This window comes from Rhea pennata, chromosome 1, assembly GCF_028389875.1.
Source record: "Rhea pennata isolate bPtePen1 chromosome 1, bPtePen1.pri, whole genome shotgun sequence".
In the NCBI taxonomy this organism is placed as follows: Eukaryota; Metazoa; Chordata; class Aves; order Rheiformes; family Rheidae; genus Rhea; species Rhea pennata.
Window position 1 is genome coordinate 92,999,173 of NC_084663.1, and position 144,179 is coordinate 93,143,351.

At 41.7% G+C, this 144,179-nt stretch overlaps 6 protein-coding genes across 13 annotated transcripts; 2 read left to right on the forward strand and 4 right to left on the reverse strand.

The window, feature by feature from the left end:
- Positions 1–6,473: 6,473 nt before the first annotated feature.
- ZDHHC23 (zinc finger DHHC-type palmitoyltransferase 23) lies at positions 6,474–9,821 on the reverse strand. Its single transcript, XM_062571958.1, has 4 exons — positions 9,715–9,821; positions 8,268–8,975; positions 7,595–7,762; positions 6,474–6,741 (listed from the first exon to the last, which is right to left on the reverse strand). Exons 1-4 carry the CDS (start codon positions 9,819–9,821, stop codon positions 6,474–6,476), a joined length of 1,251 nt encoding a protein of 416 aa, XP_062427942.1.
- A 1,178-nt stretch (positions 9,822–10,999) lies between these two features.
- Positions 11,000–66,013, reverse strand: GRAMD1C (GRAM domain containing 1C). 5 transcript variants are annotated; one of them, XM_062571983.1, is made up of 18 exons: positions 65,936–66,013; positions 64,631–64,759; positions 45,523–45,607; positions 41,357–41,460; positions 39,996–40,091; positions 38,658–38,738; positions 32,772–32,890; positions 31,521–31,638; positions 27,485–27,644; positions 20,828–20,971; positions 19,898–20,016; positions 19,159–19,301; positions 17,318–17,421; positions 16,374–16,553; positions 14,769–14,826; positions 14,099–14,209; positions 13,192–13,297; positions 11,000–11,632 (listed from the first exon to the last, which is right to left on the reverse strand). In XM_062571983.1, exons 1-18 carry the CDS (start codon positions 65,996–65,998, stop codon positions 11,555–11,557), a joined length of 1,998 nt encoding a protein of 665 aa, XP_062427967.1. In that variant the 5' UTR covers positions 65,999–66,013; the 3' UTR covers positions 11,000–11,554. The 5 variants fall into 5 exon arrangements, with proteins under 5 accessions (XP_062427967.1, XP_062427959.1, XP_062427987.1 ...); XM_062571975.1 differs by having other exon boundaries at positions 20,828–20,974; XM_062572003.1 differs by lacking the exon at positions 65,936–66,013 and adding an exon at positions 65,551–65,570 and having other exon boundaries at positions 20,828–20,974.
- A 3,434-nt stretch (positions 66,014–69,447) lies between these two features.
- Positions 69,448–79,378, forward strand: LOC134138412 (uncharacterized). The gene is made up of 4 exons (XM_062572025.1): positions 69,448–69,602; positions 74,535–74,978; positions 77,957–78,097; positions 79,266–79,378. The coding sequence occupies exons 1-4, from the start codon at positions 69,536–69,538 to the stop codon at positions 79,268–79,270; spliced, it is 657 nt and encodes a 218-aa protein (XP_062428009.1). The 5' UTR covers positions 69,448–69,535; the 3' UTR covers positions 79,271–79,378.
- Positions 79,379–80,496: 1,118 nt separating this feature from the next.
- On the reverse strand, positions 80,497–93,033 carry LOC134138419 (phospholipase A2-like). The gene is made up of 4 exons (XM_062572036.1): positions 92,982–93,033; positions 89,833–89,998; positions 83,455–83,561; positions 80,497–80,660 (listed from the first exon to the last, which is right to left on the reverse strand). Exons 1-4 carry the CDS (start codon positions 93,031–93,033, stop codon positions 80,497–80,499), a joined length of 489 nt encoding a protein of 162 aa, XP_062428020.1.
- Positions 93,034–114,450: 21,417 nt separating this feature from the next.
- On the reverse strand, positions 114,451–126,309 carry CLDND1 (claudin domain containing 1). Of its 4 annotated transcripts, none has more exons than XM_062572059.1 (6): positions 126,278–126,309; positions 125,370–125,547; positions 117,634–117,935; positions 116,319–116,426; positions 115,833–115,970; positions 114,451–115,736 (listed from the first exon to the last, which is right to left on the reverse strand). In XM_062572059.1, exons 3-6 carry the CDS (start codon positions 117,920–117,922, stop codon positions 115,516–115,518), a joined length of 756 nt encoding a protein of 251 aa, XP_062428043.1. In that variant the 5' UTR covers positions 117,923–117,935; positions 125,370–125,547; positions 126,278–126,309; the 3' UTR covers positions 114,451–115,515. The 4 variants fall into 4 exon arrangements, with proteins under 4 accessions (XP_062428043.1, XP_062428048.1, XP_062428034.1 ...); XM_062572064.1 differs by having other exon boundaries at positions 117,634–117,932; positions 126,259–126,302; XM_062572050.1 differs by having other exon boundaries at positions 126,259–126,302.
- A 7,197-nt stretch (positions 126,310–133,506) lies between these two features.
- On the forward strand, positions 133,507–134,610 carry GPR15 (G protein-coupled receptor 15). The gene has a single exon (XM_062572088.1). It carries the CDS (start codon positions 133,507–133,509, stop codon positions 134,608–134,610), a length of 1,104 nt encoding a protein of 367 aa, XP_062428072.1.
- The last annotated feature ends 9,569 nt before the right edge of the window (positions 134,611–144,179 follow it).

The window sequence follows — 144,179 nt, forward strand, 5'->3', positions numbered from 1 at the left end:
GTTGCACATTCTGTCCTCTAGGCCCAGACCTCCCACTAACTTCAGCATCTGCTCACCCATCCATGAAAATAACGCCTCATGTGAAAACACAGCTCCCCACCATAAACATGAATTGAAAACTGGCCTTTCTCTTCCAAGGTCCAGCCAGGGTTTTTTCTCCATTCACAGTAGTTGATAAAGGTTCTCCTGCTATCTTGGAACTAGTCTTCTGCTAGATGGTTCCAGCAAGACACCAAAAGATAATCCAAGAAGAGCTGTACTCTGACACTCCTTTGTCCCTGCCTACTGCTAATCCCTTGCTAACAGGGAGTTAAAGCCTCAGCTAGATCCTGCTGTGGGATGGGGATATTCAGTGACCAGGCACATTCATGCTATACCCAGTAAGGGTCAATGGAGAATTTAGAAGCCCCTTGGCCTTCCCCATTAATTCATATCTGGCTGAAACAACTTTACCTCCTTGGCAGAAGCAAGACTGTGCCCAGTGATGTCATTGGCAGACTGTATAGGACACCCCTAAAATCCCTGGCATGATGTTAGTGTTTTGTAAATTAAAGTTCCAGCAAATAGTTCCCAGCAGGAGAGTGATGCACAAGGTCAGACTGAGAAAACAGCATCAGCTTACAACAGTAGCAGAGTCTCCCTTCTGCCTCAGCATCTAGTCAGATGCAATGTCAGTGCATTAGTGCTGGCCATCATCTCTCTCTCAGCTCAGGCTCACTTCTGTCTGCCAGCTCCTTGCTTTATATCCTTGCCAGCATAAGAGGGAGGTGGCTGCCTAGCCAGACATACCTCCTACAGTGGCAGGGAAAGGAGGACTTTTACTTTGGTATGACAGCAAATTAAGCACTGTGAAATGATTGCACACTCTCTTACTCTTCATCCTCATGCTCTGCCAGCACCTGTCCTGCCTTACTCACATGCATCCCAGTAAACCTGGAAGGCCCCTGCTCCTCCCTCTCCTCCCTGCTCCAGCACACTAGTCTCTTCCTTTAAAATCTCCCAGGCCTCGCTCAAACTGGGTTTGAAACCATACTCAACATATTAAACTATTCCCTCTTGCTTACCCCAGGCTCAACCTGCTTAGAGTAAGCAAGACTGTAGTTAGGGACACTAGTCATTAGCCTGGGCTCTGTGTACCTGTATGTTAATAGTACATGAATTACTGCAGTCTGGTCCACAGGTCCCATGTTCACAGGCCTGATGTATGTTACAGGCTCAACAGCAGTACAGCGAGAACTCTGGCCTTCCCCAGCACGAGTCACAACTCCAGCCATGCCTCTGTTGGGTGGGGACAACACAGCAAGCCACAAGGGAAAGGGAATAAAAGTTGGAGAGAGACAATAATCAAGTGTCCTCCTCACCAGCCCCAGGGCTAAGCTGGTGGCAGCTGCAGCATCAGAAGTCTGGCACCATTCTGCACACACCACTCTCTCAACTACAAATCTGGCTTATGGCTGGTGAGAGGTCCTTGTTGTCAAAAAGTGCAAAGTAATCTTCAAAGTGAACAGATGGCAGAAGTGCCATCCAAGTGAATCAAAGCAGACTTCTGGGAATAGTCAGAGGTACCTGCAGCCCTCCTGATTAAAAGTTACCTTGCCTTTCAACAGATGTCTGAGATACCAAAGGATATGTCTCTTCCCACTATCTGCACAGAGATTATCCATGTCATTCCCAAACATGACTTAGAACAGAGTTTAAAGAGGGGAGAGGTTGTTTCTTTTTGAGGTTCTGGATGTATTGCGTGGGCTAGTGTCAGAGGGAGAGCAAGACAATAGTGGCCAAATAGTCTATGAGCCTGACTATACAGACATGCAAAATATGATAGCATCTTGCTCTTCGGATGCAAGACCCAGGTTCAAACAGGTCTGTTTCATCCCAACACAAACAAACCCAGATGTCAACTTTGCAGAACAGCAAGAACTCTTCTCTACCTTCCTTTTAGTCTGTTGCTCCCTTATTCCCAAGTCCACTTCACAGCTAAATAACCATGAGATGACGGCAGCTTTTGGTCACTTGACCTGGCTGAGTGTGCTGGCATAAATCAACAGGCCACTCCACATATCATTTCTAATAATTTATTTTGATAATTCATCTGGAAACACTGGATATGATGCAAAATGGACACATTCACCCACCAGTCCTTTCAAAGCTCACAAATATATTTTATACCAATTTTCTTCCTAAAACTTAATATAAAACACTTCCCACCCCACTCCCCACCCCCCAAGAAGCACCCTGTCCCCCTCCAAGGTAAACAGTCTTCCAGAGCTTGTCATTCTTATCATTAAGAAGATTTTCATAAAGACAGTCTGGAGAGGCTGAATTCCCACATTTCAGAAAAAAAAAAAAAAAAAAAAAAAAAAAAAAAAAAAAAAAAAAAAACTTATTGTCCCCAGGCAAGATTTTCACTGCACAAACATCCTGGTAGAGGAAGAAAATTCTAAGAAAACTTAAGAGTGCTTCGCCAAAAGCAATACAAGAAAACATTCATAATCACACATATTTCCTGCCTTCACGAGGCAATGTACGTATAGAAGAAAGTCATCAAGCACATGGTTAAGACACTAGGCAGTGAGGCTGTACCCATTTTTATCTCTAGACAAAATTTTACAGCAAATGGTTTAAGACACTTGAAAGCAACCTACTTTGAAGAAAAAAGCACCATCATAGCATGAAGGCTGAAATGTGATTAGGAGTCAGCGCTGACTCAGACTCATCAGTGACTTCTGTTATTTGAGAACAAGTGGAGAAAGTTTGTGAGGACTGCGACTTGCCTACAGAAATGTATGATTTAAGATGACACAGTTGAATGCCAAGCTACCATTCATAGGGTGCATTTAACAGTGCACAGTTCTTGGTACTGTCACCAAACAAGAGGATGCTGGTATTCGTACACAGAGTATTTAACACTGCAGGAGCAGCGACACCAGAACCTTGGTCCTTTAGGAGTTGCCTTGCTCTAAAGAAGTCCATACGATTTGTAGTAAACAGCAAATCCCTTTCAACAGATCATACTTAAAGTAGGATGAACTCACTTCCAAGTCTGTGTGGAGAAACACCAAGGCTAAATATTACTGAAGTCCTCCCCTGCTTCTGCTGAGCTCTAGGTTCTCTTTTCTCATACAGGGAGAACTTTTAAAGGCCCAGAATTATACTAGTTTTTTCATTGTCATACACATGCATGGTGTTTTACAGGTAAGACACTAGTCCTTGCCTCAAGGTCACACACCTAATCTTCAGGTCACCTGCCAAAGGCAGCCTGCTCTTTGCGCACTCCCTCATTGATCCAACCTACCAGGCAGCATGGATCCAAGTAGCTACTAACACAGCACTATAGGAGAAAGGGCCTGAAAACTGACTGACTGACCTGCTGCACTGCACTAGATTTTAACATTTTTCTACCCATGTGGCTACTATCAAGAAAATACTCAGGGAAGAAATTGCTCTTTGGAACACAAGAAATCACAGGAACACCCACCCTCAATATAAATGAGAAAAAAAAAGTGCTACCCTGCAGGGGCACCAAAGGGCTAATTCTCTGGGCTATTAAAAGGAGAACTCTGAAGTGTGACTCTGAAGCTTGGAACTCTTCTGTTCTATTAGACAGCAACATACACCACTACACTGGGCTTTTCATCTGCCAAGGCATTCACAAGGTAAATCCTCTCAGGAAGAAACCAGGATGGTAAACAGAAGTAGTGGCCTTAAAAAGTCAACATTGCTATGCAGGTTATGGGCATGTGAACTCCTCATTTACTGCAGAACCAGCACTGGATCCTCCTCCTACAAAAACCCAGCCTTGCAGCCATTTTAATGTTCTGCCTGGCTCCAATTGCCTCTAGATAGAATATAAAAATGAAACTTACTTCAGTACTTTACTCTTGCTATATTAGAGAGGGCTTTGACCAAAGTATAGGAAGGTTAGATTAGTCCAAGATCCTTGGTTCCTAATTTGTACTCGAAGTCCAAGCTGCCTATGGGAATACCACTGTTAGTCTTGCTGCAAGCAGTTCAAATGAAATCTCCCATGGCAGAGCACACTAAAAGGCAAGGGGCAAGCCTCTACTGACCTACAGGCTTCACAGGCATCTCCAATGAGTGAAACACTTCCAAAGCTTGCTCAGCTCAGAGACAAATGACTAATTTTTGTGCATGTAACTCACAGGGACTGGAAGGGTGGATATCGCCACTTCAGGGGTTTGTTTAGCCCAGAAGGTCACTATCTTCTCCTTTCCAAGTGCCAGAAGGACACAAGCCTGTGAAGATCAGAAACCTGCCAACCCACAGCATCCCCATCTCTAAGATTGCCAAGCTCTCAGTTCATCTCAGCAGGTACCACAGAGTACATATGTGCAATGGAAATATTTGCTGACAATACACATGGAGGTGTGGTCTTTGTGTGATGTTACCCTCCTACGGTCAGGTTTCAGCTTCAAACAGTACAAAAGCCTTGCATCAAAGCATGAGGAATGGTTAGCACAGTCCAACTGAGTGCCTTTTGCTTCACGCCAGGGCCAGGGAAGCAGTTAAAAGTCTCTTGATTGTGTTTGGTTGAAGACAAGCAAGAATTGTCCCCTTTACCTCCTCACATAGAATTGTTCACCAGGCAAAAAAAAGGAAGAGAAGAGAAACGACATTGAATAAGACAGTAGCTGTTTCTGCATAGCTGTACTCTAAGTACAGCTGTTCCTCAATTATCTGCTGGGTTACAGAAATTGCAGGTGCCACTTGAGAAAATCCAAAGTGGGACAAGGTTTTTACCTTAAATTGGAACATGTAATAAGGAGCACATGCACCAACTATAGCAGATCTCCAGGGATCTCAAGAGATAGCCCCAGCTCTGCTACCTTTCAGCATCGTGTACTATCCATCTACTCCTCAGGATAACATGCAGCAGCCCACAGAGAAAAGGATCAGTTGATCTATCCCAACTACCTGCCATCTAAGAGGAGTCAGGGGTAAGTAGGATGTGTGCACATGGCACATGCATCTAAAGATGATCAGCAGCTAGGACAAGGCCTACTGCTCCTGCATCTTAGGCCTACCCACAACTCTTGTGCCACAGTTCTAAGCTTTTCCATCCAGGCATATGGTATCACTGCTGGGCCAAAGTACACAAAGGATGTTAAGAGGGGAAAGAAAAACAACCCACCCTCCACCCATTTTGGGTGAGGATTTTGGTGAAATCACCAAAACCTTGTGATTTCAGCTGAAGCTCAAGTCCAGGCCAGAGGACAGTTACCAGTTGCAGTGGAGTGCACGACAATCCTGCAGGGCACACTTAATACGTTCAGTTACCCCCCAAAAGCAGCCAACTCCAATAATTCTTCTCCATTTATCTACTGCAGAGACTGAACTGTTTCTGGACTTCTCAGCTTGAGAAAAAACAATCTGCAACAGGAGATCAAGGCAACTCACAGTGACTGTGTAAAAGAAAATTGGATCACTATGTTACAGCAACCCAACTGATCAAGGTGCCACCTACCAAAATGCCTTTAGCAGAAGGTAGTTCCTACAGACTCCCTTTTCATGGGGTGGGGATGGTGGGGGTGGAGTGGAGAAAGGTGGTTTCTGTAAGGCAACAGTAACAGACAGAAGTCCATTTTCCCCTCAGAAGCCATTGTTCCACATTACTTCAAAATATACCTCCTTTTTACTTGGCATATTTACCATACTGTCTCATGTTACAATACATAAAAGTATAAATATTTTGAGGGAGATGAGCCAAGCCTTCAAACCAGCACAGACTCACCTTGCAGAAAAGAACGATGAGATAGAAGATAGCAGCATCTTCCCACTCAAAGGGATGGAACAACAACTTTAGGGGTCAAGAGGGGAAGAGGATCTTGCAAAGCCCTACAGAAATGTTGCTCACAAAGGCACTTAATACAAGCACTAGCATGTAAACACCTGGGTGGAACAGAAGATAGAAAAGAAAAATGCACCAGAGAGGAAAGAGCTGCTCACTGGCTGCCTGGACAGTGCTCTTTCAGCCAAGGAGCCACAATAATTTATGTCATCTGCATGAAAGTTCATGTCATCTTCGTATTTCTGCAATATTGCATGTAGGTGCAAGCCAGATGTTCCTCAACTTCTGCAGAAACTCATGGATATGCTGAAATCCAGTAGCAGATTCCTCTTGATGCCAGAGTTCACACACAAAAACCCAGTTCTCAAAACCTTGTGCCCTTCTTCATCCTGCTGAGCTGAGCTGCAGTTTCCCATGGTGGAAATAGGCAGGGGGCTCCTTCTCTCCAGGTCTGTGCATATGGCTTACTGCTTTCTGCATCTTTTTACTGACTGACAGCATGTGAAGTACCATTCTGCCCAGAAAAGCTTCTGATGTTACCAGTGATGGGATGGGCTGCCCATACACTGATCTGGGATGGAAGGAGGGAGGAGAGAGTCCTAGTGGAAAGAGCCATTCCCCTGCTAAAGAAAGTCAATCAGTATAATTTCCAGAGAAAAGGGTGTCACACTATATCTTCAGCAGAGCGCTGTGGAGGAGGTGACCCCAGGCTCAAGAAATGGCCCCAATTGCATAGGAAGCCCCGGTTATACTGGCCAGTGTCTATCACTAATCCACCCAGGAGCCTGCGTCCAGTGTTGTCACGCAGAGCCAGACGAGCTTCCCTTTCAGTCACATTGTAGCTGATGTTCAACAGCTGGATAAGAAGGATGTATCCCATGCCAGCTGTCACAATGGCACAGTACCACACACAGGTGAACGACAGAGCAGAGCTGGCAGCAGAGAAAGAGATGGGAAGGGAGCCATTTAGTTTAGGAGCAGCTGCTTAACAGTTACTTCCACGGGTAATCACTATCCTTTCAAATCCCTGTTCACATCTGCCAGTGATCACACTGCTTCTTTCATCAGATAATCCTAAAGAGCTTTCTCAAAATTAAAGCTTCATGGCTTGCTTAATGACTGCTCCTAGCACTAACACAGCCTCTCCTGCACAGTCCTCTCACACTAACTAGCTCTTTTCTCTTATTGTAGGCTAAGACTCAGTGCTTTACAACAGAAACGTTGTTCACACTTCACAGATAGGGAAAAGGAGTAAAGAGAGAAGTAGAGTAACTTGCTTAAAGGTACACTGTATAACAGTGGCACAGCCAAGCTCTGAGCTCATCTCCCATGCTTTTCACCACCCTTTGAGCCAGACAGGCATGTTAACACTGTCTGTTCTGAGTAGATAAACTGACAGAGTGACAAAGTCACCAGATAAACACTGGATGGAAGAAAAGGAGAGACAGCATACTGAACCCAAGTTGACAGTTTATGATCAGCAACTGGGGGCAAACATGTAAGGGGTGGATCTATATAGGACACAATAAATAAAAAACTTCAGAGCCCAGCTCCTCCAATAACTTTCTGCAGATAAATACAGTGCAATCTTTGTGTTTCAAGCTCACCATCTTAGCAAAAGAAATGATGCACCTCTGCCTTTCCAGACCTTTAAAGCAATAATTTTTTCAATTAGGTTAGACAGGCAACAGCACTGGCCTGGAGCACAGAACAAGACAAAATTAAGGAGCTAAACTGCCCATTCAGGCCCAGGTTTCCGCACCAGCTCTCTCCCAAAGGTCTCACCTGTAATCAGAATAGGCCCCGGGGCAGTAGAACAATGCCACAAATGAAGTTCGGCCCCTACAGATGGTGTCCAGGGTCAACATAATCCCATACAGGGAGGTGAGCATGAAGAGGGAGAGGGCAAGGATGAATGCTTGGTGGTTCTGCTCCCCTACGCAGCTGTTAATCCTCCAAAAAGAAAGAAGAGATTACTTTGCTTAAAACAGAGGGGAAAAAAAGGGGGGGGGAGAGAAAAAAAGGCTTCTCTCTTCCTCCCCTCCCCAAATAATTAGATTTTCTGATTCTAAGACTTCTCTATATGATGCAGGCTAATATTCAAAGCAAGCTATATAGGCACAAGTCAGCAGAAGAGTAAAATGGTGGTAGTGAGCTTCTGCCCCCAAAACTCTTAAGTAGGATGTCCTTAGCTGAGATGCCCACATCCCACTCCTCTTTGGTTCCACGGCTATGTGCACATAGGCAGCTTTGGAATCCCCTCCCCCCAGGAAACAGAAATGTGCCTTACAAGCTATCAGGTATCAGTCATCCCACTTGCAACGAACAGTAACCTTACCTTTTAAAGGAGTGTCACCAAGCCACAAAAGCAGCCCTATTTGATGGAGAGTAGGGAAAAAAAAGCTTAAAAAAAGAGAGAGACACACACAAAATACAGCCTCAGAAGTACAAAACCTACCAGACACAGTGATGGTCCAGTCTTCTAATACACCTACCACAGAGTCGGCAGTGCCCTGCTCGGGCTGGTCTGACCAGCTGACATTTAGTGCACCAGTCTTTTTTTATTCCTTCTGGCTCCTCAGCCAACAGTCTTGAATAGCCTTTGGTCTCTCCATTCACAGTACAGCCACTGGTAGCTCCTGATAAAGTAACTCCATGTAGCCCATTAGAGCTCCCTGTAAATTTCTTGCTTGGCAAATCCATGACCTGGCATGATGACTTGTTATTGCTTGTTGGTCTGGGAAGGTAGCCAGGGTCTTTCTTGGCTCGAGATAGTGCTGCGAGCATAAGAATTAACCCACAGGTGAGAACAACCACTTGGGAACGCCCCACATGGCCTCTAGGAACCACCTCCTGGAGGAACACATAGTACATGTAGCCCAGGGAGAACAGTCCCAGGCTTAGAAAGAAGAGAGTCCGCTCCTTCCTCTTGTGTGTGAGGTAGTAGTACCACAGCACCACCATAGGAAGAGATGTCAAGATGACAAGTGCCAACAGGAAATGCAGAGCCGCAACATGGAGGAAGACAGGTAACAGAAGAAGAGGTGGAACAAGGCTGATGTTGATCTTTACAGCTCCTTTAAACCAAGGGACACGGACTCTGTCCGCAATAGCATCAACAATTCTTTCTAAAGTGCCTGGGGGCAGGGATTTGCATGTCACCCACCTGTTAGGGAAAAGCAGATTCTTGCTAACAGACAACTATGCACCCAGGATTTTTTCTCTTCCCATACCTCACTCTACTATTAAAAATCCATCATAAAGCATGAAATTCAACCACTTCCCTGCTGACTCACAGGAACTCTCACTCATTTCCCTCTTCCCTATATCTAATACAGCTGGAAAGTTTCCCAAGGAGAATTGCTGAAAACTAAGATGAAGCCCCCTTACAGCATAAACATGAAGCCTTTTCTACCTTTAGGTTCTGCCCTTCCATACGTTATTTCAACAAAGCCCCATCTCAGTGCAGAAGCTACAATATTACACCATCCTCACAGAAAAGTTACCCAGCTTCTACAGCTAGTCTACGGGGCTCTTGGTGACACAAGCAATGGGAGCCTGCTCTGTGGAGAAATGCAGCCAGGCTCTTTTGGCCTCTGCTTTAGTTCTGCGAGGATTTTGCACCCGAAGCAACAGCCAGCCACAGGCACTCTCAGGCTGCTAAACAAAGCGGGCTTCATCGGGATTGATCAGGTACCGGAAACCCAACAGAAGAGGAAAGACCAAGGGCAGACGGACTTTCTCGCGGCAGTACGGGGCAGCGCTACAGCCGTTAGGCACTGGTGCGGTGGTAACTGCCGCGCCCAACGGTTTCCACAGCGCGAGCGCCGCGGCACCGCCCGCAACCGCCGGGCCGGGGGCGACTCCGGCAGGGGCGACTGGGGAAAGGGTCGCGGAGCCGTTACCTCTCGCAGCCCTCGTCCAGGTCCTCGCAGTCGCAGAAACATGCCGCCAGGTGGTTCCTCTCCCCCTTCCGGTCAACGTACTCGCAGCAGCACAGCGGCTCCTCCATCGCAGCCCCTCGGCGCCCCTTTCCCTCGCGTCCCTCCCTCAGGCCCCCGTCGCCGGGACGGTGCGAGAGCCCCGGCGCCCCGGGACGCCGCCGGCACGGCACCGCCGCCGCGGCAGCAGCCGCTTCTCGCCGTGCCCCATGCCCGGGGCTGCCGCGGGCCGGCGCCGCGCAGAGCCAAGGGCTGCGCCTCAGCCCGCCGCCGCCGCAGGTGCCTCGCACCCCCCATGCCCCGCCCCGCCCGTCCCTTAGGCGGCGGCCCCGCCCCCTCGGCGGAGCCGAGCCGCTATTGGCTGCCCCCCTCTCCCCCCCGCGCGCGGGCTTCTCCCGAGCGCGGAGGTGTGCGGCGGGAGGCAGGGGGCGAGCCCCACCCCTCCCCCCTCCGCGCCCCTATCCACCTGACGGCGGAACGGCCCAATACCCGCCAGGGAGGGGCGGGGCCGCCCGTGACGTCGCGGCACCTTGCTTAAAGGGCCAGCGCAACAGGTGGCGGTGGCAGGCCGGGTGTGGCGTGGCCGCGCGCAGCCCGCTTCTGTGCCGTTACGGAGCGCGCGCCCCTCGGCACCGGGAGGGACGCCAGCAGGTGCGGCCGGCTGTACGCGGAGAGTGACCGCGACCCGAGCTGTAAAGAACAAAGTCTCCCTTCAAACAGACTAAGTGAAATCTTACCTACACACAGGCCAGTAAGCAGCTCTACTGCAGCGGCTGTGTTTCCCCATGCAACATACTTCTTGCCTACCGCCATTTAATATTTTACCTCAGGGAGCAGCATTTTTGAGTTGAAAGGGCACCCACCCGCACATCTACATTGGTATAAGGGTATCTCCTTAACATACTTCAGTTGCAAACAGAGAAGCCCAGCTGTATGCACTATCAGAAGACAAAGATGCCAGTCAAAGCCTCCATATAACTTGATCTTTAGGGATTTCACCCCTCCAGAAAGTTGCCATTTCCATGACCAGGTCAACCCTACTTTAGATTTTTTTTAATTTAATCTCACTTAAGTCAACTTACTCAAAAAGCTTGAAACTGAAGGAAAGTTTCCTTCAGTAGGCACCACACCAGAGAAATGAACAGCCCTTCACAGAAGGAAAATAGTGGGGACTGAAATTTCTTTGGAAGAGCTAGAGGAACATATGGTGGAAGGAAGTCCACGAAATCCTCTCAATAACCAAGAGAAATTTTCAGACACTTTTCTGTTTATTTGAACAATCTTTGAAAAAACCCATCCTTAAAGATGGTGACTTGTTTTACAAGGTCCACATGTCTGGAAAGCACATAAATATCCTGTCAGTTTCAAACCACCACCTGTTATTTTTCTCTAGAACATTTTTGATTGATGGTCATTTTTCAAGTCAACATAAAAAGCTGAGATTGCATTAAACACAGACACTGCTCTCTGCTGAGGATGTTTACCCTTCTTCTGTAATTTGCAGATCTGACAACATGTAGTACAACTGCCTTCACTCATTCATGCTAGGACTTCAGAGCTCTGCACTGTTCAGAAGAAAAGAAAAAAAGAACATTCCAGCACACTGGGCCAGCCATGGGGGCAGATCACAGGAGGTGCAGGAATTCAGAATCCACCTCACTTCCTCCGGAAACCTTTATTCTGTGCAGCTTTTCAGCCAAAATAGTAAAAAGTCCATAGACAGTAGTGACAAGGCCTACCCCCGAGTTTTCAAATCACTCATCTTCTTTCTTCCAATATCTTACATTGAAAGCTGATGCAGATATTAACTCTCAGTCTTGCTGCTCTGGGTCTTGTTCAAGTGATCAAAGCTTCTTTGGAGCATAGAAAGGGAGCTCTTTAGCTGTGAAGATAAAACCATCATTCCTCCCATAACTCTGCTGCAAGGATAAGAGGTATCCAGAGATTCAGAATGGCTCCCTCCTCTTTTTTCTTTTAAAGATCCAGTGCAAGTTCCTCCTCCCTCTTCCTATAAACAGTTGCCTATCTCAACAACTATACTCTGTAGAATTTATATTTATAATAGTATAGCATGATAAAATCATAATACTTTGCTAGACAGTAGCACCCTCCCCCTACCCCCCCCCCCCAAAAAAAAAAAAAAGAAGTGGCTTATTTTAGTCATAGTTAATGCTCATAGCAAATACTTTACAGAACATGGCAGCTAGACACGATTGTTGTATTAATCCTCGATCCTGCCAGTGCACTTTGGGGTACAAAGTATAATTACATTATTGCTAACCCTCAGAAAACACAAGGTAACAGGACACTAAAATGCACCAAGACTTCTAAACAAAAAAACAAACAAAGGTGATGAGATGAAAAAGGTGGCTGAATTCTCACTCCATTCTTTTAAATGTTTCACTCACTGTGCACTTTCTACAGGCATTTTAGCACTTCAAATTAGGAACTGTTTGGGTGGTAGAGAGAAAGGAATGAAGGTGGTCAAGGAAATCAGCAAATTCACTTCCATAGTGAAGTTTCCAACACTCACAAGCTTTTTCAAGTTATGATCAGAGTGGTTAATAATAGATTAATAGCAATTGTATGCTAAGACACCTCTGAACATGAAATATCAAAAATGGCTTCTTCTTCTATTCTCCTTTAGTGCATAGGAAAAGAGCTAATTGCTGATGGGGAAGTACATGTCAACTCCCCCACACCTTCCCTAATCTGATAGTTCTCTGTCACATTTTAAGATTTAACACAAGAACTTAAAAATCAGTACATCCATAGGTTATAAATAAAATCAAAGTCTATTTCCTGTCCTTCACTTGCTGAACTGCCAATTCAACCTAGGAGTTTAGCAGTCTTGAACATCAGAATCAGAGAGAAACAGCATCCCACATCAATTCTACACAGTATTTGTAATATAGAAGAGCCTGGAAACCACAGCATAAATGACTGGGGAGAAGGAGGGATAAATCCGTAGCTATAGCATTGCTCTCCCTTCTCCCAATACATACTGACTGTATGTTTTTCTAGGAAGGTCATGGAGAGCAAAGGATAGGATAAACCTGCATGAAGAAACCTCATAATGTGCACAAATACTTAATGCTATGCTTTGACTCTTCTTAGAAGTGGGAATCATTTTTGAATTACTTCAATCTTCGCTTTGTCATGATTCATAACTGCATCAAAGTATCTCATCAATAAATTTTACTTGACAGCTTTAAGAGAACCAACATGAATATTAAATCTTAGTTGGCAGGGGGAGGGCAAGAGAAAGATCTTCCAGAAAGATGAACATTGCCTCCCCACTAGACTCAAGCCTAGGATCAAACTGAGGTGAAAGTAGTCACAAAGCATTTAATTTGCATCACAAAACATCAAGCAAAACCTATGATCAGGCAAGGTGGAAGAGTTAGGAAGAATATCATCAAGAAAGATTAGGTGACCTACCTGCTCAAGCATTTCAATTGAGTCTCTCAGCACTCCCTTCACATGCTTAACTTGTTCTTTATCATATTGATGGATCTCTTCTTTTGATAACATTTCTGGAGACATGCTGAAAGAAATTGAGATTACATCAGAAGCACAGAACAAGCAGACCTCTATGCTTATCTATTAAGCAGTTTCTCTACCATTTCAAAAAAACTCATTCTTTTCCAAAAGCCACAAAGAAAGGGTCTGCGGTTGAGCTTCAAACCAAATTGTCTTAGAGATACAGCCTCAGACCTATGTAGGCAATGGCCACCAAGTATAATGCACTCATTGTGCTTGCAATTTAGTTTCCTCACACTTAAAAGGATAAGAGTTTTAAGGAAGTTACTTTAATGAGTTCTGGAGATTATCCTGGGACAGTCACTGCATGACCTCCATACTCATGACCAGGTTATGTTTTTTTTTTAAGCTTGTTTGCCATTGCCACATCCATGAGAGGCTGCAACATCTGAGCATCTCTGAGTCCAAATACAAGAGGCACCTACCATGGAAGTTTAAGGGAGAGGGAGGAATTTAGTAAGAAGTTCACAAAACTAGAGGGTAAGAGAAGGTAAACGAATCTTTAAGATTACCTTCGAGGTTATTCCATGTTGATTCTGTGATTAGCGCTATGATATTCACAGAAGATGAGTCAAGTGATAATTGCAAGCTAAGGTTAACTCTCCCCAAAAAATAACTTGTCAAAAAAGTTCAGTGTTGCAGGTTGCAGTCAGGTATGTCATTGGATATCAGCAGACCCCAAAGGGTTAACAAACCTCAGTAGCTTTTGAAAACTTATTGCCAAGTTTCATTGTTCCAGATCTATTTCTTTAAATCAGATTCTGGCATAAGCCAAGGAAGAAATTAATGACCAAATTCAACTTACTTCAGAGTGCTTTCTTCCTGAAGCTGGACATGATAGAGGGACTGAGCTGCATGCTCTATCTTTGACAGTTTGAGAAACAGTGTTATATTCAGCAAAACCAAGAGCAGCAAGCTATACAGAGACAACAGAACAAAACTAAGTCAGACCATGTTTAAATCATTCCTGTTGCATCCCTCTACAGAAACAAGATCTGGGCTACAGAGAGCTAGGATGAAATGTGAATGCCTTCTGAGCAAAAAGGACACAAGACAGTGCCATTTCTGGGGACATGAGACATGGGACAGCGCCAAAAATTCTGAGCAAGTAGCTTTGTCATAGGTTGCTATTACATAGTTTAAATAACAGCAGGGGCTTCTCTTGGAGCTTTTTAAACTAGAAAAGTAAATACTAGGAAGGTCTTTTTTAAATTATTATTTTTTTTTTTAGGATCAGACATATGCCAGCCACCAAGGTAGACTTGTTTGGCAATTCAGCATTTTCATTCTGCACATGTCACTTAAGACAACCCATTCCTCTCCCAAACCCGAGTGCACCCATTCCTACATTGGTAATAAGCTAGAATCCTATCATGCTATATGCAATGTTAAATGCAAGCGAAGTACAATCAAATACAGATGAAGACTAAGACGAGCTCAAGTCAAGCCATGTTTTAATGCAAACAAGTACTTACAAGATACTCATTACTACAATGATGGTAGTGGTCCTACTTAGAGCATCTCTTTTTCTTCCTAGGGGGCATGGGAGAGAAGGTGGTTAAAAAAAAAAAATCCTAAAGGATACCTGCAGATACATGTCAGTGCCCAGCATCTCACCAAGACAGAAAAAGACAACAGATATGTTGGTGCATAAGATACTCCCCTATATTCACTTGATGCACCAAAAGTCATTTCCACAGCCAGCTCAGACAAGCAAGCTGGGCAGTCAGACCCTTCCACCTTGAGGAGCATTTCCCCCTCCCCCCAATGATATGGTGCAGAGGGCACAGTTTTGGGACATGTTCACTGTAAGCCCAGATATCCTGAAAATGCAACAGTCCACCCCCTTACTAACTCTTTCAGCACAAATGCTGCCAGACGCATTTGCAGAGATACCAGCTTGCAGTGTAGCTCTCTTCCACTTGCTCTTCTGAACATATTGGTCTTGCTATCAATCAATGACCATATACAATTCTTCTTTAAATTGTCCCACAATTACCAACATAGCTTAGGCATCAGCCTGAGGACAGCATTACAGTGGAGTGAAGAGCATTTGCTAGTCATCAGACAACAGGACCTGACACCAGTGAGGGACAGGTGCAAGCGTACATGTCCTTTCCAAACAGAACAGACGTCATCCACCACTGTGGACAGGCTTATCTTTAAATTGAATTACCTGTTCACCTAAAACAGTTCCCGATATTTTTGTTTCCCGCCCTGGAGAAGAGGAATACATCAAGACTGCAGTGTGCACAAACACAGACATGCTCACCTGTAAAGGTGGAGCAGCACTGGCAAAGCTAAGCATTTTGGAAGTAATCTCAGGGAAAAAATAATCCATTGCACATGCTGTTGATCCAAATGCTCTCTGAGGCTATGCCCAGTGTTGTCTCCTCTTTCAAAAAGGGCACTTCTACTTCAGTGTTCACCATTTGACCTGTGTCATGAAATTCAGCGATCTTTGGCACATATTAGTGCACATATGTTCTCAGTTCTGTAGGAGCAGTTACTGTATACCGTGCATAAATCCAAGTCAGTCTGTTGTGCTTAGTGGCAGTAGAACTGCCAGAAATGTTTCAATGACCCAGAAATCACAGAGCAAACAGAAAAGATTGTTTAATATGAAAAAGAAATTGAGTATGAGATTCTACAGCCAAGAGATGATGAAGCTTTAGCATCTCATGACTCAAGCATCTAATTCAAAGAAATAAAACAATATATTTTTTCAGCAACTTCTCAAAAATCAAGTTTAATTTATTTCTGATCCCATCTCATTTTCAGTTCTAGGCAGCTCCAGTGCAGCATTAAGGGGGGGAGGGGTGTCTTTTTTTTTTTTTTTTTAAGAGGAAAAAAGGAGACGTTGGATTAGGTTTGACTGCATGAGATACTCATCGAAGTGACAATGCCTGCCCCAAATCTATTTTATGCAACCTTGAACATGCTAAAGCATTTGCTATCACACCAATTAGATGAAGACAGTGATAGTAATATGTACACGAGTGTTTCTCTTGAACCATTTTAATTAAAAAATAAAAAATTTTCAAATGCACTTTTTGGACATACGATATAAAAATTCCTACCTACTATGCTGCCCTGTGACTCTAGTCCCATGTCACCAGAGGAGTGCTGGGATGAGCGTTTGGGAAGTGATTCTGCCAGACTCCGATGTAAAGTGCGTCGCCTTCGTCTTAGGGCAACTAATTTTCCAGAATCTTCTATGGATTGATTTATTGCATATTCCTCCATTAGCAGATTTGATTCTGCAGCAGAAAATAAGGCTCCTTTACCTTCCCTTTGAAAATGAAATCTGGAAAAAGCCTACTGCCAAAGACTTAAATAAGTGAGTTACAGTGGGTGACAGTGAGAAAAAAAAAATAGGTGTGTCTTCTGGTAAGTGACCTTAACGCAGGTATCTGACATAAGTTATACTTTAACCTGTATTACCCAGCCTCTTTGCTGTACTGTACTTAACACACAGATACAATGTACATATTTATCTTATGCAGGATGTTTTAGTGGATATGCTAGGCTGCAGCTGAAAGAGCAGCTCTCAAGATGCTGTTAGACTGAGACTAGGAACTGTGTTAGACTAAAGCCTGCAACTATAGCTGGACAGGCTGCTAACAGGTGGCTGGCTCAACTGGGAAGACAAAGATCACCAAGACTTTGGAAGTGAAGCAGATGTAGCCAGGGAGCCTGCCAAATGCCACTGCTTCTCTTCTCACCCAAGATCAAGGAAATAATTGGATTAAAGACAGACACATGCAGTTCAGGGTAACAGCTTTTCTCTTGCTCCTCCTGCTTCCTTCAGAAAGCAGTAATTTACAAAGTATACAGGAGCCCTTTGCTAGTGTTAAGCCAGGCTTCTCTTTGCAGGTATACTTGAGAGGAACTTCTGACTTGGAAATTCCTTTGGTGTTACCTTCTTTTCACACCATTCCTTAGGGAATCAAGTTTGACAGACATGAAGACATACACAGGGAAGACAGCTTCCTTATTCCATCACGAAGAGCAAAAGCCTCACCAAGTTGTTTGAAGTTCTCCTGTATGCCTCCCCAGGTGTTCTTCTCAATTACAGATTTAACAAGGCCCCAAGGCTGTTTTTTGTACTTTACTTCTGCAGAAACCCTAATAAGGAGAACAGAATAATGAAAAGAGTACTCTGCTAGGTGGCAAAGTGATAACAGAACTCTCTCATCAGAAGCAGGCCTCAGCCTATGATGTCCATCATCTGAAATACCAACTGGAACCACCCCAGCTTTCCATCTGAGTAGCACTTTAAAGTGGAGAGAGATGGACACTAGCAAAGATAACACATCTAGCTAAAACCTCAGGAGATTATGGGAAACATTTTGAAGTTTATTTTCCTTTCAGACTCAGAGCAGCAGATAAAATTTGTCTCTGCAAAGTGTTCTGACTGACACAAAACATGTGATAGGCCTCAGATCAGCAAATCTTACTTTTTATTCTATATGTGTATACATGAAGGTTTACATGGGTACAGCAATGGCAGCAGGTGAAATTCAGTATTATCACTCATGTACCAAATGCTAAAAAGGATCAAGTTCCTACTAAAGTAGCTGGAAATTAAATTCTCATGCTCCCAGGAAGACAGAAGGGAAGTTACATTCCTGCCTTGTGTTCCCCAGGTTAAGCTGATCAATAATGCTTCCAGAATAGAAAAGAATTGGAATAAGAATCCTTCAGAGTGTTGGTCCTAACATCTGAATGGATCTCAAAGCACTTCATAAAGGACAAAAGGGTGATTCTTTTAGCTAACTAAAAATAATAATAAAAAAATCTTACCCTACTAGAGTACACTTTAAGCTACTTTAAGTATTCATCCAAATCAGTCTATACCCACTGATTCTCTAGTCTAATATAACAGTATGTTTCAAATAAAATTAGACTCATTTTAAACACAGTACCTAAAGCCAGCTTTAACAATAGGTTGTGTCTTCTGTTCTGTACATGCTTGCTTTGCATACTGCATTCAGACTAAGGTTTCTGCTCCTATCCTATGGTTGTCATGTCTCAGAAAACATAAATATAGCCCTCAAAGACAAAAAAATAACTCACTAGGAGTCATTCAAGGGGTTACCCAAGGCCCTTTTCTTCCTCTTCACCCTCTCCCCTCCAGGTATACCACCAGTCTTCAGCACTGTCATAGCTTGAAACGAGCCAGAATGAAATCCAGGCTTGCCTACTTATCTGAGTAATCAAGACTTGTAAGATAAAAGGTCTACTAAGTAAAACCTACAAAAAGCTGTTAAAAATTACACTACCAGAAAGTCTGACAAAATACAGTGAACATGGAACTTGATTGCAACTGGCATTTTGGTTTTGACAAGTGGGCAAGGAAAGGGAAGCATCTTTTAAGACTCCCTCATCTACCAGGAATCCAATGATGAAGACTAGTTCTCAAGTATCCTCATTGCAAAGACAGATGTTCCATTTCCCCTCTCAGCTTCCTGTGGAAAGCATTTTCCTCTGTAGGCTCTTAGCAGTATCTCAGAAACCACGTATCAAAATATCTTGCCTGGCTCTAATTTATTCCACTTAGACAAGTGCACTTTAAAAGCCACAAGGCTGTTTAGAACCCAGATCGCACTTTTGGAGATGAGTTCTGTACCACGTACAGTGTATATATGAGAGCTTGTTTCTCACTGAAATAATCAGATCCAGAGACAGCAAATACATGACAGGAGACACTAAGATTTTGTCAGAAATATCTCCAACTTAGCAAGGAATTGACATACCCTACATCACAGGCAGATCCTTTCCTAAGCAGATCTTTTCATTTCAGTGACCTATAACATGCATGCCTTGGCTTTTCCCCTCCCGCTGTGTACCACTATGGCTCACCGTAATCGGCACTTGTGGCTAGATGTGCGGCTGATGTAGTATCTGTTCACAGTGTAGAAATAATCATGGTAGGGGACATCATGGGTCAGCACCTCTGCATCTACTTGGTAAGATTGACCCTTCTGGCTCTGTTTATGCAGGACCTACCCATAAAGTAAAATGGGAAGTTATATTAATGGTATCTCCTTTTTCAGCCTGAATTCTTTAGACTAGGACGGACAACTCCAAGTGAGCTGGAGTAGGTAAAGCCTGAACAAGCATCATAAAAAATGATGAAGAATGGCAAGCATAGGAAAGAGAAGAGGCCTCAACTAGAGCCGATATAGGCAGCAGTGGTACCAACCTTCTTCCTCATTACCATTTCAAGTGCAAGATACAAGATGAGCCACTGCTACTGCTCTGCTTTGAGCTTGAGCTATGAGACCTTTCCGAAAATAATTCATTCCATTCCACTCCACTCCCCCTGCTTTCCCCTCCCCCCAATAAGAGGCTAATACTTCCTCCCATAGAGTCTGCAGGAGAAGTTCACAGCCATATATAAAGGCAGAAAGCCTGCCTCTCTGACTCCATCAGCATTTGCTCATTAAGAGTGAAATGGACAGCAAGCCACCCTTGGAAATGCTGTATTTAAGCTCCAGAACCACCCTGTTCACTGAACCCTGCTCCGCAGTCAGATCTGACAGATTACAGAGCTGATCTCTCCCTTACCTTAGGGGACATTAAACAGACAATACAGTACCTGTTTTTCAGTTGCAGTTGTGAATTTCCCACAGAGTGGATTATTAATCGTTATAGTGTAGGTCAAAGTCCTCAACTGATTACCACTAGTATCTCTATTCCAAGGAGTTGAAACAGGATCTAGATGACAAATTATGCATGCTGAATCACACACAAAAAATTGCATCATGTGCAAAATTACCTAAAAGCATTATTTCTATCATTCAACCACAACCAGCTTAACAGCAGCAGGCAAAGAGGCATGGTAAACTGACTGTAATTGTTTGTAGTCTTGCAGGAAAAGGGAAATTTGTAGTTTACTGAATGAACAAAACTGAGAAAGGAAATATGGTAGTTGAACCTGATGCTACTGAAAGACAAACTTGGGGAGGAGGTGTAGAGAATAAGCAAGCAAATGAAAATATGCCATTTCCCATCTGCTTAAGTTGAATAGATTCACTTAGCATTTCCAAAAGCTTTTGCCACTTTGCCTTCAAAGCTGACACTGAATAAATATTAGCCTTTTGGACTTAATTTTCTGTTCTTATGATCTCAATGAATAAGATTTACTCATCCAGAAAATTAAAGCCTGTGAGCATCATTTAGCACGCAACAATTTACTCTGTGCCAGCTGTACAGATTCCACCATTTCTGAGACATAATGTGATCAGAAATACCCCCACACAGTGCAACAACTTAACATCCTACCCAAAGCTCAGACATTATGGTTACAATGTTCTGGTATGCTGTGAAATGAGGTTCTACTCTAAAACATTACTGGTCTACACAAACAGGCCAGCTTTAAATATTATCCTTCACAATAGAACATTAAAATTGTAAAATTCACTTTTAAAGCAAGGAGAAACTGAAGTTCAACATGACCCTATTTACATTTCTCAGAGGCTGAAAATTTCAGGATATTTATAACACAGATAAAAGAGAAGCATATTACCTACTATACTCCTGGAACTGAGAAACCTCTGCATGAAGTGAGAATTGGTGAAGAGGATTTCAAACATCTTGTCTGCAGTGATGTGGAAAACTCGGTTTATAAAAAGTCTCCCATAGAGATCATTCTCTGAGACAGTCTCCTTCACTGCTAAGGAAAGGCAGAGAGATCAGGTTAAGAAAAGAACGATATTATATTTAAAAAAACTTCCTAATACTCTAAGCTTTATTAGAGCTCATGCCCTTCCCAAGCTTGCATCAGCAATTGCCTCAAAAATTTAACAACCATGAGCCACTGTCACAGTTCAGCAGATTGTCTGTAAAAGCAAAGCCGGGGCTGATTTTCTAGCCCTCCCCAATTATCTCCCTTTGCAAATGTAAGCTGATAGATCAACATCACACAGTCCCACAACTTTAGTTCTCCCTTCAATGTTCTACTTATCCTACAAGAAACATCTGGGAAGATTAAAGTTTCATTTAATGTGTCTATTGCACAAGGGACAAAACAAGCAGAACAGCGAAAGCATGTTAGTTCATTTTCACTTGTGGCTTGTTTCAGACTATTGCTTTTAACTTATAGATATAGTATCCCTGTTCCAGGCAACCAGCTACAGACTTGCAACTCCCTCTGTATCTATTATAATCAAAACACAAAAGGTGCCCTGCTCCAGTTTACAGTATTGAAAGTACACCAAGAAACTTTCTCATCCTCCCCTATTTCAAGCCACTGACAAGGACCCCAATAAGTTTACTGTGCCTGCAACAGAGTTTTGCTTTTTCTGCCTCTTGAAGGTTGCTGGTATGACTCAGCTTTGTGGTTTTCTCAGCCATTCTTGCAAAAGATAAAGGATAGAACTATAATCCTGAAGGGAAAGTAGCTTCCTGTGCCAGCCCCAACTCCATCTGCATATATTTTAGAAACAAGTCTATCTTAAGTTATTATCACAAAAAAAAGAAAACCAAACAAAACCAAAAAACCCTCCACACCATCGAAACCAAAACATTACTGAAAGTAAATCTTGGGGACAGGAGACAAGTCAGGACAGCTACCCTTTCAACTGCTAGGAATGAATGCTCAGGGCTAGCAAAGGTCAGTGCCAGTCACCAACACAAAGGTAGCTTGAATATCATGCTATAGTTCACAAGCTGTCTATAGGCTACCATTACAGAACTTAAAAGATTACTGTTTCGTAGCAGTTGGTATTGATAAATGCAAATGCAGCAACTAACACCATACAAACTCAATTCTGAGTCCCAGCAGACTAGTATTCCAGTACTTCTAGTCTGTTAGAAGAATCTGTAATATTCACACATCTGTTGCAAAATAAAAGTAATTTTTGACCTAATCATGCTTCAATGTAGGACCCCAGAAATGAAGCTTAAGTGACCTATTTTTATGTTTGCACAAGAGTTAATACTTCCTGCCTGTGCTATGTTCTGCTTATGAAATATCTATTCAGTTGCAGGGTAGAACAGAAAGTGAGCATGTATTTTAAAAGGCCTATTAACCAACCACTATGTAGTCACTATTTGCTAGCATACAGCTTCTGCTGTAAAGAAGTGTACTGCAGTGAGCTAGAAATCCAGCTTGGGTTTTCAGCCTATATTCACTGTACATCTAATTCCATCAAAATTCATTCTCTAGGTGAGCTGTAAGTTTGACTGCAGCTAGTAAGTCCTCAACATTATAGACCTCTATCAAATATTCTGGTGTTGACATGCTCTGACTACCACAGATCAGCTGGTTATTCTGGTTGAGATTTACTCAACTGGCCTTTGACATGCCCCAGGAATCATCACTATCACTTGAGAAATACAAAGGCCCAGATACTATCAAGTTACCATGCATCAGGTGAGCTTTGGCAGCTATTTATTTATGTGCCAGCAAATGAAAGATAATACAGATTGTTTTTACCTCATGAGGCTTAGCTAGATAACACAATTTTACATTCACTTGTAACACCTGAGGACAGAGTTTTTGAGCTGGTGTGTTGTAATCTGATATGCCACAGCAGCTTCTTATATGCCAAAAGCCCATGCATTATTATTTTAAGGTCCAGACTTTGCTACTGGGATATTTTTCTGCTTAAGCATGAGTCTCTTCTCCTTGAACTAAGCCTTAAGCTATAGTGAACTCTGATCACTTTGCTCTTAAAGTGAGAACATTCATGGTCTATAACATCTTTTACACTATAGACACAAAAGTTCCTGATACCCGATTTGCCTATGCATTGACTATTTCTCAGAAACATGATTAGACAGGCAGTAAGCTGCCAAGTGCTAAAAGGTATCCATTGAGAAAGTTTTTTTTTTGTTTTTTTTTTGTTTTTGTTTTTGTTTTTTTTTTTTAAATACATTCAGTCTGTCAGCTCTTGATAAACCCATGGTGTTATCACACAAAACAGTATTTTCAGAAAACCTAGGCTGAAATTTAGGTTGATCTCTCAGGCTTATCATCCACTTTGGATGCTAGGATTAAAACAGCAGTTTTTCAGAAAGCCTGGAAGTCTTTCACACCACAGGCCTGGAATGTGCATTTGTTCAGGCTTCTGTGAATGCCACATCAGAGAAGTTGCTATTCACCACACACAGCAAGAGTCTGGCAAGCTTCAATCACTTCTATCTGTGTCTGAGTTCATCTGCAGAAGGCCCAGATGAATCAGTTATGCCACTGCTTCTGCCTAAGAAAAAAATAAGTCTACCCACTTGCAATTTGAGCAGAATAAAAAGTTTCAATCAATTGTCTCTGCTTCAAGTAACATATATATTTGTCTACTGTTACCTTTTGGTTGTTTTTAAACTCATACAGGTAAACCTCTTTTTTAATCTAGTGTTTTGATAGAACATCAAACATTTTACAGATTACCTAAGATTGACTTAGAAATGGTGTTTATGAACTGAAGTATCTATTTTCGCAGTCACTAGTCTAACCCCTTAACTTTTGAAGGTTATTCTAGCCCTTCAGCAGTATGTGATAATCAACTGTTAGCTCTCTCAGCCTGAGTCTATTTATAGATGAATCAGAGATACCATCTGATAAGAAAACATCAGATTATTCTAAGTTAAGCTCTCTAGAGACCAACGTCCAGAAGGAAGCATGTCACTAACAGCATCTTGGTTCAGCATAAAGACAGCAAGTCTTTGTCATTTTCATCACTGCAAGGCAAGCTGTGAAATACTGTTTGAATATAATACCATTATGTGCCAGTGATTGCAGAGGTTTAAAAACCTCTGCAGTGTTAGAAAAAAAAAAAAAAAAAAGTTAGTAGGAAAAAAGTTTTCCTATTAACTGCCAACAGCTTATAAAGCTAAAAGCAAGCCATAAGCAAAAACATACTGAACAGAGACCAAACAAATCAGTAAGGTGGTTGATTTTTCCAGTCCACAGAATTGGGGTAGAGGAGGAGAGAAAGAAAATTACACACATACAGAAATCTGCACAAAAAGCATACCAACTGGGTATTTTAACCAGAAACACCCCAAAATTAAGTCAATAAAATCTCTTCCTAGAATGCCCATGTTCCACATACAACCTACTTAAAGACTATACCAGCACTATTAACCACTATCAATGAACTCTCCTATATTTCTGAAAATACAATGTAAAATTCATTGGGAAGAGGTATCGAATAAATTCTGTGAGAATATCAACTTTTCTCAGTTTACAAAGTAAGATTTGTACCTTTTGCCTTTACACAATTCAGACTTTTTCTAAATTCCATAGCAACAAATGCCTTAGTTATACATTGAACACGTGCTTTCATTAGTTTGCTTAAATGTCAGCAAGATAACAGGACTAATCTTCTTTACATACACCATATATCCAGAATTTCACATCCTGACATACATAGGGCTGAACTCATTTCATCTACTCCTAATACCAGAAGGCAAACCATCACTATATCCAACTCTCAGTACCACAGCACATGCAGTTATGCATTCCAGCAGATCATACATTTAGGGTGGGTATTAACACAAACAGTAAGTTTATACAAAGTGTTCGTAAATTTTATGATGTCCCCATACATAGTAAAGCTTTAACAGAGAAACAAAAACCCTTCATTTTGCATTTTCAGGCTTTCCCCTTTAAGTATTTTATGCTCCTGCACATCATAGTTTTGTGTTCATACATACAAAACAGTCTCTTGAAAAAAATTCAGAATCTGTTGGTTCTATTTTGGGAATAAATATACTCCGTGCTTGAGCTAAAATTGCTTTCTGAAATTTAGACTTGAGCTGCAGATACTTTTTAAGCTTAACCAAAAAGCTTTTGTCATGGCTTAAGATTTATACTCTGGCCCTAGGAAACCAAACAAAAGCACCAAAATGTATTCCTTGAAGCCAACGGTGCACAGAAACCCCCCCCCCCCTCCCCATAAGGAGCACGAGAATTGTCTAGAACAAGGGCACTCGTGTTACCAAGGCTCTGACGTTCTGGCTTTTGGTGTCAGATGGACCTTGGAGCTGGAGAATGACAGTCTTGAGTTTGCCCCTCACCTTATTTGCCAGAAGGCCTCCATGGGCAGCCTGAGTATGCGCCAGAGGACACAAGAGATTAATCGGCATGGGTAAACCTTTGCCATGTGGGAAAGCTAGTTTCGTTTGCATGAAGGAATTCACCTTGTAAGAGTATGGGGACAACTGCAATAGAAAACAGACAGAGAAACAGAAGAAAAAATTCTAAGCATGAAGAGGGGAATCAGAAAAGATTAATATGTTGTAGGACTAGAAAATCCTGCTCTGAATGCAAAATATACACTCATCCTGGGGGAGGAAGGAGAAATAAAAGCAGCATGAATCCAGTTCTCTTTTAAAGAGAGACATTTCCAGTTTAGGATGTTCTATTTGTTCAACATCCACACAGGGTTGACAGCTAGTCTTTGCTGCTATTATTTAGGTAAACAACAGCAGAAAAGACTATTTTCAGTTACACTGGAGACCTTTGCCATAAAAAAGGTCAAAGGAGGAAGAGATCTCATTAATATGATAGAAAAAAAAAAATCACAAAAAAAAATCTAACATCAGAAGGCTGAAGCTTACTGCTGCTCTAGGAGATATACCTGTGACGAAAGAAACAACTTGTGAAGCTTAAGTGTGTAGGAGTATGGCATACACAGCAATCTGTTAGATATGCAGACTCACAGAAGTTATACAACTTGAACATACATTACAAGTGGAAATTGAACTCAAGTCAAAAAAGAAGCAATGTTGGTGAGCAAAAGGAAAGTTAACTAATTATAAAGTATATCTTCAGGCAAAGATCATAACTTGCATGTGGCCAACTCAATCTGCAACTTAGAAGCCATCCAGTGGCTCCAGTGTAACTTAGACATCCAGTGCTGCAAAGTTAATAGCTTCTACAAGGACCTTCAGTTGTCATCTCTGAAGGGATGAGGTGTGGAGCTTATCAGCCAGATTAAGAACTGGCCTCAGATAAATATACTGTTCTACTCCTGCCAGCATAGAATGAAAGTTGTATCTCTGTATGAGAGAAATACTCTGCTACATCTGAGCACACTGCTACTGAGCTTTTCTGTCCTTTGCTTTGCTCACCACCCTCCCACATGGCTTTGGAAATACTTCAGGTTGAATGTGCCTCACACTAAAAGCATTTAGAGTCCATTCTTTGGATTTTTAACAGACACTTAACCATGAAAACTTACACATCATATACATCAGCACTTCAAACAGCTATGGCCCCTTGGCACAGAAGTCCCCTGCAGTAAGGGGCATGCTCACCCTTAAGAGGGCTGAACCTGCAGAGGCTTTCTGGGTACCACAGAACAAATACCCACAGAATTCAGCACAAATCTTTGTCATCCAGTCAACGATGACAATCAAGGCAAGGCACACTCCAGCTTTACTCTTCCTCCAGAACATAGTATGAAACCCTGTACAAAAAATACTACGAGATGCATCCCAGTACAGAAAAGTGTAGCTGTAAGAACTAATTATAGCTGAATTATATTCACTACATTACTACAGTATCCATGCTCCTTCTAGTCTTCCACTGGGCAGTGAAACAGAAGAATGATAGAATAGGATCCAATTGAGATACTAAATCCGTTGGCATACAAGAGTGTAATCTGTTCTAAGATATCTTTAATATTTTAAGGTTTTTCATCTTTATAGCAGGATTCGGAACATGCCCAATACATTCCAACAGCTGGAAGTTGTCTTGCCTGGAGTTCCTCAATTAATTCCATCAATAAAATTGAAATCTATATGCCTTAAGGAAGTAGAAGTACAAAAGATCTTAGAAGCTTCAGAGTAGCCTGAAATGCTTCCCCTCAGTTCAAGTGAAAACAAAGGAAAGGAAGATGATGTCTGAAATTCTGGTGACTGCATGCAAAGTGAAGAAACGAAAGTCTTCAAGAAATAATTTCACTTTTTTGAAGCTTGTTATCAGCAACTCTTCACCAGTCAAATGAGGAAGAAACAAAACTACAACTTGTTTTAGTTCTAAAACAACAACAAAAAAAAACCCTAAGCAGTATTGAATTAAAAAATGGAATAAGATACAAAGAGTTCTTGTTGCAATTCTGTGAAGCAAGTCAATCTTGTTTGCTAGAAATGACAAAGCTTTCTAACTTGCTCCACAAGAGAAAACCATCATGGGAGTCACTTTGTCATATCACTTCCCAACTGTTAACAGATTTACCTTCTTCACTGTCTGAGGCACTGCTCTTCTCTGGAAGGTTTTCATTCTCATTCAGATCCAAGGACTTTTCTGAGGACCTGCTCCTGACTAGATTAACAGGTTTTCTTTCTGAAGACGGAAGAGGGCTCTTTATTTGCTTCTCATTGGGGGACTCCTCCACCTGAGATACCCAAGAGAAAGAAGCATCAATAACTACTGGCCACAAAAGAAAGTTACTTTCAAAAAGAGAAAACTGTATAAAGGAAGCCACAAGTTCTATCTGTTCACCTTTCACACAATCAAGTATTAATTTGTCCCTTGTTCCCCTACTGCAGCCAGCCTCCCTTCTTCTTTATTTCAGATTCTTTCACTTCACCCTGGTAACAAGGTAGACTTGCTTATCTGCACTGTCATATCAAGAGTTGCTATTAAGGGGGCAGAGTGGAAGAGAAGGAGGAAGAACCATTTATTCCCCACCCAAACCCCCTTGCACCCACCAGCAAGTTTGGTCCCCTTTCCTGCATGAGCGCTAGCATTAATTGGCTTATTAACATAACATAGATTATTCACTTTTTAATGATAGAGTAAGTCTCTTGTAATTTTAGCAAAGGCCCAACAATCCCAAGAGAAAGTACAACAAAAGCAAGTAGGACCTCCCCTTTCAGCAGGATTAAATAAGGCAAATTATGTATTTGAAAAATATTCTTGTTTTATATAGCTCCATCAGCCTTTGGCCACACAAAAGCTGCATTACCCCAGTCTCGAACACAGAAGCAGGACATCCTTCAAAACATCACTGAACTGAAGGTGCAACTCTGAACCCAGAATTAACACATGTGGGCTAAGCTTACCAAAGTACACCATTACACATTACAAGTACATGCTAGCGAAACTTCACATACAGCATTTGTACATCTTAGAAGTATCACCCTAAAAGCTTGGCTCTTAGCTAGTGGCCATGATCTTTAATCTAAACTTTTCCCTCAAAGCTACTACTGCCTTCAGAGGAACAACAGCTGGAGATCAGTTGTGTGGGCCTCCAAATACTGGATTATATGGATCATAATTAATAAGATCAGGCCTTCCCAACTACGTAGTTCTGATTCATCTGCAATACCATCTTCCCTAAGGATCATCCAGCACTAACTCAAAGCAATCACATTAGCTATTTAATCATGACAGCTTCCTGTACTTTCTTCAAAATAAAGATTGTCCACTTTTTTGTGCAACTGAGAGACCATTAATAGAAGGTGAGTGGCTGGAAAACAGAGACATGCATCTCACTGCAGTGTAAGCAGGCAAAGATATTCCCTCAAGGTCAAGAGAAAAGGAAGACTGCATCAGAAACCAGATCAATTAACAGATGTTCCCGTTGAAAGGAATTACCACAGTTGGAATTATTCTCAGTTCCACAACAGGAACTAGGGTAGAAACCAACATTGCTGTCAAAATGCCAAGTTAATGAGGATGGAAGTGAAAAAGTAGCGAATTTTGGCAAAACATTTTGCCTGAAAGGTGGCACACAGATCCAGGCCACAATGTTTTGATAAATATTAGGGATCTGATGAATAGGTGAGTTCAGACCAGCACTAAAAGAGCAGCTCCATTCTGCTAGGCACAGAAAAGGAAAGTCAGAAAGTTCAAGTCAGAAGACTGGGAAAATAGCTCCTTAAAAAAAAAAGTCCCTTCAAGATTTCATGGATAACTGAATCTGAGGCTTTTTAAACATACGTGCTGCAACTCTTTAATATAGTTTTCTTGTTTCTATTCCTCCCTTTCTTCCTCTCCCCCCCCCCCCTTTTTTTCTTTTTTTGTGGAGGGAACACTAAAGAGTAATGATTTGAAGAGTCATCAACCAGAATTAAGGATGTATTATTGCTTCCTTATGAACATTTACCTCCTGAGTTAGTTTAATACTGCTAAGCTCTGTATCAACCCTTTTCTGGTTTTAGCTATGAACAGACTCCAGAAGCAGAACTCTTAAGGTCTTGCACCCTAAAGGAGGTGGAGGAAGGTAGCTTTAAAAAAAAAAAAAAAAAAAAAAAAAAGAGAGAGAGAGAGATAGGCAGTAAAAGGTGTTGCCTGCATTTAGATGAACTATGCTTAGAGAAGCACATATGCCATGACTGGCATTACATACACATTCTTTAGTCAACATCAGACAGCTACTGACAATACGATTTTTTCCAATACAGTTCCAGTAATAACAACAAACCATTCCATTAATTCAGACCATCTTTTAAAAGGGGCTCCTGAATTCTTTTGCCCATCAGAACAGTAAAAGGTGTAAATCTGTTTCCCTTGAAGGGTCATTAATTAGGTTTTGTGCCATCAGGCCTTTTGATAAAAGTATTCTAAGCACCACCACCTCCTCCCATAAACTGGGCACTTCCAGAAACATACTATGATCTTGTGCTCTAGAGACACTGTTGACATTCCTGAAAAATGCATAACACCACCTATAGCTGAAAGGAATCATGTAATTTAGTTACCTGAAACAGTAAACTGAATAGTTTAGTTGCATGTTTATCAAGGCTGCAGTGGTACACTTTAATTACAGGTCTTTTTAAAGGCAGATTATTCAGGATTTTTCCCTGCTTTCAGATCATATGCCTGGACACTTTTGTTCCCTAACATGGCCAATTAGATTTGGCACCTCAAAGAGATCCCTGGGAGCAGCACCCAGTAGGTGAACACAACACACATCTTTTCCAAACAGAGCAGGTATTTTAAAATGGCTTGTCCTTGTACAGATAAAACTGTGTAAAAATAGCCCAGACAAAGCTATCTGGCCAGGTTTAGCTATTCTAAACAGCCCAAATTCCAGCAGCATTCACAACCTTCCCAGGCCACTGCTATAACTCATCCCCCCCCTTCCCACCTGCAAAAAAAAAAAAAAAAAAAAAAAAAATTATTCTGCTAGGACTTCCACCAAGGTTACCCACCGTTCTACTAAACTTTTAACATCTGACTTCTAACTCTAACACCAATATTGTTTGTGGGTATTAATTTGTGGCCATTAACTCTGGTTTCTGCAAAATCCTTTAAAGCCTACTTAACCCCCAAATCATTTTTAGGACATAAAAAGAACTAGAAGAATATGATACTCAACGACTATAAGCCTCTCCTTTCTTCCCTCCCTAAATTTTCAAAAACAGAGACAGCAATTAGGTACCCAATCCCAATCAAGTTTAAGAGATTCCTTAATGCTCTATTTTCCCCCAGATTTTCTCTTGAGTTATCTATTAACCAAGAGAAAATGTCAGTAACCTCTTTGTAGTACAACTGCACACAGGAGCCCCAATGCCAGATCTCAGATACTACCACTAAGGTACTTCCCCTCCAATCAACTCATCATATTCACAATGTTGTGTGAATTTGTGTAAGAAACACCATAGTCATCTTTAACCTTCCAATTGGGGAGGAAAAAAAAGCCATCTTTATTACACCAACAGATCCCCCTCCATCCTTTCTAAAACATTTATGAAAGTTTAATTAAAACAAGAATTTGTAGCTTCAAAACAGACTAGATTTAACCTCCAAAAGCAAGGATGCTAAGCATAAACCACCCTCTAACAAACCTCTACAGGAGAGATAAGAAAAGGATATTAGGAGATTTAAAAAGATAAATGTCTCAGAGCAAGCAATACAATACTTTATGAAATTTGTTCACTTCCAACACTTACTTAAAAATGCACAGGGCCCCTAGTAAGGAGGCTAAAACATGGTTTGTTTCGTTCTACATCTGAAAAGACCAAGGCATAAGCCTCATGATGTTCTAGCAAGGTTACGCAGCGAGTTAGTGATATAACCTCCTTTATGTTTGTTCTCAAATTCAGAAGCACAGCCTTCTTAGTCTCCAAAGTCTGAAAGATATTCTTGAAGTCTAAAGACATTCATGTTCATTTTCTGATGTGAAAGCCTTCTAAGGCAATCATGATTTTTCAGACTATTCTAGAGGGTGTCAGCTCCATGCACACCTTTTTTTTTTTTAAAAAAAAAAAATTATATAGGCTTATCAGCTACAAGTAGCAAGAAAGGCTGTGTCATCACTTACTCCTGGCAATGTGTGCCCATTGAGCGACTCTCCTTCTATTTGAAGAGTGGGTTCACGAGCTGAGCCAGTTTTAGGTAGTTTTTCATCCTTTTCCCCAGAATCATCACAAACACTGGATCTGTCCAAAACAAACAAACAAAAAAAAAACTTTGATTTTTCAGTTTTCATAGCTCCAGAAGTCTTTTCTGCAAGTTACTCAAATATGGGAAGAATGAGTCAGTAATCTTAACCACGCCTTTTCAAACAATAAAACAACATCTGGCTCATTAACCCATCAAGCCATGTTCCTAACCCATACCACCTCTCAAAATTCAGCTTCTGCATATAAGGTTAATAAACCCAAACACTGATGAATCAGAGAGAGTGAGCACTGGCGGGGGGGGGGAACAAATACAGGTAGCCCAGGCCAAATTTAGGAAGAAAGGGTTTTAAGAAAGTTTAAGACAAAAAAAAAATAATAAAAAAAAAATTCCTGCATCTCTTAGAGTTGCACAGTAGTATATTTTTCTAGTAAACATTTCCTAGGCATTTTCTATAACATCTTTTGAAGCTTGCAGTAAGCTTGGAGGATTTTTTCCTAACATACACTCAGGTAACACTAGAGTTAAAAAAAAAAAAAAAAGACAGATAAGCTACATTGTAAATTAGTAGCTCTAGAAAGCTGAACACATATGCAAAATCAAAGCCTCACTATTAAAACAAAACTGAAATTTCACAAGTTAGTGTTTGTTCCAAGAAGCCAAGGAAACTTTACATCCATATACAATTAGATTCCTCTAACATTTAAAATCAAACTGAGCACAATATAAAAAATGAGCTAAAACAACCAAATCAGCTTTAGGGAAACAAAGCAAAGAGCTGCAGTTTCCATGGAAGAGAGGAGGAGAGGAAGCATCATATAGAGCTCCATTCCATACCACCCTTCCACACTGTTGGCTGGCATACAGATCCTGGCTAGGTATTATCATGAGAAAAGGCTGATATTTAAGATATCCTGCTTTTCCCACAAGCAGACTGAGGGAAAGCAAGTTCTTCCCACCTCCCTTCCCTAAGGGGCCTCAGTTGTGCACCTAATACTTGAGACAATAAACACAATTAAGTTTTTATGCATGTTCAGTATTCTTTGCACCCTTCTGTTATAGGTTTGACCTTTCTCATAAGGCTACAGTAGCACTTAGGAAAAAGAATCTCTAAGAAAAAGGACATTACTTTTCCATAAGCATATCCATAAGCTCTACAACCTCCTCTTACCGAGGCTGCCCGTTGTCCTCAGATGACGAGTGAAAGCTCTCCATCTCCTCAGTATTCAGGCCCAGCTCAGAGCCATAGCTCTGGTGTACCAGCTGCCAGAATTCCTGCTTGGTCAGTCTCTGAAAGAAAGCAAGCTAGTCAAGAACCACAGAACGGGACAGTAAGGCAGAGCAGCTAAAATAGTAAGTTAAGTTATGCCACAGTCTTTAACCTCATTTCTAACAAGGACTAAAAGCATTTAGCTATCACATTTCAAGATTGGATGACAGCATTTTGGGGAACTGGACTCCTGTCTACCCCCATGCTCAATCCACCACAGACAAACGAACAAAAAAAAAAAAAAAAAAAAAAAGAAAGAAATCAAGAAAAGAAAACAGTACACTAACTACCACTAACTACTTAATTCATCACCAACATTTTCACAGTTATCTTCAAAATAGCTCCCTCTTGAACTCTATGGAATACGACAAAGGACAAGACCAGCAGCCAGCAGGGACTCCCTCTTCGATCTTGGGCAAACTGCTTAATGCCTCCGTTTCCTCATGATGTTTAAAGCACTCACAGGTGGTGACAGACTAGCACTTGAGTCACTAGAGACAGTAGCACCTAGGGACAGTCCCTGTCCCTCTTACTGAGGTGGGATGGGAGGTACTGAATTTGGAGAAGTGCCAGACTTTCCCCTACCCAAGAGGGCTGCCTTAGTTCAGTAACAGCGCTAACCTGACTCACAGCCAGCAACTCTTTCCTTCTGGTACACTCCCTCTGTGCCACTCGGCAAATTCCCCCAGGTACTGCGATACACTTATGTTCTCTCAGATCACCAGGAAAGTTAAAGTGAAAGTATGACAAAGTCATATCTGCAAAGTAAGCAACTGGTTTCAAAGTCCACTTCTCTGAGCTGTCAAGGGCTCAAAAATGGGATTCAGCAGAGCTCGGAGAGCAATACTAGCAATCTTTAAAGAAACATGTTGCACTGGAAAATGTGCCTCAGCCACAATCCATATTGATCAAGGGAACCGAACTTTGCTAATGAACCAGCAACACAAGTACTGCTTACTATTTGCATGAAGTGATCACACTAAACACCCATGCATTATTTAACGGCCTTTTCAGTGATCCTACCCTCCTCCTCGCTCCACCTGCGGAGCGTCACCCTACCTGCAATTTTAGACAAACAAACAAGCAAAGGATAAACCGCAAGTGCGAATCTAAATGCTCACCTAGCCGGCCGCCAGCGTTTGAGCCGTGTGGCAGCCACGCACAGCCCCACGCTCCCGCTTCCTGCCGCGCGGCAACGCCCCCGGCGGCTCGGCGGGGTGGGCCGGGCCCATGGGCGGCTCCCCGCGCCGCCCGACACGCGTGGGCCCCGCGCCGCCCATTCTCGTGAAATGGCAAAAAAAAAAAAAAAAAAGAGGTTTTTACATTACAGCGTTTCCAAATACAGCTGAGGTATACCTTTCGATAGTCCACCTTTCAACTAGAAATTAAACTACTGTAAGGAAACCACTGCCACCGATAGCCCCTTTATTTCAGGCCCTAAGAAAATAAACTTTCAGATGGCCAAGGCCATCGGTTAAATTCCCTAGTATGTTCTGCACCAGTTTGGTGGCTAATGAGATCGCCCTTGTGCGAGGAGCTCAGCAGTTTGAGGAAAGCAGAGGAATTTTAAGCTACAATTTTTTTAGGATCTAAAGCTGTATACAACATTACAAAGCCAATGTTACCAAGTGCCGCTTCTAGAAATAAGATTCTTGTGCTCTGTAGAAGGGAAACAGTGCTCAATTATTCCTAGCTCACCTAGATAAGTTGTTAAAGGTCACAGTCCAACATCAAGTCAGACTGGCTCCACTGCACCACAGAAAATGAGCTCTGGAGGCAGAGAAGCTTACAATATTTCTTGGTCCGATTTCTCTTTCTGAGCAGAGATTGGTTTGAGAAGTTCTGAAGTCTGAAGAGCTAACACTAAACATGAATTACTTTGCCCACCCAAGTGACAGTATATGCTGCATTTTTTCCCCTCAGTTCTCTGTATGCTAGGATTACAGGAAGCAGCTGGGACATGTTCTTGTCTTTTTCACTAGGAGTGAAGACACCAGTATTTTTGTTTCATGCCAGTCAAAGTGGTAGCACAGAGTAAGTAACACCACAGAATACCATTGACATTAGCAAAGTTCCCGATTTTTACCTCTTCAAGCCAGATGTAGAAATAAGGATGAGATATTCCATACAGGTTTACTCCACAGACCATCACCCAGGCACCTCTAACATATGGTATTGGCTGATAACTTGTTCACAGAACAGTGGGGGAAACTTTCCTCTAACATCCCAAACAGAAAGGTCAGAATCAATCCCTGAGCCCTCTTTGATCTCTAAAACAATCCTTGTTGCACACAAACATGCAAAGAAATGCCCCCTTTTCATCCCCTTGCTAGAAAAGCAGGCAGGCACAGCAGAGCTGCTGCTCTAGTACAATCGCTTCAACAACACCAGCTCTTCCGAATTTCTGGCCCCCTCTCACCTCTACACTTACCTGCTGCAGCGTCTCTGGGGACAGGTGCAAATCTCTACCCACCAAAGCACAAAACAAGGACATAAATCCAGCTCTAAGGAAGACAACTCACAAGAATTGAGACTGATTAAATTAAGATCTCGTTCCACTAGAAATAAGGAACACTGTGTTTGGGATTTGAATGACCTGCCTAATTAGACTTTAATTTACTCGTTCTCCTCAAACTGGGGGGATATTTGATACCTGTAGACTTTAGGAAAATAAAGCAATAGTATAAATGTCACTGTTGTTATTTTCCATAATAGTCATTAGTAAAGTTGCTTTACCAATTTGGAGAGTGTTGCAAAACACAAATTTTAGTTGATTTTCGTTGATGAACTACTGTATTATTGAAAACCTGAGTGGATGTTGAAGGAGCTATCTGTTTTTAATCAGGGCTGGTGTCATGTCTCTTCAAGACCTAAGTTAATGACTCCTCATTTTCCATGATGCTTTCCTTTTGAACAGGAGCATTTAAGAACAATTGCAAGTAAAAGCCTAGAAGACTCCATCTGGGCATATTTTGCCATAGGAACAAATAAAAACTTAGGAGCACTGTCTTAAGAGGAAGGTACCCATAGATTCTCAGAAGAACCAAAAGTGAGGGGCATCAAATGCAGAATGTTGCCCTCTGAGTAGGATTTGAAGAAGCTAAGACTTGCAGCTCAGGTAAGGGGATGAGGAATACTACCAGAACAGTAACACAAACTTGGGGGAGAGGCATAGATAACTCCTGAGGCTCTAAGCAAGCTGAGGCACAGAGTTGCAAGAGAAACAATAAATAGCTACATGCTGTGTAAGGTAAACAGCAAATCACTTCTTAAAGACAGGCTGACCTTACAGATGCCTATTTGTTCAACTGTCCAGGACACACAATACTTTAAGTACAAAGCAGAAAAACAAGACAGATCTGGGAAAGGGAAACACTGACCCTACCAAAGACTTGAAGGGGCATTTGATGAAAGCTTATAGGGGTGAAAGCTTAACATTAAAGCAGGTAGGCCACTTTTCAGAGGCAAGACCAGGTAACACAGAATCTACACCCAGGAAGTGTTCAAGAGGCCAGAGCCAGTGAGTGAAAATGACACCAGGACAAATGTCAGCTTGAAGTACAAACAGTCCCAAGCTCCTAGATCCAAATCTAGGAATTTGGAGATTATTTACCACAGGTGGCATAAGTTAGCACTGTTAGATTCAGATTTCATTCATACATTCAGATTTCTACTTCTAACAGGACCAGAATGACTATTTCATAATTTACAGTTAGATGTCATCTCTAGAATTGGTAGAAGTACTCCAGAGAATAACTTAGTTATCTATAGACTTTAAAATATTTAACTACTTGCAGAGGAAACGTTAAAATCAGCTCCTTTTGGAACTGGTTCCAGAGCATGATTTGGTATTTTGCCATGAGCCCCAAGTACAGATGGGTTCCCTTTAGCCACTGGGCCTCAGGAATCTCAAGCGTCACACAGAACCCCAGAAGGATGAAGTACCCTTCACATGTGTATTGTCACCACCAAGGGAAGGAAAAAAAAAAAAAAGGAGAGAAGAAGAAGAAAAGAAAAGCAGCAAAACTCCTTGGATGCATCAACAGCTTCTGTTTAGCAACTGCTCAGTGGACAGCTGTCATTGCAGTGGAGCCAGGGGACCCAGCTCTGGCAATTTCAGTTTCTACTCTTATATCCTCAGTCCTCCTCTATAGCTTGATCTAGTTCAGATTAATAGTTAAGAATCATTAAGTGGGCTGAGAGGGATTTGAATTCATTTTGGCAGAGAATCACAACTCACTACCACATTGCAGAAGCTCACCCTAATAGAAATCCTGTTCCAGGAAGTAGCTTCCAACATACGATATACAGTGCTGGATGAGGGGGAAGGAGGGAAGCAGGAGCAGGGAGGCACTTGATTCTCCATTTTACATCAGAGAATCCCAAGTAGGAATCCACATAAGGGACTCACTTCCTCATTGAAAAGTGTGGAAATATGCAAGAAAACTAATGGAAAGATTAGATAGAGGCAATAAAGACAGTTCAAGCTACCCAGATGCACTAAACTGACCACTGGTATCTTCAACCTGCTGGTTAATTGAACTTATTTTACATGCAGTCCATGCCTTCCACTTTCATAATTCTCTCTCCTCCAAACTAGCCCTTAGCTACTGCTCTGAAGGAAAAAAAAATTTGCTAATTTGACACTCCTTTCAGTTGCAAAGAGTAGAAACGCAGTGAAAAAGCTAATCCTGAACAGCACAGAATTTTGTTGCCTCTGTTCTAGGCCTATGGGTAGGTTTGTACATTCGAGTGCTCATATATTCACCTCCTTCCCCAACACTGCATCAAGCTAACAAAATAACTACCATTCCCAACTTTGGCAAGACAAGGTTAGTGCCAGTTACACATTCAAGTCAAAAGATGACAAGTCACTATGAAGAGATGGTTATGACATTACAATTAAGCAATATTTGATTTGAGGGATAAGAGCTTCAAAGGAAACTAATGTTAATTTTGCCTTAATTGGCACTTTCCTCAATTTTCAGCTTTTGTTTTTACAAAAAGTGCCTGTAGACTGCCTTAAAATTCATCTAACCAAAAATGTGTACAGGAACTATATAGAGTACTGCAACAGCTTTAAGTCTTTGGGGACTACTGTAGCGCAGATTTACATATGGATTATTTCAGTGTTCAGTTGCAATTGTGCTGAAAAATTAAAACAAGAACCATAAACAGGAAGGAATTGGTTTACAAAGAAAAAGAATCACATTATTTACTTTTGTTGCAAAGCATTACTGTATCATTGTTTTTGGAAAGAAGATAAGCTTAAGTGCCACAAATTGCAATATAAATCAAGCTAACTAGCAGGAGTTGCCAAAATACACTTCCATATTGTTGAACCTGCCTTTATGTTTATTCAAGGTCAAAGGAGTTGTAGTGAGGGGGTTGGCAAAGGGTCAGCTAACTTGCTCAAGAAGGTGCCTTTTGTCTATTTGGTCAAAAATTAGCGTAAGAAATACAAAGCAAGTGTATGCCAATTTAGTAATATATGCTTAAGTTGGTAGCTAAGAGAAGTATGCAACCTGCTCAGTCATCTGCAAAGATTAAATGCTTCATCAACAGCAAAATTTCAGATGGCAGTACAAAAGAGAAAGATATGAATAGTTTTTGGGGGATTTCAAGTACAAGGAGCTGAAGAGAACATCAGGTTAGAACTCTGTACAAGAAAGGAAAACCTTATTTCTATAGCAAATGCTCTCATCCTCCAAAGCTACATCTGTGTGTGCTAGAAAGAGAGCCTTTTGCTATTTAACTAACCATGGGTACCAGCACTTGCAAACTTACCTTATCCAGCAATACATTCTGCCATAAGCGGAAGATGCTGAGGTAGCTTCTATCTCTTGCACTGAATGATGTGAAGAAAAACTGCAGAAAAAATAAGACAAAGCTTACATGCAGGAATTTGCTGAAGAAAGCCAGAACATTTCCTCATACTCTGAATACCCTATGGTTATGTCAGCAATGGCTTGCTCTTCTCACTCAAATCTGGGTTCATACTTCTCATACACCCAAAAGTATGACTAATCACTTTTCATAATTGAAGCTTACAAGAGCTAGATCCCCAGTATCCATACAGTGTCTATACACCATGCATATAGACACATTTGCTCTTTTGGCCAAACTACAATTGTTTGTACTTTAGCATAAGGAGAGACTTCTTCACCTAAATGACCAGTTCAAATCCTCCTCCTACTTCCAAGTGAGAGGTGGAACAAATTGAAGAAATGCACATGCCTATTTCTCACAGGTCAGAGCCTTCTCCATCCTTCTTCCCCACATTCCTTTTATCAATCTTTTCACATGAGAAAATTAATCATTAAAATAAGATAACATAAGATGCATCATTTGCAATATTAAAAATCTCGCTGAATTTAAGTGGAGAAAAAGAGGTTTATCTTCCTTGATGATAAAAGTTAGTATTTTAGAAAAAAATATGCAAAGAAACAGCCAATTCTGAAGGAATAGATTCACAAGGAATAGCTGCAGATTCACCCTGAAAACTGTCTTTTATCCAGGCAAGAATAAAGGTGTTGATAGCAGAGGCATCATGAAATAAGCTGACCATAAGACCATTCTGTTTCATAACTTTCCATGTTTTCTTTCCCCCTCCCCCAAACACATCCCCAAAACCCTACAGTTCCTAACAACTAAAGTTGTGTTTTATGAGTAGATTTCTCCATGATTTGAAACAGACAGTATCATAGTTCTTTTGTCCTCAGCAATTCTTCTTTCCAGGAATACTTTAAATCCACTGAAATCACAAAAATTCAAGAAAGCACATTCTAAAAGGAAAACCACTGAGAACACACATAAAATCCCCACCCAGAAGACAAAAACACTCCACACACATACATTAAGATTTCAGACTCAAATCCAGAATCAGTGGGACAGAGTCCCCTACTTTCTGGCCTCTGAAGCACCACTAGTAAAGGATTCTGTAATGAAGCTGTGGCTGAACTGAGGCTGATACATACAGGGACCAAACTACCAAGTCTTTCCTCCAGTCCTAACCACATTGAAAGACTTGATATGGGAACAGTTACTTACACAAATTAAACTAATGAATGCTCTGCCCTGGAAATAACCATTTTAAAGAAAAATGTTTAAATACTGTTTTTTCACCTTCTCTCCTTTCGTTGCTATTTGTATGGCATTTGGAATGAGCCGAGCAGTCTTCTCCTTTGTCATGAAAGTGATATCCTTCAAGGCAATAGAAATCTAAGCAGGAACAAATTTAATAAGACACATTAAAAGTAACTGCCAAGCCTGAAAAATCTGTACAGCCATAGGACATGCAAAAAAAACCTCAAACTAATCCAAACCACTGTGATAAAAATACAGCTGAACTCACAAGGGCAACTGCTATCTCCAGCTGCTAATCTTAAGTGCATAAATGTAGGAGCAAGTTATATACACATTAACATAACTTGGGAGTTATTTCTTTTTCATAGTAGGACTAGGAAAGCAAGTAGTTCTTCCATTTATTTCCTTCCACTCCCTAGAGCATGACAAGGATGGAGGGCACAATCCCAACCACATACAAGCTACACAGATCTGAATGCCAACCCCTACAGTTACACTAGACAAGCAAAGAACAGATAAGAAACTATCAATGAGAACACAGACTATAATCTATGTTATTGCCCACAGAAGTCTGCAATTCAGTCCCCTTTTTTGCAAGTTTATCTGTAGTCCAGACATTGCAGCAAAACCTTCCTATTTGGGTATGTTCACCACTTGCTCCCCTCAATTAGTAATTGAAATGTTTCTGTTTAGAAGAGTGTGGCTTGATTGGCAGCAACATGCCAGGTCAGTTCAGCTTAGCACCCTTTCCTTGAAGATGTAGGAATGGCTGTTTGAGCAACATGTACTACCACATCTTATTACTGCATTTCCACAACCTTAAATGCTGTGTTGCTCTTCAGCCTAAAGAAGATGAGGACCAAAGGCTACAGGCCACAGTACAAGAACTTGTGTCAAAGATCATCTAGATTCTACAGGATCTAAGGATAGCTATCCTTAGATGCCGATATTTACATTGGAGACTGAACAAAGGTTCAACACTGAAGTTCTTCAGTAGGACAGTACTATGTAATGCATCACACTCAGCTTTACAGAAAGGCATCACATGTTAAGCCCCTTTACAGAGAAAGGTTTTCTAGTACAGAGTTAAGGGGCAAATTGCTACATGGCAATATAAGAGACCAACTTTAGCATAGCACGTGGGAAAAAAGCATAATTCCTAAACTCCTTCCTATGCTGAACAACTGAACAGGCTTGCTATAGCACACAGATGCCTCCAAGACTACTCTTGTTTTAGGATGCAACAGATCTGCACTTCTACTCAAGAGTAGAGGCTCACTCCTTTCAGCTCAGTTACCAGCATGAGATTGACAGGATAAGAGCTCCTCAACCAAATCTTAAAGCCTGATATTCTAGGAGGAAGGTGATATGGGATTCAAGTGAAGATTAAGTAGTCTTACTGTGGTTTCCCATCGGAAAATGTTGCTGTGGAAACAGAGCCAGTTTTCTGAGAGATACAAGCGTCCTTGCAGCAGGATATCCTTCTGGAGCGCACAGGCATAATCTACATATAGAGAGCAAGAACAAGTTTACTCACTTATTGCATCTCAGTAGACCCAAACATATTAATTTAGAACAAGATAAGGGTGTTAGTGTTAAAAATGGACAAAAAACACATATGCATTTCCTTCATTCTTCAGGAGTCTGAAGGCACACTTGTACTGGGTTGCATCCACACAGCTGTTCTGAAAACACCTTAATGCCAGAGCCAATGGAAGCATCCACAGGAGGACAGTATTCCACATCCCAACTCCTATGCATTATCCTACATTTTCAGAGATTTATCAGGCAAGCTCAGGAGTACATATGAAAAGTATTCACAAGCCAAACTTCAAAGTGCCTAAACAAAACAATACCTAAACGACATTTTATAGTATATTAGATTATACTGTCAACTCCTGCATAACAGCAGCTCATACACTAAGTGATCATTTTCCACTAAATAGCTTTAGCTAGCGATAGATCTCTAAGACAGACACAAAAGGCAGCTTGAAACAATCCAATTCTTCAGGCAGGGGATATTTTCAGAACTTGACTCCATTTTTGTTATGGTATTGCCTCTGGCAGAAACATTCCTATTAGGAAACAATTCCATCTAGAATGCAATTACCCATTATCAGATACCTGCTAATTAAGACAAGAGCAGAGGACTTGGCTGCACTTTTTAAGAACAGAGAACTTACATAATTTAAGGGCATGGAGATTCAAATGAAAGGATTTTTCAGAAGTTGTCAGCACTGAACTGAGCCTATGAGAAAAGTGAATGCCAAAGCTCCCCCTAGCCATACTGTGAAGTTAAGATAGGCCCCATTTAGAAGCTTTTTTTTTTATATATATATATTAAAAAGATTACCTTATATACAGAAAATACCCAGAGTGTATCATGAACATCCTAAATGAACAAATGCATCTAAAACTGAAATCAAGGGGCATGTTTGTTCTTTTCAAAAAAACTGTTATCTGAGCCAGAACGTTGATTTTGTACGCACTAAGCTGAACACAGCCCTCTTCTGAGTTGCAAGAGGTACAGAAGTCCCCAAAGATCCTAATTTTACAGTAAAACTGCATCTGCAGATGATTTTATATGATTAAGAATTCTCTTGGAGTTCACCTCACATACTCAAGTGGAAACCAAGTTTCTTGCAACGGCATGTATACAACCCCTTGAAGATGCAGCTGCAAGTAGAATTGCAAAGGCTGAAAGAAACCTAAACCAATAAACAATAAGCCTATATTGTGAAAAGTTAAGAAAAGTCAGAACAAAACAGCTAAGAGCAGGAAGGGGAATAAGAAGGGAGTATGAGGTTAAGGATTTTAAGAAAGCAGTATCTCAAAAGCTTGCACTGTACTGCAGCATTTAGAAGGTTTCCCCCCACTGCCACAGACCTAAAATCATTGCCTAATATTTATGGTCTATTTTACTCCTTTTTCCTCTTGCACTTACTAGTCAAATATCTCTACCAGAAGCAACAATACTAAAATAGAAAATAATCATCCTCTTTTCTTGCAGAGCTACAACATAAGGATTTCCCTTGGAAGGTAGGGCAAGTGATGAGCAACATCAGCAACACACACATGCACATCAAGGGAGAACAGCATTTCTCCTTCCAAGTTTTCAGTTCCAATAACCTAAGATGCTGCTTGCAAACAACACCTTCGGGTTAATTTAAGTCAGTGACACTCCTTTAAACATTTTTGAAGTCTAGATCATTTCTTTAATCATAACAAAGGAATTATACTTCACTATCTTTGTATATAGTGCTCACTACTGTGGCAGACCACTGCAGACTGTTGCTTTTCTTTTTAATAGCTAAGTTAAAAACAGAAGTAGTTACAAATCCATTGATAAATAGCAGCAATTGCTTCTTTCAGCATTGAAAAGGCTGTGATAAGTTTCTTTGCATCAAGCAAAGAAACAGCTCTTCCTTGGTACATGCAAAGGTCCTTCCAAAGGAATACTTTTTATGAGGTAAGAAAATAATTACATAAAGTAATGACTTTGCTCCTGACAGAGCAGATGCTACATTGTTGGGATTAACCCATCAGTAAATCTTTCATTAAGTTCTAGGCAGTCTGCTCATTGAAACTTTGTTTCACAGACTGTTTTCTTGCTTTCTAAATCAATCCTATGCAAGAAGAAACATGAAACTGCAGCTTTGAAGTAATATCCTCTTCTGTTTTACTTCTGCACTGAATTCAAGTATTTTTAAAATGCAGGAGGCATTTCAGAGGATAAAATAACTGCTTCCTTCTGAGGCTAGAAAAGGATACAGGGATTTAACTGCTCCTAGGTGAGGGAAAGCTCCAATTTCTCTCACATTAACCTAGAGAGAACTCGGTGTGCTGTGAGCATATATGACAGCCTCTCAACACTTGCCTTAAACATTGCATAAGATGACAGAGATTAAAAAGAGTCACAACATCACTTTTGTATAAAAAATAATGCCCATCTCTTGGCCAGTATATTTGTTACATAACACTTAGGCAGAGCAGCCAGATTTACTTGCAAAGAAGGTGATAAAAAGGGAATAAGGTGCATTACTGTATGTAAAGAGGGTAAGGTTAGACACTTCCCCCTGTCTTCGGATTTTGCAATACAGGAAAATGGAGTCAGAGCTCAAAGGAGCATTTCAGAGCCAAGAAGTTTCACACCGGGGTCTGATATCTCCATCACTTGCTCCCCTCACCACCTCACGTGCTCAGCTCACCACCTCTCTCCTCTTCCAGCAGAGCTGTACTTCTATCCTTGCAGACTCACTGGCATCCTGTCTTCAGCATATGAATAAACTAACCTGGCATTCTGGGCTGTTAAAAAAGCTCTCCTCATGTCTTAAGCCAATTTAAAACTGGCAGCATTTGTATGGCACAGCACCAAGTAACATACTTCATCTTAGCACAACTTCCTAGCTTGGGCAGTAACCACAACTGCCTAGACCGTGGGGCAGAACTGGTTTGCATCTGTCCTCAATATATTATATTGAGAAATCCATCACATACATCTTGTCTACCAGCAGCATTAGACATCCAGATAAGATTAAGATTAGCTTGCTTTTTCCAAATGATCTCCCAAGATAAGTGGAAGCTATTAAATATCCCTTTTAAGTGCTGAGTCTTATGTCCTCATACCACATAACTGACATTTGTTTCTGAAGAGATTCTTTTAAAAGTTACAAGCACCTACTATTTCACATTCAATCTCAGAAGCCACATTAATCAAGCTTATGCTTTTGGTGTGAATACCTTATCCCCAGGGAACAAGGCAGAGCTCCCACTAAGCATGACCTACCTATTTAACAGGACCATTGAAGCAACATCACCTACCTTTGTGTATAAGTACCAAATCATTGCGCCATTATGGCTAAAGAATCATTTCTTCTTCCTCCTGCAATTTCTCCTATGGCAACTGATTCAGCCATAGCTAGTTGCCTCTTTGAAGTAAAAAGGAGAATTCTTTAAACTCACAGGACATAAAATGAAGATGAAACAACTGTACTGTAAGATGCACCAAAACGGTTAAACATGCTGAAAAGAGCATAATACAAATCCAGTACTCACAAACTTAACTATGCTCTTCTTATATTTACACAGCAGAACTCTGTCAACACAAGTTATGCTGAGCTTATGTGCTCAGTGTACACTCCAAACTGAGCCCCTGAAGGGTGGCTTTTCTTTGCAGCTTGTGACTGTCTGACAGCTGGTAGTTGTCATGTCCACCACTGTCATGAGGGGTTTTGTCACCCACTAAAAAGCAGCAGAAGGAAGAGACCTTGTTATCTTAACAGACTTGACCTCCTCAGTTGAGCTGGAGGATTCTGTATCCTCTCCTTCACTTCTCAGCCCCCTAAATGATTGGGCAACAAGACAAGCAGTACAAGAGAAGAGTCCAGACTTGGCTTTCACTGATGTCTGTTCGGAGACTGAAGAGTAAGAAGGTAAATTCTAGTCATAGCTGAGACCATTAAAATAATTAAAAACAGGAAAACCCCCAAAACCGTACACATGAAAGTCACACCACACTCAACACGTAATTTGGAATTATCAGAAATTTAATGTGACTATATCTTACCTACTACAAGTCTCTCTGAATCTGGCAGATGAGAAAACTGTCTCTTGAATTCCTCACTCCTGTATTTATAAGTGGAACTTGAGAGCTGCAACAGAGAATGGTAAAAGGTTGAGCAAAAAGATTTTCAGCCATCAACTGTCTTTATACTAGACCTGTAATTTTATCTTGATGAACAAAAGTATCAGAAGAGTAGAAAAAGAATAGGTGGTAATACAAGTCTTTGTGACTATAAGTTTATGCTTCCTTACGTAACAGTGTGCTTCCAGTATTTAGGATAGGATAGTCCAAGTTCTTCCCTGTAGCAGGCCAGGTGCCAATTATGAGGCATTATAGGTGTATGATGGCAACCTGCTCCACTCCCAGGGACAGGATAGCCCCCTGCAGCACTAAGTTTCTCTTCTAGCACAAGCTTAATGAAGAGGCAGCAACACCACAGCACAGGAGGCAACAGCTCAGACCAAGTCATCACACAGCCACCAGTTTTGCATTGGAGTAACATTTCAGGAATCTTACTATGCAGTGGATTTTTTCCACTTGCTATAATTAGACCAAGAGGAATAAAGTCCAAAGTCTCTTCTTGTGAGCACAAGCAGCAGCACCACCATCACCTATTTATTTTTTGATCTGTTCTGTTTCACACCATATCTTAAAATCACTCACTAGGACTCACTTAAGATTAAAATTGTGTGGTCAACTCACAGCAGAGGTTAAATCTCAATGGACATTAGCCGCTTGTTCTTACAAATAATTGCTCCTGCTCCAATTCAAGTGAAGAACTTGAGCATTTTCTCCAGAAATTATTCTGCGATAAATCCCTATTTTCATTTTGTAGTAACAGTGTTATGTTCCCTCCTTCAAGGAAAAAAAAAAAAAAAAGAAAGAAAAAAAAGAAAGAAAAGAAAAAAGCTGCTTTATTTGGCTGCCTTCCTAACTAAAAACTGTATAAGTCAATGATTCACCAGGCCACAGCTAAAACAGGAAGTAGTCACCTTCAAGAAGATACAAATATACTATTAAAAGCTCCATTACAGCCTGGGTTTTGTTGTTCAACAGCCTTTTTAAAGATCTTAACAGTATGTGGCTGCTTCTTTCCTCAAACACTTTTAGTGTTCCAAAACTTGATACTTACACGTCTTTGTGGCATAAAAACAATGGCTATTTGGTTTGGGGTGGAAAAAGACAGTTGAGGAAGAACACAAAAGAACCATCTTTAAATATATGGCCTTGCAGTGTCTTTACTAGAAGAATCCAGTTTTAACCAACTCATGCAGCACATGAATTGGTCACTACCTCTGCATGTATGACTTGTGTTTGTTTTCAAAACAGTCCTAAAATAATGCCAGATTTACCTGTAGCTTGAATTTCTTTTAATAAACTAGTCCCAGCAGTGCCATTCCCTCATAAATCAAGGTTTCCACAATTCAGATTTTGTTGTTTTCCACAATGGATATTCCTACTCCCCATGGTTCAAGACTTCCCTGAGCACTCTCCTCCGTGTACACACTACCTGTGATGGTCTGTGATGGTCCATGATGGTCCATATTCAAGACTTAAGCTCTTTAGCTACAAGAACAAATAAGTACTGCTTCAAGGTGAGATATTTAAATTAATATGTGTGAGGACAAAGTCTCCCTGACTCAGCTGTCAACCAATATTCTAAGGGTCAAAACGCAAGTGGAAGAGAGGAGACAAATGGACAAAAACAGATCCTTCCCTCCCCTTCTAAGGAAAATAAGCATAAAAGTGTTTTAGATGCAACCAACAGAATAACCTGTTAGACTTATCCTGCTAGCCATGTATCTCTACAGTTATATTTCAGCCATTTCTGAGATTCTGAAAATTACATTCTTGAAGAACATGAGCTCTACTAAAGTAGACAGAATGATTTCTTGGTCTCATCACATTCTACCATGAAATGCATGCTTTTGACTGAGCATCCAAGAACCATGTCACTTTAAAGAAATGGGAGTTCTTTGCAATTACTCTGGAAAAAGTCAGAGGAAGAATGAAAAACTAATTGAGATCCAAATTTTCTGCCTGTGGTTCCAAAGACTCTACAGTTTACATAGCCATAGCTGAAATGATTGAAGTTTGAGCTTGTGATGACAAGAAAAAAAGGCAGGGGGAACAGCAAGCAGCCTGCTTTAAGTGCCAAAGAGACAATACGAAATTCCTTTTGCTATCTTCAGGTTTGATTTAAGATACTACATTAAGAAGAAACATCTCTTGTATACAGCCTGTTCTGACAAAGGATAAGGGCTACTCAAAAGTTCAGTATTTTTGTTATAAGACAAAAAGAATCAGGACAGGGAGAATAAGAGCACTACATTACCACAGAAACATTTATATCAATGCCAGACTCAGCCAGTTCAACAGCTCCAAGAATCAAAACTCAAGATATTCAGTTCTAAGTAGAATTTCAGAATTTCTCTATAGCATAATCTGTTCTCTATAACTTGTATGAAAATCCCTTGTTGGCATACAAAAGTATTTTTTGTTCAATGAGTGAAAAAAGACAGTAAGAAATCCTTTTACTAACTAGATTGCCCACTGAGCTCTTAGGACACTTCTGAAGAGCCTGCTCTGAATCTTTAACTGATTAACCGGGGTGGGGGGGAAGGAAGTATATTGAAGCTTTCCAAGCTTATCTTCTCCTTGTTTTGTAGAACTAGCTTACTTAGATATGTAACTTATGCACTCAGTGTGCAACTTAATCGTTAAGAAATCAGTCAACGGACTTGGGAAACAGGGACAATTTCAACACTAGTGACACTATCAACTTCCTTAAAATGAAGAAAATAAGACATTTCTAAGAGTACAGTACCTCTCATATCACCATTATCATATTCAAGCTGTGGCAGCATTTCAGACAGGTTGCCACCTTTTGGTTACAAAATAAATAAATAAAAAAAAACACCATCAAATACTGGAAGAAAGGCATAAACTAGGCTGTACCATGTGGAATTTAAGAGATGAAAACAGCAACGTGTTTTGAACATATGCACATTTCCAAGTTTAATTATATATTATCATGCAAATACTTTGCCTGAGGATGGTCTTAGTAGTTTGATTAAATATAGCAAATCTATAAATGGCTAAGTCCACTCAACAATGTAGTGCATTTTATGGCCTCAGGTAAAGAAAGTTAGTAACAGCCTACCGAGAAAAAAAAAAAAAAAAAAAAAAAGAAAGAAAGAAAAAAAACACCCCATCCTTCAGCATCATCCAGAAAGTTTTAAAGACAATTACATAAGAAATTACATAAGAATCCAATACCACTGAGACCTGAACCAGGAGATTGTCTTGTTTTGTTTAGAAATGCATCAAACTGCAACTAGATGGAGTCTAGGTTCCAGAAGAGAACATGCTAACTTAAACAGCATTAAGCAGAGTTATTTATACAATGAAAGCCTGTTTAAAATAAAAAACCCCAAACAACTTCCTTTCACATTTATATCTCCAAAGCAATTCAAAGAAAGTATGCCACAAAAACTGAGCTGTTTAGTGAAGATATGTCTTTTTCTCCACACTAACAGTGCAACAGAAAAATGCTTAGTTATTTGATTGCACAAGTAACAAAGCACGCAAATAGTCAAATCAACCTCAACAGAACAGTGTGCATATTTTAAATTTGCTAATAAATGCACAGTAATTATTTTGCATTTGCTTTGTTAGTGTTTCTCTTGTTTTGAGACACCACAAAACCACATGATACATGACGATTTGCATTCCGTATCTGACATACACATATGAATACAAACAGAACAGCTATGGTGATGTGATCAACAGTAATTCAGCTGTCATCTGATTTAAGAGACCCACACAAGCCTCCCACGGGGCTTCAGTCTCATTACCAATTACTACCAAGTGCTTGGGGGGGCTCAGATTCAAATAAGGCTATAAGGTAAACAACCTGACCTAGTCCTCCTTTATGCTCAGAAGCCTAATGTAGTCATAAAAATTATGGCCAATGACATTTATAGCTTTGCTCCTCTGTCTCTGAGCAAGCAGATAGGTACTACTCTACCTCCATACCAATAATCAACCAACTTAATGACAAAAACTTCCCGTTGTGTCACTCCCCCAGAACAGAAAAATACAGGTTGAGTTTTCCTGTGAAGTTCCTGGACATTCTCTAAAACAAAATTGGAGGTATCATTTTAAGGTTAGGATCAAAGTACTTTTGAATCCTGCAGTGGCACATTACAAATGCAGTAGTCTCTCCATGCTATTCTAACAAAGAATTGTTTCCTTCCCCTCAGCCTCCCTTCAAATTCCTCTAAAATCCTGCTTGGCATCAGGAGGAAAAAAAAAAAAAAAAAAAAAAAAATGGCAGCCTTCATGACAAACAGTCAGAAACGAGTTTGATCTTATGCAAAAGGCTGCTTTATGCTGTAAGTATTCTTGCAACTTGTCTGGGGAGGGAGGTACAAAAAACAAACCAACAGCCCGCTTTAACAAGTGAAGCCTATGAAGAAAGCTAGATTAACAGCCCTGAATGCAAGTCTCACTTAGCAATATAAAGCAAGCAAAGTTAAGATTTCACAGGCTTCAAAACAGACACATCTATAAATACAACAGCAACTCCCATGACACATTGAGACGATCTCTCTGCTGAGAGTACCTGTAAAACCACCCAAGTCTGACAGCCGTTTTCATCAGAAAAGTTGGTCATACTTGCAGCTGGTTCTTCAGCCTAGAAAAGTTGATTATGATCAACCTAACAAAAGTCTTTTTATTAAAGGTTTCATTATGTGAACTATTTTCAGATTGTGAGCAATCTATCCATTGCAAAAAGATTTTTTCAGATGGATTCTCATGGTTCTTTGAATCTCCTCCTATTTCTCAGTTTACTTCTTGAGCTGAGAGCTCCAGAACTAGACATGGCATTGTACGAGTTGCTGCAAACATACACAGAGCTCTGCTCCTAATCATTCGCTTCTATAAATCCAAGGCTAATTTGCTATTAAGGGGCAAGGGGGGGGAAAGAAGGGGAGAGAAACATTACAAGCTACACACACAGTAGAAGCTCATGTTCAGACAACCACAACAATCTCCCTTATCTTTCCATAATTCTAGAACAGTTTTCTACTTCTTTTAAAAAGAAGTGAGGAGCTATAACTTGAAAATGTCAACCTTGTTCTTTAGTAAACTTGTCACAAACAAAAATATCAATCCAGAACCACTCTGTTAGTGATCTACTTTTACTAACCATTCTGTAACAGAATCAGAGAAATTTAGGTTGGCAATGACTTCCAAACATGGAGTCTGGAAAACTGGCACACTACAACACCTTTGATGTGCTTGTACACTAATGCATGTAACATGGGGATCTATCAGAAGGAACAGCAGAACTGATAGTTTGTAGCTCTGTAACTGCACACTCATGGAGATGTAGTTAGATGGGTCACAGGACAAGGATGCTGCAATGGATGGATACAATCTCTTTTGGAAGGACAGTCCAAGAAGGCAAGGAGGGGGAGATGTCCTTTATGTGAGAGCAGCTGGAACGCACAAGCTGTGCCTAGGGGTGAATGATGAGCCAACTGAGAGCTTATGGATCAGCATAAAGGGGTAGACCAGCATGGGTAACATTGCAGTGGGTGTCTACTATAGACTGCCTGATCCAGAAGAAATAGATGAGGCCTTCAGTCAACTGGAAGCAGCCTTACAGAACTTGTCCCTCCAGCCAGTATCAAGGTGGTTAACAAAGCAGGGCACAAGCAATCAAAGAGGTTCCTGGAGTGCATTGATGACAGCTTCTTAACACAGCTGATTGAGGAACTGACAAGAAAAGGCATTCTGCTAGACCTCATACTTCCAAATTAGGAAAAACTGGTGAGGGATATAAAAGTCAGGGGCAGGCTTGGTTGCAGTGACTATGAACAGGTAGAGTTCAGGATCCTGCAAAAAGGAAGCAGGGCAAAAAACAGAATCAAAACCCTGGGCTTTACAAGAGCCAACTTCAACCTTTTGGGGTAACTGCTTGGAAGAACTGTATGGCACAGAGCCCTGGAAGAAAGAGGGGGTCCAGGAGAGCTTCTTATATTCAAAGCTTACATCCTCCAAGCTCAAGAATGGTTCATCCCAGCAAGTAGAAAATTGAGTAAGGCAGCAGAAAGCCAGCACAGATGAACAAGATGCTCCTGTCTGAACTCAAACATAAAACGTAAGAGGCTGAAGCAGGGTTGAACAGATGACCCACAAGGAACATGTAGTCACTGCCCAAACATGCAGAGATGGGCTTAGGAGAGCTAAAGACCATTTGAATTTGAATCTGGTAAGGGATGAAGGGTAACACAAAAGGTCTCTAAGTACTTAAGCAGCAAAGGGAAGGCTGCTTAGGGGCAGGAGGTTAGGGGCCGTGGTGACAAAGCATTCAGTATCTGTCTTTTACGTATATCTTCTTCACCTCAATCTTTGCTTCTAAGACTGGCCTTCAAGAATCCCAAGCCCCTGAGACCATAGCAGAAGTCTGAAGCAAGGAAGACTTACCTTCAGTAAAGGAGGATCAGGTTAGGGAACATTTAAACAAACTGGATGTATACAAGTCCATGTGCCCTGACAGTATGCACCTGCAAGTGCTGAGGGAGATGGACAATGTTGTCAAAAGGTCATTCTCAGTCACCTTTGAAAGATCATGGCCATCAGAAAAGGTCCCAGAGAACTAGAAGAGAGCATCTTCATTAATGACTCACATGAAGGGACAGAATAAACCTTCAGCAAGCTTGCAGATGATACAAAACTGGGAGGATTTGCACCAGATGTTTGTATCAGATGCTGCTCAGAGGGACTTCACCAGGCTGGAGAAATGGGCAGAGAAGAACCTTACAGAGTTTAACAAAGGGAAATGCAGTCCTGCACCACAGGAGAAAACCTCTTGCACAAGCACAGGCTGAAGGCAAATCAGTTAGAAAGCAGCTTTGCAGAAGGACATAGGGATCCTAGTGGATAATAAGGTGAACATAAGCCAGCAATGTGCTCTTGAGGGGTGAGCTTATCAATGTGTGCAAGTACCTGAAGGGAGGGTATCAAGGGGATGGGGACAAACTTTTCAGTTGTCCCATGTGACAGGACAAGAGGCAATGGGCAGAAATTGAAGCACAGGAAGTTCTGCCTGACCGTGAGGGGGAATTTCTTCACTGAGAGAGTGACAGAGCACTGGAACAGGTTGCCCGGAAAAGTTGTGGAGTCTCCTTCTCTGGAGATCTTCAAGGCCCGCCTGGATGCAACCCTGTCTAACATGTTCTAGGTGGCCCTGCTGAGTGGGGAAGATTGGACTAGATGATCTCCAGAGGTCCCTTCCAACCTTAATGATTCTATGATTCTTGTGGCAAAGAGGAGCAACAGCATCCTGGGCTGTATTGCAAAGAGCACTGCCAGTACCTCAAGGGAAGTAATCCTTTCCCTCTATTCAGCACTGTGATGCCCTATCTGGAGCACTCTGTTAAGCTCTGGGCCCCTCATTACAAGACAGACATAGCTTAGTGGAGCAAGACTAGCAAAAGGCCAAAGATGATTACGGTACTGGTGCATTTCTCATATGATGAGAGGCCGAGAGAGCTAGGACTGTATCACCTGGAGAAGATAAGGCTCAGAGGAATCTCAGTATTGTTTAGAAATACCTGATGCGAGGGTGTAAAGAGATTGGGGCCAAACTCTTCTCGGTGGTGCCCAGAAAAAGGACAAAAAGGAAACAGGCACAAGTTAAAATACAAGAAATTCCATCTGAACAACAAAAAACACTTTCTCACTGTGAGGGTGGTCAAACACTGACACAGGTTGCACACAGTGGTTGTGGATTCTCTATCCTTGGAGATAGTCAAAACTTGACTAGAGACAGTCCTGGGCAACCTGCTCTAGCTGACCCTCCTTGAGGAGGCAGATTGGACCAGCTGATGTCCAGAGCTTTACTAGCAGTAATTTATTCTCTTGATTAACAAAAACATTTAACTTGCACAGCAGAAGAACCACTCATAGGACCTCAACAACAACACCTACTTAAGGTAAGTTACTACAGGGTTACAAATCCTCTGGGGCTAGATGCGTACAAAGCATCTTAAAAAAAAAAGAAAGGTACCATTTGAACACACATGATTATCCACACTGTTGTGTTGAATTAGTAGGTCATATGAAACATGACAACCAATACAAAAGGAAAAAGAGTAATTGTTGCCAGGAACAGCTCAGCCACTGTATTCTATAGCCACTCATTTTCCGAGAACTCTCATACTTTCAAGGAAGTATAAACAAGCTCATTGCCATAGTGGGAGGGGAAGAGTTTAAGGACCCAGGAGTATTTTACTTACATTCATTTTCTGCTCCTCTTCATTCACCCTGAACTTCTCTGGAGGAAGGCGTCTCATAAGCACAGGGCACTCTTGCAGTGGGCCACGGGCAAGCACAGGGCTGTGCATTAGAGTCATTATATCCCCTTCTGTGGCCCAGCCCCCCTCTTACTTGTAGAAGCTGAAGGAGAAACAGATTTTCACGCTTCTTAGTGACTAAGCAGATAACAGACCAACAGCAGTTTTCTCCTTCAGAGGGATCTGTGTACCAGCAGAGCAGCATCCAGTAAGTTTTAGTGCAGCTAGGTCTTTACTCCATTAGAAAAATGGTATATAAAGTCCTCAAGGAAGGGCTATTAAAATACAGGACACTGAGCAAATACTCAAGCTACTACATTTTCTAGACTTTTTTTTGTTTGGCCTTAGCTGTTTGTCCTTAGCCGTGTATGAGAAGTCTGATGTAAAACAGTCACTAATACCCCAAAATGCATGTTAGTGTTAAATAGTTTCCATAGATGCATGATAGGCACAGTGAAAGATTTAAGACAGACAGCCAATTACCACTATCTGATACTGGTAGCTTCCAGAAAAATCCATGTAGTGAGTAAAACATTTCTCAGGACAAATATTTTGTTATGAAGAGCTTCTGAACATGTGTTACATGTCACCCACCCTCATCTGCTCATATATTTGTCCCCCACACAGCACCTCCATAGTCCAGCCCTGACCAGCTCCATTCCAGACCTCAGCCTGATAAAGCCATCATTGACCTGACATACAATAACACTGCTTTTCCAAAAAGTATTTCTGTAGGACTGCTGAATAAAAAGGCCTGTATCACAGCTGTTTATCATGTGAGGGGACATCAGCTCTGCTGGCTTGGAATTCTGCTCAAAAGCCAAATCATCTCCTGCATGTCACCAACCATCTTCTCCTTTCAAGATCAGGAGGGAAGGTATCATACTTGAGCTTTGCCTATGTAAAGTAAAATAAACAAACAAAAATCGTGTTGGAGCATGGTTTGGAAAATGGCCTATGAAGTCCACAACCAAGTTGGCACAATTAGGATAGTGATAGACAAGAAAATTTAGCATCATATGATACAGAGAACTATGTTGCTAACAGTAGGTTATATAACTAGACACAGAACAAAACTTTCATTTTTGTGAAGCATTTTTAAAACTGGCTTCCTTCCCAAGCAGGCGGGAAACTTTAAAAGATTTTTAAAGTTCTAAAGAAGTTTCACCACATCTTTCACCTTTTGAACATTAAATTTCAAAGTAGTTGTGTGACTTAAGATTTTATATTCTTTAGGAAAAAACAGGAGAAAAACAAGAAGCGGGAAGAAATTTGTTTCAAAATGTTTCAGTTTAGAATATGTGAGGACCTCTCCCAAGTTTCTTCAAAAACCCACTGGAATTGGCTCAATTTCACAAGCCATCACATTTCAGTGAAATAGGATTCAGCTGAAGTTGTTCCAATCAAGTCTATATTTAACCTCATGAGGCTCTATTCTTCACTCAGTAGAGGTGCAATTTAACTATACACATAACTGTATCCTGAGCTGTCATCTGGTAATCCCGAGCACTCTCTATCCAGAGAGAATAGAGCTTATTCATTAATGAATCTTGTGATTCATTAAGGAGAAAATATACTTTAAATATACAAAAAACTAAGCCTGCTGGGAACACGTTATAGCTGAGAATGCCTTCTTTCAAGCCTCCTGTCATTAGGAACATTATAGATTTCTTCCCCTACTCAAAAAAAAAAAAAAAAAAAAAAAAAAAAAAAAAAAAAAAAAAAAGAAAAAAGTTTGAAAGTATTCCCTGTTTATGCTGAAGCAATTGCTTTGTAATATCTACTATTTACTTTTTACAAGGTATTTTACAAGTATTTTATTTTACATGGTTTTAAACCATTTATAAATGGTGAAGCCAATGTACTTTCATAACACTTACTTGGATATGAAGTCTCAAGTTTGAGATGTACAGTGAGGAGCAAAGCATATGCTCTATTTCAGAAATAAGATTGACTGAGGCTTGAAAATAATGTAAAGATAGAAGACACATACCCTACACATATACCTCTCCTAGCTGGCTACAGTCTGTTTCAATCCAAGCAAATCCCCAGCCAACATTTAGGCAGTCTCCACAGCTCCCGCTCTCTCTCACCCACTGGGTTAGAGCTGGTGCTGGATGCAATCCAGAGTTCGCTAGCATTCTGCTAGCCTGTTTGCATGCCAATTTAGAAAATAAGCAGAAAAAAAGCCCACTAGCCTTGCAAAACAAGCACACAAACACTTCAGTGAGTGATCAAAAACTGCAAAAAATAAAAGTAGAGGGGGAAGGGGAGGAGTTGCCTGGTTCCAACCTGAAAGAACTCATCTAAGATGATTTTGGAAGGTAGATTAAACTAGCATAGGTCACTTCAAGTTCACGAAAGTCCCAAAAGGAACAGCAGAGGAAACTATCACCAGGGAAACACCAGCTCTGAAAGGAACATTCAAGAGCCAGTGCTCCTCCTCTCTGCATCTCTGAGGTCTCTGAAGGCTGCAGCCCCAGCAGTTACTGCACAAAAGTCTCCAAGATAAAGTACATCTACCCCAGTTAATTCAGTGCAGGCCCAAGTCTATGCTCATGTAAGTTCTGACCACTATCTGCTTTGTAAGGCTTCAAGGCCTTACTATGGGACCACCTCAGGCAGAGGCAGCCAGAAAAGTGGACATCAGAGCACAAAGTCTCATACAGCTCCATGCTCTTGAGAAGCACATTACTGTCTAACTCTTCAGCAGCTGCCCAGGGCTCAATTCTTCCTAGATACAGGGCAGACACTGAGGCAAGAGATGTAGGGCTCCACACCCCCCACCCCCATTAGATCTCTTGTCCTGCACTGAGGGGGCAACAGTAGGCACAGGTCTACTCTATTTACCCTGTTCTGTCCCTTCGCCTGTCCTATTTAGGGGCCCTCTCCTGTATTTATGCTGGTAATTAAGTGCAGCCTGAGCTCTGACCTCCATTTGCACAGCAGGGGACTTTCTGCAAGCAAGGAAAATTATCAAGGAAACAGCAGGCTGCACTTGAACATCATGCAGCACAGACCACAGGCCACTCTCTCTGGTGGGGAGACTATGGAGCCCCCCCTGCACAGCACCATTCATGTAACCCCAGCTGCAGGACTGCATCCCCAGTAACTACCACAATAAACATAGTAAGGTTTCAAAGCTACAGAAGAAAAGGCAAGTGTCTCTATGCTACATCCACTTTGCTCACTCAAGGCCCAGCCTCCTACCCAACATCAGATCCCCTCAGGCACACAGCTGAAGATACAGCTAATGACGCATTAGACAGCAGAAGAGAAATCCCTCTCCTAGCTTTCTCAGTAAGGCGGTACTAAAAAGAAAGGATAAGAAAACTTCAAATCATTTTCATCACTTACATCAGATTTAAGTCTGAATATCAGAAAGGAGAGGATACTTGAATGCAAGAGGCCATATTTACAATTATTTTGCCAGTCACAACTACTCACTATTATTAAGATATCTACACGCACCCACCTGGGTGGTGCCACTTTAGATGGCCCACATTTCTTTTGTCAAGATCAGCTGTGTGTGCAAATAACAAACTGGTTGCACCAGAAAAACAAGGCAACTCTTCTATTGGGAATATATGACAGCAAATCTGTGTACTAAAAGGGGACAGCAGGATATTGGGAAGCAAATTTACATTGAAAAACATTTGTTGGCAACAAATGTTAAAAAGACTGGAGGATCCAAACCGATCTCAAAACCACATCTATCAAAGCCTGGGTACCACTGTGACTCAGACAGACATCAGAAGTGCCATGAGGATAGAGCAATTTGATAGCATTTCCTGTTTATAAGATAATAACTCTACCTTCAGCTGATTAAACACTGGAGTCTGAGCTTGAACCAATTATTAGTAGTAAGGCTGAAAATTTCAATTTCAAATATAACTATTAATAAAACAGTTATAAAGCACCTTTGAGCTCAAGTAAAGCACCTACACTGACATTTTAAATAAGTAGGTTAAACAAAAAGTTCAAGTAATTTGGAAGCTTCCAAGGAAAAAAATGCCTTCCTTAGCTCTGAATTGGAAATCAAGGTGCTTTTAGTTTCCCATAGGTGGGACAGAACCATCTAAAGTTTACCCAGCGTCTTCATCAGTACCATTCATCCACAGGTAGCAAAAAAATTCTGTGAACTTGGTAGAGAAATTATCCTACAGTGCCTCTGCCAGAGTCAGGGTTGCATATTGTCTCTCTAAGACACTAGAAAAGCCAGATTCATGGGGATATTAAGCACTTTGATTTCAAGGAGAATTTCTCGATCTGAAGCTACCCACTTGATTTCAAAGAGTCATCATTCTACTAATCCTAACAAAAACAGAACAGCACCCTACTGCGCAAGAATGTAAAGAGTCATGATATATCAAGTTCTAAAATACAAACAAACCAAGTGCTAATATGATGTAAGAACAATTAAAAGCGCAATCAAAATTTTTTAGATAAAAGACATTTCTTTCTGAATAGCATTTATGACTCATATTTCTTCCTACACCATAAGTGCAAAACAATTAGGCAATGTTGTTTAAGAACATCTTATTCGTTAAGGACAGCTGTTCCTTCACCTGATCTTTCACTTCAGGCTGCATAAATATAAAATTTTTCCATTATTTATCTTCAAACTGCTTGACTTGGAACTAGAACTTTTTCCTACTTAAAAAATGGATCAAGTAAATCTAGCACAATAAAGTAACTATAAAACATACTTCTGAACTCCTGGCTTTCCTCACCTGCAACAAATTCTGAACAAGTTTACTTAGTAGAAAAGTAGCCAAATACACAAGCAAAGAACTCAAAAAACCATAACAAAAACCCACTCTCAGCTGTACAGTCCCTCCTTACTTTGCCAGAGCTGGTCTCTGGCAACTCTGATCTGTATTTAAGTTTAGTAACAGTCCCTAAATATTGATCAGAAAATGCTCATGAGGGAAACAACTCCTCTATTGGCAGAAAGAGTAACAGCAAACTATATTTTGAAAAATAATTGTAGAAATGCATTAGAGAAACAGTATCAGTAGTTAAGCAGTTAACTTGATAGTGACTGTAGCTGACTATATGAACTGTAGTGGTATAAGATACACTGGTTCTCATTAAGCCAAGGAGTAGCCCTACTGTGTTTGAAGTTACACAGAAAATAAGACTTACCACACAATTGCCCCCAAATTAATTTTCAAGTATCTTGTTTGACCTCTTCCTTTTCTACCTTAGAAAACAAAATTCAGATTTTACTCTTAGTCATTTCCATATTACAAACTGCTACTAGATTCAAATGAACCATTCTTAAAGATAATATACATGTAACTTTCCTTTGCATTACATTTTTATATAAATTTGAATAACTTTTGGGAGACACTTGTATCAATACAAAGTTACATGTACACCACAGTTTATAACTGTGTATCTTCACTCACTCTAAAAAAGGGACAACACCTTGAGTTCTAGTAGGTATGAACAGCAGAAAACAGAAGGAAAAGCTGAGAAGTTGTATGAGCAAGCTGAAGTCCTGAATGACTTTAAAAAAAAAAAAAGAAAGAAAGAAAATGTAAGCAAATGACCAGTTGGGGTTTGTGGGGTTTGTTTGTTTGTTTGGCTTTTGTTTATTTGGGGGTGGGGGGAAGAAGGGGAAGCTGCAGGAAAAAAATACACAATCTAAGAGCATTAGCTAAGTTAAATCCCTTAGATGAATATGGCAAGCTTAGGTTGTACTGGTTCCACAAGTAACTTCAACAGGAAAGCACTACCTAAAAAAGCCTACTTACATAATGTAATTTCTAAAATACTGCTGATATCACTAAGAAATCTTGACATAACTTAATTAGCGCATGGCCATCTGCTACACGGATGAGACAATATACAAGTTCCAGATTAGCCTTTAGCATTAAAAAAAGCCATATATCCTTGTCTAGAAAGCTCTCTCTCTCTCTCTCTCTCTCTTTTTTTTTTTTTTTTTTTGAAAGGCAAGCATATGTCCAACATCTTCTAGACCTATATGAAAGATTTTAAAAAGCTCCTGGAGAATTCGTTACTATTCATTAAACTGTACCATCGAACAAATGCATCCACTACAGTTCTGTGGATCTGCCATCCCCCTCCCCCCCTTGCAAGAAGCTGGAAGTTGGTGACAGTCAGATCTATCCTAGTGCTCAGCTTGTAACTGAATCAACAGCAATAGAAACTTGCAGTGGACAAATAAGTGAGGAAAAGACACCTAATAAACCACATTAAATGGTTAGTATGAATTACACATGCAATTTGTTTTTTCTCACCCTTTTAAAGACACTGCTTCTACATAACTAGTATTATCACAGGACTAAAAAACACTTTCTCTAGAGATTCCAGCTAGGTAACCAATAACCAAAACATACCAGTACTAGAAGTACACCAATAGCTGTTTATATCAAAGTTAACACTTAAAGAAAAAACAGTTAAATGTGCAAAAGATTTTATCCTCTTTACAGACTCATAGCATTCATCTAATTCCTATCCTCCTTAGACTGTTTCGTGACAGCAAATAAAAAAAAATAAAAATTCTCCTTTGATGTTACAAGCCATGACACCAGTTTCCTTCACAAGCCAAGCATTTGGAGGCATGTGGGGAGAAAGCTTCCTTCAGAAAGATGATATCAAGTACAGAAATACATAAGATGAAGCAACAGACAGAGGACCTTAAGTATCAATCTGCCAAAACATAATTTAACACGCCCAATAATCATACTCCCCAGAGTAAACATGACCCCTCAGAGAAAGGTGAAAGAAAATTTCAAACACCTCTAAACACAATTAATATCTTATCTAATGCTCATTCCTGTGCCCCAAAATATGTTAACTTGTATCTATATCTGCAGGTTGAGTCATCCATTTATCATATTCCTAGCATACATATTCTCACATGCCCCCACAGCTTAGCCATTTCTTGTGTAAATCAGATCCACATCTTTTAAAGTCCTTTTTCCAAGTCTTGTATAACCTTATTTGTTCTTGTATTATGGAAAAGAATAAAGGACTCCCTTTTTCACTTGTTTGGATCCTTTGTACTCCTTCACATGGATCAATTCTTTAAACAGCCATTTCATTCACATGAAAAAGGAAAAAGGATATCTTATTATCTTTCTAAACTCTTGGACACAGCTTCTAGAGTTTTTATTAGCAACTTCCTATTTTCTGAGATACCCATTTGATTTCAAGAACTCCTTCAACATACCACTTCATGACAAGGGAAAGACTCTTGCTTGCTTGCCAAGAGAAATTGTTTTTACTGGGGGCATGAGTGTCTTCATCTATTTGTTAATTAAAGTCAGCCTCCAGACAGAATGTCCTCACTTTTGATACAAGGATCCTTTTCACTAGCTTCCTCAAATGCCTTTACCTTCTTCATTATAGTTTGTGTAACCTAAGGTTTTCATAGATTTCTTCCAAGGATATTATATCACAGTATGAAGACTGCAAGAAGAATAAAAATGAATTGAAAAACTAGAAATATAGCTTTTAGATATAACAGTTAAGTTGAACATATCTTTGATTTTCTTCATTTGTATTTGCAGATGCCAAACCCAGAACTATTTAATCAAAAGTAGATGCAGGCTTTGTCGGTGCCAGTAAAGAGGGAAAAGCTCCAAGAGTAGGTTTGCAGGCAAGCTTTCTTTCCCTTCCACTGAGATTACAGAAGTCTAGCTTTGCCCAACTCCTGAGAAAAGGCTTCCAAATAAACATTAAAAATATCCCCAAATCAACATCTTACAGACACTTATGAAAAATGACATATATTTGAAGAAACTAATTACTTTTACAAGATTTACAGGGTTTGGTAGTACTTGCAGTGTATTACCAATTTAAGAGTTGTTTACACAAGTAAAGAACATAAAGCATTTTGAGAATGAGTTAAATAAAGCTGTCAGAAGTATTATTTCAGAGACAGGGGAAAAAAAAAGAAACAGATGTAATAGGATGAACTGATTCTTTTTCTTCCTTCCCTGTTCCTTTTTTTGCTGTGCTTTCCTTCTCCACACTCACCATAGTCAGTAAAGAGTCTATATCCCAGAGGCTCCCAAATCAATCCAAGTTTGCTGCTAATCACATGCACTCACAGCACCTACTGAACATTCATGATACCTGGTGTGACTTCTCAGAATGCATGGCACAACTGCCTACTCCCACTCAAATCTGAAAACTTGAAGTCAAACCAGTCAGACTCTAACATCCACACTTGGTTTCCACCAGAGAAACTTGCTTAGTACTTCAGAGTACTTACTTAGAGGAAATGAGTTCCTGGAGCAAGCCAAAGAAGATTCAGACACACACAGCCTCTCAAAGCTAACAGCCCGGGCAGCAAAACCAACATCTAAACCAGATCACAGGCTAGTGTTACTGCTGTAGCAATTCCTCAGTTACACTGACTTAAGAGTAGCAATGAGCGCAGCAAATCCATACCTACCACGGGACACTAAGATCATCCTTGGTAAAATGTTAATGACACATGCTTTGTGTATTAGAACAAGCTGACTTATGACTCAGTATTTAGGCAATTCTAATGATTTGTTTATATACTCAGCATTAGCTCATCAATCATGTAAGTTAAAAAGCATTTTTCTGTCTAGAAGAACAGAGAAAAATGCCAGTAACATACCATTTTAATTAGAAGATTCAAAGATTTTGATTTTTGCCTCTAATTTGTGAATTCTGCCTCTTGCCACTGCTACATTCAGTTCCCCTGAGGCTAAAAAAAAAGTGAATGTCTCAGTACCACTGCTTCCTATAAATAAAAGGACAGAAATAGATTGATAGAGGTTTTTTAAGACTAATCAATGATATAAGCAGCACAGTTAGTACTTTACAAGCCACAGCTTGTATCTCACAAAAGGCAAGTGTTTACACAGTTTCTTTGTTTTAAGTACAAGGTCATATTTACAGAACTAGATAAAAATGAACTACAAACAAATACTGAGGTTGTTGAAGTACAGTCATAGGCAGAAGGCAACCTTTTAATCACACTAGATAACACCTTACATTTTCACAGTAACTTTCACTGCAGCAAAGAATCCCAGCTCCTGTAGAAGTTACAGGCATGCATCATTACTGGAAGCAGAAAGCAGCACTATGAAGACCCACAATACAGTGCACAGTGTATACATATAAAATTCTATCCAAGGAAAATTAACCTTTGGCATACATCTCAATCCTAAAGTTAGGTCAATAGCACAGCTACATCCTGCATACATTACACTTCACTAACTTTATTTCAGACAGTAAAACTTAGCTTTTCCTTGTTAAGTTTGGCAGACTGCCAATCCAAGAAACCGACCCCAAGATCTAAACAGGTTTCTTTCCTCACATGAACTACCATCTGCATTAATAGTTGTAGATAAACCTTTGAGGGGAAGCTAGTCTACACAATCTAATTTGTCCTTTAACTACAGCATAGCTGACAGTTACTATGTCTGTGCAACCTAATTTGTCATTGATTCAGGTAGGCAGATGCAGTTGGACAGTCTTTTCTACTGCAGGAACACGGAGGAACACTTAACGATCCAAATACTCCCTAATAACCTAATTCTAAAATCCAAGATACATTCTAGTTTTCCCCTTTTTTATTAACTCCAGGTTGCTGTTATTCAGGTTAAAAGCACATATGCATTCTAGGGGAAACTTATGCTAGGTCCCCAGATGCAAAGTCAACATTCTGATCATTAAGACATACTTAGTTTGAACAGGACAGGAGGAAAAAAAAAAAAAGACACATAGAATTTGGGTTTACAAATACGGAGTTGGAGAATCCAACTCCATAGTTCGGTTCTCTGATCTGACACCAGTGCCCTATGGTCTTTGCCAAGTTACTTAATACATGACTTTATCCTCATCCTTATGAGCTTACTAGTGTTCATTGTATTTAGCAGGTAGAAGATTGAGTAGTCCAGAAGACATTCCTATGGACAGACTGAAGCATGCCACATGATGCAGAACATGAGTCATTTTGTCAGAACTGATGAGCAGAACCCAAACCTTTTGGAAGATCAGGTGTTACCCTGTCTGTGGCTGTACACACAAGTGTTCCCAACTCCTATCCAAGAGCAGCAACCCATTCACTAAGTTAACAGCAACACACACACCCTAGGTCTATACTCATAGATCTACCTTCTCCCACAGCAAAGCAAAAAACATCAAAAAGCAATGGGAAGATATTAAAGACAGTGCTAATTTTAGCCTCCACTTTGAGTCAGACAACATCCCAGAGAAGAGCAAACTGAGACTCTTCTACTCTCAAATCCTATTCTTTACATAGGACATGTGAAGTTTGTTTACTTTTGAGGAAAATGCATATAACTGCTTGACAAAAAGCAGACACTAGGAAAGCACATCAGAAGAGCCACCCAACAGTAAGAATCAAAATTTAGCTCTTACTGAGGGGGGAAAAAGGAAGTACCAACAACGACTTTCTAAAGGCATAAAGAGACATTGGATAGGCTAACAAATTACACAAGGAACTGGGAGACAGGACTAGGTCCTAAGCCAGAAGTCCTGCCACTAACTTGATACACGACATCAGGTACAGAACCTCACTCCTCTCAGTCTCAGCTTACACTTCAGCAAAGTGATAATGTAAGTTATCTACCACACAACACGGGCAGGAAAGGCTTTATTAATTAATTATTACAAAGCAATTTGAGAGCTATGGATGTAAAGCTAGCACATACACAGCCCCCCACCCCACCCCAACAAATTAGAAGAAAGATAAGACACCTTACCCAAAAGCTCCAATCAGCACTCCAGCTATACTGTGCAGGACCCTGCATTTTCTCCGTGCACAAACCAAGAGTCTCCTCTGAATCTGCAAGTAGCTGGCTAACAAGACCATGATCCACTTCATGAACTTCCTGTGAACAAACAGGCAAGGTACGTAATTTGACAACAGAGAAGAAAGGTGCTGAAATAAGATGACAGTTAATCCATTTACCAGCTCTACCTTAGATGAAAGCTTCAAGTGCGAGACTCACCAAGGTCAATGCCATGGAAACACTTCTCACTGACAGCCTTTTCACTGACTTTACATTTTTTTACAGGGTATATTATATTTATGTACATTTGCACAGTATATTACTTCCACAGCAATACATCAACTTCACAACATTACTTGTTACAAAAACCCTCTTCTGTAGCACTTTCTGTTGATAAGTTTTTGCCGTATGGCAGATCAGTCTTGCTTTACAGAGGGAACCTGGACACATGGAAAGACATTTGCCCCAAGTCACCCTACAAAACGAGGGGGGGCCATTCCAGGACCCCGACCGATAACAGACGCTGCCTGTGCTACTGAATGTGCCGACAAGAGACACGAAACCGCGTTTCTGGTTCGGAAGGGCTGCAGAAGGCCGCCGAGGCCGACTCCACGCGTGCCCGCGGACAGGGAGGGTGCAGAGCATCCCCAGGGCCCCCACAAAGCCAGCACCAGGGAAGCAGCCACACCAGGCCGGGGGGATGCCCTGGGCACCTCCACGGCCCCCAGGGCAGCAGGGAACAACCGTGCCCAAAGCGGGGCCGCTTTCACCTCCCTGTGGGGCGACACCAGCCAACGGGGCGGGAGGGAAAGAAACGCCGTTTGCCAGGTGTTTCCCCCCCCCCCCGCGGATACGCGGACCCGCTACGCTGCCAAGCGGCTCCTACCCACCGCCGTTCACCCCGCCGGCCCGAGCGCGGCCCCACTGCGGCCCAGGGCTGCGCGGGCAGAGCCGCCGCCGCCACCGGGCGGCCCCCACCCGGCTCCCGGCAGAGCGGCCGGGCCGGGGAAGGCCGCGGCCGGCAGCGCCCGGGCCGGGTCGGGCCGAGCCCCGCCGCCCCGCAGAAGCTTCCAGACCCGGGGCGCCGCGCCGGGGCGGGGGGAGGCGCAGGGCAAGGACGGGGCTGCCCGGGCCCCCCTCACCTACCTGCGCGGCCCGCGGCGGCTCGCCCGAGGGGCAGCGCGGCGGCGGACCGGCGGCTGGGGCATGGGGCCGCCCCGGCGGCCGCCAGGGGAAGGGCCGGGGCAGCGCAAAGCCCGCGGCAGCGGCACTTACCATGGAGAGGGGCGAGGGCGGCGCGGCGCCCGCTAACCGCCTCGGCGGGGCCGCGGCCGCCATTTAAAGGGGCAGGCGCCGGCCGGGCCGCGGGGGCGTGGGGCGCCGGGCCGGGCCGAGGCCGCTGCCGGGGCCGGGCCGCGCTGGGCCGGGGGGCGGCGGCGGCGGGAGGGGGCAGCGGCTCGCCGGCCCTCAGGGCAAGGCTGCAGGCGCTGGCGTGGGCAGAGGGGGCCGCGGCGGGCGCCACAGGCGGGGCAGGGCGCGTCGCGTCGCGTCGCGGCGGCCTCGGCCCGGGAGACCGCTGTGAGCGAGGCTTTGCGAAAGGCCTGGGGGAAAGGCGGCGGAGTCGGTGGGGAAAAGCAGAAAGCGCCGGAGCTGAGGGAGACCTTGGGAAGCGCAGCGGGAAAAACCGCCTGGCTGCCGGGAAGCCAAGAGGGGGCCGTGCGACCCCTCTCCCTGCCCGCAGCGGGCTCGCGGGGGGAACCGTCCCCGAGAAGAGGCAGGGCTGCTTTCCTGGGAGCAGAGCGAGCGGTTCCCCAGAGCAGCGCCCACAACCCGAGGCGCTCTTTCATCTTCCAGTCTTCCTTCCCACAATCCTGTTTACATAAAGGAGAATCAATAAAAATAATTAAAACTCGGCTTCGGACGTGCTGTTCGCAGTGGTTCAGTGACGCAAGAGGAATCGATCCCGGGCTTTTTTTAACGAGTCTCTTCAGGAGCCAGTTCTTTTGAGTAAGAACTCCTCAGCAAACACGGGGGGAGAGGGGAGAGAAGATACAAGACTCCTTTTTAATGTCAGGATATTATGTAATCCGTCAAGCTGGCAATGAGGTTCGGGGTTGAGCGGAAAACACATTTTAAACGCTACTCCGGAGGACCACCTAGAGGACAAGCAGGGGAAAACCCGCCTGCAAGTGTAGACGCGTGAGGGGTGCCAAGCCCGAGCGACGTTTTCAAAATACTCCCTTGCTGAGGAAAGCTGCTTTCCGAGGACCTCCTGAAGGTCAAACGCCCCATTTCCATCCGCGTGGTGCACGTGCATTCCCGAGGCCTGTGCGACGGGGCCAGGAGCTCGGGCTTTCCTGCTCAGCCCCGGCCATGAATTGCGTGCATCTACGTGTCCCCAGTGTGCCTGGCATTTCCCAGAGGGTATGAAGTAACCAAGCCTGTGCCAGAGAGTGAACGAACACGGAGGAATCATCACCGGCTCCACAGCTGCCTCCAGAAAGGAGAAAGCAGGGAGCGGGCTGAGGCCCACCCTGCTGCCCAGGGTGTCTTCAGATGCAAGCAAGGAAGGGAATAAAATAAACACATGGCGTGGGGAGAGAGTGAATTATTTTTAAAATGCCATTCCACTGGATTCTCTATTAACCCATGCATATATATATATATGTGTATATATATGTGTGTGTATATATATAATGCTATTTGTCTGCTGAGACAGCGAAGACAAGATTTCAGCCATCTGCATTTCAGGGAGCTTGTCTCAAGAAACCCAGGCTCTCATTTGTAAAGCTGCTGAGCAGCTCCAAATGGTTTCTGTCAAAGGTGTGAGCACCCCAGATTTTGAACGCTGGGCTTCAAGTTTGACACAACCAAATAGTGTGACCTTCAAATTAGTGGACCCAGCTGAAACTGTGCTGGCCTGCACCTTTGTGCCCTTCAGTCATATTATAGGAAATGAAAGAGCGCTGTGATATGAAAATAAAATTTCTGTCTTGCTCACTAGCTGGTTAGTAGGCAAAGGGCAGGGATATCGGGGCTGTGGAGGGGAGGTACAACAGGGAGGGAAGCAGAAGGCCTTGGTGGTGTGGCAGGTGAGGCGAGGCAGAGGACATAGCAGCTCGCTGGGAGCATCACTTCTTTTAACTTAGAAAATGTAGTGCCTGGAGCCAAATGTGGGGCAACAGAGAGCCAAGGAAGTGTGGTCCTTCCATGTTGACTTGGCTGATATGCAGTCATGGCCAGTGACTAAACCATCCTCATTTTGCTTGATCTGTCAAATGCCTTTGACTTTATTAATTATTCAGTCTTCAAAATCTTGATTGTTCTTGAGTCCTTTAACTTGTTTCTTTCATAGATCTCTTCAATGTTTCCATCAGAAGAGCCTCATGATCCACCTTCAACTTTTTGCTGAAGTGCTATGTTGCTCTCTTCTTTGTACCAATTTCCTTGTTCATACATACTTTATTTCTGAATGATCCCTTCCTGGTAATCCCAGGTGTTCCCCACCTTTCAATCCATTTAAAACAGGGAAGAAATACTTGCTTTTTAGGTTCTTTAGCTGCCCTCCCCTCTTGCCTGCCCTACTTTCTCTGATACAGGTGTCACCATATCAAAGCCAGAGCAATTGGCCAGAGATAGTCACTCAGAGAATGTGTTGTGCCTCTTGATGTCACCTGGTCAGCAGATTTTTGGAAGCCAGATGTGGAATTTCCTGAAGTGGTTATTATGGAGCATCCACACATGAAGATGCAAATCACCAACTGAAGAAACTGAATATTCAAGAAAGCCATACAACAATAGCGTCATGACAGTTTTCCTCATGGTGGGGTGGGGTTTTTTGGTCCTTTTTACTTCTAATCACAAGAAAAGTAATAATATGCATGCCTCTCCTAACAGAAATGTGCTGTGTTTGTGTTTCAATGGATGTGGAATGGTGTCTTAACTGGATATTAAAATACATTTTGATTTACCTGAAGGGGCCTGTAAGAGAAGCAACATCATTAGATAAAGCCAGCAGGCTTCAAGAAAGGTTTACCATAATCTCTACTCCCATATCTGAGGGAAGAGATGTCAGCCAGCTAGCCGAAAAGGGCCATGCTTGGTGCAGCTAGCTGTAACACTGCAGGGAGGACTGAATGTTAGAGCAGGGGATTTTGGCTGCTGAGAAATGTTGTGTCTGTACCTTTGTGTGAACGCTTGCTTTCATCACTAGAGCATACAAGTTAGGTTTGCATGTAGGTCATCTATTTTAGCTGTTTTGCCCTTCACCCAGGTGGTATAGACAACCTTTACTTACGCTAAAGTTTAAGTAATCGATTTTTGGTTAATAAGGCTTTGCTGAGAAAAAAAAAAATCTTTGGGGATGTTTTTAGCTATATACACAGAGTGAATATAGCCACAAAGAGTCTGAATTCCTATAGCTTCCTATATGGTCAGTAAGAATAACAGGAGCCCAGCTGCTAGGAAAATCAAGCCAATGCTCTCTGTCGTTTCTCTTTCTCTAGGGAGGAGTTAGCAGAAGAGCGGTCTTCTCCTGAATAGCTGAATGATCTGTACTCAGCCCAAAGTTCTGGTTTATATAAGGCCAAAGCAAGAAAGAACATATTATCTTCTCTCTGCTCTTAGAGTATTTTCAGCATCTTCTCTGAGAGAGATTAGAACAGCCCCTGGGAAGTCATTGTTATAAGTTAAAATGTGGCTGTCATCCAGGCAGCAAGCAGAGCACTGTGAACTCAAAGCTGTGGTAACTTTAGTAAGTGTGACATTCACTGGGCACAATGTGAGCTCCTGTTGCAACAACACACACATACTTTTTTTGCCCATACTACTGAAGAGAGAGGGGGAAAGACAGTTGAGATCATATACTTGAGCACTATGAACCAGTACGTTGGAAAGCTCTGTAGGGCTGCAATGTCTTCACTCTTCTTCTTCTTACTGCTGGGTAAGTACCAAAAACCCTTCTTTAATTTTAAGAAATGTAGCTTATTTCTAGAGCTTAGATTGAAGGGTTCTTTTCTGTTTTTCAAAAAGCCATTTACCCCTGAGGGCTTCCTCAGGATGCAGGAAAACTATATCCAGTGCCGTACACTGCATTAAAACATTGTTTTGTTTGTAGATATGTTCCTGTATTGCTAACATAAATGTTTGTATGAATTGGATCCCTAGGGTGAAATTTGTATTTTCAGAAAGAGTACATTTTCAAGAAAGGCTGTGTGTGATCATTAGTAGAAGCTTCATTTCTATTTTGGTTTTCTGATGTATTCTCAACCAGTTATTCTCATAAGGTAGTTATTCATATACATTTGTGAAAGCTAATCTCATCTCAGGGCAAAAGTCATATAAATAAAGATGAATTATGTGCAGCCATTGATCACTCAATCATACACACTTGGGAACTGGATAGAGGTTGTAAATCACCCTCAGTGCACAAGTTGAGTGTGAAGTTGAGTGGCTGTAAAGCCATCCAAAAGATGGTCATTCCAGCATGAGAGGATTTTTTGTGGGATAGAAATTGAGTCCTATTTACCATCAACCTCTCTTCCATCTACCAAGCATGAACAAAGGAGAGGAGACACAACTAGAAAGATCAAACTTTGCACTGGCCTGTAGCTACCACCTTGGCTCTCCAATGCAATTGGCAGCTGGCAAAAGAAGCTTGCAGGCTGTGCTTGTCCAGACCATACAGCAAGTTAGCACTTCCAGGACTGGGAGAGAGTACACATATATTTTATTCTTTCATTGTTGTCATCTCTACCTCCTCTAGCCTGCCTTGTGTATTTCTCAGTCACAGCCAATGATGTGGCCTTATACAGGAAAGTATCAACCTGCAGATTATTTAAAGGATTGGCTGATGGGTTGGCAAATGCCCAGTTAGTACCGTCAAATCTGGAGCACATTGTTACATTACAGGGAGTCCCAGAGAGCTTTCCCCCCGTCATGGCTGAGAACTGGCCTGAAATACCAACTTTATATGACAATGACCAATTAGATCATCTACTTATTTTTCCAGGTCAAGATAAGATCATCCCTGCTGTGTTTCTCATTATTCTTTTTAGCCAAATTTTAAGTACTTTCACCAAAAAAACTCACCTTTCTTCCTACTGGGGAACTGAGCCCTAATACCCATATGACAAGGGACCTGCACATCACTCTACTAATGAAGCAATAGACATAAAAAGGGCTTTGAAGCAGAGTCAACAAGGTATTTGGCATGGTATACTCCCGGATGCCAATATGATAAGGGCATTGTGTGTTTAAATATCAGTGAAGTAGTATGTTCCAGTTTTGCAACCTTAAAAAAAAAAAAACAAAGATCAAAAAAAGAAAAGTAGAGGCTGTGTTGTGAAACCACCAAACAGAACCGGCGCTAAAACTTTTTGATTTTTTAGTTAACTGTAAGTTACATGATATATAATGAATCAAAGATGTGAGATAACACAGATGACCAGTTATTCTATCGTAGAAGGTACAAATAAAACTCATGTTGAACGGAGACAGCATCAGAGCACATTGTTTCTGCACTGTTATGTTCTCTATGCCAAAAAAAAGTGACTGTGTAAAATGATACACATTCTCCACACTGTAGTGGAGAAGTAGTAAAGAAATGAGAATTAAATAGATTTTCTTTGGTCTTTCCCTGAAAACAAGCTAGCAATATACTCACTGCTCTGACTGAATATACCAGTGCTCTGTCTGAAGCAGCAGTATCCAGTGAAGCTAATGCTTGATGAACAGGGATTTTAACAGAGTATTCATTACAAAACCTGCTCAAATACATGCTAACAAATCACCAAATATGTCATATCAGAATATTTGATGCACAGACTGTTGGTTGATCGAACTACCTTCAACTTTGTCAAATACATCAACTACTCTTTGTAATTTGTCAAAGTACCTTGTCAAATTACTTCAACTTTTATGACTCAGTAGTCATACATTATGTTATAATGTAATCTAACTGGAAAAGTAAAATCTCAACCTCAGTTTCCCCTGAGCAGCTCCAGTGAGCTCATCAGTAAGATTATGTGTGAACTTGGGAATATTACATCTGATGTCCGGACTACTCACTTTAGGGGATTGCCTCCAGTACAATACAGTAGTATTTGGGTCCCTAATTCTCAGGTATCCAATACCCACGGATCAGGGTTCCAGTTACAAGGCCAAAATACTGACACTGAGGCAGTAAGATGGTGCAATCCCTTTTCCCCTCATGTGTTTAGAATGAACTTGGGGTGTTCCTGTGCTCCCCTGAACCGAGGGAATATGATTGAACTTGGATTTTGCATGGGGTACATCAGATAGGAGACTTCCTGTGACTGTTTCTTCCCTTTTCAATCACTTAGAGATCTGATGGGGCAGAGCTTCCTGAGACTGCTCTTGGGCTGGTTGAAGAGCATCTGTTGCCTCTCAGTTTCACCATTCAGGAGCTCACATTTAGATGTCTGGGCTGAGAGAGGGTGCTGTGCAGTCCGGACAAGAAAACTCCAGAAATTTCTCATTGTGTAGTACTTCCCAGACCTTCTTTCTTGTGTTTTTAGACTGCTGGTCCAACACAGCTCCATCCCACAAGTATCTGTCAACTGCATGTTTCTGCTTTGTCCTCTCATGGGAGTACAGGGAGAAGTGTGGGGTAACCAGCTCACCTCCTTCTATTCTCGCCCACGTTCACACTTTGACCAACATCCCTGCCTGGCACTGGAAAGTCATTCCTGACAAAAGGGTGGTGCAAACAGTGACCATCTCCTGAAATAATTCTGTTCTGGAGATCTGTGAGGTTTCTGATGAAAAAAAAGCTTTTTGTTGAGGATTGACAGGTTTGGGTTTGGTGGTGCTGCATTTGACTTCTGTGGACACTTCTTGTAAGCCATTTTGGGACAGCAGGTATGTTATATGCTATGCTGTTGCCCAGTTTTGTAGCCAGCTTCTGCTTCCTAAATTTTTGCACCCATGAGTTGTCCCTTGTCTGATATTTCAACTGTAAACTCTGTACACTTTTTATAAAGCATCTAGAACAGCCGAGGCCCTGCTGTCTGTCAGAAATTATCAGTGCTATTCCCATACAAGTCATAAATAATAGTAACTATGAATACAGCTGTGATTTCGTACAGACGCATGCCTGGAGGAGCCATTCAAGCAACCGTCAAACAGATCATCAAGAGTTTTGATTGTCCACTGCCTTGAGACATTCACCCATGAGCATACAGAGGCTATTGTGATTGTAAAGCAGTACCAGACCCAAACAATAGCATTTCACACCCTTTGAAAGGCCATAAAAGGCTCAATGGAAAATCAAGATCTCACTGTCGAACAGCCTGGAATCCTTGAGAAGGCACCAGCTGGTGTGAAGGGAGGCTACTTTACTTAAAGAAAATGAAACAACAGAAGAAACTTTACCAAAAATTGGTTTTAAACTCTTTTTGGGTAATTGCTGTTGGTTTATTTTTAAGAGTTTGTTTTTCCCTCTTATTGTTCCAGCTGGGGATTTGAGAGAGCAAGTAATCTCATCTTCTGAGCCTGGGCTTGTTTCCAGAAATGAGATAAACTCATACCACCCTTAGCTTGAGGCTGTTTGATACTATGATTAGCCATTACATGGGAGAAGGCAGTTTTAAATCTCTGTATAAGCATGCTGTCTATATTTTTGTAACCAAGAGTAGCAGGATAATATGGTTTCTTCACAGAAAATAGATGTCACCCAGTGTACTGCTTGGAGGCCTATTAAAATGTAACAGTTGGGCAGTGTCTTCAGATGCATCTTCTGTATCTTACAGGATGTTAGTTGTCAAAATGGGGTTGGCTATTTCATATGCTGCAAGTTTTCAAAGTCTAAGCTATCGAAAAACAGTTTCAGAAAGTGGGCTGCCCAGGCAGAACAACTCAACTATCTTTCTGCAAGCCAAACAGAAAAGCAAGTCACATCTTTGTACTTCCGAGCTTTATCTGTAAGGCAGATGTGTAATATATTTCAGCCAGTGCCTCTCACCCCTATCTCTCCTTGGCTCTGCTAGTCATGCCTTCTCCTCCCTTTTTCTCTCTCTGGTATCTCTCATACAGACATGTCAGCAGTGACTATGTTCAAATGTGTTGAAAGCCTAGTAACTCTCATCAATTTCAGCCTCTTTGAAAATCACATCCTCTCTTTAAATTGATTAAACATAATCTTTAGGAGTTCCTGTGTTATAAAATCTTTCTTTAGCCTTCACTGACAGAGAGCATTATAATTAGAGAAACTCACTTGCACCAATATTCTCAGTATCAACACAGAGCACTAAAGTGCCTTCTCCCAAGCCTGCTCATAGCATCTGCTGGGTGTTTAAACCTTGAAAAATAAGATTTCTTTCCACAATTTCAAATTTTTCTACCCTTGAACTGGAAGTCACATGCCAAAATTCCAAGGTCACGATATTTTTATTTGGATGCAGACGCTTGCATTAGGATGCACACATATTCACTGTACTTGTCAGAACAGAGCTGCTATAATTTAGAGGTTCCTTCATTTTTTTGCTTTGGCTTGAAGACAGTTGAGATAGGAACATTAGGCCCAGAGGCTTGTTGGAGTGTGAAGAAAGAGGGGCAGGTCAGAGTTCATGGTGGAAATGTGGCTGAATATACTCTCCAAATTTCACCCAAATCCATTGGACAATGACAATAATCTGCCTCTAGTAAGGCAATAGGTTCAGGGAATGGCCTATTAGTACACATGAACATAATCTAAGCAGAAATTAGGAAAAAATCCATATCATAGTAACAGTGACTACCAGCAAGTCCTAATTCCAAGAGTCATTCTTTGGTGTGGTTCTAGATCAGGAACAGCTGGACAGTTGTTCTGATCTATCAGGCTCAACCCTTTTCTTCTTTCTCTTTTCTGGTACAGATGTTGGTGTTAGTGGCAGAAGTGCAAGCACAGAGAGTGCAGCTGTAACCCAAACAACAGCACAGCCTCCATTAGCAACAAGACCGGAGCCATGGCACCTTTCCGTGACTCAAACACCAGCCAAGGAAAAAGCAAAAGAGGGTGAAACTGTGGTCTTAAATTGCCACTTTAACAGCCCACAAAGCTCTTCTCTGTCTGAGTTGATGGTGAAGTGGTACAAAGAAGATGAAAAAGGGCAGATGACCTTGCTAGAGAACAATGTGACCATCTTGCCAAACAACAACAGGATTTTCATGAGTGGAGACTTGTCCCAGGGCGATGCCTCTTTGGTGATCCTCAATGTGACAACCGGTGACCATGGTATTTATTTCTGCGCAGTTACGCTTCCAGATGGGAAGGTGGTAACAGGAAACGGTACAAAGCTCAGGATCAGGAGGGCTCTGGGTAATATTTGATGTTACTTTCTATTCTTTTCTCCTTCTTCCTCCTCCAAAGCTGGCATACACATTTGCAGAAAGACGGAAGTTGCCCTGTTTGACCTCTAGAGGATATGGGCTAGCAAAACTCTAAGGACAGTTTCACAGAGAGTAATTGCTCATTGCCACTTCTCATGCCTTTTATCTGGCTGGCTAATTTCAATTGGCTTGTCCCTATAATCGATCACACAGGTCTTATCGTAAGGAGGGACACTTATAACCAAAAAAAAGAAGGAATAATTTTATCATGAAAATCAAAGTCAGTGCCAAGAATGAAACAGTCAGACAAGTTTTCTTGTATTCTCAGCTCTGTTTGGCAGAAATCACACGAATGACGTGTCATTCATATGATGCCCAGAAACAACTCCAAACTCCTCTTTTTGACATTATTTCTCTACAAACCAATAGTTTACATATTCATTCTTTAACTGTAGAGGACATAAGTAATCCCATGACAAACATGAGGATCATATTTTATTGGTTTTGCTTAGCTTCATTCACATTAAGATGAAAGTATCATGAAATGTGCAACGCTGTTTTTTCTTAGCCTTCACATAGGCACCTGACCTGTTAAGTGATGAAGTAACTTGCTTTGCCTTTATCAGCTGGAAGTGTCAAACCAGCTCTCCTTTTCATTTAGGCTAAACATATTCCAATCCCAACAAATGAACAGATCAGAGGGTTTGTTATCTTATCTAATTAACAATAAACAGTGCCTTCTGTGTTAAGAGTAAATCGTGCATATGCCATTTCCTCCTTATTTTCCCCCATATATCAAAGCTTCTAGCTCACTGAGCTAGGCCTTGGTCCTTTAGAGCCTGAGTTCCTCTCTTACTGATTTTTATAGGACTACTCAATTTAAGTGTAGCTCTGTAGAGGCAACAAAATCATGCCTCTGCAATGGCTTAGTCATGTATGTTATGAGACCTCCCATTGGCTTGGTCTCATAGTCTCAGTAGCTCGTAGCACTTTTGCAAAGTCTGCTCCTTGGCCAGTGTAATTGTCTTTCTGCATTCTCAAGAAGGTGGAATACACAGCTTCTGCACTATGCTTGAATTAATGGACAAGAGAATATGAGAAATATAGTTCATAAAGAATAATTATATATCACAAATCCAGGCTGTCCTAAAACATATCTAAATTAATAGGAGAAATTAGGTGACTCTGTTACTAGTCCATTACATGAAGCAAATGACATATTTTTGAAGTAAAGCAAGTAAGTAACTGTTTTACAGCACCTACATTGCCTTCACTTTTTGGAAGGAAGGAGCAGCCCCACAAATGGGTTTCAGCTACAGGATGCCTCCTTGTATGTGAGAGGGTGGAACTGGTTGAGCTTTGCCCATTCTTGTTTGAAAAGCTGCAGCTTTACTCCTCCTTTGGTGCAGATACATACAATAAGATATTTCCTTGTGAAAAAGAAATTCTTTATTTTTGAAACTATTCTATGTACTATCTCTCATTGAGCCAGGCAATATTTCTTTCTACTACCTATTCCACAACCTTATGGTTGTTCCTTCAAACAAACCTTTCCTGAACTTTGTGTTCCTTCTGTCTCTTTTCTACACAGTAGCAAATGTGGCAAGGCAGGTTCACTATGAAAGACTTCAATGTAGTAAAACCTCTGGTAACTTGCCTCTACCACTTGTAGGTTCAGGAAGCAGAGAGTTGGTAATCAGCAGAATGTGCCTTTCAGTGCTCCTTTTACTGAGGAGGAGCTACAGCTCTTCTACTGGTGAGCTGCTAGATGTCGTCAGTTCAACTAAGTAACACAAAGTAGCTACTCCTGTGAATGGGTGGCCAGATGATCAGAAATCTGAGACAAACAGTTGCTGTATGTACAAATTTTTTAGCCCTTGTGCAAAAGGTTTGACTTTCGGTTATGAACAATGACTGGTCATGGAGCTGCAAGTATTGGTGGGGCTGTGTTAAATACCTAAGTTAAACCATATGTTGTGAGACCTCCCATTGGCTTGGTCTCATAGTCTCAGTAGCTCATAGTACTTTCACAAAGTCTTCTCCCTGGCCAGTGTAATTGTCTGTAATTGTAGCAGGGAAGAAGAACAATTAGGTTAAAGCTGTGTTAAGATGACGTTCTGTATAGATCTTTTTCCTTTGCTTAGTCATACCTGTGGAAGTTGAAGATAGGTGTCCTGGATTAAGGACTGATTAAACTAATTAAAATTCCCATAATCCTTCTCACAGGGTGTGTATCTTGGCTGCATCCAGCTGTGGAGAAAAGCCCATGCTCTGCTCTCCGGTTGTCATCCTAAGTCTGCTGAGGAATCTCTGAAGCACACATGGAGTCAGGATGGGCGCACATTTAGGGACTGGGGCTAGGCTTCATTCAACTGTGCTCATCCGACCCAAGGCTTTTCCTGATGCATCCTTTAGTCAGAAGGATGCTGACATGCTCTTTTCTGAAAGAAATAAAGGGATCATCCCCTCTCTACCATGCAACAGTCTCAACGAGCAACAAATCAAAGAACTTCTGAGAGTTCTGCCCCAGTTCAGTGCTCTCTCCTTTGGAGATAGACAGGGAAACTGATAACTCTCTCAAAATGTGTCAAGTTTTTTTTTCCCCCATTTGAAAACAGAGCATGCACACACAAGCCCCATTAATTCAAGCAGCAGCATCTTTTGTCATTCCACAGCATCAAGCTGTTAGTGGAGATTGCTATAGAAAAGGGGCTGTCATATCCTTTCATCTCCATAAAGTATAGCAGCTTCCTACATAAGAACGAAATAAATCAATAACTCTGTGATGCAATATACTCTCTCCCCTGTACAAGCCCATGATTTCATGTCAAACAAGACACCAGTATAATCAATATCATAACAAGTAGCTTCCTGTGCAGACACTGCAGGAAACTATGTGCCATCTACATTGCATGTACTTCTCTGGAAGATGTCTTATGTTGCTCTCTCCCTTTCCTCCTTCCCTAGGCTTGTTTGGTATAGAAGAATCAATTGGAACAATCATTGCGGTTGTGGCTGCTGGTATCGGAGGCCTGGTGGTTCTAATTATTGTTTTAACCCCTCAGTTGAGGAGGTGTATCCTCTGCATGAAACAAGGCTCTCACCAAGGTAGGAGCACACAACTAAATCTAGAGTCACTTGCTAAAAAAGATAAACCCAATAACTTATTCCCCAAGATACCTTTTCAACTGAAGCAGAAATTAGCCATTTACTTACCTCTGGTCAGGTAAGGGATCTGGTTCAGGAGATAAGCAGTATGCATCAGACTTTAACAGGGATGGCTCTATAGTCCATCTTTTTTTTTTTTTTTTTTTTTTTCAGATAGCTCTTTGTTTATGTTACATGTAGTTTCGTGTGCAGACCTAAAGAGTCACCTATAAGTAAAATAATAGGATCTTCTTTAGCTGCTACCTTCAGCAAAGACTGATTCAATGAGACACACTTTCTTCTTTTAATGTCTTGGGTCATGTTGGGTTCTTTTAGATTTCTTGTGAAAGACCATTTTTCCTCACACCAACGAAATACTCATATCAGTATTCTTACAAACCTTGCATGCAAAAAAAGCTATGATGGCCTAAGCATATGTATGAGATGTGGTTTGTAAAGCCTAGAATATCTTTTATCAGATCAATTGATCTGGTTGGCTAATGTGAGCCCACACATGGGATATTTTCCCCACACATGAGCCAAAGAAATGACCTGAGGCTGATTGCCTGAAAGCTTGCTTGGTTTTTTCAACTCTGTCAGCTGGTCTAATAATAGTACACTGACACCAAAGGCCAGATTTTGAAATGAGCTTAGTTCCATTTTGTGCAGCCCAAGATGTGGTCTGCATTTCAGAAAGAGGTCAGCTGACTGCAAGATTTGTTAAATGGGGCTTTTTTGAAAGGCTCAATTCTATTTCAAAAAGGGGAGCCCTGCTATTTGGAACTCTCCTTGTGGCTCTCAAAATTTTACTCAACCTCCTGTAAAAAATCCCATCCTCGAAGTGACTAATTAGGAGCTGCACTTGGTATTCACTGGAGCGCTGCCGCCACCCAATGGCCGGCTTGGCTGGGGACATGGGCATGGCGAAGCAGCTCTGTTCCCGCTCGCCCTCGCTGAGCAAAGCACACATAAGTGCATGCTGATTTTTCCCACACAATATCGCTTTATACAAAACTTCTGAATGAACAGAGTTTGCTAACATCTTTAATTGCCAGAGAGCCTTGGAAGGGTTTATCGCTGTGTTGTACTAACTCTGTACCACTCTTTCTCTCCTTTCCTTCTCGCTCAGCATAGCTCAGTCTGCAGCATTACAGGAATTACTGGACGATGCAAAGACTAAACAGTTTATTACATGGAAAAACCTGTCATGCTTTGTAAGCCAAAAGGGATCTCTAGATTTAATAAAAGCCTTCACCTCAGTACACATTATCTTTGGGATTTTTTTTTAAGTATGTTTCTTCTTCCTGCAGCTTGAACAACCACAGTAGCATATTCAACATCCTCCTATAGTAAGGACCAGAGCAGACTTCTGTAAAGGAATTTGCATTATCATTCATTAAAGCCTCACTTAGTTTGGTCATGTATCTCAGAATCCAGACTGTGATGAGATATCTTGGGTATTTCCCTTTACTTCTTATTTTAAAAGGTGGTATTCCAGGTTTGTCAGCTACCCTTAAAAAGACACAGAAGTTTGGGTGTGTGACCTCTCGAGGCTGCCCCATTTCTAGCATCCACCCTAGGAAATCTCATGCTAATCACCCCAAATGCTTTGCCTCCATGGGTGCAGCTGTCATTCTTATCTGCTTGCACTTCTTGGTACAGAGGCTCTTGTCATGGTGACTTGCTCCAGCAGAGAAGGCCCGTTTGAACACTACCTCTGGGTGACAGAATGGGATTTTATTTTAATCTTTCAGATGAAAATACAATGTTTTAATATAAGCCTCAAATAATCTTTAAAAAAAGAAAAGATGACAGATTTCTGAATGAATAATGTTCTCCATGGCCCTAGTTTCCTGGCATGATAATAACTGATTCCCAGGCAGGCAGTGAAAGGGAACATGACAGTATTGGTACTGGATTGCAGTACCTCAGGGCCTGATGCATGTGGCAGGTGAAAAGTATATGTTCTTCTGCATCTAACAGTTTGTGTGTGCTTATTGGCAAGTCTCCTTACTCCTGCTGGCCTTACAACAGAAATAGCCCAGTGTAACTCTCTGCCCACCTTTAAACACTCCTCAGAAGCATTTTCAGTGTTCACTACTCCAGACCAAACCTTGTTTCACCATAGATCTACTGAGGGGTGTCACAGAAGTCCTTACCTTCTGCAAAGGCATCAATCAGAGCAGGACCTTATCCTTACTTCAGTAGATGAAGAACACATATTTTACCCCATCTCTCCTCCCCATAAACACTGGGCTAATACAAATTCTCTCACACTACTGTTAGCTCTGGTAAAAGAGGAACAATTTTATTCCAATGTCTTGTAATTAAAAGGGTTAGGAGAAAAGGTCCTAGAAAGACTATTCTGGTCCTCCATATCCAAAATGACAGGTGGGATGAGTCTGTCCACATAAAAAGTCTGGCCAGAAGATGAAGTGTGGATTGTAAGGGGCTGCTCCCCAGCACTTGGCTGCTTCTTGGTCACACAGACACACCATTTTTTCACATCGGTCTGTCAGGTTATCTGTAAAAGAAAATGTGAACAGAGAATGAGAGATTCTATATTGGACTCAAGGAAGAGATGGTTTTAAGAGTGAACAAGTAAAGCAATTATTAGAGAACACAGGCTCTGAGGAGAGGTAAAGGAGGCAAGAATAAATGACTTGGGAGAAAATCACAAACTGTGTGAACAGGAAGAGAGAAGGACCAATATGTAATTTTGTGCATAGATCTGATCCTCCCTGTCATCTCTCTGTCCATGGGTCTAGTCTTAACTATGACCAAGAGCACAAGAAAGTAGCAGCTAATCATAAATCAGCAATGCTTATAAAATCTGCTCAGTATAGAGCACTGCCTGCTTCTAGAGCTGTGTGAGCAAGGGGTTCAGTGACCAAACCTAAAAGAAGAAAACTATTTTAGCTTAGCTGGAGTCTTCCAGAAGTCAGCCAACTTCTGTTTTTACCCTACCTCTGCAAATCAGACCAATTTCAAATGAAGAATGCTGCTTTGAAAGGAAGAGTATCTCACAAGGACCGTTCTCAGGAGAGGATGTGACATCTGGAAATCTAAGGGCACAGAAGCACCAATGGGCATCCTTTAGTCATGCTCTACAAATTGCTCTTAGAAGAGTTAGACCTCTCTCTTTAAGGCAGAGGAGCCAAGGAACTTCTCAGTAGGTTCAGATACTTGAGTTTTATGAATGAATAAAACTACAGCAGTTGATTAAAATAACATATAAAGAACTATATATAGTTAGCTACTCTATAGTCATATATAGCTAACTATGTAACTACATGACTATGTAAGAAAAGGAACATCAAAACAACTAGCTTAGATGGCTACATTACAACTATCTGATTTTGGATTAATAAATCCCATCTCACCTATAGATGGCCTAAATACAGCCATTAGGCTGTACTTGTATATCTTGATATACCTTAATATATTTATATTTGTTCACATTTATTTCTATGCCTATCTGTATTTATATAGAAAAGATATATTTAAATCTTTAAAGGCACAGCACCTTGTTTATTTGAGGCTGCTACTACAAATTATCTAACATCTTTCAAACCCAGCACTAGGCATAATTTAAAATGTGACTTCATGCCATAGGCTTTGCTCCAAAACCAATCGCAGTGAGTAAGAATCTTTCCAGATTTCATTGGGCTTTGCTGGATCAGCCTTGTATCTGGTAAGTAAGAAGAATTTACATTTCTCAAACTTTTCTGAAAAGTAAACTAGTAAACTGTGTTCCAAGAGGCCAACCTGGATTCCACTGATGAGGAGCCAACACTAAGTCCATTTTTTTTCTTAGCTGTCAGTCCTGCCTGATTTTCTCCTTGCCCTCTGCTCTTTAAGTTCTCCTTGTGCCATGCCAGCCACTGCCAATCTAACATGAATGCAATTGTAGAGTCTGGCTTGACAGTCTTTCCTGTTAGAGCAGAAAGATTTCTTTGACAAGGTTCGACAGCTTACAGCTTTTTCTGTATTCCAGATATTTATCGAATAGAATTGGTCTACATGTGGATGGCATATCTGGACTGAAAAATATGGTGTTGCCAATTTTTTTTTCATTCCACAAACAAAACCACATAATAGTAACAAAAGATGGGGAGAAGAAGTCTCAAGTAAAATGAGTTTCTATTTCATTTCCCTGAAAACATCTGTGCTTATTCAGTGCCAGGTGATAGGCATTTTTTTTCTTCTTACGTAGAATGGACAGTGCAAACAATTCTGCTTCTAATTTTTCTGGACATCATTCCTCTAGGCCCAGCAAACATTTTTTATAATTAAATTCTTCTTCATTTTTGTTTGAATGGGATCAGACATTGTACCTTCATGCCTCAGTAAAACCTGCTGTGTTCTGGCCTAGGGTAGATTTGCCTTCAGAGCATGTTTCTGTTGTTTCTCTGCATGAGGGATATGAGAAGAAATGAAGCCTGCTGAATACTTGCTGGAGAACAGTCAATAAATGCTCCTCAGGCATTGCCTGGACATCAGTTCAGCAACTAATGACATTTTGTTTAACTGATACTTGTTAGCCAGGTTGGAACAACTGCAGCTCAGTGCATTCTTACAGGACATATGCTGCACATGTCTTATGCACCCAATATGTCTGACATCTACAACTAGTATTGTTCCTTCATAGCAAAAAGAAACCACTCCAGAGCATTCAGTTCTGCAAGCTTCAAAATTCCCAGTGGAACTCCAGAGGTTTAGGCAGGAGTCCCACATGAGGCAGAGCTGCAGGCAAGTACTCTATTTAACCTGTCTTATTAAAGATATGCATAATAGCATGATTCTTTTCTAGGAGTATATAACGGTAAGTAAAAGAGTGAACAGTCCATCTGGAGGAAGGGCTAAAATTATCACAGGAACATCACCCCTGTAGAAATTGTCACAGACTATTCCACAGTTGTAGGAAGGCATCAATGAGGAACAGGCACACTTAATGCACAGGGAGATTCTCCAGAGAGGCATTTGCATCTCTGAGAGACTAAGACAGCTTGCGGGCTCCAAGGCCCTACCCATGCTATTCAGCTTGGGGAAGACACAGACTACCTGGAACTGACAGTGTTGGGGCTCCAGCCTTCCTCCCAGCTCCAGCTGGGGACCCTCAGTGCCAGCAAGTCTGGCGATCCAGGGAAGCAATGGAAAGAGAGCTCAGGGGAAAATGGAGGTTGCCTAAAGCAGTTTTAAAACCATCTCAGCATGCGCAGATTTACCCCTGTGGCACACAAAGCTCTTATGTCAGCCTGTGAACCTGTGGAGGAGGGAATGAAATGAACTCAATGCAAGCAAAGTCATTTCCTTACCACACTGCACAACGTTCTGCTCGCACACCCACTGGTAGCGTTGCACCTTGGGGTTGCAGCCTTCCTTCTCTGCCTTGTCGTAGCAGCAGTCATGCCTGTGACAGCACCTTTGAAAGACAAAAAGGTGGAATTTGGGCTCATGCATTCTGCACGCTTTTCTCAGGGGTGTTTCCACAAACTCTAGGAATGCCCTATTCACACACAGCTACTGGCATCTCTGTTTGCCCTGGCCTGTCAGTAACTTGTCTATTAACGAATTGAGTGTCCTGGCATCATGACAAAAGCTCATAAAGTTTCAGAATTTATTAATACCATATTTGCTCATAAGAATATGTTTCTCCTCCCCAGGTTTTGCCCTCAGAAATGCAGCGTGGCCATTACACAGGCCTAGCACAGAACACGGTAATCCTACTCACTGAAAGGGAGTAAAAGCTTTACTATGAGGTGTGTGATCATGGCTCATTGGCTTAGCCTTAAACCCATCTCAAAATTTGAGGCCGGGATGGTTTTTGCCTTCCTCTGCAGTAAGAAGTAGGCTTAGCTCTTCTGCTTAGTCGGATATGTCAGAAGTAATTCAAGGCTCTTTGGCCCACCAAGGTTCTGGGGACTGGCTACAAACTCTTCAACCTCAAAAATGGGATTTATATCAATTAACTTTAGATCCTTATACCTAAGCTATTGATTTAGATTCCCATTAAACATGTCTGGTGCACAGTTCATATCATCATAATGTAGAGGTCTAAAATAAGTAAAAAATAATGCATTCAAAAGTAGTAATTGCTTTCCATTGACAAAAGAGAGGGTTGCTGCAGGAGACTAGCTCAGCTCTTGATATCTGCATTACATACTGTTCAGTGAAATAATTCCTACTATTGATTACTTTAGAATTTATAGGATAACTTGACCCCACATATTTTATTCTAGTAGTTTAGTGAATTAAAATACACTGAGAAAAAAATCGCCTTTACGGAAGTTTTCTGTTGGATAACAAAGGTTGTTTCAACAAGAATAACAGCATCTTCCCTGCTAACAAAGAGAACAGGAATGACACTGTGCAATACCCTGTTGTTCTTGCTTGGTTTAATGTGAATTAACAGGCAATGAAGACAACAGGTTTGATTACTCCTGGAAATGATTTGAATTTCTTCCCCAAAATTTGAATTTCTTCAATTTCTTCCTCAAAGGCTGGAGCCAGGGGAGAGTGATCTCTTGCTTTCCCAGAAACTGTTTCTGGAAAATCATAGGGACAATACAGAGGAATTATTCTACTAATTTTATGGAGTTTAGACAGGCTGACACTAGGGGGAAATGAAGAGCAGACAGCTTTTAGAGAACTTCTTGAATCCCCAAGAAGCTGTTGAATTGGCCATAAGGCAGCATAGATCTACTGCTTTCCCTAGATCAGCAAGTCAAGTTGAAACTCTTGATGGTTATCTTCAAGGCTGGGGCTAGTGTATCTGAAAAGCCAATGAAAGCATCTGGGATGCACTCTGAGATTCCCATTATATCCTTCTGGAAATGGAAAAATCCTGCAAGAAGGATGAAGATCCCTTGTGCAGGAAGTGGGGCTTCTCCAGGCAGCAGTTGAAAGCTATCATTAACTTAACTCAGGAACATCATTAAACTTATCACCTCAAGCTGCAGGAGCATTTTGCCCTTTTAGAAACTGGTTCATGGATACGAGGGCTGGTGTGCCATCTAAGGTTATAAAGCACAGGAAAAAAAAAAGATTTTCGAAGTGGAAAAAAAATCCACCCACTGGTGTGAACTCTAATAAAATCACTGGAACTAGACCAGGTAAATCATGTGAAAGAGACAGGAGAATCAGGCCAATCAGATCAAATTCAGCTTTCATTTATCACCTGCAATTACAGACACACTGAATTAGTCCAGTATGCTTTCCCTACTGATTGAAATCCTAATTTAGTAGTTAAAGTGCAATATTATCCCTCAGATTAGTCTTTTTTTCTCATCTTGCAAAGATGAAACCAGCGTGATTACAACCATACTATTCACTGCATTCTGAAACCTAGAAATGTAATTTAACAGTAACAGATTAACATCTGCTTCGGTGCCACCTACTCAAAGGGTTTTGGAATGGGAATAAGCCCCAGGGGATTTATGTATTTTCCTTCAAGGAAATACAGCAATTGCTAATGGCTGAGCTCACTCAGCCCACGGAACAGGCCCTCTTGGACTCATGATGGCAGTAACAGGCTGTAGGTTAGATCTTCACTGGTCTGCAGCACCTCAGTCCTGCAGCTTGCCCTGGAGAAGTTCAAAGTGAAAGGCCAAAGGAGAGAAAAATTTGTAGCCTTGTGAAACATCTGAAAGTCTTGGCTTCCTCTAATGTAGGCATCTCTATGCAATGTATCAATGATGTGACAGGGATCGACTGCAGCACTAAGCTACAACTGGCGGATGTGTCTTCTGATGGAGTTGCTGTAGCCCAGGGTGCCCTGGCTAATATCTGCTGCTGCAGCACAGCCCCAACCATCGTCAGGGTGGTACATCACAGAGCAGGCCAATCATCTGTGTCTAGCATGTGAGGCACAGTATAAGAGGCCAAGGTGGGTGTCAGAAATCAAGCTGAGCTGAGGGAAAGCGTCAGGTGCACAAATCACTGGATTTGAGGAGTGAATCAGTAGTCAAATGAATGAAGCTGGTGTCACTGAGGAAGCAGTGCGAGGAGGAGGAATGATACAAAAGTAGGCAGACAAAGGGAGGACTTAAAAGCCTATGGGCCAAGGGGATAGAGTCGCTCTTTGTGGAGAGATAGAGGGAAAGAACAGAAAAAAGAGGTAGACGAAGAAGTGAGAAGAGATCCTGGAGGAGACAAAAGATCGACTGTGAATCAGGCAAAGACAACTAAGTGAGGACTAAAGAGGTGTACTAGCTAGCTGTGAGAACTAGCTGCTGCTTTGCTGGCTTTGCAAAATCAAGGGGATTGCATAAATTCTGGAGGACTGCAGGCTTTGCGAACAATTCTGCTGCCACTTACACCATTTCCTCTCAATGACACCCCCAGTTGCAGCAGAATGACACCTAGCTTACCCTAAGTAAAGCAAAAAGACTTTGATCCACATTTTGCAAATATCTCTTTTAGATGCTCTGAAAGAGTTGCCTTGGATTTAAGAGTGAGGAAATCTATTGTTGTCCTTTGCCGTCTTCAGACGGTCACGTCCCATCTAGAAATGCCCGTTCCTGCACCAAAGGCAGAATGCAGTGTTAAGCTTTTAATAACCTGGTAATGTTTAGTTAGACCAAGTCAAACAGTATCAGCCAACAGTCTGGCTGAGCACTGGTCAACCAGTGTGAAAAAACAAATACGATTGTGTCATCTAGTTAATAAACAACCTATTAATCACATCTGTGCTACAAGACAGCTCTTACGGCTACAGACAACTCTGGCTGGCCAGCAGAGGTCATCTACCCAGAACACTGCAACGAGCAAATGCCATTGAGGCAAGAATTTGTCACGTTTTGTTTGTCATGTTAACAGCACTTTCCCCACTGCTTGTCCTTTTGTTTTGCTTTAGCTCAGCAAGTGAGGAAAATCTGACTCTTCCCTATGTGTTTACCATGACTTAGATGAGTCATATATGCCACTTTTCAGGGCATTCAGTATTTCCAGGGAGATGCTGAGCACCTTCACTTCTATTTTACAACACAGATGCTCTGTGCAGTCAGCCTGTTCCAGTACTGGGTCCTACTTGAGAATTTCTGTTTGAGCCTTCTACAGTTTTCCTTCACATTAATGAGGGTTCCCACATTTCCTTCTGCAAAATCCTACACGGAAACGTGGAGGCATTTCCTGTGCTGTACATCAAGTCCAGCATGGCATAGCCAGGTTGAATTAATTGGCCACACATGGCCAGAAGAGCTAGTTTGTTGGGGATTTGCAGATATCCAGCATCCTGTTCAGAAGAGCTGTTACTTCTCTGCCTGGGCTGCCAAATGGCTCAAAATCTTAGATATGTGGCCAGATCCTTTTTGTTCTGGCTGAACAACATTTCCAGAAGGAAGAAAAGGGAGTAGAAGGAAATGAAGGCATTACAGCAATATTAACTGTGCTGCAGCAATCCAAGGGAACAGAAAAACAAAAGAGAAGCAAATCTATTGACCTTAGGTGGAAGAGATGTCATTACCTCTTGAAGTGAAGGGACTGTGAGAGTGGAACAAAAAGGAAAAGGAAATTACTAAAGATGCCACATCAAAGTCAGTATGTGGAATAAACCTTATAAAAGGATTACCCACTGGATGGCTTTTTTTTTCCCCCCTTAAGAAAAGAAGTGCTTAGAAGCACTCTAGCCCTGTCTAGACATTGACTGAATTACTCACATGAAAATTACTCCTTTTGTAAGGGGCTCAGTAACAAATGTAGAAGTGTCAAGGTGGTGAGTCATTTTGAACAGTGTTTGTTACTCAAGGCCAGTATTTTTACCACTCTACTTCCTTCTTTTTTAGAATGGAAAATAGGGAAAGTAATGTGGCCATTGTAATTTGTGTGGGATACTCAACCACACTAATATCTTTGCAGTAGTTCTCAGTAACAGATATCAGAATATTCCTCTAGCAAACAAGAACTGGATTTTTTTAGGGCTAGATGTAGTGGAGTATTGTTGATTCTTCCTAGTTAAGAAGCTAACTAAAAATCTTTTTTCTTTTCTTTTTTTTTTTTTTTTTCCATACCAAGCACTGCAGCTAAGAACAATAGTGAATGCTCTTAAAGGATTAAGCTTCCTTTTCACAAACTGGTATTTTGAGACATTTCCAGTTGCAGAGTCCTTAATTTCTGCCATTAGTGTAAAATCCATATCCCACTGAAATCCAACAGCAGCAAAAACACCCACTGGTGAACAAGCGAACATTTTACTCCCTCTGTTTTTCAGCAGGGCTAAGCACTATCATCTCCCAGAGGCACCTAAACTTAGAGTTACTCAACGTCTCCAGAAAAATAGCTTCTAGGTGGCTCAAATCAGGCCTTCAGTAAAAGAAGCACTCCAAATTAGTGAAGTCATGTTTTACTTTAAAGGTCTGATTGTAAGAGTTAGTAAATGGCTAACAAAAATTATAAACACATTTACAGATATAATTGTAGATGGCTATAAGCAGATCAGGAGATATTACTGAAAATGAAAAAAAAAAAAATCCCTGGACCAGAAATCTATGACACTGTGTAGTCATTTACTCATTATCTGTAAGTTCTCTATTGACTATCTTACAGCGGAAGCCTCATATAAACCGTGGACATTAAGAGAAGTGTTCGGCAGTGAAACTTCTCATTGCATTAATGAAGACAGCCCCAGTAGCTTTAAGGGACATTTGCTCTTTTATAGCCACAGAGGAGCTGGCCTCTAACCTTAGTATCTTCTCTTCCCTTTTTCACTTTTTGTCCTGCCAATTTTGCAGTCAAAGTTTAATTTTGTAGAAATATGAAATGTCTCCAATAGCTGAATATTCTAGAAAAGTTCAGCCAGCTTCCTCACCCGGGAACTACATGCTGCCTTCATTCCTGACAAAAGCAGTATTTATTTATCATTGACACCTTGCCTGTTGATTGTAGATAAACAGAGAGATTTGCGCGCTCTGTCTTTGAGGTTTAAAACCAGGCAAGCTTGCAAGCAAAGGGCTCAGAGTGCACAAGAGTCCATAATGCTAAAATTCACACATATACTAATCACAAAGTACAAGAGAGAAACCTTGCAAAAAACACCCCGTAGATTCACTGCTTTTAGTCCTGGAAATAAAAAGCACTAATAGAAGAAAAGGGAAATAACACTACGCTCTACCCTGTTGTTCTTGCTTGGTTTAATGTGAACTAACAAGTAATATGGACAATAGATTTGATTACTCCTGGCAATGATTTGGATTTCTTCCAGAGGATAAAGAATAATATTTCCATCAATGCCTTTTTCAGGATGAGGGTGAAATGACCCTGCAAAAATCTTGGTCAGATCTCTCTTTTTAGGCAGGGCTAATTCTCTAATGACTAAAGATGCTGCTATTTCATGAAGTCATAGCCTGGTTTTTCCTTTGCCCTCCACACCTCACAGTACCAGGTCCCAAAGAACTCTGTTCTCACCCGGAAGATGGCTAAATACTCTTTCAAAGCCCAAGAGATACAGGAGTCATCACTCATGATCACCCAGTGCTTATATATAAGCACTTATATATATATATATATATAAGTATATATATATATATATATATATATATATATACTTATATATATATATAAGACTTTATATAGACTTTATATAGACTAAGTTCCCTTTCCCCTGGGCAATGACAAGGCAATGGAGTCACAGGACCACAAAGAAGGAGGAACGGAGAGATCTGAGCTGCTTTGGGGCACATAGCTAAGACTTCTCTTACCAGTCTGTTTTATCTCTAGGCCAGCCTTGTCCTCCCAGGCCACAGTAGCATCCATAGCCAACATATGCTAAAGGAGACCGTCCCGTGCCACATGATATGGCTCCTGCCAATTCAATGATTCCTCTGGTGTGCAATGAATGGGATTTTCCCAGAGCACCATTCCAAACTGCAAAGACAGGACACAGCACGACACAAAGATTAAAGAACAGTTTAAAGAATGCCTCAGGCTGATTTTCTTGAACTCCTTTCCAGGGGAGATATTGCTATAAAGGGAGATACTGGTCTTGAGTGGTAGTTTTGGTGCAGCCCTGACAATCTGATGAACCATTACAGTCACCTTGCAAAGGGGACTTTGCAGGTGACTTATCTGAGGGCTGAGCTAATGAGGAAGCAGATGCAGAAATACTCAAACAGGCTCCATATCAATTTGAATATAAGAATAGCTACAAGTCCCTAGGGAATCCTGGGGAAGAATCGAGTGCCTGAGTTTGCTAAGATACTGGAATCCTGAAATCCAGGTTTGGAATCCAGTATTCTGAAAAGTGCTGGGAACATTTACATCTGCTTCCATTACTGGTCTCCATTAAAGTCGTAACATTAGCTTGGTTGCATTAATTTGAAAAAAGGATTGTGTTGGCCCAAGCGTGTAGATAGCCACTTAAACTGATTTGGAGGTTTTTGAGTTACAAGTCTTTCAAACAATATTGTGATTTCAAATGTTAGTTTGCAACTTCTTTATAAACCAAAGACTCTAAGTTGCAGTAACTGTTACAGAAAGTAAGAGCGCCCTGACCCTAAATATCAAACCACTTCGAAGCTCAGCTACAAACTTTGATGCTTAACATGATAATGATAGCAACGGATAGCAGTATTTATTGCTTGGATTTATTGTGAGGTACCAAGTGCACTTTCCATTGCTCTAACATGCATCACAAACAATCCTCATTAAAGATGAGCTACTCATCAGCAGTATTAAAGCCCTCTGACTGACTGCCTAACTGATCCATTCTTTCCATCCACCTCCATCAATTCACATTCATCCCATCCTCCCATTTCAAAAGAAAAGTCTGGGTAAACAGATGGACTTCTCAGCACGCTTGGATCAAGAGGGTGATCATGTTTCAGAGCCAGGAACACTTCAGTGAAGTTGTCTTGCCACCTGCCCCTTGCTAATTCAACATACTTGACCTCCTCAAAGTGCTGTGCAAACATGGACTAATTAATCCCTAAACCACCCAAGGGCTCAATACTATTATTAAAACAGTAGTGTTCCTTTCAAAACTTCTAATCCCTTTGCTTGGGCCTCTCCCCTCATCTTGCGCTCTGGCTTTCTCTCTGGGCCTGATTCAACAACCTGCTGAAGAAATGAGGGTCTGTCTCCGTTAATGACAAGCCAGGAGTGTTTCGCCTTTGCTAAATGTGGAACCACAGCCCAAGTGCAAAGCAGAAACGAGCACTTTCCTGTATCATTTTCAGCCTGGCAATTGGCAGCAGCGAACTCTGAAGGGAGCAGAGCTTCATACGTCTGTCTTGGTGTTTCACACAGCCTCCTTATATTTCTCAGGGCATTCCTTGGGGATTAAATGCACATTCCTGAAAAAGCAACAGCTTCCTCCTCTAAACAGTGCTTGAATGTTCTGAATTTTTGCTAAAAACACATGACACCTGTGTTACTAGAAAATAAAGAGAAGACCTATTTCCCTAGTGTAAATAGTGGCCACTTTAGAGTTAGAGGCAAGCTCAGCTTTCAGCAATCCTGGGGAGGTCCACTGGAACTGGTGAACTGCTCTGGATTTCAGGTAAAAATATGCTTTTTCAACCTGTTTCAGTTTGCAGACCTCGAAAATGTTCCAATGGAAACAAAAACTTCTTTGTAGACATTTAAGCCTCCTGACAAGAAGTCTGCATTTCTTATGTATCTTTCACAGACCTCTCAGACAGAACGGCTGGACTTCAAGCGGTCTCTGTTGGCCACTGGCTGAACACAGCTGAGGCTAATGTAAGATAACTGTACCCCACTCGGAAGGAAAAAGAGCGTTTCTCTTTTGGAGTTGCCTCTGAGGATCACAGAATGGTAATTATAATGCAGAGCTATTCCTGAAAAGGGAGAAAAACATTCAAGGGGAGCTGAGTCCACATAAAATTCTTAAGGCACTGCATCCTCTACGAGTTCAAAAGAATTCAGGTATTCAGGCAGTGCTTGATGTTTCCGTTTCATTCTTTGAAAGCTGCTGAGTTTTGAGTTGACAGCATGTCGCTACAGTTGCAAGGTCAGCCCCGGCAAGTATGCTTCAATATTCAGGTGTACATACTTGACCAAAAACTGAAATCACCTTTATGTGGTGGGCAGCCAAGCCAACACAGCTATGAAATTGTTGAAATCAAGTCAGCCTCTACAGCAGCCTGAATGTAGCCACATCTCCCATTAAGAGTATTTCCAATCAGTATTTACACTACTAGCGGGGCAACGTAGCAGAGAACGTACCTGCTGAGAGGTGAGTGGAGAGGATCTGACAACTTAAACTTCCCATTCTTGTTAAAACAGGCTGCCTTTGCTTTAGATTAATGTAACATTTTCGGTTTTACTTCAAATTGTATTGCAGGGATAATCTCAAACTTGACAGTTCATCACTGCGTTGCCTCTATGTGTAGAGGCTTTATGGTAGCACACAGCTAAGTCTTTTTAAAAGTTTTTTTTTTCTTTATTTGAACTTCATATGAATTAAAAATCGCTTGCTCCAAAGTCACTGGTATAAAAAGGAGGCACATCTGTAAAGGAAAATAAGCACCAACAACTTTGCAGCAGAAAACTATCCAAAATGAAAATGAGCTACGTTTATATAGCAACAGCTATGTAAGCAGCCATGGAAATGAAGCAGGCATACAGCTTGCTTAAACAGCCCTTCAGTATCAAGCTGGAAAAAAAACGAGCGACGCTTTTTTTTACTTGGCCAAATCGTACACCATACATGTGTCTGCTGTGAATTAAGCAAAGCTTACAGCATACTTGTCCCACCAAGACACAGAAGAAGCTACTCTACTTTTTTTTTTTTGGGGGGGGGGGGGGGGAGGAGGGAGAAGGAGAGGGACAGAGGTAAAGGTCCTCCCCAAGGCCCGGCACCCTGCAGTGGTACAGAAGTAGCACTCACCTGCCTGCAGCAGCAGCAGCGGCGACAGCAGCAGCAGCGGGCGTGACTCCATGGGAAGATCTCTCCCGTTCACACGCTCTCCTGCACGCTCTGCTTTGGCGGCCGGGTCCGCGCCGAGCCCCGCTGCCAAGTGAACCAAAGCGTGGCCGTCCGTAACAGTCTTCCCAGACTGTTGCTCCAGGGTTTATATACACGTGTGAGTGCGGGCACAGAAGTGAAACACCCTCCTCGGTGATCTCTCCGAGCCCGAGCCCAGGCCCAGTCCTTCCTCCCAAAGGGCTCCTGTCTGGGCGGAGGGCTGCCTCTATTTGCATATCGTTGCCTTTGGGAGGGGCGGCTGGAAGGGCATTAAGCTGGCAGGCCCGGGGACAGCCTTAGCCACCGGGGCACTAAGCCGGCCGGGCTCCTTCTCTAAGCTGTTTGCTTACAGACCCTGGTTAACCTCTGAGTGGCTTCGGAAAAGGGAAGCCTGCCCTGTGCCTTCTGTGGCTTGGGTTTTCTGCTGCGGTGGCAACCTGGCGAGGATTTTCTCTTTTTATAGATAATTCCTTTCAGGGTTTTATTTTTTATTTTTTTATTTTAAGACTGATTATTTTTCACTTTTAAAAAAGAAGAGACAAAACTATAAAAATCCAACAGAAAAAACACTGTTAGATGCAAGTAGCTAATTATAAACTGACCAACTAAGCTAATTCTGGGCCACTCCAGAGGGGAAAATATCCTCTCGGCCTATTGCTGCACCTGACCTAAACTAATTGATTTCTAAAAGACTTGTCCATATGCGGCTCCTAGCCACGAGCGGTGAGGGAGAGTTCCCCGGAGCAAGCCCGTGCTCTGCTCACGCCGGGCAGCCGCTGTGGGCAGCCAGGTTGGAAAGGCAGCTTCCCTGCCGCACGCCCTCCGCCTCATCGGAGCAGCAGGCGATACGACCGTGGCGGGGATGGCCGCTGTCGCTTTGCCTGCGACACCAACACCTACAGTGCTCTGTGGTTTTAAAACTCCTGCCGTGCTGGTGATGGGCCTTGCTTGGCAGAGCAGCATCTGTCTTGCTGGGGTCTAACTGTCTCTGCCTCCAGGGGAGGCTGAGGCAACAGCACGTGGGCACACGGTCACGGCTGGTTGCTTTGCCGGGGAGGGAGAGGAGGGGAAGAAGGCTGTTTGTCCCTTCCTTTGCACAGTGTGGGCCTATCTCAGCAGCACTCCTTACTAGAATTCCCCACGGTAAAGCCGTGCCTCCCTGTTTAATGACATGTTCTTAAATATTTGCTTGCTAAATATTGCTATTCGAATCAAAGGTCAGCAACAAGTTGTTACAGGGCTGCCTTCTGCGAGAGGAGTCTAACTGCAGCAGCAGGCACTCTGTCACGTAAGATTTCAAGAAACAGTATATATTAGCACCTCGAATGATACAGGACAAGCTAGACCACAGGGCTGGTTAAAGCGTTTCCCTCACAGAGGTATCGAGCTAGAACTACAACAGCCACATGGCTCTGGGGTTTTCCACTCCCGAGAGCTCAGAAGGATGAGTGCAGTTTTTATGATAACCGTATATCATAGCGTTATCAGGCTAACCATGGCCTGAGATCCCTTACCCAGCTTTGCTCCTGCGATGGGCCATGTGCTTGAAACAGGCAGGGAAGGCAGGCAAGGTCAGCACACCGCGTGAACGCCCAGACGCACGCACTCCTGCCGGCTGTTCAGTGCTGCAGCTTCTCGGCAGCTTCAGAGGGGCCGAAGAAAAGCCGTACAGCTATACCTCCTCCTCTGGAAATTCCCTTTGGTAGTTATCTATTTACTGAAATAATAATTCCAAATCCTATTCGAGCTGTTACTGTTAATAATTACCCTAAGAACACAACTGGTGTGGAAAGAGGATGCTCGAGGGCAGGTGTGCTTTACACTATGGCTGTGCAGCCCAGATTGTCAAAATGGGAAGTGTGAAGACAGCAGGCTTTAAAGAGCAGTGTGGGGCCTGTCCGAACAAGATACTATTGTTAGAGCAAACGCCGTCCCTGACACATATTTGGCAGGTCCTGTTATCAAGGTGAAGGTGTGAGGAACCTTTGTGGATGTTTTACTGGATTCTTGAGGTCCCCAAGCCAGAGGGCAAGCTGGTAACTGCACAGTGCCTAAAGAACTGAGAGGAAGATAGTGTAAAAGTTATATTTAGTCCTACTAACTTGGGGCTCAAGTTTAAATCTCCTTGTCTACATGGTCTATCGCTTGGCTTGCACTCTAATTCCAGTCTGTAGTACATTAGCCAACTCTCTAAGCAAGGAAATCAGAGCCTAGAGCAAGGAGTAAGCTAACATTCAGATGCAAAGATAGGAATTACACTCCATGGAGAAACTGAACCTCTGGGAGGAAAATGAGCTGCCACGTAGGGACAGTAACCTGCTGCTTAGCTTTGACAGCCTATCCATCACTTTGAAGAACCAGTCTTCAAAGCCAGTCATTGAGTGCACAAAGTGTCTCCTCTACAGCTTTTCTTTATCTGAGCTATTCAGGTTTGAATACCTACATTTAATGTGTTTATTACAAAGCCTTTCTGAATTACAAGCCTGGCCAAAAAAGACACTATAAATTTTCATACCATAATTTAATTTTATTTTTCCTTTTCTCACAGCCCTCTCTTCCCAAAATAAGACTTTTTTTCCAGTTCAGCAATAAATATAATATAAAGAAATACAGACTCCTTTGATGGCCAAACATATGTGCAATGTTTGAAGAAGAGTTCTCTAGGGTGTTAGGGAAGGGTGACCAAATTCAATCTTAAATTGGAAAAGCAGAATTAATGTATTGCTTCATTGTTATTGTTTCATACTGCTGCCTTGTTGAGTTTGTTATTTATCTGTGCAATTACTAATTGCTGTTGCCTAGATTAATTAGCATATTTATTAAAGAGTATTAAGTGCTAATTGTGGCCTTACTATGTTATGGTAAATGCACTGGAATCCTGAGCGCATGTTATTACTGTTTAGGGAAATAAAATAAATTCCCTGATCTTGCTACTTCGCATGTATTTACATGTTATCTACTTGAACTTAACTTCTCACTACCAGCAAAAGGCACCACATATAGGTATGAGATATGGTCTCAATAAACTGAGCTATATAGTCAGATTAATGCTCTTCATAACTTCATAAGAAATAAACTATTTTGATCCTCAGGTCACTTGCCTGGGGCAAGCTATACTGTTTGAGGGCTAGTTCTTCAGATGAACTAGCTCTGTTGAAAACAGCATTCCCTTGGTTTGCACCACCAAAGCAGATGGCCCTCCCTTTCTCCCTGGGTGCAGAGATGATAATCCTTCATGGTTTTGGGCTTCTTGTTGAAAGGGGCTACTAGGGAAAACTCTTAGGTGGAGTGGTAGTAGAATTCACAAGCTTTTAATAATGCTTACTCAATGATGTTCAAGAGGTCAGATATTCCTGTAATAGCTTGGCTGTCCTTCTTCTCACAGAGGTTGTTATTCTTCAAGTGAAATACCCAGCCATCTCTGTGAATGTCACCATCACCTGCAAGAAGAGGTCTCTGTTAAGCACTGGCAGATTCAACGACACTTTTACTGCCCAGGCCAAGGGCTTTTCCCAGGAGGGGCTGAGGAAGCTTGCTTGCAATAGTATGGTTGTTGGTGACTCCTTAAGGGAACTGCTCCTCCAAAAGATTGTTTGGTTATAGAAGGATGAATAAAGAGACTCAAGAACACAGAATGACAGTTAGAGTTAGAAGCAAAAAGCAGTTCTAGAAGGAAATGAATGCCACATTACATGCTACAAGAAAAAGCAACAATCCATGTCAAAGACTACCACTATGATTTAGTGACATAACCAGTAATATAAGCAATAGAGTTACTACAGCAACATAATAAGTAAATAAACAGTCTTGTTTACCGTCTTGTTCTATGAAGGTCTGTCCATGCTGTAGTGCTGATATAGCCTAGTCACATTTTCATGGGGATAGATAAATATTATCTCCAGTTTATAATTCAGATGTAAGAGAAAAATTTTAAATGGGGCTACTGATTTGGGGGTATCCAATGTGTATCTGCCTCAAGTTTCACTGCTGCTGAGCCACTAAGTCACAGCTTGCTGGTGGCATTTCTGAACAGTGAAGCTGGATAGTCCCAACCTGCTGCATCCTCTCAAAGTCAGTGGCTGCTTTTGTCTACAGTTACACACACACACACACACACACACACACTCACATATACCTCAGGTGACGAAGAAGTATGGACATCTCTCTTAGGCTTTCTTTGTCTTTGTCCAAGCTTTCTCCCAGGATGGTGTTAACTTTATATTCTTGAACAGTGCTGTCACCTGTGGTGACTGTGGAGAACCTTCTCCTCATAAGTCATTCCCACAAGAAATGTGCCCTTTCTGCACACTTGCTTGCAGTCCTCCCACGCAGGACCTTTCTCATGGTCTCTCTTACCAGCTGCAGAAATAAGCAGGAAGAGCTAACATGAGCATGCATGTCCTGTGCTTGGGGTAAAGGAAACCATAGTTCCTGCAGGTAGATAGTGGTGGATGCTGAGGGAGCAGTAGCTACCTCTTTATTAGCATTGCTAGATGCAATGCAAACATCATGGGGGAACAACTATATCCAGCAGCCTCCCTTTCCCTCATCATGGCTGCCTCCAGCCCTTCTGAATCTTTACCCTTCAAACTCTGTTCGTAGCATGAGACCCAGAGCTGCATCCCTTCACATATCCCTTCCCTGGGATATAGGGACATGGTGCCTGGCCCAGCTGCTGACCCAGCCACCATGTGGGCAGAACACACAAGGGTTGCAGGACAGGCTCAAAATTGAGAAAGACCCTTATGTCCTCCAGAAACTGTTGGGCTTCAGTGGACATCATGTAACTAGCGTGTTTGCCAGGGCAATGGGGCCACAATCATGAAAGGTTTCCAAGACTGAAATGTCCCTTAGCCACAAGTAGCCAGGACTTCTTCCATCAAAAATGCATTATTTCCCAGCAATGCGGTGCATCCTAACATGACAACCTGGGGGCATTACAGTCAGTACAAAGGAAGGAGAAGACCATCTCTTAGGAGCCACCCTGATCACTGCCTGGAGCAATGCAAGGGTAGCTGAAAACAAGCTTACTTTATTAACCGGGTACAACTGGATACATCTCATTAAAGAGCTCCCATGATATTCCCACTTAAAAGAGAGGAAATGTTACTAGAAAGGCAATACCTCTAAAATCAGAACAGGCTGAATAAAGGCTCCTTATTTAAATATCAGCACCACCTCAGGCTGCTTATTTTATGAGATCCACCAAGATGCAAGTGTATTTGATTTGACTGGGGAAGGCTTAGAGAATGCAGACACTGGATGATTTTACACATTGAAATCCAGGATGAGTTCCTGAAAATCAGCTGAGTTCCCAGGAAAGGAATGGGTAAAAGAAATGCTTCTGTCCATCTAACAGGAACCCATGTCAGAGACAAAGCCAGAAGACTCATGATACCAATTGACACCCATGACATCAAGACTCATGATACTTGTTTAAACTCTGAAACTCAGCAGATTTGCTTTGGTGTGTCAGTGTTTTGCAGACTGTTGTTTAAACTCATGAACAGTCCTCAGCAGTGCAAAATTACATTTTTCTATTCTAGTTGTAAAAGAATGTAAACAGAGGCGTGTTCACAGCTGTTCCTCAGAAATGAAACTGGGAGATGGAGAGGGGGATGGTCTGGATGGGGAAGACAACTCAGACTGGAAGCACATAAAGTTCCATCTTTGCATTTCAATCTATGCTACTCCAGATTGCCATACTCTCTCAGCTCTGCCAGTACACTTCAGACCTGACCCCAAGGCTCTGTTTCTCCAGTGCTGGTTGCCTCTAGTCCTGCTGTGCGCTGAGTCTTTTCCACCAACTGCTGACTGTTTTAGCTTCTCCTTCTCCCACAGCTCAAACTTCAGTTTCCTTTTTCCCATTGCTAGCAGTTTTCCTGCTTCCACATATGCCATCCTGCTCCTTCTCCTACTTTTTGTTCAACCTACCGCTTTCACCTACATCATCGTGAATAGCTTAAAGACTAACACTAGGATAATTTCAAGCCTCAGATACCAACAGACACATAGAGTGCCTGTCTGTTTATTGAAAGTTTCCATTCATAGCACTAGCCAGTCCTTTCTAGAGCACTTGGGAGCCTTGAATCTTCCACTCTTAAGAAGGAAGGCAATTAGTGTGTATGAAGGAAAGGAGAGGTATGTTATACTACTTCCCCTCCATTACCCAGCTTGCTTTATAAGGTTGTATCCAGTGTACACGCTTCGATCTTTCATGATTTTTAAGTCTTTTGCGTACTCCAACAGGAAATGTGAAATTAAGCATTCCCTGAAGGTGCTACTATGATGATTCATGATCTGCTTTCCCGGTAGTTTGGGAAGCTGGCCATGTCTCAAAATTAGTTGTATAAATTTGCTAGGAGGGACATCAGAGAGCCAGGATTTATCTGCTCTCCTGTCTTGACATCAGCTGTTGCTGGATATGGCATTCTTGGCACTTTTATCCATCTGACTTGACTGGATATGGCACTTTTAAGCATTCTTGGATCTCTGCTTTTAGTCGGACCAGGGTAGTGTTAATCCCCCCCTAACATTATGCTGTAAAGTACCCTGTTGAGAAACTCTTCTTTACTACTTCTCCAATCACAATCTGAATTAGCAAACCCAAGTGCAAATACTGTGCTCTGCTTACACAATCAATATCCTTGCATTGGCCTTTCAAACCTCTCCCTTCTTATATATGCACACATCCCTGCACCAACACCCATTGCTACCACTGCTACCTTCTTTTGTTTCAAGACTCATCATCTCTTCACTGCAGTGGAAATTATTGTCTTCTGTGTTTCCTACCTTGGTATATACAAAGATTTGGAAAAAAAAAAGTAAAGGAGAAAATATAAGGACAGTCAAAAGAGCTCCACATTTCAGGAGGAAAACAAGAGGTAGCTCTGTGATTTGTTCAGCTGGGAGGCACTGTTCTGAGCTGGTCACAGTGGTCACCCAATGCACTGTGCTGCTTCTCTGCTGACCAGAGCTCAGTTGAGGGCAATGCTGGGTATTACATTTCATGTTCAAGCCATGTGCTTATAGTGGGTGACTGAGCATATTTGCCGCCCCAGTGCCTGTCTCTTTCTCCTTTACATGACAAGGATTTATCTGATCAAAGCCTTTAGCTTTGATCCCAAAGACAGGTTAGATGAGGGCTAGATGCCCTGTGGTATGAATGTGGTACAGTCTAGTGCATTGTGTGACCAAGAGCAATCATGCCACAGGGAGGTGGTGCTAATAGGGAAAGCTCCAAGCCTCATAGACATTAGCTCAACTCCCAGTAAAATTGCCTCTTTTATGCCGAGCAAAAGTTAGCTTTGACAAGGTGTCTTGGTTATGATTTCTAAGGTCTTTAGCTTGCTTGTATAGGAAGCTTTTAAACTTTGCCTGTCCCTCTTGCCTATTTATTGTACCAGTCCTTGTATTTACTTAAGACTCCACTGGAAGATACATTGTGTACTTGTAATTTTAACCACTTTAATTTTAGCTTAAGTGCATTTACCCACAATTATGCCACTAAGCTGTTCCTAGTCTGCTCCACTCTCTATCTGGAAGTTTTGTATTTTCATTGTCTCTTGTTGCTCCTCATCCCCATACACATATCCTGCTGGACATAAAGTCCCTCCTATCTCTTATAATCTTATTTGTGTGGTAAGCAACATCTGTCTGTGCCTTGAGACATTCCTCTGTGTTTCAACAGCTCTGATGAATTCTGCAATAAGCTCCTGAACTCCCTGACATAAGAAGTATTGAAGATTGGAGTATCTTTGTATGTGATGTTATATTGGGCACTCAATTCATACTGATATTTTGGGATGCGTGAGAAGAAGATGCGTGCTTCTCTTTTTTCCTCTCAGAAGAAGTAAGAGCATTGGTAAAACTTACATCACTTCACCTCCTTTTCCTAGTTTATTTCTGGCTTCTGTCTGGAAATCAGCTCACGTGCATTAATTGCTGTTTACTTCTATTTATAATAAACTGAGGATCATTCTGTTATCAAATTCTCATGGTGGGCAGGAAGCTAGTTACTCACTTCACTGGTTTTATAGAGGGATACATCTAGGCAGTGGCATTGCAATTGCAGTGCCATGAATTTAAAAGCTTTTAGGAGTTCTCAGCAGTGCCTTTCTTTAAAGAGGTCTCCAAGAGTACATGCTTACTTTCTACTCAAATGGCTTCCTACTTTTTGGCATGCTGGTCCCAAATAGTTCGGGAACATTCCTCCAAGACATTCTTTTCTTCTGTTAGCAGTTGCTAATCTTCAGCTGTATGCTAAAAGCTGAGTCATTTGTAAAGGAGATAATCCAAGCCCCATTTCATTAATAACATACTATATGGCTCCCTTCCTATTGAAAGATTTCAGCACAAATAGGTAGCCACTGGATCCTCTGTATAGGTAATTGCTGCATCCTATAGAGGTAATCATGTCTCTATCTGTTAAACAGAAGTCCCACTTCATAAACCTCTTGGAGTTCTTTGACAGACTCATTGAACCCGTGGAAAGGGATAATCTAGTTGATACTGTCTACCTGGATTTCTAAAAGGCCTTTGACAAGACCCTTACCAAAGGCTGAAAGAAGTTAAGCAGCCAAAGATTAAGAAAAAAAGTATCCTTGCAAGAATAAACTACTAGTTAACAGATAGGAAGCACGGGATGCTTCCATATAGTGGTAGCAAATGGTCAATGATGTGCAGGGATCACCAGTGATGTTCCATAGGCAACTGTGCTGGGACCCGTGCTGTTCGACACAGTTCTAAAAGACCTGGAGAGTGGTGAGCAATGCAGTAAAGAAATCTGCTGATAATACAAAGTTAAGGGATAACTGATAACCATGCAGGTCCAGTCAGGAGCAGTAGGAGACAGGACCAGAGTCAAGCATACCTATGAAACAGCTCAGACCAGGACTGAAGGCCCAGAGCTGAGCTCACATGGGGCTCCCAGACCAACAGGCATAGGGTGAGTGGAAGGCCCAGGTGAGTCTAGTGAGGGCAATCCAAATAAATGTTAGAAATTATTAGGAAAAGAAGATAGACTAAAAGAGAGAACAGAAAACAGATTGGGCTGCACTTGGAGTACTACATGGAGACAGCTCCAAAAGGGATGCAGCAAAAATAGGAAAGACCCAGAGACGGACAGCAAGGATGACCACTGTATGAAGCGGTTTCTGTCTAAGTAACAATAGAATAGGCTAGGGCCATGCAGCCTGGAAATAGACAGTTTAGAGGGGACATGAAAGAGGTTTACAAAATCATGAATGTCATAGTGAGTACAGATAAGGATCAACTGTTTATCTTTTCTTCCAGAACAACAGCTATGGGCCAGCAAGAGATGTTAGTAGGCATTACTAGCTCTCAGTACTCCTAGCTAACAGATGTATTACTCTTTTTCCTGGGTGTTTGCTTACACTACTGCTGCAGACAGGTTACCAGACCGGATGAACTTTTAATTTGTTCCAGAGAACTTATGGACAGCATCTCTGCAAAGTCACTTCCTGAATTCATCCACATCTCGGAGGCTGGAAGTAATTTTGTGAGATTACCACATAAGGAGAGATACAGACATGTAGGCTTTTTGAGGTCACTTTTCCAGGCTTGAGTCATAGACCCTGGAGTTAAGCAGGTCTCCCTTGTATGATGGTACAGTTAATCCTCCTTTCAGCTCATTTCTGGAACATTTTAAATTTGCTTTGTTAGCTCCTTCTAGGAGACAGAAGAAGTGTCCAACTTGTTATCCCTACAATTGTGCATTAGAATGTCATCTATTATGAAAATAATCACTAACAAATACTGTCCAGTCATCGTAAGTTAGGACCCTAGAGGCATCTTCAACCCTTCTTGCTGGTTACTAGTGCTCTTAACATGGGAAGGGAGTACTCTGTCCCAATTGCTTATACTCATTCTTGTCACCAGACTGTAAGTCTAATGGCTCTCACCAATCAAATGGTACTTCTTCAGCTGCCTGCATCTGACAGTCTACTCCTTAGGGAGTTTTGTTTAAATTGCTTGGGCCTAGGCAAACAAGCATCTTGGGAGATTTTTCTAGAGCCATGAGAACTGATTACCTGGATTTACATACTTTTGGATAAGGATTCTATATATCTGCTTAATCTCGCTATCACCTCTTTAAAAATATATATTTTTTTGTCCATCAGTAAGTACTCTACAAAGCTTTGCTGGTACAAGTAAAACATATAGTCTACTCTTTGCAGTAACCTACCCAGAAGATATCACAATTCTTTCAAAAACACGATCACATTTTTTTGCATCTTTGCTACAGGAAAGCCCAAATCCTCTTGCTTCTTCTTCCACTAGCACTTTTTCTGTTTGTAGATCTACTGAGTGCATCACTTGTCATTGGTTTAGCAAGTTTCTATTTGTCCCTTGTTGTATTGTCAATAAATACCACCTCAGTCAAAACATTTTCAACGATGTCTGTATTTCCTGATAAGCCTTTAACTTTTACTTGGTATTGTAGCTTGCCTTTCTGCAAAAGTGACAGGCCATTGCCTACTTTAAATCTGGCTTTGCTGCACCACAAGTTTGCAATCCTCTCCTGCATAATCTGAGCAAAGCTTCACACATTCAACCAATGGCAAATAGCATGTTTGGTGCTTTGTTTCCCATTTGTGTCGGGGGTATTTTTCTCTGAGACAGCTACAGTATTTATTTTGCACTGCACTGTATTCATGCCTGGTACCAGGCATGCCTGGTACACACAAAATCCTGCTTTCTGAGTCAGCGCTTACTTTCTTAGAAAAAAGATCTTTTTTACATTTTCTTTTCTATCTGCCTTTTCTAGCTATAATTTCTGTACTTCACCTATTTCTAATTTACATTTCTTACTAGGCAAGTATGGGATTGGGAAGGGGGAGTCAACTCTGAGTTTTTGCCTTTTGCCATGCTTTAGTAATGTGCATTTATTTTCCTTGTATACTCATAGTTTCCCTGTGCTGCATGCTGAAGTATCTCTGTATCACCATGCAGAGATTTAAGAAGTTTGATACAAACAGGACAATGGCAGGACACACTGTGAAAAAGGAAGTATTGAAATGTGCAACTGCCTGACTCTTTACCTTCACCAAAATCTTTACAAGTCTTTGTGGAATGAAGCCTCAAACAAGATAATTTGTCAACTTCAATGCACTGCGACAACATACTGTGCAATGCAATCTGAGAGATTAAATGTGTCGCTGCAGTTATCTCTGGGCAGACTTTTTTCTTACTTAGAAATATAGGCTAAGATTTTCTTTACCTCAAAAACAAACACTAAACTCAAGACAAAACAAACCTCATAAGCTGAAAACCACAACACAGTTTCAAAACAAATTCTCCGTACCACTAGCTCTAGGTAGGCAAGAAAGCCCCAAGTTTCTCCTTACTTTTCTACAAGACTTGAGGCACGATTTTGAAAGAAAATGTACATTTAATGCTAAAATCTTAAATTTACATTTAAAGTTGTTAAGTGTGTGGACCCAGTCATACCAAAATTGAACTCAAGGCATTTCCTTGTAACTTTTGAATATAAGAGCTATTTACATCATTTCCTGACCTTCACATACCCCAAAAGCATGTGAAGTGTCCATTATCATAGTAGCAAGATACTACAATCTCACTTGAAAATTAATTATTTCTTTTTGGATGCTTCTCTCCTCTCTCTGGGCTTAACTGCTCATGATTGGAATGTACTTAGCTTCATTAGTCTTCATTAGTCTTTCTTGTTCGCTGCATTTTGTTACAGTGAGACAATTTGTATGTGTTCAATGTCATGAGCTGGAACAAATTCAAAGAACTCATCTGACAGAAGGCAGGAGCAGATTAGAAAGAACTTAAAAAATAAAAACACATAAAATAAAGAGCAACTGAAGAATGAAATAACATTGATAAAATGTAATGAATTCAGATATGACAACCTATTGCTAGGAGCATGACTAGAAACAAATACTTGTTATTTGAAAGATGGTTAATTCTGTCTTAGAAATCAGTTACAAGGAAGAAATCTTGCTTAATTAACCTGATTTCCAGAAACTTAAGTTTCAAAGAAGTCCTTGGGGAATCAGCTGACAAGTATTACTGCATGCACAAGCTCAAGAACAACATTATCTCAGAACAGATATTATCATATCACTAATATGAAACTATCTTTTTTTTTTAAAAAAAATGCAAGGCTGTCAGACTTATTTCTGAACCTTGCTTTTTGAAAGTCCTGTCTTATCTCTCAGGTCTGATGCTCTTCTTTGATCTTTTTCACTTTAGCCTGTCTCAGCATATCAAATGTCAAGAAGTCTCACCACGTATCAGACTTCTGCTTTTATTCACCTATTTATGACAGTTTCTAATATGAATTAATCCATCAGTGAATAAAAGGGAGTAATTCTGAATCACAAACTATAGGTAGGTGTCTACTTATTTTGACTCTACAAAAATTTTATAAATAGGACAGGAATATAATGTGAGAAGTTTTATGAAGAGGGGATCAGTAAGTGATTGACATTATACCTCTCATTTCTTTTACAGTAGTGGCAGCAATAGTAAAACTGAGGGCAAGATGAAAACAAATTGTAATCCAGCCAAAGGACAGTTCTGTTTAGTAAGCACTCAGATGGCAATGTTTCCTTCAGTGAAGATGTTAACAATATTCCAGTCTTACATGAGAGATATTTGTAAGCATGGAGTTTCAGCAACTACAGTTTGATGCGGCCAATAAGTTCAAAAGTTATTGAGGGGATGGAAGGACAATCATATGGACATACAGAAGGAAGGACACGTCAGAAATATGCAGACATCATGATTTCCTAAGGCTTGTCTCAGAAATTACATTGTATGAGATACAATAAAGCAAAAATATAAGGAAGTCTGCATATATGACTTTTTGGAACTTACCTTAAGCCAGCACAAATAGTAAAACAAATAGTAGGAGCTTTATTGAATTTTACAACACTTATTTGAGGGTCCATTCTTAATTATCTTTTTGGCACTTGCATTTCATAAGTTCTAAGACAGAATTAGTCAAAGAAGTCCATGAGAAACTAACTCTTAATGACACTGACCAGGTGAACCCTTAGGTAAGTGGATTTTTTCCTGGAAATGGCTTGGATAAGGAATGTAACAGAAGGGTTGGGCAAGAAGGGATGAATTCATCTAGCTCAGGAACAAGTGTGTCTATACCAAGATTTTCCCATTCATTAGCTTACTTCTCCTTCACTACAAAAAAAGCTGTATACACTTCAAAATTTCACTGCAAACCTCCTGCTTTGTCACCCACGGACACAGAGAACAGCTGGCCATTGTCTTTATCATGTTCTTTTTGTAAAATATTCTTATTCCTCCCAGTCCAAATATTCCCTCTTCCTACATAATGGTTTCAGGTCCTCCTTATCTTGTTGGTCATGATGTTCACTCCTCTCAGAATCTCCCCAGCTGTCTACAACTTTCTCATTATTCTCCACCTGCAACAAGGACACACAACACCAGCCAAGACTGAACAGGGACAAGTGAAGAACAATTACCTCTTGAATCTTTTATGCATCTCCTATGTTAGAACATCCCAAAATAGTAAACTGACAGAGAACATTACCTTTGCTTTCATTATCGGTGACTCTATTGGCTCCACTTACTTCTCATAGCTGCAAGTAACACTCAGTATTTTCTGATGAGCTAGGGGAGCAAGGAATCAGTAATATTTTTGCTGAAGTTTTTTTTCCAGTCAGAAGACAAAGCAGACATAATTCTAGAAAATCTAGAAGTTAATCTAAAAAGTACTCGAAATAAAGGATAACCTGAGCTTAATATAACATACAGCTCCTGAGAAATGAGGGAAAAAAATCCACAAACTGTCATCACCTATTGACCTGAGACTTTGCATTCTTGTGCATGATCTCATCATAGAGGGTTTTTGGTTAAGTCTCATTTCCCTGCCTGCCTGTTGAACACTGACAATGCCCAAATACTTGCTTCTCCTGTGGTGAAGATGGCATAGAGAGCATAATAAAAATAGAGAGCTGGAAGGAATGAGAGCTTCCCTAGCACAGAATATAGTACCTAAATCTTCTGCTGCAAATTACATTGGTTATTTCTCATTCTGTAACCACTGGATGCAGAGAATTTAATTAGAAGCTGAGCATCTGACAGAGCAAAGTCAGCAGTATCCAGGCAATGTGAAAAGGGCTCCAGTACTTCAAAGGCATCGACGGCTATAGCTATAGGGCCTGACAAACTTTCCTGTTCCTAGTGTTTTCAATTTGTTGGCTTTAGGCCTCCAGAAGCACCTGAGTGTCTAACAAGGATATGGATGGACTTTGGGCCTCTGAGTATGGTCCAGCATGCTCCTGAAGAGAGTAACTTTTTTACTTTTGTGGTAAGAAAGGCTATGAAAGAGAGGGAGAACAGAGAAGGACAGTCAATGTAGAAGTTGTGAACAGGAAGCAAGGACACAGAAAAGGAGAATAAAAATTCTGTTGCCTGGAAGATGACACTGTCAGCTCACAAAAGTGGCTGGAGATAAAACACACATCCACCAAAACAAGTTTGACTTCCTCTTCTCGTAACACTACTTATTTCTTTCTGCTCCTCACAGAGAACAGCTCTGATTGCTATAGCCTCCCTCCTCTTCACCTTCCTGCCGGTATGACGCACCACTAGAGGGGCATTCAGGATTCTTTCAGATTCTGAGGTTAGTTGTACTGAATTTAAGTTGTACTGTAGTGAGTTGTCAAGTGTGAGAATTTATTAGAGCTAAGAGGTTATAATAAAGCTAACCATATAGCAAAGCTAGAAATAATACAGAATATATGTATACACATATATATATAAGAATTCTACAGTTCAGTGATGGATGCACAGTGTAATGATTGCTCTTGCCCTTTCCTCTAGGGCCACCCTTCTAGTATAGTTTTCCCTGGTTTCTCTAACAGCAGGTGCATGGTACAGCAACCATTCTCAACCCTTACGGGCCACCCTTCTGCTCCAATTTTCCCTGGTTTCTCCTCACCACAGATGGCATCAGGGGCGTCCCTGCTGATGGGTGGGTGCTCGAGTCCACAGGCCAGCTGACTGTGGATCTGAGTCCTCACAAGCACATGTGGCTTATCCCTTTCTATATCCATTCGCAACACTGCCAGTCCACAGCACCGCTCAGCAGGTAACAACGTGCCCATTAACAGGTCCTGCTGTGGGGAATGGCTCCACAGCACCAAGATGTCTATGGTGTGAGTCTATGGTGTGGCTTCTCCTTTGTCTGGACTTGTCAATCATGGGGTCATTAGAGGGTGTGCCCCCAAGTTACCACAACCTCACAGTGAGGTGGCACTGGCCGTGGTGCACCTGGGATTTGTTTACTCTTGGCAAGCACCCCAGAGCAAACCCCTCTTCTATGGGCTACACTAACTGGAGTCCCACACTTGCCTGTGTGGTGCCCTTTAGCCAGTAAGGTGAAATCACTATGTTTTATACATGCTGTCTTCTTACGCTGTTGATGCAATTCTCCAAATGCTGCTCCTGGACATAGTTCTGCATTTGCTGAAGGAGAATGGTTAAGAGCTGTACCAGAACCTGCCATCTGCTTGCAGGGACTGCTTATTTTCCCTGCTTCAGCCTACACCCTACTCGCCAGTTCCTATCTCATCTCCTAGCTCAGCATTGTGCAGTTAGGGGTGACTTCTCCAGGGCATCCTGCTCCTGACACCTGTATGATGTCCTTATTATTTGCAGATAGCTTAACCAGTTTCCAGAATCTGGAAACCTTTAGAGAATTCAAGTAGTTCTAGTATTAGACAGATGCTGTGGTTTTCTGTTGTCGTTGCTGCTGCTGTTGTTTTGCTGTTGTGGAAGTAAACATCAAAATACAAATCAAAACTAACTAGTTAAAAGGGTCATGAGAGCATAAAGCAAAAAGGATTTGCTCGCAAGAGAAACTACTGCAACAACCCCAGAAAGCACTCAGAAAACTTCACTTCTGGTGAAAATGAACCCCACCCTTTTCTCAAACACAGCAATTCACTTAAGTCATTTCTCCTACTCCATTAAAATTACAGGGATCCTAACATCACCCACAGAAGCAGTTTGTTTAAATCAGGGAATCAAAAGGGTTAAGGGAGTAGGGTACAGGGCAGAACTCAGCCCCAGGAAGGTGGAAGGAAGGATTTCAAGAGCCTGTGGAACCAGTTCTCCAGCATCCAGTAGCAACACTGCCCACAGGCAGAAACACTATGGCAGAGCTGGCTAATCACAGAGCATTATCATCTGTTCTCCCTTGCACATCCAGCAGATCCGATGGTCTCAACCCATCAGCTCTCTGAAACACACTATGTCAGTTTGGTGATTAACTGGTAGAGTCAATCAATGACTAAATCAATGCCAGTATAAACATATCAGCTGATGCCTCTGAAGCCCTTCCTGTGAGTGTTTGTCACGGGCAAAACCTATAGCAACGAGGGAGGTTTCTCAGTGAATTCACGTAGAAACCACTTTAGTTTAAAAAGATACCACCATGGTCACTTAGCCAACAGTGCTAGTGACCAGATCTTGCAGAGAAATCTCCCAAAGAACCAAATCAGCTAAAGGTACAAGCTGCGCTTGGCCTCACAGGAAGGAAAAGAGTACGTTGAATGCAGTATCAATTCAGCAGCTGAGCCCAAAAATTTACTCACAGCACATCGTACTGGACACTGCTGGGAAAGCCTTTAATCACAGCCAGCTCACACAGTACAAACAACACCTTATATTGGCTGGACAGTTACACCTAACATGATTCTTCACCACTGTGCTTACAGGTAGGGGAACATGACGGGGAACTCTCCCACCTCTGAAAGGCATCTGCCCCGGGTTCCTCCAGGCATACAGCTGAGCACAGCATGGTCCCTCCACAAAGAGACCATGTGCAGCTTCCTTACATACTTTTTTAATTTTTCCCCTGGCCTTTGTAAGAAGAGGGACACTTTCATTTAACCCTTCAATAGAAGGACAATACCAGTAAAACACAACATGAAAATGTTTCCCATCTTGGGTTCATGTTAATCTTCTGCTGTTGCATGGCAAAATATATTCACGTGTATTCAGCCGTGGAAGCTAAATGGAAAGAGAACTAATAGTAAAGTTCCAGATGCATGCAGACTGCACTATGGGACAGAAGGAATCCTTGCTAAGTCAGTCCTCTGGAAATGCTCTCTCATTAGAGACTTTTTGGAAAGGCTATTAAGCATGTTTAAATCAATCTTATTTAATGGATATTCCAAATATTGAATATATATATACACATATATACCTGATGTTGAGAACTAGTCCAAATTCCATATGGCAAAGGGTAGGTCCATTAGAAAGTTAAATATGTAAAGGTTTCCTCTTCCCATGTACAATGATACAAAACACGAGGTGGTTATCTTTTTTTTTTTTTTGCAAAGATCAAGCTAAAAGAGATCACATTCTACAACCATTTAATATAACAGACACTTAGAAAGAGACAAAGATCGAGAAAGCTGGAAAAAAAAGTAATAAGGCTACTAAAAATCTCACCAACCTTTTTTTCAAGGCAAGTTTTGATTAAGCAATAAAGCAATAATTAACTTTTTTTAAAGAAAAGGTTCTAGTTTTCTTGAAAATTCTTAGTCTTCACCTTAGAAAACTGATGCTACTCAGATGCTTGGATCCTTTCAAAAATCAGTTAGCAACCACCTTACCTTGCTTTGTCTGTGCACAGAAACCAGGGAGCACAGAGAGATGGCTGACAATAATTGCTTTAATCTGACCCATAAATAAAACACTGTCTCTATGCTTAATTTCTGGTCAATTTTTAAAAGTTGCAATTTTACATGGTTGGGAGGGGGAGAGAGAAATAGAAGACACTACTTCCGTCAGATTACTTTTCAGTAGCCATTAGTTTCTATACAGGTTTGGCATGTATCAGGCAGAGAGGTGCTTGTTAACTGTAATTTTGCATATGGTTTTATTTTGTCACATCCAAATACATATATGGACTTCTAGCTACTAAGTATTTATTCAGGCCAAAAGTATTCCTCAACTGTAATGCATTTAACTAACTGGAACAAAAGTTTCACTTGACACTCTACAGGTGTGAAAGTTGTAGTTTAAAAATGCAGGGCAGGAATAACGTTCTCTCACACGAACACAAAAATTTCTGATCCTTTCATACTACGTAAAGAGGTCTGTAACACAAAACTGACTATCCCAGAGGAATAATCCCAGAGGTTATTCTCTATCTGTTGAGACAGACAATCAAGTCAAGCAGGAAAGCATGTACACAGATAGAGACGGACAATCAGCCTGAGATAAAACAATGACAAGGTGTTGACATTTCAGGTTTTCTCTTTAAATAGCAGGTGCTGGCTGAGTGCACACAATGACAATGTTAATGAACAGGAAATAGCTTTTCAGAACTCATCACCTTGAATCACTGAATTGACACAATGCAGTAAGGGACGCTACAAGGTGATATATAACTTAGTGCCAACCATAGCTGACAAAGAACAGGGGAGAAAAGTAAAAAAAAAAAAATATTTCTCAAAACCCCACAGTTAAGAACTCTTTTGGTGAGGGCAGAAGGGACAACCATTATCACTGTAGCAAAAAAACTTTCAACAGACCTCTCATGAGGAAAGAGCCACCAGCCCAACACACAACGCAAAGGGAAATTAGACTATCCAGCACGTGGCATCAGATCAGAAGGGCCTCTTGGGTCCTCTACCATAAGGCTCTGACATCATTAATACCCGCAACACATTCCTTTCATAAGAGAACTGTCTTTTTCAAACAACTCTTTTGTGTCCGCTCTCTACAGCATTTTTATTATTATTTAAAATGTGAATGGAATTGACTACTTCTCCTACTTTCAGCAATCTCTCTTCTAATACCAGCAGCCACTGTCTTCACAGCACAATACTAAAAAACACCTTTCCAGTCTCACTGACCAGTCCCCTCCTTTGAGCTATTTCAGTGAGGGGAAGGGAGAACATCACTTCAGAGAAAAATAAATAAATAAGAGGCTACTGTCTAGACTAATCACTTCACTGTTCTGAGCAGCTTTCTGCTACTGCTGTTTTCCTTGTAGCTTTTCAGTGTTGACAGGAAAACAAACCTCAGTCTTAGGAAAAAACAAGCTCCCCCCATCATTTTCTAAATCCTTAGTAGTAAGATCAGGAGGCATGTTTGAAGGATAAATGCAAACTGCTCACCACATTGTTAGAGATGGGTGCTGTTCCCCTCTCCCCCCCATACATATACAGACTTTTTAGTATCTCTTTTGATCTGACTATACATGTCCGCCTTATCCCTCGAACACTTAACCAGTATCAGTAAACCTCTCCCATGGTCAGACCACAAGATGCTGAGGGACACAAGTCTGTCTTTGAGCTCACCACCACTTTTTTCCAGAGTTGGAGCACTCTTTGCTCTTTTGACGAGGATGCCTGCACTCATGTATAAGTGTGTTATCATGAATAGGGGCTTCCAACTTCTCTGAATGCAGCCAAGTTCCAAGTAAGATGAGAGAATCTGCCAGTGTGTTACATCACAGGATTAAGGACCTGTACTGCAAAAGCTGGGTCAAGATCCATCTCATAGTATGCTTAATCATCTCTCTTGTACAGAATTTCTCCATTGTCAGCACCTACTCTGTTTTTCAGTCTTCTTCCAACACCATTTAAAGGACCTGACCCAGCAGTCCAAGAACTCTTCCCACTCACTTCCCTTGAGCGTGGTGCACAGTTACAAAGACACCAACATGCAGATCCATCATCCTAGACTGAAGAGAGCTAGCCTTCTCTCTGTAGAAATCTGCTTTTCCCTCTTATTAAATCCATTCCAATAAAGGAATCTTTTCACAGGAGAGAAAAAAAAACTCTAAAAAAATGACTCTTAAGTAAATGCTTCAAATCAATTATGAGTTAAAGCCTGTTTTCTTCATTTCAGAGAACCCACAAGCATTTACCTGAGAGAGAGAAAATTTGGGACTCCTGGTTTTGCTAATACTTAAAATGACCAAGAAAGGATCAATAACACTAGGACTGACAACACCCCTAACATCTCCCCTTCTATCCATGACAATCCTTCTTTTGTAAGCAAGAATGTTAACATTCAAGAATTCAGAGTTACACTTCAGAAAAATAGGTTTCTGATAGGAGATAAAGGGGGGGAGCAACCAAGTCCAAGCAGGCAGGATTCCCACTGCTCCAGTTACAATAACAGAACATGATTATTCTGCCAGCTGCTTAAAAAAAGATTGCACCCCAAAACCCAAAAAGACAAATTGGCACTGTTCTAGATAAAATAACCAATAGGATTTCTTCTCTCTTAAAGGGCAGAAGAGCACCTCTCATCCCTTTTGACTGAAGCTTAGACTTGCATGTCCTAGCATTTCCGACAAATGAGAGACTAGCTGAGCAGTTGGGCCTTATCTAAATAAGTCAAAGATAAGATAACTAATGAGCTTGAAAAAGCACTACATCAGGACATATCAGCAGCAAGGATTTCTGATTATTCTCAAATACTGCACAAAAGAAGCATATCTCCTCTCTCTTAGACTTAGAATTCTCTCAGGTATTTTAGAGAAGGAAGCAAGCCTTTTTTAGGGAAAAAAGGTGAGAAATCTACTAAACACCAGGGCAAAGAGGGTTATCTTGAATGAACAGGGCATACTGCAGCTTTTTTGGTGAGCTTGGTTTCTTCGCATCATGGATGTGTCTAGCTTGTTTCATTCTGTAAAGATCCCAATGTTGATAATAAAAGGAGAAGTAGGTTGATTCCTTTCAAAGATAAAGATAAACCAGTACTAACAGAGATTCCTAATATTCAGTGAAATACTGACCTAGTGTTTGCTGACCTAGCAAATGCAGCCTGGATAGAAACACTTATTCAAAGAAAAAAGTAAATGAGATAAAATGCTTATTTCTGTGTCATTCTCATCAATAGCATTTCACAGAATTCCTGCCACCACAGTCATTCACTTTGACAGGATTCATTTCTTCTAAAATATATTTCTTATATTAAAAAGGTAGCAAAGAAATGCAGGAATTTACCACCTCAGAATTACAGTTTAGTTTTGTAACACTGTTTTCTTAATAAGACATGCCACCCAGTCTGGGCAGATCTGCAGTGATATAGAAGAGACACATGTAGAGGTTGTGAGCTAATTAGGAATTATCGGGTATTGTCCTCCCACCCCCAACAACGATGAGGGGAAAATGTTAAGTTAGCAGGAGCTGAATGGTTTAATACGAAATCTGACCAAACATCTTGTTTCTGATGAGATTTTCCTGAAGACAGAAAAAGATTTTTTGTACAGACACAGTTTCTTTTCCCAAGTGAAATTTCTATAGACACTGACTTTCCTTTCTCCCAGTAAAATTCATTTCAGACCATTCTCTACTCCTCCCAAAATCACGCAACATTGATAAAATGTTTGAGCTTTTGCTCTGTTTTTATTTCATTTAAACAATAGGTCTAGGGCAAGGAGGGAAGAGAGCAGCACCTTAAAAAAAAAAAAAAAAAAAAAAAAACACAACCCTATTGTATGCTACACAGGATAAACAGGTAAGCTTTAAAAAAGTTAATTTATATACATATTCACACACACTAAACCAAATTAAAAATGAAAAGTTGTGAGGGGCTGTTTCCAACAGAAGAAGGGAGAAGAAAACTGTATTTCACAGCAAGTAAAAGCACCACAAGTTTAGATCATAGTGCACACTCACTTGCGTTGTAGATACCAAACTAGCTTGGGTTCTGGAAACAGTGTAGCTATAGCAGCACAAAGCTCCACATAGGCCAACTGATCCTTCTCCTTGGCAAAAGCAAGCATACCAGCTGTTCCGCTTATTTCAGTCTGGCAGATGCCACAAAAAGTGGCAGAGTGAGACTAAGAGACTCAAAGCTAAGCTACAGCACTGATGTAGCTACAGTATTTCCATCACAGAGGTTTCTATGTTCACCCACATCTCTCGAGTCCTCTTTGTAGGTACTGCAGGTGGGGTCACATAGCAGACAATGCCTGATTACTTACTATTTGTGCACTGCAGTGCCTATTCTTGCCTGCCTACATCTTTTCTTCTCCTGTTCATCTTCCATGCCACAGTGCCTCTTCTACTTCCTCCTGGCTAACAGGATAACAAAATTAGGAAGGGGCATGAACACCTAAAAAGGGGACTATTCAATAATGAAGTCAAGTTCAAAACAAAAACAAAAAAAAGAGAGAGAGAGGAAAAAAAACAGATTGTCTTCAAAATGTAAAAAAAAAAAAAAAAAAAAAAAAAAAAAGCCTATTCAAATCTGCAGACTTCCAGCACAGTTTGCTTGTTTAGCCCAGAAGTCTTTGTCTTCAGGGCCTGCAGGCTACACAGTCTCAAATGGCAAGAAGCATGCAGTAACAAGGCAAAATTCTGACTAAAAGAAGAACAAAAGTAGTAAGGGCTGGGGAGAGAAAGGGTTATAACATGAAAATCTAACACTTAGGTAGCAGCACTTATGCTACACGGTATGCTTTCAAGAGAGTAAATTCTTTCCTGTTGGTGCGAGCTGCCCAAATGAAAAGAGCAGCTGCCATAAATTGCAAAGGTGCTGAAACACAGGCTAGGCAGAAGGACCAGCCAAATTCACCCCTCACATCATCAGGCAGGGGCAGCTTCTTGTGGAGCAGCTCAATCCCAGCTACATAGCAGCCAACTAGGCCCAGCGTACAGAGCCCTGGGGAAGGAAGCAATAAAGTACAGTGAGCTCACACATGGCTGACACTGGGCTTCCTGAGGAGGGAGTGCAAGTGGTGGGTGGTAGGGGACCTACCTGCAAGGAAATGGAGGACTCCAGTGGCAATGGCAGGGTAAAGGCTTCGACAGGCACAAGCACAGAGCCCAATCAGAGCCCCAAAGCACATGAGGCCAAGGCTGACAAATGGCAGGAGAAACTGCAACCTCCAGAGATCTGCACATAAAAGAAACACAGAGTCACAGGTTTGTTCAAGGTATGCTAGAAAATGATCTTCTCCCATTTCCGTATATTCCCTCCTACACACACTTCCATTGGTTTAGCCAGAAAGGACTGAAGTTTCCGCTAAACTAGAACATCTATTAACTCCCAAATTCCCACTACACTCATAGGCAAAACCTTCCCCACAGCACCTACTTTTCTTTTTATATTTTAACCTACTGCCAGCACTACTGTAAAAGTGCACAGAAAAATACAGATGCTTCTCTCATTAGTCACTACAACTGTTTGTTTTTTTGTTTTTTGTTTTTTTTTTAATCCCTGCTGGAAGTGAAAGACACTTACAAGTCCGATTCAGATCCGTGCCACTATTGTGGTTTCCAGGCTCTATGTATTTTTCCATGAACTGATCGGAGAGGGAAAAACTGATGCAATTTGTTGTCATATCAGTGTCTGCAACAAGAAAACCCCCCAGTGATTACTATCAGATTGTCTCCCCCTCTCTCTATTCAAGTCCTCTGCTCTCAACCTTTTCAGTTAAAAAGCTCCTTTGACTTAAATTTTGGAGAAGAAAAGCTCCCAAAACAAATTTGCAGGATGCTTTATCAGAAAGTAAATATATTGTACATTCACTACAATGAGGCACAGCATTCAAACATGCAGTCTCTTCAAGTTCACATGGACAATCCAGAGATCTGTTCCATACTTGACAGACTGGAGAAAAAAAAATACAGCATATGATACTTGTCTATGTTGTTACATATCCTTGCTCTCAAGACTTCCATAATGGAGCTGTGCTTATCTCCATGTATAGAATGTAACACCTTATTAAGCATATTTTTTTAAAAAAGAGAGAGAATAGGATCATTTACAAAAAGAGAAATATCTGCTGTTTTATATTGAATTCTCCCCCATTCACTGAGAACACTATTGAGCAGTTACCTTAAGTTTCTTCCCAAAATCGTGTTTTCATTAAAAAAAAATGATTTCACATAAAGCTTTTTCTTCAGAAAAAAATGTTCAAAAGTAATGTTTTTCAAAAGAGAGGTCAAAACAAAGGGCTTTACACACACATGCATAGTACTAATGTAGTCAAAACTTATTTGAAGTGATTAAAACAAGTGTTCATCACACTTCCTTTTAGCCCCCACTGCCAGTCAATGTGAAAAAGAATACAGAGCATTTCACTTTAAATCTGCGCTCTTGCAAAGAAATCCAGCACTGTGATACAAACTGCGGTGATGCCACAATGGGACAGCTCTGACATGTGAGCAAAATGAATGACTAGCTAAAAGGCACGAATATCCCTTTGACAAAACAGTGTATTTCTTCCATTATTAGATGCCTCGACCTCTCTTAAAAAGACAGTGACTGGCAGAGCAAGTAACTATACTCCCATTGGGAAAGCAGACAGGAGATAAAACAAGTCACAGATTAAATTTAAATCAAGTATAATGTGTCAAATCCAGATTTTGTGGCACTAACAGCCACAGAGTATTTTGCCCTTTGCTTCTTTAAAAGTTTAGATTGTCTTTATTCAAAAACCACAGAAGGTAGAAATAGGTCTTCAGGAAGAACAAAGTAGCATGGATGTGTTTGTGAGATATTTAGCATGTGCCATCCTGGCAAGCAGCAAAAGTGCTAATTGCTCTGGAGATACCTGGTGGGCTGTACCAGTGAGAGTTTTTGGGTACAGTGATACACCTCCGCCACAATCCAACTGTGCCATTGCACCGGAAGAGTGCATCTGTATAGGTCTTCTCATCTGCCTCTTCACTGACAAATTCTTCCCAGATGCTTTTGCCAGTTTCACTAACATTCTCAGCTGGGGACAAGGTGTGGTATTCGTACCAAAAATCAGTGCCGATGGAAGCTGCCATATAGATGGTGGAGATTAGGCTGAGAACACAGGCAATTACTAATGCTGTAGCAAAACGGTTATCCATCATTGTGCCCTGGCTGCTGTAAAGAAAGAGAGAATGAGAAAAAGGATGGAGTGAACAACTTTGTCCTTCGTGTCAGAGGAGTTATCCCAGTAGCGTGAAACTCGACCCCATTCCTCTAATCCTATTCCCCCTCCAGATATGCATCTCTTCCAACAAGCTAAAAGCAAAGAAACATTGAGTAAGTCTATAACACTAGTTAGCATCAACTGGATCTGCAAGTTCAAGGCAAGGAAGTTGTCCTTCTCCCACACACAGTCACCAGAGCTAGCTGCTCTTTCTCTAAGACACAGCAACTGACAAAGCAACAGTGATTCTGACCCCAAAGCAGATGGCACAGCTCACAGGCATTTGTGATCCTGATGGCAGGGAACTGCAGAGAATCCATCTAGGGTACCCTGTCAGAAGACTTATCTTTCCTTATGAGATTACTGAGGGTAGAAGTTATTTTTAGCCTGCCATCCTATATGGCTTTCACAGCTTGTGTTTACAGTACAGATAAGAACCACAGAAGAGTCAAAAAAGTTTATCCTAATTGTTCTCAGAGACAGCCACACTGAGATGCTGGAATGCCTTCTGGAAAGCAGAGAAATGTATCTAGCCACTAGAGATAAGGAGCACAAAGGAAGCACCAAAGACAGATTTGGACACTGTGACAAATGCTGCAGTAATACCACAATGCATACAGCAGTGATTCTAGAGAATAAGAACTATGCAGTGGGAGTGCCAAGATCCCATGGGTATGAGATGACAAGAGTTTCTAAATTGAAAGGTGTTCATGGACTGGCATGAGGACCTTGCTCTGGCTCCCTACAATATGTGTTACTAATGCACACCTTTGCAGGGCTGTATTCATGAACAGTGCAAGTTCAGGGTCAAAAGAGGCAAGTGAAAATAGAGATGCCAAGTATGCCTACAGTTATGACAATACTGTCACTCTAATGTCTAATTGATTGATAATACATGTAATGTTTTGCAGACAGTGAAATACAGTAGAACTCAGTTTAATTACGCTGGAGGACTTTCAAGTGCCTATTGTGCTCATGCGTTTTCTGTGCTTGATTAAATTTATGGATTGTGTTGAATCAGACTTTATGTATTTGCCAAACAAAATATCAATTTAAGTTAACCCAGCCAGAGCTATTCTGGTGACAGGAGGCTGTAACTAATCAGCACTTGTCAACTGGTTGTTTCACCTGGCTACTCTCACATTTTCATCAAAATATTTTGGTCTAGCTTCTTTGCAACTGAATGGACTGCAACTGGAAAGAGCAAATGCCTAAAACCACAACATTTGCAAGGAAAAATGCATGAGTGCTCAAGTCAGACCTAATCAAAAAGAAAACCCGCATTATCAAACAAGGTGCAAATTAAAGTGGGGAATTTCAAAGGCATCAATATTTGCTGCTAACAATGACTTTTGCATTTCATTTCCTTCCTATTTGTTCCTCTGTTTGACTTAAACTGTCTAACAGGGATGGAGATAAGAGATGAGTCTTATCATCCTTTATGCCTCATTTTCATATTCAAGTTGGGATGTTGAATGAGACAATATTCTGTGTAAAATCTTCCTTCAAAACATGGAAGGACAGAGCTAATCTGTGGTGGACTGACAAACCACCTCCTTAAAGTACTGTGAAGTTTGAACACCACAGCTCTAGTCAAAACATAATCCAAGAACTGTGAACTTCTATAAGCTGGGACAATAAATTAAGAGAAAACAGCGTATCTGGGCATACTTAATTATGTTTAGAAGACATAGAACAAAGTAAGTCCAGACTTAGTAAAAAGCAAATACCAGGCAATGTTTAATCCTTGGATCCGTATTTATATCCTCCCTTAACACCCTAACATCCAGCCCAAGGTACACAGGGCAATCAATGAGCAGAATAGGGAAAGAGCAAGTTGCTGAATGAAAGCTGAAGCCTAATTTTTTCCTAATTGAGTTCATTGAGGGACCCCTCCCCCTTTACAAACTTTTCACAAAGCTAACAGGGTAAGCAGCATCCACAGGGCCAAAGCTGTGTTGCCCTGCTCCTGCCCAGCTGAGCCCCCTGCTGAACAGGTCCCCTGGGAATTCTCTCTCAGGATAGGCAGCAGAACAGGCAGGTGAGCAGGTTGGTCTGGATTTGCCAGTATATTGCAGTCATATTCACCGCAGTAAGAAACCTCCGCAACTGACTCTTCTTTTTAGAAAGAGCTCTCTCTGGAAGGAGGAATCACAAGAAGCTACAAGCTCTATCCTCAGAGCAGTAGCTCGTGCCAGTAGAATGCAACTGGGACATCAATGGGCCCTTTGTTTGCAGCCATTGCCTTTTGATACCTATGATTACAATGACAAAGTCGTATCACCTTGGTACTTAATATACGGAAAAAAAAACAACTGGCTCAAAAAATTGTATTTTCAGGTACAATATCCGTGCTGCCAGGTCCGAAACACTGGTGCTGAGAATATTCTTTCCACGCTGTCATTAAAATGCAACCATGCACTTCTGGCCAGCCTGCTATCCATGGGAAAACACCGTGGATTTGGCAGAGTCAACATCAGCTGGCAACTGAGAGCAATTCACCGGCAAAATGAAAGGTTAAACATCAAATATAAAATAAAGCAGTGATCAGTATTCAGTACCTACAAGGCAAAAAAAGACATGGCCATCCAATGATGGTCAAGGGTCTGGGAGCCCAGGTGGTCTTCTCATCAGTCCTGCAGTTTTGGGGGAGGCATGGGAGAAGGAATAGGAAAATTTCCCAAATCAACAACTGGCTACGCCACTGATGTTGGCAACAGGGTTTTGGATTCCATGACCACAGAATATGGTTTGAAGATCAACAACTGGTGGGGAGAGATGGGATTCACGTCACCAAGCGGGGCACATTTGCTTTTGCAAACAGGTTGGCCAGCCTAGTAAAGAGGGCTTTAAACTAGGTAGGAGGGGAGGTGTCATAGAGACAGGGCAGACAGCAAAATACAAGTTGGGCTGGGGGGCCTCCAACAGGTGCATGCAGCTGGGGATGTGCGTTTGGGACATGGCCACAGGCGAGCCCCGTACACCCTTCCTGGGAAACCTGCAGGCTTGACCACCTCTTTAACATGTATGTATACCAATGCACACAGCATGGAGAACAAACGGGGAGCTGGAGATCTGTGTGTGATTGCAGGGTCATGATCTCATTGCAGTCATGGAGACATGGTGGGATAGCTCACATGACTGGAATGCTGTCATGGAAGGCTCTGTGCTTTTAGGAAAGACAGGCCAGGAAGGCGAGGTGGTGGAGTTGCTCTTCATGTGAGAGAGCAACTGGAATGCATCGAACTCTGCCTAGGGGTGGAGGAGGAAGAGGCAGTTGAGAGCTTATGGGTGAAGATCAAAGGGCAGGCCAACACAGGGGACACTGTTGTGGGTGTCTACTACAGGCCACCTGACCAGGAAGAGAAAGTTGATGGGGCCTTCTACAGACAGCTGGAAGTAGCCTCATGATCACAAGCCCTGGTTCTCATGGGGGACTTCAACCACCCTGACATCTGCTGGAAGGACAACACAGCAAGGCACAAACAGTCCAGGAGGCTCCTGCAATGCATAGATGATAACTTCTTGTCACAAATGGTGGAGGAGCCTATGAGGAAGGGTGTCCTGCTGGATCTTGTCCTTACCAACAAAGAGGGACTGGTTAGAGACGTGAAGGTTGGGGGCAGCCTTGGCTGCAGTGACCACGAGATGGTGGAGTTCAGGATCCTGCAGGAAAAAAAGTAACGCAACAAGCAGGATTGCAACCCTGGACTTCAGGAGAGCGGACTTCGGGCTCTTCAAGGACCTAATTGGTGGAATCTCATGGGTTAAGGCTCTAGAAGGAAGGGGGGTCCAGGAGAGCTGGCTAGTATTCAAATATCACTTCCTCTAAGCTCAAGAGCGGTGCATCCCTATAAGTAAGAAGTCCAGCAAAGGGGGCAGGGGACCTGCATGGGTGAGCAAAGAGCTCCTGGCCAAATTCAGACAGAAGAAGAAATTCCACTGAACGTGGAAGAGGGGACAGGCGACTTGGGAGAATTATAGGAATGCAGCCACGGTATGTAGAGATGTTGCGAGGAAAGCTAAGGCCTAGTTGGAATTGAGTCTGGCAAGGGATGTTAAGGAAACAGGAAGGGCTTCTTTAAATACATCAGCAGCAAGAGGAGGACTAGGGAAAATGTGGGCCCGCTACTGAATGGGGCGGGGGCCTGGTGACAAGGGATACAGAGAAGGCAGAATTACTGAATGCCTTTTTGCTTCAGTCTTCACTGCTAACAGGCAGCCCCTAGGAATCCCAGAGCCTGGATGTGAGGGAGAAAGTCTGGAGAAGGGAAGACTTTCCTTTGGTTGAGGAGGATAGGATTAGAGACCTTCTGGGCAGGCTAGACATCCACAAATCCATGGGCCCGGATGGGATGCACCCACGGGTACTGAGGGAACTGGCAGATGTTGTTGCCAGGCCACTCTCCATCATTTTTGAAAGGTCCTGGAGGACTGGAGAGGTGCCTGAGGACTGGAAGAAAGCCAATGTCACTCCAGTCTTCAAAAAAGGGCAAGAAGGAGGACCCAGGCAACTATAGGCTGGTCAGCCTCACCTCCATCCTTGGAAAGGTGATGGAACAGCTCATTCTGGATGTCATCTCCAGACATACGGAGGAAAAGAAGGTGATCAGGAGTAGCCAGCATGGATTCACCAAAGGGAAATCCTGCTTAATCAATCTGATAGCCTTCTATGATGGAATGACTGGCTGGGTAGATGAGGGGAGAGCAGTGGATGTTGTGTACCTTGACTTCAGCAAGGCTTTTGACACTGTCTCCCATAACATCCTCCTAGAGAAGCTCCGGAAGTGCGGGTTAGACGAGTGGACAGTGAGGTGGATTGAGAACTGGCTGAAAGGCAGAGCTCAGAGGGTCGTCATCAGTGGCGTGGAGTCTAGTTGGAGGGCTGTGGCTAGTGCATTCCCCAGGGCTCAGTGCTGGGTCCCATCCTGTTCAACTCCTTCATCAATGACCTGGGTGAAGGGACAGAGTGCCTCCTCAGCAAGTTTGCTGATGATATCAAGCTGGGAGGAGTGGCTGACACACCTGAGGGCTGTGCTGCCATACAGAGAGACCTGGACAGGCTGGAGAGCTGGGCAGAGAGGAACCTCCTGAGGTTCAACAAGGGCAAGTGCAGAGTCTGGCACCTAGGGAGGAATAATCCTGGGCACCAGTACAAGCTAGGAACTGTCCTGCTGGAGAGCAGATCTGCAGAGAAGGACCTGGGAGTGCTGGTGGATGACAAGTTGACCATGAGCCAGCAATGTGCCCTTGTGGCCAAGAAGGCCAGTGGTATCCTGGGGTGCATTCGGAAGAGTGTTGCCAGCAGGTGGAGGGAGGTGATCCTGCCCCTCTACTCAGCCCTGGAGTGGCCTCGTCTCGAGTACTGTGTCCAGTTGTGGGCTCCCCAGTACAAGAGAAACATGGAAGTACTGGAGAGAGCCCAGCATAGGGCTACAAAGATGATCAGAGGGCTGAAGCATCTGCCCTATGAGGAAAGGCTGCGAGAGCTGGGCCTCTTCAGCCTGGGGAAGAGAAGACTGAGGGGGGATCTTATCAATGTGTATGAGTACCTGAAGGGAGGGTGTCAAGGGGACGGGGACAAACTCTTTTCAGTAGTGCCATGTGACAGGACAAGAAGCAATGGGTAGAAATTGAAGCACAGGAAGTTCTGGCTGACCGTGAGGGGGAATTTCTTCACTGTGAGAGTGATGGAGCACTGGCACAGGTTGCCCAGAGAGATTATGGAGTCTCCTTCTCTGGAGATCTTCAAGGCCCGCCTGGATGCAACCCTCTCTACCATGCTCTAGGTGACCCTGCTGAATGGGGAGGTTGGACTAGATGATCTCCAGAGGCGCCTTCCAACCTGATTCTATGATTCTTTGATATTCAGTTCTTGTAATGCACAGCTTCGGAGATAAGCAGAGAGCAGCTGAGGTAGATACAGCCCCCAAACCCTAGTACATGACTTGTACTGCATTTGTCCATGGAAGAATACACCATGATTTTCAGCATGGATAAGGGTGTGTCAGGGCAACAGCAGACACCCAATCTCTTATAATGAAGATCCAGTCAGTGCTTCTACCTAACAGCCCAACTACTTACAAAAAAGATGAAGAACTCCACAAACATTTTACACAAATTTTAAACTAGAAGCTTTTCCTGCCACAGACACAATAACGGAGTTCACTACCCTGCTCACTTATAGTGTTTACCCAATGCATCTTCATTTAGAGCAGATGCACACACACACACACACACACACACACACACACACTTAAACTAGGTGACCTATGCTAGATTAGAGAGATAATCACGCTTCCAGCCCCAGGCAAAAACTCAATGGGAATAGTAAGCAGAATCAGTGAAAAATAGTTACCAGAGAGAGACCATGAAGAAAGACACTGCAGGTTTAGAAGATTATGTCACACTTTGTAGAAGGTTTCATGGTATTAGTTATGCACAAAAGTAAGTAGGACGTTCTTTAAAGTAAGATTAATTACAAAAATAACATAACTACTATGGAAAATGAAAGACAAATATTGGTACTAAATAAAAATACCTTCTGCTTTTATAGCCTGTCAATAAGAACATAATCGTTCTACAAAAGGTACGTTCATACAACATTACCAGCACACTTGGTTCTAACCATATGAGTTGTTTCAGGTAAGTTATGGCTGAAACTAAGATGTACGCTGAACATAACAATGCAAGACAATAGTATACAGGTATTCAAGCAGATGTGCTTCACAGAATATTGTAAGTATACTTATTTTTGAAAGAAATGAGACATGTTGAGTTTCATTGATTATAAACTTCAAAACAAACAAACAAACAAAACCATGCATGTGGAGAAGATGAAGGAGCTGCTGCTCAGAACAAAAAATTGCAAAATGACAATTTATAAAAGAGGAGACAAAGGCCAAAGTAGCAGCAATATTCAAAGAAGAGATACATGTATTTCACAGAAAGGGAAAAAAGGGTAAGGCAGCAGATCTGAAAAATAACAAACACAATTAGATCATCACAAAAGCAAGCATTCTAGCAAACACATAATAATTACTGGAAAACAGGTAAAAAAAAATTAGACATTCAGAAAGCATTTTAAGAAGTTACTGTACCTTTACTGTATAAAGGTAAAACATAAAAACATGCACAGTCTATTCTGCTACAATGGCAACTCCGCTCAGCCAACAGTAGGCCATCACATGCAAACCCCATGTAATGAGGGCTGACATTCTCAGAAACATGCTTGCAAATCTGAGCACTCTCTGGAAAAGCAGAGAGTGCAAGAGGTGTGCAAGAAGAGGTAAACAACATGGAGAGAACACTACCAAACAAGATCCTATTTTTAATACTCTCAGATAATGGAGCACTAGCGGAGAACACTATCAAACATTTCTTACCTTCAAAGGGGAAGAAGCTGTTTGTCAGCACATACGGCTCAAATGATTCCAGGTAGCTTCAGGGACAGACTGTTATTTTTGCTCTGTAGTAAGTCAAGAGCATGAAGTGAAAGCTTCCTCTCTGCCCTAACTGTTCCATCCATTCACTTTCCTCTTCAACAGCATCATAAAAAGTAATCTAGAAACAGAAACAAACCAAATAATTAGAGACCACCATTCTACTTTTAAATTAAAGAAATCTCCCAATGCTATTTATTAAAAAAGTAAATTTAAAAACTGACGACAAGAGCCCTCAGGACAACGCCAACACCAATTCCGCCGTGCTGGCATCACTACCACCAATTCAAAACACGAGAAGAAGCTACTGTTGCCAGCAGACTGGGCAAGGAGCCGCATGGATGGATCTGGCCTGGTGCAAACGCCGAGTCCCACGGCAGGTTAGCTGCTCGGGTCTAGCTTTGCCATTTGCCCCGGGCCAGCAGCACGCGTACGAGCCACAGCAGGCTAAGCGGCGCTGACACGCCCGAGACGCAGCGTTAGCGCTGAGCGAGACGCCGGAAGGGCCGGTGGGGCCAAACCCCACGCAGCGGTGGTTCCGCAGGCGGCCGGGGACACAGGGCAGAGCCCGGTGGCGGGCAGCGACCACCCCGCCGCCCTACGCCCCTCTCCCCCCCCCCGCGCGACGTGGCTGCCGGGGCCCCCGCGGGACACGCGTGAGGAGATGCGCCCCGGCCCCCGGCGGGAAGGCCGGGGCGGGGGGGGGGGGGTCGCCGACAGCCACCAAACCCGAGTACGGTATCGCCACGACGGCCCGACCCGGCGGCCCCGCCCCTCCCTCCCTCCCTCAGCCACGCGCCCCCAACGGTCACCGGCGCCGCGCGACACGCACCGACCATCGCCGCCCGCACCTCCGCTGCGACCCGGCCCGGCCCCCTTCCGCCCCACCCCCCGCTGCAGAGCCCGACGCCAGAGCAGCCGCCCGCCCCGCCGGCCGCGCGGCACCCTGGGGGCTGTAGTTCTTCCCCGCTTCCGCCACAATGCGCGCATGGCCGGCGGCGCGGCTCTCGCTGGGAGTTGTAGTTCACCCCCCCCCACCGAGCGACACGGCCGCGACGCCTGCTCGGAGTTGTAGTCTCACGGCGCCTGGGAACCCCCAGCCGGTACGTGCCAGGCGGCCCATGAAACTGCTCACTGGGATCCCCAGCGCCCGCTGCGAACGCCTCGACCTCGCTGCATCCCTGCAGTCGCGGACCCGCGCACAGCAACGCCCCTGTTGGACGGATGTCTCTTTCTCAGCACCCCTTTCCGGCCCCAAAGCAGGGCCCTGCCACCCCACCGTGCGCCGCAGCCCTGCCACTAGCCCACAGCTCCGGGCCCGCCGCCCACCGTCGCCCGGCCCCGCATGCACCCGCGCTGCCGCACGCGTCCCGCAGCTCTGCCTCGAGCCACCGAGGCCGCGCCCCGCACGTGCCTGGGAACCTGGCAACTTCATGCTGAGTAGCGCCAAAGCTGTAGAGCTGCAAGATCTAGGTACTGGTGGACTCTGGCACTTAGAAATTGGGAGTCTTGATCCCAACATCCTGAAACCAGTTTAAAAGCCACAAGATTTTAAACAAGTGTACACAACTCTGAACTCTATAAACAGTTGCCTTCTTGTTTCTGCAATTTCAATCATTTGGTTTCCCTCTGCAGCCCTGAAGGCTCACAATTTTCTTCATTTTTGTTTGACTGCTTGTAAAAACGGTGATGTGATATCCTCAATGAGTGACTCTGGAAAATACCAAATAAAAAAAGATCTTCTATAAAATTGCAAAAATTGGTAACGCTGAACCCTGTGCCCGAAACTGGTCATCCCCCCTTTCCCTGCTACACATACCCATAAAGAGTAACGAAGACTTCTAAAAGCAGTTTACAACCCACCTGCTCAGAGACCACCACACCCAACGTCTGGGGAGTCATCCCATCCAACTCCTCTTCCAAAGCAGCTAGGAAGCCTTTTTTCCAATGAGATAACAAGTTGGAATGGTAAAGGTGACAGCAGTGATAAAAATAGACTTCTACAATGTCTCTGACTTAGTGCAACAGGCTATTTTTAATTAAAAACCCCTCCCACTATGCCACACCTTATGAAAGCTGGCTCACTAAAATCTCAACTTGTAACAGTAAGCAAGTAAATATTCTCACTAGGATTTATGTTGGACTCTTAAAATCTTAAACATTAAAATATTAAACATTTTTATTGATGGCCTGGAAGAAAGCATAACACCATCACTGATAAAACTCCACAGATGACACAGGGCCTGAGGGAAAAGTAAATAATTAAATGGACAGAGCACTGGTACAGGGTGACCTGATCATTTGGAAGGTGGGGGCAAATAAACATGCATTTCAATACGGTCATTTGCGAGGTCATTCATTTAGGAGCGATGTGTGGAGGCTATACTTACACGATGGAGGACTTTATCCTGGGAAGCATGAAATGCAAAGAACAAATGAATCATGGTGGATAACCAGCTGCCAATATGGTGCTGTGAGCAAAAAGGGCTCCTGGAAGCTCAGCTGTATACACAGAGAAATGAAGAAGGAAAGAAGTTATATTACTGCTTGAATTGCCATTTGTTGCTAAACAATGGTGTCTAGTTTTGACATGTTGATAAAATGGAGAGAAGTCTGAAAAGGGACATGAAAATCACTGAACAATTAGAAAATGATTTTCAATGAAATATCACAGAAGGTCAATCTATTTAATTTACTGAAGAGAGAGCTAAGGAATTAAAGGACTGTATCACGTAAGTAATGACAAAAGGGAACAAAGACTCAATAATGGTTTCTTCAGTGTATATACCTAGCAAAACTACTCAGTGTTGAAGTTAGAAAACACTAAAAGGGGGAAAAAAACCCAAGAATTATATTTTAAACTATGGGGACAATGAGAACTGGAATCATTATATATAAATAATAGTAAATTATCTACCACTGGCAAGTCTATAAAGCCTTTTGCTAAAAGTTCTCATCTTAGGGAAGTGAGAATCAATTTTGGAAAATTTTACAACCATTGCTACTTAGATTACTTAATGAGACTATAGCGGCTTCTTCTTATTCATCATCTGCCCTGATCGATATGATGTTTATAGATGCTCAAAAATAGCCACAGGGGAAGACAGATGCATTTGCATTTTATTTATTTAATTTTAAATACCCTCAGCAGGTATCACCTAGGATTTTTCTCTTTCTGGAAAAATATCCCCCTATATAATAAAGGTAACTCAATTAAAATGTTATGAACAAACGTCTGAACAGAGTACAATCATTTAGAAACTACTACACTTTCTTTTTCATTTTCTCTTCTATTCTTACCTTGTCTCAATTTGCTTCAATTTGTTTGCAAGAACATCTGGCTGATCAGTTTAGCTACACAAGAGGATTATTTCAGGTTTCCAAAGTAAAAGTTTGCTTTAGAAACTGTGGTATTTTGCACATTAAAGCACAAAGTAAATAATGCTGATGCCTATAGCTTAAAATTATTCCTGCTCTTTGCAGAACTGAAGTTTATTAGATAGCAGACCTGGATCATGTATAAGTTCAGCTAATATTGCTAATAGAAGTTCTCAGGCACTGACAAAGAGTTTAGCAACAGATTGCAAACAAATAAAATATTTTTAAAAGAAAATCTTTTTATAAAATTTGTGTTGCTTTAGCTCAGACACTCTAAGGAAATAGGTAAATCAAAGGTTGTAGGATGAGGCATTATCAAACGAAGCTGATAGAGGGGGAGAAATGAAGAAGCCTTCCTCATGTATCCCATTCACTTCTTGAATTACTGCTTCTGACGTTAAAAGGTATTCGTAAGTCTGCCCCTTGCTTCCAATGATAAAAGCTAATTTACTATAATATCTCTCCCCACAAACATTCTCTCTGTAATAATAAAAAAGAGTAGTTTTAGTTTTTGGATTTTAGGCATAATCTACAACCATTTCATAGTCAGAATGTAGTAGAAATCCATTGGATTCTCTTCAACTCCTTCATATAGTCTGCCTGGTTTTATTTCTGCCTTCTGTATTTTTATACTTGTGACATAGAACACACTAGACAAATGACATCCTACCCAATAGTTGTAATTTTTATGGAGAGGAGGCCTTCCGGAAGTCCAAATCTGTGACAACTAGCACGATGACTAGCACAGATTCACATTAATGACATCCATTCGTCTTGCAGCTATGAAACTACTCCAACTTATTATCATGCACTATCTCAGTGCCCAAAATCTTACTTGCATTGGTTACACTCTTCCCTCCTTACTCCAGGATGAAACTTCTGTTGGTTAGCATTCATCTGGTTGCCTCTGAGCTTGCTTTCACCAAGGCTGTAACACAGTGGGGCAGAGTTTCAGACAATTTGATTTCTCTTTATTAGATCTGCAAAGCTCTATTCCTTACAGGAAGTTTTTGAAGTACAATCATTTAGAAACTACTACGCTTTCTTTTACAGTCCAAATGAATCTCTGTTCCTTCTCATCATTTATCATCATCAATAACTCACTGATATATACTTCATTTTATACAACTGCCTGCACTTACATAAAAGCACATGTACACATTGGAATAAAACCACATTTAACCGAACAGTAAAAAGGAGAATATCAAAAAATTAGAATAAAAAAGCTAACTTGCTACCAGAATTGTTCAGCTGCAGAAATGTGTGTGTGCAGGTAGGGGGAGGGGAGGGAAGGGAGGAGGGAGGACTTAAATTAAACCAACAACCCTACATACTTCCTGAACAGATCTCTCTTACTGATTTTGTCATAAAATTAGAAGGCTACCATAATAGATGTATCACACACAAGCTTTACAGAACTGGGAGCAATGATATGAAATGTTTTCCCTTGCTCCTATCTGAAAGGCAGCTGAGGCTTTTGCAAAGTATGATTATATTTTAGTTCATATCTGTCATACCTAACAGTTGCCTTGGGTACAACTCCTCAGTATTTCCTCTAAGGAAGCCTTAAGGAATGGTATAAGTCTTGAAGTAGCACACTTCAGAAGTGTACTTCTGAAAGCAGGACCATCTGAGAAACATGCACTTCTGAAGCAGAACTAGCTGAATGCACAGCATGATATGTATTATGAGTTTGTGGTTATGAAAAGCTTTAGGGTCACAGTTAGGTTCAAAACTATTCAGCACCCACTGGCTGTTCCTACTTCCAGATTGCCTCAGCAAAGCTAGGTAAGTAGGTAAGATGAGTATCCTAAATAGAAAAAAATACACTGCAGCCAAGCCAGAGGCTTTCTTTAGCGGAGAATATTGTCCAGGGAAAGGGTCTACAGCTGTCTAGCAAGGGCTGGGAGAAGGAAGAAAGTGCTATAGGAATCCAGGAGGCAAATGAAGAGAGGATGGAGGGTGTCCTCCTGGTGACAAAACATCTCACAACATTTCTTGGATCTTAGCACATCATGTTCTGAGCCTTCTGGAGTATCTGTGCAGAAGTGTCATGAGGGGAATTTCTGTGTGCTGAGTATTTTTGAGAATCTGGCTCTCATCCAGGGAACTGAACTCTGGAAGAATCGGACCCTACATGAAGATAAGCCTTAAGTGAATCAAAACCATACAAAAAAACCCCAAGGCATTCACATTACCAGCAACAATTGCAGACCACTTCACTATTTGTGACAAGGCTTCATAATAGCTTTGCAAATCTGTGTCGTAACTTGTCCAGATGAGGAAGTGCTATATCTATAATATGTAATAAAACTCACAGTAACATTCACAACTCTATCATCTAGAGCACTCAGGAAATACAGAGCATACTGAGAACAAACATATGTGATACCTCCTGGAAAAGGTTGTCTATCCAATTTTTTATTTTGGTAACCAAGGATATTAAACTGTAGTGAGTTACAAAGTGAGTTATATAGCGAGAATAAAGTGAGAAACTGCAAACATAATTAGGTGGGTTTGTGCTTATGTTTATTGCTCCATCAAGCTTTTTTAAACATTATTCATATGTAAAATCATTTTTTGTTGATACTGTGATGGGGAGAGGGACAAAATGAATTTTGAGAAGGATTATCTACTGACTGAGATGGAAGTAGAACAGTTTGTTCCTGATTTATAAAGTTTTTGATTGCATATAAGATGTTAACGACTAAGAGCAGAATAGCATATATGCTCATGTTTGCATGAGAGCTCAAACTTTTAGACTGCAGATTGTAGGGTTCAGCTTATGTTCTAATCTAGTACTGATGGAAAGGAAACGTCCCCACAATACAGTTTTCAGCTAGGAAGAAAACCTGAAACACTTTCCCTGAAATAGAAATAAGCAAAAATGACACTAAACTCACTTAGCAGTTAATGCATTAAAAAACATTTATTTAAACTATTAAGATAGTTGGACACTTTTTACAACATTTAGTTGAAAAATAGATGTAACCATAATCTTCAGTTGTTCAGCAAAGATAGCCAGACGATGATTTCTAGTCTGTGCTTCCTTATAGTTTCATACATACACCTGTGGAATACAGATGGGTAAATCTAAAGCAGTATGCTTTTAAACACCTCGATTTTTTCAAGAGATTTTTGGTGGTTGGATAACACAGAGATAATTATAGCCTTAAAAGTTTCATGAAAAACAGTCAGCTAGAGACCACTAATGCCCTACAGAAAGGAAGGCCATAATACGAAACTTGTTCCTTATTAGATGTAGGCAAATCTACGCCAGTGAGAGCACCCTTCTAAAAGTCCCTTCTAAAAGTCCACTAGTTTCCTAGTAGCTGCTGTTCTTTCAGGTGTCCAAAAGTCTACCAAGCACCTACCACACAGGAGCAGATAACCTAGATATAAGCAGAGTGACTCCACAGTGCAACTGATGGGATTAATTTGCTGTGCATGCAATCTGGAGTTGCTCTTTGCCTGTAGAGACATGCATGGATGTGATCTATCTGTTTGAAGCTAGGGAATGCATCAGTAACCAATTTGCTTAAAGCTTTGAGAATCCTGAAGACACATCTGATCTGTAAACATGCAGATGGGGAGGGAGGGGTAGGAAAAGATTAATTTATCTGCAGAGAGGAAGGATGATGAAGACCGGTAGTAGAAGTCGTTTGAAATTAGCATGCACTGACAAAGCTGCAATAAATCCAGCAGTTTAAAAAACAGATTTTTCATTTGATTTATGCAATGTTGAAAGGGCTATCTGTAGGCTAAGTCACAGCTAGAACAGTGGGAGATACTGCTAAGAGGAGCTCAAAGCTCTTAAGGTACGTGAGAATTGTACATAACATGGACTTAGAGTCATGTGGGCTGTGTGGCCAAAAAGAGAAGGAACAAACCAACACCCTGGAGACCAAGAATGTGGCAGATTAGGAAGATGATTAGGTTAGGAAGTTAGGTTTCAAACTGCAGAAGAAAACATGGCACGCTGGTAAGCTGTCCTCTAAATTTCAAATACTTTAGTAAAGTTCAGTGTGAGGAACTCTGCCCTGGAGAGCAGGAGGGGGTACTGGCAGAGCTGTGGGGAGCCTGAGATTGATAGAGAAGAATTGAGGGTAGAATGGAGAAGGTAGTTTTAAATGTTTCCCTAAATATGTTCATATGAGAGAATTACGCTCAACAGAAAACAGCATCATAAATGAATAAAGAAAGCATGAGTATAAACCTCCGAGCCTCAGAAAAGTTGAACTTGCCTCTTATAGCAACTTACACAAAAATTTTGAGCCATGATAGAGAACATAACACCTGAATTCACCGGTCTCTGACTTCTGAGCTCATACAATCTCAAACCTTTGCACTAGCAATATCCTGTCCCAAAAAAGATTAGAATCTTGAAAACTACCTTCCCTCCCCCAAAATTAACCCCAAACCTTAATCTGATTATCTTACATGGTCAAATGTAAAATGAAGACAAAAATCAATAGAACTAGCTCTGATTTTAAAAAAGGCCAACTGCTTATTCTGAAGACAGTTTCGACTAATCAGAGACTGTTGTTGCTTGTCTGCTTCCTATGCGATTGGCTATGAGTATATACGTTATCCCTCAAAACCACTTTTCTCCTCCTTCCCCTGCCTTGCTTGCTAACATGTTTTTAAAGACAACCTTGAGGGGAAGGGTGGAGGGGAGCTCAGAGCCTTCACCAGAGCAGGGATGAGGACAGCTTGGCCAGAAATGGAACTCACTCAGCTTTTGCCTGTGACTGCAGTCACTTTCAGCTATGACTACTATGAGGACAACTGCCAGTATCACCATCTGCAATATATGTCTACTTTCCTCCCTGTTCTGTATACTGCTGTGTTCCTGGTGGGCATCACTGGCAACTCCATCTTAATAGCAGCCTTGGTCTTCAAGCGACGAATCCAGAGACTGATTGACGTCTTTATCATCAACCTCGCTGCCTCTGACTTCATCTTCCTCATCACACTGCCGTTCTGGGTGGACAAAGAGGCATCAGACGGGAGCTGGAGGGTAGGCTCTTTCCTCTGTAAAGCTAGCTCCTATGTCATCTCAGTCAACATGTACTGCAGCATCCTCCTCCTCACTTGTATGAGCGCAGACCGGTATCTTGCTATTATGTACCCCTCTACAGCTAGAAGGGTCAGAACAAGATCCTATGCCAGCGGGCTCTGCATCTGTGTCTGGTTATTATCGTGCTGCTTGGGGATGCCAACCTTATTGTCCAGAGAACTAAAGGAGCACTATGGAAAGACATACTGCACAGACAAAGCCATCACAGAGGCAAAGCAGACTGCATCGCTGATGATTTTAATCCTGGCCTTCTTCTTCCCACTGCTGAGTATCTTAACCTTTTACTGCTCCATCACCAGGAAGCTATGTGTGCATTACCAAAAGTCTGGGAAACATGATAAGAAACTGAGGAAGTCCATCAAGATCGTCTTCATTGTAGTGGCTGCATTTGTTATCTCCTGGGTCCCATTCAATCTTTTCAAGCTTACGGCCATCCTTTTGGGCCTCCTGAAGCCGCCTGACTGTTTTCCTGACCTGTTTGCCCAGATGGGCATGAAGGTGAGCAGCCCTTTTGCCTTTGCCAACAGCTGTGCCAATCCTTTCATTTACTACTACTTTGATAACTACATCCGCAGAGCCATGCTTAGGTGCTTGTGTCCATGGGTGAAAATTAGCAGTAGCAGCAACAATTCTGATACTTTGGACACTCGCCTGAGCCATTCCTTATCCAATTTTGTTGCGGGGGAGTATGCCACTAGGAAGAGGAAGCGCTCTGTGTCCCTCTGACTGGGAGCTGAGGCTGTGGAGGAAGGAATTTCTCACTCAAGAGATGGCAGGAAAAGAATAAAGCAAGCAAAGGGAAAAAAGAAATGAGCGACATAAGGGCAAGTGTAATACAGCCAGGCTTCAGGTCAGAGGAATATTGCTTCACTTTAAATGCAGATATCTCATACGGAATAATAAACCTTAACCACAGAACTATGGTTCACAAAGATCACTGTGTCACTGCAGAGTGTAAATCTGAAACCTTCATACTGAGAAATATCCACAAATGCTTGCACTTGAAATCCAGTAAAATTGACTACAACCTAAAGAAAAACACATCTGATTTACAGTCAAAGCCTTTCTAAGGCAAGCTTTGATCTGAAATGCATAGGTTTTTATTCAGCCCACAGCAAGAAAAACACAAGAAATGTTTTTTCTCTTTAGTTAACCACAAAAATAACATAATGCCCTCAAAAGAACCTAATCATTTATGTTTATTGGCATTTTTGGGGAGATTTTCTGAATTTAAAAATTCAACATTTTAATGAGTTTGTGGGTTACCAGTTCTCATAATTTGTCTTGTGCATTTTTCTTGAAATTTCAGCTACTTGATTATGGGATTAAATCTCAATTTTAATTATAACAACTAAAATACATTTTTAGTCCTTGTGATTTCAGAAAATAACCTGAAGGCAGAGAAATGAGAAGACAAGCAAAAGAAACCCTGCATTTAACCCTTTTCTAAAAAACAAAACAAAACACAAAACACCCATTCATGCTTTTAAAGACTTTTTTTTTTTTTTTTTTTTTTTTTGAGATCTGGCACAATTTCTGACTGCTTGGGTTGATGGTGTGACATTGTGTGCCATTCAAGTCCAGGTCTGCTTTATTTAGCTGCAATGGGTTGATATAAAGATGCATATAGTAGGGCTACTTTCTCCAGCTGGAGTCAGAAATTGAGTGCAAATGTTTTTGAAAAAGCAAAATCAGCATGAGTTTCACAAACAATTTAAAATGATTCTCTGAATACACATGCTGAGAAATCTTGGGTGCAGGAATGCTCACAGGAAGGAATTCAAGAAGACCACCATATTAGATCACTTATAGTGTTGAATAGGTCGTCAAAAGATTTGTGGAATTTACAAAGCACCCTCTCTAATTTTCCATGGTGGCTTATTCCTATCCAGCAGTCTTTGGGACATGCAGGTCGTGTTTTTCTTCTGCTGTGGAGAAGATACTGCTTGCCTAACTGGTGTCATGTCTGACACCGAATAGAATGAAGAAACAAAGAAAGTCCAACATTTTGAACAGTTCAGCTTGTAGATTCACAAATTGAACACATATGGAACAAGGAGTTAAGAAGCTCAACTGAAAACTATTATTGGACTTCTATAAAGCTGACTATATGCATTTTTTAAATCCTTCATATCCTCTAAATCCCGGTGATAGAAATGTTTGATTAAAACAAACAAAGAAACCAAGGCACAGTGTTTTAAAGTAAGAATTAAACTTCCAACAGCACTGACATCTTTGTTGTGTTGCAACATGTTCCATATTATGTTGTCTCTCCTGTTAAATGCATGTATATGCTTAATATATTACTGTTTGTCATAAATAAAATAAATCAACATTAAAATATCCAAGATGTGTAATGTGAATGAGTTAGAAGACTGTTGGAAACTTTCCCGTTTCCTGATATTTAAAAAGATTTCTCTCTCTCTTCTTTCTTGCACTTAGCCTTTGTAGATTTTGAACTAGCTATCACAAAACCCACAATCATGTTGACTTTAGCAGCAGGAGTCACGTTATCACTAAGTGATAGAATAACATACTGCAATTCAAGATTTGTTTCCATATAAGTAAAAGATCTTTGATGATACTTACAACACTGTAAGATAAAGCAAAGTCAATTCTGCTGATGAAAACAAGAGCCAGCAAATAAACATCTTAGGGTTTCTTTAACGAAAAAAAAAAGCTGGTAAGAACTTCCATGCAATCTCTTACATAGCAAATCTAGTCATTTACTGTGCAACCATGTTTAAAGTGAAAGACATTTGCCTCCGAAGAGGGCCAGGCAGCCACAAGAGAGGAGAAATACTTTCATATTTCATTAAAGCAAAGGGTTGCTTTCTAAGCAATTAAATATATTGAGATTATTCCTAGAAGCAATAACACACTTTACATATCAATGGAAAGTAAGTAACTTTTATTCTAATTAGAGTGGTCTAACTAAGAGATTGACTACTTCCTACCTGAGGAGATGACACAATGAGTTTCAAGGTGAACAGTCACATATCTAGACCTGCTCTAAGGTTTCAAAGAGAAGACAGCTGTATCAGCTAACATATTTCACCAAAAACAGAGGCACACATGGGGAAAGCCCGAGTCCTGGTCAAAGTGAGAAAAACAAACAAATAAAGAAAAAAAGACAAACTGAATGCTGGAAGAGATCTATCTCTGATGTAACTGCAGCATCAGTATGTTCACTATAGCTTTTCTTTTCTTTTGCTCTTCTATATTTTATAGACATCTGTAATAGTGTTGATTATTTTGGATGTTATGAATAAATGCTGGTATTTGCATTTTTTCCTGGAACCTTGCAGTAGTGGTGTTTAGTTTAGGTAGAGAAATCAAGACTATGATTTATACTCGCTCTAAAAAGTGTTTTGTTAGCAAGTCAAACTCAGCCATTATTTCCATCTGCCTCAATCCCCACACAAAGCATGGCAATCTCTTTGGTATAAAATCAGTCTAAAATAATTTCAATTATTTTAAGTTAGGGTGGTTGGTTGTTTTTTTTTTTTTTTTTTTCGATACTCCAGAACATCAGAGTAAATTGGAACATACTCAACAACCTAGAAAATCTACCAAGATCTCCACACGCTACCTGAAGCTTCAGCACTGGCCTTGGGAAAAAAACAAGTATCGCAAGGCTTGAAGAGTATCACATGGAAGTGTCACAGCAAAAATTTCACTTGAGGGGAAAAAATACAAAAGCTGTAACTAATTAAGTGAAACTAAACTCTTTAGATTCTTTTAGGCTTTCATCCAGAAGACTATACCTTCTGAAGATGCTTAGTTCACTCTTGTAAACTGGAAATCTTTTTGACATTTTCATGACTTAATGTAAATATTGTTTTCAAATATTGTTTCCAAACAAAAGGCAAGCTGTACTTGAAACAACTTATTTCTGAAATTTGGCTATTCCTTGTTAGTATTCGTTATTCAATACAATTCAGCCTAGAAAATATCAAAATCATCATGATTTCAAATATTTAACCTAGTAAACTGAGTAAAGTAACAGGATGACTATTTTATCTGTGTTAAAAGAGCTTAACGACTTTAGACTATTTTGCTACATGAAATAGAAATCGTGCAATTCTTATATTATACCTGCCACAAATCTTGGTAAATAATTTGGATTATTTCTTTTTATCATTTTAAAATAAAACATTTGTGATTCCAGTTGAGAAATAAGATTTTTTAAAATCTAATTCTCCTTTTCATTGTCATGAAAATGCAACAAAGCAATACTAGAAAAATCGTCAGACGACAGATCTGGGTGGGAGCATTTATCTGCCCTTCCCACAAAGCTTTTCATGATTTCAGAGATGCTTTTGGTCTGCCTTAGAACAAAATCAGGGCTTTTTGAGGTTTTTCATGAAAACAACAAAAACAAAAAATATTCTAGAGGTTAGTATGCTTTCCTGAGATGTATGCGATCAAAGTTCAAGTGCCTCTGCTTCTTGATATAAATCTCGACCTTTTCAGATGCATTCCTGTCTCCATTTTGACTTCAGTGAATCAGTATTTTTTGAAGAAAAACTATTTCATCTCAACACAAAGAAAAATTGTACCCAAATCAAATGCTTACTTATATGGTTGAAGAATCATCTCAGTGCCAGATGCTGTAACACCAACAGCTACACAGCAGCACAGTAGTGATTCAATTCCAGGGGACTGGGGAGAAAGTCAAATAACTCATATAGTGAATGGGGAATATCTTCAGATCCAAAAGCAGTGGGGCCAACTTACTGCACTCAAACAACTAAAAAATGTGGTGTAGTAATTGCACTCTGCTGACACTCCACAAGTCCTGCAGTAAAGCTTCTCTCTTGGAAGCTAAGGAGAAAACTCCCACTGACTTAGGAACATTAAGATTTCATTTTCAGCTTTTTGTCACAGCTCTTATTACAGACTCACAGGATGAAAATCTTCACCATGTGTCTGTGCCTCTTGTTTCTATTTGGCTGAATTACAGTGAGAACATTTCTTGACTTCATAAAGATGTGCAAGGAGAAATAATGGAAAAAGTTTTTTGACTGCTGCAAAGGGACAATAAGCTCTTTGTGCTTTCTAAAGCATAGAGTACAAAGAGATGGTAACTCAGGTACACTTTTAACACAATTATGTACTACTGTAATGCTAATCAATTATTCTTTTATGATCATTTATATTTATGAATTGTGAGTAGATTTGCAATCCATTTTTGAGCACAAATCATTGCATGTTCCAAAATTTCTAACTAAATTCAGTTTCAGTTCTGCTTCTTTTTAAAAGGCTTCACCCAGGTAAGGAGCATATTTTAGGTAGTAACATGGCAAACAAAGAATAGCAAGAACTTAGCGCAAATGTCTTAAACACAACCCTGCAATGGGAAATTTGTTATGTAAGAATTCCACATATATTCAAAGAAACTGATATTGGTTCATAATAGAAAAAAAGGGCTAACTAAATGCATAATCAAAAGAACTGACAGTGCTTTAAATGGACTCAACAGTAACTACTATGCTACCTAATGTCACACACAGAGGTGGTGGGAGTAGCCCTAGAAAACCAGAAATAGTCCATATCCTCTCATGTAACATTACAATAGTACACCATAAAGTCTGCAACTAGTGCGCTGTAGCTTTCAGTAACAACCCAAGCACCTGCGCAGTTTCCAGATGCAGATCCTCAGCAGCGTACTGGTGTCTTACTGCAAGAGACAGGAGATTTCGGAAAGCACAGTAAAGGAACTTAGTATTCTACTCACAGTAAAAGACACAGAGATTTTGGCCCCAGACACTTTTAGGCGCATAGAGTGTGAGTTTATTAACAACAAAAAACACAAGACATGAGAAAGCAAAGTGGGTGGGAAGCCAGCAAACTCCAAGAAGGAAGACATCCTTTCACAAGGTCAACATAGCAACAGTAGAAAAGCCCTAGCAAAGACCTCCTTTTTTTTTTTTTTTTTTTTTTTTTTTTTTTTTTTTTTTTTTTTTTTTTTTTTAATATGAACTGCAGGTTTTATTTTCCCCACTCAGTCATCTGATTACATCAGATTTGGAAATACAGGCTGCATGTTATGGTTTGAGAGCAGGCAATATTTTTAGTACTAATTATCTAAATAATGTGATGTAACAAAATACATCTTTTTAAACCTCAAAATGGTTTCCTTATTAATAAGATAGCATATTCCTAGTCATAAGCTCCCACTGAGTCTAGTTAGTGAATATACTTCCTCTACTGTTTACTTTTCACATTTTCTAGAGCACATGGGGTTATACAAGAGGCATTCCAACAAGAGATCTCAGAAAAAAAAGAGATCTGATGTTTCTCTTGAAACTTGAATTACATTTTGCTGTTTTTGGGGGTTGGGGTAGGGCATAGGGGAGGTAAGTTCATCTGTTCAAAGAAAGTGCTTGCCACAAAGTGACTACTGACTTAAAAAGGTCTTCTTTTGTAAATGCCTATCTTCAGATGCTTTATAAAGTACTAATTTCCAGACAGCACTGAGTGCTCACTCTCTAAACAGTAGGCCCTTCAAAAAGAGTTGCCTGCATTAGATAATATCTATATTATGTCTATAACTGTAACTGGCTGCTTCCAAAAGTCACCAGCCAATTTGGAAAAAAATCAAAGTTTTTTACTGTGCAACTGAGTTCTCAGAGCCTGATGCTCTTTTTTTTTTCCACACTGATAATGCCAGTGAATATGAACCATGAAAGAACAGCTGTTACTTGAAGGGTGCCCTTTCTTTTATCCTCAACTTGAGGCAATGAAAACCAGACTGTGAAACTGTGTGGCACTCTGCTCTGCTAGAGAATGAAACTTGGTCAGTGGTTTTAAACTTGATTCAAATTCTCAGTCTAGCATTAAAATTGGCACACAAAATCACCAGAAAGTCAGACATCAAATGCAAAGAGTAGTTCTTCCACTGAGGAACACCATGTATAAATACAAATGCAGCAAACATTTGCCCTATATAGTAACGTGCACCTAGCTTGACCACTCATGTGACTTCCTTCTGTGCATTGCCTAAACACCTGCATGACCACACACATACAGCCCTCACCACCCATTTCCCCTGTCACCCACCCCTCGCCCTCCCGCCTCAGAGAACCACAGAAACATCTACCCACATCTCATACAGAGCAAAACATTCGAACTTTTACAGAAAGAAGAAGAAGAAAGAAAGAAAAAAAAGAGAAGGAGAGAGGGGGATATGCATATTAAGTTTGGTGCAGCTCTGAACTTGTGGGAGTTCCTCACAATGGGTACAATCAAATAAGGAAATGTTTCAGCTCTCAAGAAACACTAAATTTATGTATATAAACATGTTCTCCTCTCATAACCCATCAGGACACTGTGGATGGAGGGATACTAAGAAGCAAAGAGAGGGCAGAAAAAAAAACCCCTAAGAAGTGTAAAAGCATGCCCAAGCTCTGATAGCAGCTCACTTGTAGACAAGGTGAATGGACCCCAGATATTCTGATCTCTAGTCCAAGAACATTGTATTTCAGACCACTTAGAACATTGTAGTAACTGACCCCCTCCCCACTCCCCCGGACATCCCACCAGGAAAGGGGAAGAAAGACTAGCTTAAAAATCAAGAGAATAAAGGCATTGAGAGAGATGCCGAGGACCCATTTTTTGTGTAAGGGTAGAACAAAGCATACAAGGCAGCTGTGAAATATGCTAAAGCAAGGCACTCATGAGAAATTAAGTTGGCACTTGGAAAGAGAGGACATTTTAGTGCAGAAACCCGACACAAAAAAGGGAATAGATCTCGCCTAAGCAAAGCAGAGAATAAAACTTGAGCAACCCGCATAATCCAATAGCTTCCACGGCTTGAGGTTTGGCAGCATGAATTGATGGTGCTGTGACACATTAAAATATGCCTAGATGCTTTAGAAGTTGCAACCATCTTGATGCTAATAAAAATGCCTGAGATCCTTGCTGAACCATTAAAGACATGTAATCCTCCCACTATGCTATTCTTTAAAAAAAACTTGAACAACCAGATTAATGATGCTGATAGGTCTTTACTCCACTGCTACCTAAAAAAATACTAATTAAAGTTGGTGAGGAAACTTGTTTTCACTGAAATCACCTGGAGTTTTATATGGTTTATTTCAAGAGAGTTGGGATTTGGCTGAATGAGAAGAAAAGATTGGAAGCCTAACTACAGACTGTATATGCAGTCGTTAACACAGTGGGATCTGTCTGCCTCCTTTTGGAGTTCATGCTGATAATTAATCTCCAAAAGGTCAAAAGACCCATGAAATTCCTACATGTTCCCATTCATCCATACAGAGACAGGCTGCCTGAATGGATGTTTCCAGCTCTGCTATTGGACTGTGTTCCCTGGGACCATTAGCTGCACCTCCCTCAAATTGCCTTGCAGCAACTTGGATAAAGTGGAGGCCACAACTATGCCTGCTTCAGCATCTGCATTTTCCACCAAGGTGTGCATGCCCTTTTCATTTGCTCATAAGAAGGTGAGCCAGCCCTGCCTTAAAGTAATGCCAGGCATGAGACTTCTGCAGGGCAAACAGCATGGTACCCTCTGCAGTCTTATGCCTGGTTTACACTTCATTTGCATCACATCTTACACTGGCAACTGCAACACCAGAAGCTGTAACTCCACTCAGCTGAATGTAGCTGTGACAGAGAAGGGCAGCAAAGATACAGTGATGGGAGTGGCAGCACTGAATGAACAAGCTTTGGGGTCCAGGACTATGTCTGGGTTGCTAGTTCACACTGAAATGCATGTGGCACTTGTTCATCTACACCAGTCATCTGACCTACTAAAATGAAAGCAGCTCAGGTATCCTAGCCCACGTGGCTATCATAGCTCTGCTGCACTGTAGGCCAGTATACACTGCAAATCACCACCAGCAGTTCATGGGTTCGAAGGCTGAGCCCCTCCTCTGAGAGAGACATGGCCAACATCTTCTCCTAAGACTGAGTAGCCAGCCAGAAAGCATCATCGAGGAATGCCTGTGATGGGCATCCTCCGAAAGGTCAGGCAGAACTGAGTCTGTCGCCCTCCAGCACGGGGTTTGGGGCAGGTCACTGAGTTCCTGCCATGGATAGGGACCAAGCAAGGAGAGTGAAGCAGGGAGCAAGCCCGGAAGAAGCAAATGTCCTGCTCCACTGGCCCGAAGGCTGTCCTCTCCTGGCAGTAGCTCCTTTGCACGCCCAGTCCTCCCACAGCAGCCAGTTGCCAGCCCAGCTCTCCAGACATCTGCCGGACAAAGCGAGAAGTAGGGTTATAGCTAGTGTGCTGCTCCCTTCCTGGGACATCCCTCTAATCCCTGGCCCTAGATAACACCAACTTCATCCTCACTGAAAGCTAGAAATGGAAAGCAAGGCCAATCCCCCCATCCCCATCCCCCCAATCTCTACATTTGGCATAAGATCAGATAGGAAAGCATCTGCTCTATATCAAATGTTGTGAAAAGGTCCAGAGGAAGTGAAAAAGGAAGATCACAATGAAAACAGGATTTCCAAAACACTGCACATAGTGAACAAGGACTAAGGTATACATTTTAAGTCTTATAATTAAACTAAAATGACAACAAAGGAAACAGCTATCAATTCATCTTTTTGCTGAATTCAGCTTTTGCAAACAAGTGTCCACATGGTTATGCACCAGAAAAATAAGCCAAGGACTTTTGCCCAAGATAGGCATGATTTGATTAGCATGTGAAAAGCACAGAGTGTAGGTGATGAACTGCAGTGTTAAAAAACAGAGGCCGAGGTGTCTGCTAACAGCTGTATACTACTACTGGTAATTGACCTGGAGATTATCTCATATTGACAGAAAAGTTAAATAGTGACACGGAACTTTCTTACTTTTTATTTCAAGAGAGGAAGCCTTGTTTTCTGACTCATGCTTTAACACAAGTGGTAATTACCAGGGCAGCACAGCTGGAAAAGACCTCAGGCACCCATTTAGTTCACAAAGAGCAAATATACCTAAACTATTCTTGATGTACATCTGTGAAAATACACGAGGGTAGACCATCATTTCTCATCAAATTCATAAAATTCACATAAAATCGTGAGAACCCTATACAAATCTGCTCCTAGGATCGTTTTACTTACTTTCGAACTTGCAGGTTTACCATTTAACAACACCCCCTTTCTTTGCAAAACAGGAGAGAAAATGAACTTTCATTTAAAAAGAAAGCTGACAGGGCTTTGAGGACATAACCAGTTATTAGCATCCGTGGATCATCAGCTCACTCAAACAAGGGACACACTCCTACATGCCAGTTCAGACACTTCAAAAATAGTCTCAGGATATGAATGGCTGTGAT

Coding starts and splice junctions, on each gene's coding strand:
- ZDHHC23 (XM_062571958.1), bottom strand. CDS start 9,821: ATGGAGGAGCCGCTGTGCTGCTGCGAGTACGTTGACCGGAAGGGGGAG. Junction 7,763..8,267: donor CTGGACCATCACTGTGTCTG/GTAGGTTTTGTA, acceptor TTCTTTTTGGAG/GATTAACAGCTGCGTAGGGG. Junction 6,742..7,594: donor GGGGCCTATTCTGATTACAG/GTGAGACCTTTG, acceptor CTCTGCTGCCAG/CTCTGCTCTGTCGTTCACCT.
- GRAMD1C (XM_062571975.1), bottom strand. CDS start 65,998: ATGGCGGCCGCGGCCCCGCCGAGGCGGTTAGCGGGCGCCGCGCCGCCC. Junction 27,645..31,520: donor ATGGGCACACATTGCCAGGA/GTAAGTGATGAC, acceptor TGGGTATCTCAG/GTGGAGGAGTCCCCCAATGA. Junction 19,302..19,897: donor CAACTGCAACTGAAAAACAG/GTACTGTATTGT, acceptor CTTTATGGGTAG/GTCCTGCATAAACAGAGCCA.
- LOC134138412 (XM_062572025.1), top strand. CDS start 69,536: ATGAACCAGTACGTTGGAAAGCTCTGTAGGGCTGCAATGTCTTCACTC. Junction 69,603..74,534: donor CTTCTTCTTCTTACTGCTGG/GTAAGTACCAAA, acceptor TTTCTGGTACAG/ATGTTGGTGTTAGTGGCAGA. Junction 74,979..77,956: donor CAGGATCAGGAGGGCTCTGG/GTAATATTTGAT, acceptor CTCCTTCCCTAG/GCTTGTTTGGTATAGAAGAA.
- LOC134138419 (XM_062572036.1), bottom strand. CDS start 93,033: ATGGAGTCACGCCCGCTGCTGCTGCTGTCGCCGCTGCTGCTGCTGCAG. Junction 83,562..89,832: donor CCTAGAGATAAAACAGACTG/GTAAGAGAAGTC, acceptor TGTCTTTCAAAG/GTGCTGTCACAGGCATGACT. Junction 80,661..83,454: donor GCAGAACGTTGTGCAGTGTG/GTAAGGAAATGA, acceptor TTTCTTTTACAG/ATAACCTGACAGACCGATGT.
- CLDND1 (XM_062572059.1), bottom strand. CDS start 117,922: ATGATGGATAACCGTTTTGCTACAGCATTAGTAATTGCCTGTGTTCTC. Junction 116,427..117,633: donor TCACTGGTACAGCCCACCAG/GTATCTCCAGAG, acceptor TTCTTGTTGCAG/ACACTGATATGACAACAAAT. Junction 115,971..116,318: donor CACGGATCTGAATCGGACTT/GTAAGTGTCTTT, acceptor TTTTATGTGCAG/ATCTCTGGAGGTTGCAGTTT.
- GPR15 (XM_062572088.1), top strand. CDS start 133,507: ATGAGGACAGCTTGGCCAGAAATGGAACTCACTCAGCTTTTGCCTGTG.